Source organism: Bos grunniens, chromosome 10 (assembly GCF_055505025.1).
Source record: "Bos grunniens cultivar Pamir isolate PY7600 chromosome 10, Bosgru_T2T1.0, whole genome shotgun sequence".
NCBI classification, from domain to species: Eukaryota; Metazoa; Chordata; class Mammalia; order Artiodactyla; family Bovidae; genus Bos; species Bos grunniens.
In genome coordinates, this window is record NC_141174.1 from 26,820,795 (window position 1) to 26,961,516 (window position 140,722).

The 140,722-nt window shown below is 40.7% G+C and overlaps 2 protein-coding genes across 14 annotated transcripts; one reads left to right on the plus strand and one right to left on the minus strand.

Moving 5' to 3' along the window:
- Positions 1-578: 578 nt before the first annotated feature.
- On the minus strand, positions 579-60,545 carry MTHFD1 (methylenetetrahydrofolate dehydrogenase, cyclohydrolase and formyltetrahydrofolate synthetase 1). Of its 5 annotated transcripts, none has more exons than XM_086320272.1 (29): positions 60,382-60,545; positions 54,778-54,865; positions 45,484-45,568; positions 37,225-37,284; positions 36,742-36,795; positions 35,737-35,873; positions 35,516-35,616; positions 33,463-33,599; positions 32,472-32,583; positions 27,568-27,695; positions 26,832-26,929; positions 26,489-26,662; positions 25,713-25,849; positions 23,920-23,966; positions 23,212-23,319; positions 23,005-23,079; positions 20,078-20,180; positions 17,904-17,980; positions 17,149-17,289; positions 15,595-15,663; positions 15,228-15,339; positions 14,995-15,134; positions 12,500-12,541; positions 9,873-9,973; positions 8,790-8,967; positions 6,389-6,496; positions 5,712-5,864; positions 2,206-2,299; positions 579-825 (listed from the first exon to the last, which is right to left on the minus strand). In XM_086320272.1, the coding sequence occupies exons 2-28, from the start codon at positions 54,783-54,785 to the stop codon at positions 2,210-2,212; spliced, it is 2,775 nt and encodes a 924-aa protein (XP_086176398.1). In that variant the 5' UTR covers positions 54,786-54,865; positions 60,382-60,545; the 3' UTR covers positions 579-825; positions 2,206-2,209. The 5 variants fall into 5 exon arrangements, with proteins under 5 accessions (XP_086176398.1, XP_086176401.1, XP_086176399.1 ...); XM_086320275.1 differs by lacking the exons at positions 54,778-54,865; positions 60,382-60,545 and adding exons at positions 58,455-58,528; positions 59,369-59,636; XM_086320273.1 differs by lacking the exon at positions 60,382-60,545 and adding an exon at positions 58,455-58,560.
- Positions 60,546-60,608: 63 nt separating this feature from the next.
- On the plus strand, positions 60,609-99,535 carry LOC147364193 (coiled-coil domain-containing protein 170-like). Of its 9 annotated transcripts, XM_086320290.1 has the most exons (12): positions 60,609-60,940; positions 62,548-62,674; positions 68,493-68,631; positions 74,691-74,711; positions 75,467-75,595; positions 82,869-83,125; positions 86,154-86,289; positions 88,128-88,442; positions 89,928-90,128; positions 96,575-96,802; positions 97,451-97,666; positions 99,273-99,535. In XM_086320290.1, exons 2-12 carry the CDS (start codon positions 62,568-62,570, stop codon positions 99,432-99,434), a joined length of 1,911 nt encoding a protein of 636 aa, XP_086176416.1. In that variant the 5' UTR covers positions 60,609-60,940; positions 62,548-62,567; the 3' UTR covers positions 99,435-99,535. The 9 variants fall into 9 exon arrangements, with proteins under 9 accessions (XP_086176416.1, XP_086176408.1, XP_086176409.1 ...); XM_086320282.1 differs by lacking the exons at positions 60,609-60,940; positions 62,548-62,674 and having other exon boundaries at positions 68,300-68,631; positions 96,593-96,802; XM_086320284.1 differs by lacking the exons at positions 60,609-60,940; positions 62,548-62,674 and having other exon boundaries at positions 68,306-68,631; positions 96,602-96,802.
- The last annotated feature ends 41,187 nt before the right edge of the window (positions 99,536-140,722 follow it).

The following is a 140,722-nucleotide window of genomic DNA, read 5'->3' on the forward strand; positions in this document are numbered from 1 at the left end:
CTGAAGCTGTGATAGCAATGGGAATTCTAAGGAAGTTCAGGATAAAAACCTATATAAGCAATACTTTCTCAGAGTTAAAAAAAAAAAAAAGGCAATATTTTGGGCTTCCCTGGTGGTCCAGTGGTTACGACTCCAAGCTTCCAGAGCAGACGGCATGGGTTCAATCCCTGGTTGGGGAGGTTTCACATGCACACAGTGTAGCAAAGGAAAAAAAAAAAAAAAAAGTAGTTCCCCAAAAACTAGACTGACTGACTGACCAAGGCAATGAGGCCAAGAAAGCATTAAAAAAAAAAAACAACAACTCTCTCTCTATACACATATATATATGTACATGACAAAAAGGCATGTTCTCCAAATTCCATTTCTCCCTCAGCCCTCTAAGGAGGTCTCCTTATTATGTGTCCTCCCAGAAACACACAAGCACGCACGCATCGTTCCCCCTTTAAACACAACGTATCCTAAGGTACACACTAGCACTTGCTGCTTCTGTTGTGGCAGAGGTCTCCCAGATCACAGGGGAAAGCAGAGCTAAGGCAACAGACTGTTAAATGCTACAATTTCTATTTGAACACGGAGACTGAAAAATTATTTACTTTTATTCCAGGGATTCAGTAAGGTAATTAGACGTGTACATGATTCAGGTTAATTTATACACAATGATGCAAATTAAAACTGAAGAAAGGCTTCTGGGGAAACTCCCACTACTCATTTCAGAAGACCTTTGGGGGCAGGGACTGACTTCTCTTGATTTCCCCACACTTCCTGACAGGAAGCCTGAATAAACAGCAGCCAGACTTTCAAACCAGCTTCTTGAAGACGGACAATCTAGAAAGACAAAGAGACAAGAAACAGTTTTCTCTAAGCACTGAAATATCTCCTCTTCCTGTCCACACCACACCATCATCTTCTACCGCTGCTGAAGTTGTTAACACTGACCTCCTTCCTCACCGTCAACACTTCTGTCCACAGACCTGAAAACAACGTACAGGATTTACACTATGGCTGTGCGAATACTGTCTAAGTCCAGACCAAGGATGTGTAAGTCCAGACCAAGCATGGGCCATGACAACATTTCCAACGTCACACATGCCTCCTGAAGAACAGTGCTTCCCCAGCACCAAGCACAGGTGTCTGTGCTTCTGTGACAACCATCCGTACAGCTGCCTAGATGATAGCCATGGTTGGCTTCCACCTGGACCCTGACTTTCTTAGACAATGTGAGAGCCTTTCTTTTGCATAATTACCCTTTTGACACCCTTAGCTCTCTTTAGTCTTTCCTCCCTCCTTCTATTGCATCTGGGACTTGTAACTCTGGGTCACTTGCAGTCCTCAGGACTCCCCTTCATTAAGTCCAGATTAAGATTTGATCTTCTGAAAACCATGTCTTCCTTTGTCCTGGTTTGGTCCTCATTTTGCTGGAGTAAACTGCTAAATCCCTTCCGAGGAAGGGACGTGGGAGCAGCAAGCCTGCGCCTGTCTGAGAACACCTGCACAGTTTTAGTGGACTGTAAATACAGGTGGAAAGTCACCTTTCCTCATGAGTGTGGAGGGCTTTCCTCCACTGTCTAGAAGCCTCTTACTACTGGGAAGACAAGGGTTCAGTCTAATTCTCACTTCTTTCACAGGCCAGCCATTTTTTCTTCTCTGGAGAAGGGTTTTTAGGATTTTCATCTTTAATGTTTTTGAGATTTCACCTGGTATGTCCAGGAGTGGCTCACTCATCGTGAGGAGTACTTTGAGGCCCTTCATTTAAGACCCCAAGAATTCCTGGACTGCTTCCGCTTCCTTCTCTCATCTACTTTCTAGGACATTTACTCACTCCTGCCTGCCGTCCATTCAGAGTATACAGACCTTCAGCTGCTCCTGCCCTCCAGTGTGCCATCAGCTCCAAGCCCAGAGTCTCCTGGGGCTCCAAAGAGGTCTAACCTTCACTGGGGTCCCTCCACAATTCATCAGATGGTGCCTCTCCCCTTAATGCTGCTAATTTGTGATGAACCCTGCTCTTCTTCCAAAAATGTAAGGAAATATAAATATTTCACTTACTGGGTACTGCCAATGCTCACTACTACGGCCTCTCCTCTCACTGATGTCTGGGAAGGAATCTTAAATTATGAAATCTGCATTTTCATAGCTTTAGATGGAATCCGATAATTCATAAATATGCCTCATAAGGAAAAAGCAAAACTTCTGCCAGTAATGACTTACCTGTTTAGAAGAGCCCATTCACCTGCTCAGTTTCAGGGTCCAAATCAATATCATAGAAACAGGGCCGAGTAGGGAGTCCAGGCATGGTGCTCATCTAGGAGATGTGAAATAGCATTAAAAACAAACTAAACCGGGTCTTTTCCTTCATGCTCCTTTCAGTTAGAAAGCCCAAGACACAATATTATTTTACAGTTATCCATAAAGCGGTACTCTTCGTGTTACAAATTAAAAACCAAGTCACTGATTCTGTTCTGATCTCAAGAGAAAACCCTCAAGTCCTCCAGCAAACCAGTCGCCAGTCTTCCCTCTGGGCTCCCACACAGACAGCTGCAACAGGAGGCTGAGGGGGAGTTTGCACCTTCGCCCCACAATGGCAAGTGCTGGGAGGCTAAGCCAGTTATTCACCCCCTTGGTTCTCACACTGAAACACCAAAAGGAGGTGCAGGCTTGTCTGCTATTTAATTTTGTTTTAAAGAGTCTTGAGATGATACTGGTATTATATATTTGTTTCAGTAACAAAAGATTAGCAATCAGTATCCTTTAATTTGGGCCATGACATTGCTGGACACAATCTAGATGGTTTTACAATCACTGTTACTACTAGTCCAATCTGGCTTTCTAAAACTGAACTTGCAATGCTTATGGATTTTATTTATACTTGTTTCTTCTGAAGAGTTGGCTTTGACAAATACCTACTTAGATATAAATTTGTAAAGTCTTGTCAGTGAAAACTCAGTATATTTTAACCTGGAACAACATCCTTTATAAAGAATACATACATACAAGTTTCAAATCAGATCCAGACAGGAGGCGAGACTAAATGGAACTTCTACAACTTTACTATAAAAGTGTCATAGAAAAGGATGAGTCACCTTCCATAACACAAAATACATATACTTTAGAAAACCTGATTCTGACATCTGAGTGTCAGTCAACACTCCTGAGAACACACTATATGGAGCTCATGTTGGTCTCTAGTCTCAAATTCTGTAAGAGAAGCAAGTGCTGAGTGTGGGGACGAGGAAGAAAAAGGGAGCCTGAAGATGACATTATAAAGATAAAGGACAGGTGCCCACTGATGTAGACACGCATGTGCAAGTTGGCAGAAAATTCTGAAGATGTTCCCCCAAATAGTAATTAGCAGGATTTTCAGTACTTTTATTCTTTTCCAAGTAGGACTTTTTCCCCTTAGACATTGGTCATATTGATAATCAGAAAACAGTTTTAAATAAGATTATATATATACATATAGGAACTTAGATTAAGAAAAAACCTCCAAAAAGAAACCACCACCCCGTGAATTAGTACATAAAACGCTCAAATCCTCTAAGCCTCATTCAGGCCCCAACAGCAATTAGGAAGCAGGAAGAACAGTCATCATCAAGCCATCTAGATTTGTGTGGAAACGTGTTGGTCCAAGCGGGCTTCTAATGTGAGTTTGTCTAGATGAGACTGCCGTGGAGCTGGGCAGGCTGTGCTCCTTTCCGAACTGCAGGCCTAAAACTTCCAGTTTCGCTTTTGTCTCCACAGCCACCCTTCTGCATGCACACATCAGAAGTGACAACACTGTTCTGCTTCTTCAGCTGCCAGCTGCTGACAGTTTCTCCAGAATCAATGTATGTTCTACAATATCCAAGGTGCTGGATAAATGGTTTAGAGTTCTTATTAAAAGGGGATTTTGACAAACCCTGAGCATTGATGAATGCTGTCACCAGAGCGAGACCTCTGGCCTCTGGAGGGGCTGAGGGACACTGGCTTGCAGGCCCGTCTGGCCACCACTGTGACGTGGTGACGCTGCCCCAGAGCACTGCGAGGAGCAGGGCTCACACCTCTTGTTGTTGTTTGGTCGCTCAGTCATGTCCGACTCTTTGTGACCCTTTGGACTAGCCTGACAGGCTCCTTTGCCCATGGAATTTCCCAGGCAAGAATACTGGAGTGGGTTGCCATTTCCTTCTCCAGGGCATCTTCCCAATCCAGGGATCCAACCAGTGTCTCCTGCTTGGCAGGCAGATTCTTTACCACTGAGACACCTGAACTATCCTGAGGCCCAAACCAGCAGAGCTGAAAATGAATTTGGCTTTAACCTTCTGTACTTCCGACTGTAATATTGCCTCCTACTGCCTTCTTACTAAACTGAAAGAAGCTCCAAAAGGAGATGTATTGATTTCTTTCTTTGTGTACTGGCTTAGTTCACTATTTCAATCCTGTTATTTCAGGTAAGAAAAAGCTGCAGATATACTGGTTGGCCAAAAAGTTCATTTGGGTTTTTCTGTACATCTCAAGCGAATTTTCTGGCCAACCAAATAGGCTACTGGGCAGATCTGTGGGGGAGACCTGGGCACAGGATCAATGCAGACTTTGGGACAGAGTCCAAACTAACTAACAAAGTCAGTCCAAATCATGCCCGTAACCTCTCCTCTACTTCCCAATTAGCAATTTTCCTCCTAAAACATGTATGAAACCTGTAAGACAAGGAAGGATTTGAAAATTAATTCATCTCAAAGCGTAAATAATCAGCCATAGAAAGGAACGCATTTGAGTCAGTTCTAATGAGGTGGATGAACCTAGAACCTATTATACAGAGTGAAGTGAGTCAGAAAGAGAAAGATAAATATTGTTTCTAATGTACATATACAGAATCTAGAAAAATGGTTCTGAAGAATTTATTTACAGGGCAGCAGTGGAGAAACAGACACAGAGAACAGACTTAAGGACATGGGAGAGAGGAGGAGAGGGTTAGATGTAAGCAAAGAGCAACATGGAAACTTACATTACCATATGTAAAATAGATAGCCAGTGGAAATTTGCTATATGGCTCAGGAAACTCAAACAGGGGCTCTGTATCAACCTAGAAGGGTGGGATGGGGAGGGAGATGGGAGGAAGGTTCAAAAGGGAGGGGGTATATGCATACCTATGGCTGATTCATGTTGAGGTTTCACAGAAAACAACAAAATTCTGTAAAGCAATTACCCTTCAATAAAAAAAATTAATTAAAAAAAGAAGAAAAAAGCATAAATAAGCCGCCTTATCTTTCTTATCTATAGGCTTCATTTACACTTTAAGGGGCAAATTCTTTACTCAAGAATGGTTAATTCCCTGAATTTCAGGCATAAGCTCCAGGCCTATTGATAAGACCCAGGAGGTGCAGAGCCTCAAACAGGCTATTGGGAGGACTAAGTTAGTCTGTAAAAGGTGCCCAATAAAAGTCAGCTGTGATTATATACAACAGTACTGTACATAGCCTATGAATTAGGCCCATCCGGGATTCAGACAAGGTCACACTGCCACCGGGAAACAATTATTATTCAGTACAAGCAGTCATGGCATCATCCTTGAACTGAGACCAAGATGGTCCACGGCTAGACAATTTATCGTAATGGGTCCGACTCCAGCTTCCTCCTTAGCAATGAACTCTGCTAATTAGGCATTTATGTAATGTTTACAGTAATCGATTTAAGAAGCACTGATGAACAAGCGGTCCTCTCCGCTTGCAGCACTCACTCACCGTTCCCACCAGAGGGTACAGAAAGCCGGCCCCAACGCTGGCGCGGATGTCGCGAATGGGCAGGACGAAGCCAGTGGGCACACCTTTTAGCTCTGGGTTGTGAGACAAGGACAAGTGTGTCTTGGCCATGCAGATGGGCAGATTCCCAAAGCCCTGGGCAAAGATGGGAACAGAAGTGGGAGAAGTGAAAAGCTGGCAATGCAACGCAGAACATCTGGGCACTGTGCTTATGCAGTTTACCTGAAACACCCAACTCCCTTTATGTCCATGTCTGTGTCACCACTCTCCTCCAGCTTAGTCATTATAAATTAAAAAAAAAATCCTTCTTGGGCAAAGGAGTGGAGCCCGCACAACTATATCCCACAAATGAACATTTCACTTTCATTTATATAACCGATTAAAATGATAGTCTGGAGCAGAAGTGAAAATATCACTCAAGGCAGGCTCTCAGTGCTTTAGTAAGACATTTCATGTTTCCTCATGACTTTTCTACACTCACATACCACCTCAGGGAAGATAAAGAACTTGGGACTGGACCACCTAATCCATGCTCAGTATTTAAGAGGGGAGACGGCTGCCGCCTAGAGGAGGACAGCAGTGCCTGGCGGGGCTGGGACAACGCGGGCATTCTGCCTCCAAGACTTGATATTTAAAAAGAGCTGAAAGAACACACCTACCTGCTTTGTGTAGACCTCCGCTTTGTGTTGGGCTTCAGGGAGCAATTCGATGTCGTCAGCTCCATAGATCTTCTGCGCAATAATTCTGATTTTGTCCTCAACTGGGAGCTAATGAGAGAGAGAGGGGAGGGCATGACTAGATACCTGTGAGGACATGAACCTTTACTTACAGTGGTATTCCGGGTCAGAGTCCCTGAAACGGCCACAGGTGTTTATACATATACAAGAATGGGCAAATAGTTCAAAGTTTACTGGATTAGAAACGTTTTTTTACTACAAGGTCCCAGATCTTATAAGCCGAAACTGTCCCACAGGTGTCAAGTTACTGTATGTGTGTGTGCATGTGTAAGATTTTACTAGGTACATCATAAACAATATTGCTCAAGAGTAACTGTTTCTTCGTAAACAAAAATAATGCTCTAATACTGACCATCAGTCTCCCATCAAAGCAGACTTGGGATACTGTTTATGAATTAAGACAACTGATACCCATTCACAGAACCCCCAGTGTGTACAGATGCTCCCTTTAACACAAAGGACTGTCAACTGCTGTTACTTTGGAAATAGTTATAAAAACAAAATCATCCCCATATTTAAACAACAATCTAATGACTTATACGATCAACATACAACAAGGATGGTGGGAAAGGATATGTTTTTCATGGCACTTATGTAGTGGATAGAGGCCAGGGGTCCAACCAGTGACCTCCAGGTCTAATGAGGAAGCCCAGAGCTGCTTCCTCCAGGGCAAAAACCTTCAGAAGTGGCGTCTGGCCTCTGAAATACTCTTGCAGCCCAGCTCAAGTCACTAAAATTCAAGAGCAAACAGCACAAGGAGAAACTGCCCAAAGGAAATGGGAAAGACAGCCACTCTCACAGGTAACCTGGGTGAGCAAATCACTTAAATTAGGCAGTATGTGACTCCATGCCCCCTAGCAACTAAGGCTAACATTGGGCGAGTTTTGCTTTCTGAAAAGAATAATTACGAAAAGAATTACCTACGAAAACAAGTATTTCCTTTTCAACTAAACTGTGATCATTTATGAGGGGGCTTTGTATAATGGACATGAATAAAGTGAAGCTATTCAATTGTGGCTTTATAAAGATTCAATAGAGATTACTTTCATAGCCTCTTATAACTGGAGCTCTATAAATGCCAAGGCACATTCAGAACTCCTGAAGCAAAAGTACTTTCGTTGAGGAGTGATTTAAGACCAACGGATGCTGAATACGACAAAATGCGACAGCTTCCCGTCTGTCAGATACAAGTTCCAAGTAGAAACGGGTTATGAAGTCCTCATTATCCCACTTCTTCCAGGCCTCCTTCTCACCTCCAAGGACTGGGGTTCCTCACTCAGGCATCGTGGATGCGGGCTTAGAGAAGGTGTCTATAAATGTTCTGTATTTGTGTGCAAATTTCTGTGTATGGCATTTCCCCCAAAGACGTTTGGTTGAACAGGTTTTCAAACCAGTCTATAAAACTAAAGCTCAACAGGAAAATGTCCATTGTCAATAGAATGTTAATTAACTGTAATTAAGATATAAGCAGATTAGGTCTGCGAGGGACAAAGAAAACAAGAGACTGTTAAAATTCATGAGCAATAGGGTTTGCTTCCTTCTACCTTTTTATGGCTATTTTTGAAAGTCTATGGCCTAGATAACACAAGCAGAACCAGCTGCAGTGTCCATGCCATGCTCCTAACGAAGCTGGCAGTTGTTGCTGTGGGCGGACTGCTTAATGTCCAATCGCCTTCTGAAGTATATGGACAGAGAACTGACAGCAAAGCACAACCCTATAATAAGAACCACCACTTTGTGAACTACCTTTATTGTACCCCAGAATAAGCAGTGCTTCTGCCTACGCCAGACGTATCATAATTTACTCAGTGACAGAAAGGACGCTGAAGCCTGCCAAGGTACTCTGGTTTCGCGCCTGAGTGCTTCTCTGAACCCCAGGCACCCCGTACCAGGAAAGGTGTGCAGAACCACACTGCTTTCCCCTATGCTGGGAAGCAGTCAGACGACACTTCTCAGCTTGATGTAGCCCAGTGCCAGTTTGCAGTAACATGGCTGGTGCCCTGCTTTAAAGGCTGTGGTTCTCTATGTAAGCCTTTCTCCTGCCAGAAAAGGGGCTGTACTGTGAGCCTTTTCCAAAGTTAGGACGTGAGCCAACCTCCTGGGGTGTTCTTGTCTGGATGCCCTCCTCGGTCAGAAAGCAGCAATGCACATTGTTAAGAAAGCTGTCTGCAGTTGGGCGTCCAGGCTGTGGTCATGTAACTCACCTCCATGAGACGCAAACCCACAGGCTGAAGCTGCTAAACATGGCTCTGAACAGAAGCCTAAACAGAAACTTCGTTGTGCTTTTTTGGTTTATTGTTTTTGCATACAGCAGTTAACCCACCTTGAGGTCATAGAGAAGCTGGAAGCTGCTGGGGGCTGCAGCTGCCCTCTGGACGGCCTCAGCCAGCGCCAGGGCGCCCTTGCCCCCTTCTGCCCAGTGAGTGCACTTCACGGCGTCAAAAGCACCATGTTCTTTGGCGAGGCGGCTGACGAGGTCCAGCTCGGCCTCCGTATCTGTCCTATAAAGGCAGAACTTCAGGTTAAAGCACTGAGGATGGGGGAGAGGACAGAATTTGTCATGTTTTTGCCATAAAAATCCACGTGCATTACCCACTGATAAACAGACATGAACAGTAACACTGCTTGGGTTTGAACCCTGACACCACAATTTACCAGCTGGATGACTTGCAATGTCTTGGTGTCCATGTGGGTAGAATGGGCATAATCACTGCATTTCATGGGATGTCATGAGGCTTAGATGGCAAACACACGCAAGGTACTTAGAACATTCCAGGCACATCATAAGGAATCAATAAATACTAGCTTCTCAAAATTTTTGTTTCCTATTTTGCTGTGGCTAGACCATCAGAACAAGATCAAAACCAGCATGAGAATAACTAAACAACCCATGCAAGTTCTCTTACAGGAACATTTCCAGGTCACTATGCTTAACAAACTGTCAAAACACTCTCCTACCACACCTGGAGAAATAATGGAACTGTAGGCCCATGACCTTATCTTAGCACAAAAGGCCTTTAGAGACCAGAAAGAACATTTAAGTTCTGGCCTGTGTGTTACCCACTTCACCTGGTGAGGATGGGCACCCACAGGAGCCAAATCTGACTCCGCATGCTCAGCAGGGAGGGTGACAAGTCCCCTGTGACATATGCAGCTCCTGTCATATGGCAGGCTCTCATCAACAGCTCCCAAAGCGAACGCTTGATAACTGACAGCAGCAACTGAAGAAAAGAACAAAGCTAAGAGCTGGGCTGCACATCCGCTCCAGGAGACGTCTGCTGGCCATTTCCCACAGTCTCCCTCAACTCTTTGTTTTATTAATTTATTTTTTAATTGAAGGATAATTGCTTTACAGAATTTTGTTGTGTTCTGTCAAATCCTGCCTCAACTCACACCCCATACGTACTTGAAGGCGTTCACGGCCACTACCACTGGCACGCCAAACATCCTGGCATTTTCAATTTGCTTCTTCAAGTTACTGAAGCCTTTTCCAACCAGCTCCAGGTCCTGCAGAAACAACAGAGGGAGGTCTGGAAGGTTAGAGAGCAGAAGTTAAAACAGCTGCAGGTTCTTCTTAAAAGAGAAACTGTCTCCTTGAGCCAGCAGCCACTTGCTGTCAGGACAAGCCAACAGAGCGCAGGGGCGGTGATGCGTTCCCCAGGCCGCTCCAAGTGACCTGTGACCCTGGAGCAAGCTGTGCTCGTGGCCTGGCTGCCCTGAAAGCTGAGATCTGCCTGCGCATCTGCCTCACCATGCCATATCTCGAGCTTATTTGCTGTTTGAAGGGACTCAGATGCCCTTAAATTATATTTGCAACCCGTTTTATAATAGACTGTACGTAGTCCTATGGCACAACGGCACACACTGGCTGTTCGGGATGGCACAGACGCTGCCATCAGAAGGCAGGGCCTGGCATACGGTGCACAAAAAAGCCGAAGTGTCAGTCACTCAGTTGTGTCCAACTTTTTGCAACCCCATGGACTACAGCCCCCCCAGGCTCCTCTGTCTAAGGGATTTCTTAGGCAAGAATACTGGAGTGGGTTGCCATTTTCTCCTCCAGGGGATCTTCCCAACCCAGGGATCGAACCTGGGTCTCCCATACTGCAGGCAGATTCTTTACCGTCTGAGCCACCAGGGAAGCCCTGTGCATGGCATTTGTCAGAAAATGTGGTGTCATCAGGAATGCTTCAAAAGGTTTAAATGAACTCAACCATAATAAGCCTTGTATCAGAAATAAGATAAATACCATCTTTAAGAACCAAATACTATGAAATTGAAAGGAAAGTAATTAAGGAAGCATTTTAAAATATGCTTCCTGGAGCACTGCCTGCAGCATGAGAAGACTGCAAACAACACAAACCTCCTCCAATAGGGGACTGAGTCAGTGAATTATGATATACACACTCAATAAATATGTATCATGCACATGTCATGAAAAGTGAGATAATCTGTATTAGCACAGAACCTCTCAAAGATGTACTAAAACTGTGAAACTATGAATAGCTTAATTAATGCTATTTTTGGACAAATAAAAAAATACATGTGCATATGAAGGAAATTTTAAATGTTGAGAGATATATACACTAAACAGGGGACTCATATCATATATATTATAATCTTAATTTTTTTATAAAGTGTATGTTATTATATAAGCTTAAAATACATTAAGTATTTTAACAATGAAAGTATCATGGTCTCATATACAAATATGTACCTAAGACCATGGGTAAAACCCAGCAGTAATAGTGCTTGGTTTATGGACTCCATAAAACCATGGGAGAAAGGGTAAGATACAAGCCCAAAACAACCGAGATCATTATAAACATGATTTATGTTTTTTTTCCCTTTAATCACTGAAAACTGAGATTAGAATTTAGTTGACATTCTAAAGAGCACAGCTAATTCTTTACCTCTAGTCACATGAAAACCAATTAATATGTAAGACTGATTGAGAACAGTTTTAAATAAGGCGAATTTCTTAAATGAAGACACCAGCTGGGCCAGTGAGGGGCAGTCACTCTAATTAGACACAGGAAAGGCTGCGGGGTGGCAGGAGGGCCAGAACTGTGAATTCCCCTCCTACGCGTGAATCACACAAATGACCATAAAAGGCAAATCATAACTCAGAAGACAGGCAGGCTGAAGGCACCAGCAATGCTTTGCTAGCTGCTTTTGAATTACTTCATTTGGGGGCTGAAAAGTGACCCTGCACTGTCTGACAATTTAAAAGCCTCCAAAAAAGGCAGAGAACTTGAATCAACGGTGATAGCCGCTGACCTTACCGTCTCACATGGTGCCCGCACCTCTCTCAAGACCACCCCAAACTGGCGCCAGAGATGCTTCTCGATGGTAAATGATACGAACATGAGAAGCTCTACACTCACAATTCTTTGAGCTCCTGCTTACTGCTATAAACCATATCAGTTTATGAAAACCTTGCTTAGAAAAATAACCAGGGTGCTGATCCCATCTTGGCCCTTGACTATGAATTTAAATCTGCAGAGAAAAAAGCATTTGAGAAAATCCCCCTACTTGCCTCTGATTTGAATGGCATTTACAAATCAACCGGTCAATGCAGGGAAGACAAGGAAACTTCCACTAGATTAGTGCATGGTTCCTTATTTCTTTGTAGTGGGGGGTATCCTACAAATCATAGCTTCCCTCTTTAGCAACAACCCTGGCCTCTACGCTCTGAATGCCAGTAGCACTCCCCACCTCCAGTTGTAACAATCAAAAATAAATGTCTCTAGACATTCCCAAATATCCTAGGATGGGGGAACTGCTTCTGGTTGAGAATCAACCACTGGTCTAGGGGAGTGGTTTTACCGGTAGCCTATGTAGGCAACTGTTTTATGAGGCATTTCTTCCCTGTTTCATTTAGTCCAGTTGTTCAGCACACTACGGGCCCCTTGCTCCCAGGAACAGCCCTGGGTCATATGACAACCCATTCATTTCCAGATATGCCAGGCTGAGAAATGCTGACTTGGAATGTGGTGCATCCTAGGGCAAGCAATGAGAAGTGACTGAAGTTACCTCCTCTATGTAGGCCTTGGGAAGCGGAAGTCCAGCAGTAACCTGGAAGATAAAGCAGCAAAATCAGAGGCATTTTTACTTACAGTAAAATTTTAGCTTCTAACAGTGCTTTGCCATCTGTTCAAAGCCAGAAACTGCATCCTTGGGGCAGGGGGCTGGGGGGTGGGGTGGAGGATATACAGCAGTAGAAAGCTGTTTCCTGCCTTAAGGATTTAGAGCAAATGACCAAAACTACGGCACAGAACAAAAGTCACTGCTGTGAGCAGGGTGGGAGACCTTCATGAACTGAATTAAAGAGAGAAGGGACGAATCTATGAAGGCGGGTGGGGGAAGCAATGTGTTTCCCTGCGAAGCACACAGCAGCGGGGGTGGAAGTAGGGCTGAGTATAGGGAAAAAGGCAGCTGTCAGCCCTGCAAGAGCCACCCTGAGACGTCCGCTGTGGAGTCTGAGATGCGCCCAGCAATGTATTCATGAGCCGGTCCACCAAGCCAGCCCACACCTTGTGGAGCTGAAATGGTGCGTGGGGGCTGAACTGGGGCACGTGAGCAGTACAAACAAGAGGGAAACAACACACAAAGATTTTCTTCCTCTACGGTTACAGAGGTACCTGGTGGGGCCTACTGTAAGCACAGGGAAGTGCGTGAGGGTGCAGGCGCCGGTCCCAGGGACCCGGCTGGGCAACGGACTAAGAACCCTTCCGAGTGCTCTGCTCCCTTTCCTCAGAGACACCACGGTGCTCCACCTCCAAAAGGGGCCTCAGAGAAGTGGGGCAGGAAGCTGGGACCTGATCCCACTCTCTGGGCCTCACATGGCTCCAGGAGGTACAGGAGCAGCGGGCCAGCCTCCCAATAGAGCTGTGTGAAAAGCTCTCCTCTCAGTGCGGCCAGGTGACACGCTCACGTGATTCCTCAGACCATGAGATCAGGAGGAAGGGAGGCACAAGGGCGTGAGGATGAGTGAGAGGATGGAGGAGGAGAAACGCTGGTTATGATAAGGAAGAGAAAGGGAGTCCATCCTGCAGCCCAGCAGAAAGGGACGTCCTGGGTTAGGAGGGCCACAGGACGAGGAGGACCAGAGAGGTGTGCTGGGCTGTGGCGGCGGTGGTTCTCCCCTTAGTGGGGACCTAAACCTTTCCTGAGGTCCAAGAGGTCAGGACTACTTCCATAACCCTAAGATATTATGGCTCTTTTCACTCTCATTCCCTCAGGAAGTCTACAATGGATTTGCCCACAGATTATGTGACATCACAACAGATCAAATGCTGAAGATGAGAATCCAGCAGTCTTTGATTAAGCCAGACACTGAAGAGATCTGAAAAACATACAATGCCCAAATGTTGTTTTGGAAAATAGTCACTTAAAAAAACTGTTTATATAAGCATTTAATTATGTTAATATTTATGTTAAAATTTAATTCCTACTTTGGTAAATATCAGTATACACAACTCACCTAAACAAAAGTTCTTTTAGGCCTTTAATAATTTTAAGTGTGTCAGGAAGGTCTGAGGCCAACATTCTTGAGAACTGCTCTATCAGGAAAAGCCCTGATCACTACACTAAGAAACAGTGATTTTCTTCTGCAGATGAGGGAGGTCTGACTGCTCAAGCTACAAGACTAGCTCCCAGAGGATAGGAATTTAATACTTCATCAACTAATTCCTGAAAGAGAGCCGTATCTTCACATGTACACGCTGAAGAAAAGGTTACAACAGTGACAGTGTTCGTCACTCAGTCGTGTCCGACTCTTTGCCGCCGCAGACTGTAGCCCACCAGGCTCCTCTGTCCATGGGATTCTCCAGGCAAGAATACTGGAATGGGCTGCCATTCCCTTCTCCAGGGGATCTTCCCGATCCAGGGATCAAACTGGGTCTCCTGTATTACAGGTGGATTCTTTACCGTCTGAGCCACTTGGGAAACCCAACAATAGAGCAAAAAGTACAATTTCTAAGCAGTGTGAAGAGAGGAAAACACAGTTTCAGGATAGAGCTGAAGGAAAACCGTGATCACCTGTTTCCCCCATCACTGGAGGCAGTCCCAGCATACCTACCCCTCTTCTCTTCCTCTCCCCAGCCCAGGCTGTTATCAGTCCTGCCTGGCACGCTGACCTCTATCTCAAGCTAAATGGGTTGGCTGGCTGGCTGCCAGCAGCACCATTAGAGGGAATGGGACTCAGATGTAAAAAGAACAGTCCGAACAGAAAGGAGTTTTTCGGTAAATATAGCCAAGCACATGTCCTTGGAGGGGTTTGGATATCATCAGGTGTTTTCCTCAGAAAGGTAGGCCACGAGGCCAAACTTGGCCCTCTCCAAGAGCTGGGACAACCTGTGAGTGATGAGACGGCCAGCACAAGAGCCATGTGGACGTGCCCTGCTTTGGTACCCTAATAATCTTAAGGATAAGAGCAGCTAAATGAAGAAACAGGCAGGAGTCATCAGCTTCCTTTTAGCCTTCAGAACATGTCTGAGAATCAGACCCTTCCAATCCCTGATTCTCACCGTGGGGCCACCTCCGTGCATTTTCAGAGCCCTGACAGTGGCGACAAGCACCACCACGTGCGGGCGGAGACCAGAATACCGGCATTTGATGTTAAAGAACTTTTCCATTCCAATGTCTGCTCCGAATCCTGCTTCAGTCACTGTAAGGACAAAAGCAACTGTAAAAATGCTACCCCAACTCCCTTGATGCTGAAAGAAAAATGGTCTATCACTGATTTTGCAAAAGTACTTGCCTACAAACCCTTCGGGACCGACAAGCTTGAGTGCAATCCTGTCTGCAATGATGGAGGAATTCCCGTGTGCGATGTTGGCAAACGGCCCAGCGTGAACAAACACTGGAGTGCCCTGTGGAAAGCAAGACATCGTGAGCAAAGCTGCCAATCCTGCTTCAAAAGGGACCATTCGGTCAAGGGGAACCAAAATTAGTTGGCATCCAAAAGAAAAAGGGCAAGTATGAAGCCACCTCTTTTATATTTCAGTGCAGTCCCAGTCATAACTGTGAGAAGAATGGGAATAGAGAGATGATCAGGAAAAGAAGTGTCTCCCTAAGGACACTGTGCTTTCCAACCAGTCCAGGACGGCAGGAGTCACTCTGCTCACCTCTAACGTCTGCATGAGATTGGGCTTGATGGCGTCCTTCATAAGGACCGTCAATGCTCCACTCACTCCCTACGAAACAAAAGCACAAACGGTTAATTCCCACCAGGAAAAAACCCTCCCTTTTGAAGCCAAAATTCAACATTCTTAGGTTTTCCATTTTTGGCCATCTTGGACTAATGAATATTTTTACCTAAACTAGACCAGTCATTCATGTACTTATAAGCTACCAAATACCTTAAAGGAGAATAGAGAATGAAAATGACATTCACATGTAAGTTCTGGAAAAATGTGTAACCCTGGAAACAAACATCTCAGTGAAGCTCTGGTTACTGATCCATGTGGGGAATCCATTTTAGACAGCATGAAAACGCTAGTTCCTAGAATACTGAAGTATGGGTAACTCTGTGGTGTCTGGACTGAAATGGCTATAAACCAAATTTAACATGTATGTCTTGGGGCCTCTCCAAATTTAACATGGGGCTTCTCCTGTGGCTCAGCGGTAAAAAAAAAAAAAATCTACCTGCAATGCTGGAGCTGCAGGAGACACAGGTTTGATCCCTGGGTTGGGACGGTACCCTGGAGAAGGGCATGGTAAGCCACTCCAGTATTCTTGCCTGGAGAATCCCATGGACAGAGGAGTCTGGTGGGCTACAGCCCATAGGGTTGCAAAGAGTTGGACATGACTGAAGCGACTTAACATGCATGCACGTCCTGTACCTTAAACTGAAATTTACCCAGGAGTTCAACATCAGCTCTCATATATCAGGACCCTCTTTTAAGCCATCCAACCACAGATGAACAAACTGGTATCAATGTAAGATAAAGCTATAGATTTCAATTTCCATGAGTTTCTAGGTTTCTGGTTTGGTGTAAAAATTTAAAGCAATTTTTGTTTTTACATACAGAAACTGTGAAAATAAACAATTAGTTATTTCCCCCCTTTTCTGAATTCATCTGACATACCACTAATTGTAGACCAACCATTTTGGTGTATGTCAACACAAACAGGCTTTTTAAAAATTAATCTAGAGATTATCTCATTTCAAACTTCATATTACCATGTAGACAGTTCCGAAATAATCCTGACGTGGACAACTAGCCAAGTAGGATCATTAGAAGACCTGGTTGAGCTGTTTCCAATATGGTCATCAGTGTGGATATGGGGCCAATGAGCCTCATGATGAGAGGTCTCTGTGCAAGGAGGCCTGTTGAGGGGAGGGGCCGGGGTGGGACGCTAAGCTCAGCTCTAAGGGACTTAGACTTGGGACTCTTGATGCTCTCTGAAACTGAAGTCAGACACCCTCTCTTGGAAATATTCACAGGTTGAATATAAATGCTCAAACCATCTGAAAACTGTGGTCTGTTACTGGAGCATACTGCCTGTCACTCTCTGTGGAAGTGTTTTTTATAAATTTCATATTTATTTACCAAGTAAAAAGATCATATGACTTCATTAGTTAATTGCAGTATCTTAACCCCACCATAGTTTGTGTTATCGGTAGCTGCTGAGAGAGGCTGGGAATACAGACACAGAGGAATCACCCCAGGACCCACCAGATCCTCAGTACTGATGGGCTCCCCTTTCTTGCTGGACGCCACCACCATTTTGCCCAGTCTCTCTCTCATGTCTTCTAGAGAACTGGTGAGAGCCAGGACAGCCATGATTTCACTGGCCACGGAGATATCAAACTGGGCCTGTTGGCAGGGAAAAGACACAATAAGGAAAACTGTGTTAAACCTACAAGTGTGGATTCTCTTTACATCCTAGGCTTAAACAAATAACTTAAAAGGACAGAATAAAAGAACAGTACACGAAGAACTTAATGAAAATAAATAATCCCCTAAGAGCAAACAAGTTTGTAATTAAATATTCCAAGACTTTGAATAGACAGTTTTTAGAAATAAAAGTCCTAGAAGGACCAACAATCCTTCTGGAGGCAGCTTGTGGTTCTGTGATTACGGATTCCCTAACATACAGGGACTGACACGGAAGCTCTCACACTAAAGAAACATACTGCAAGACGGCCACAAAAAAGAAGCCATTTTAATCAATTTGTGTGCAAGGATATTCACTGGGGGCTCTCCACCTCTAGGAGAAAATGTTGGGGGAAAATACATAGGTGACACATGGGGTTTACTGCAAAAGCTGTCAAGAGCGCTCAATGCCACACACCTACTCGCTCCCACTTTAAAAGGAAGAAGGCGGAACAACACCCGGCAGAATCAATCGATCGGGAAAGGACGGAGGAGGAGAGAAGCAGCAAGGATCCAGTCCCCATGAACTAATCTACTTAGAAAGGAACACTTACCGTCCGTGAGTGCCCCTTCTCCGTTGGAGCCTGTCCGATTGTGATCTTCCTCAGGAATCTATCGTTGGTATCCAGCACTACAGGACAAAGGGAAGACGCAGAAGAAAGATACAGTAGACACAGCAGAAAGGAAAAAGGACCACAGAGTTAAAGGAACTTGTAGAATTGTAAAGCGACAAGTCTAACTTAATGACTATTTGATTTCAAATTTTATGGTAAAGCTAGAATATGGGTTCAAGTTTAGAAATGATGTTCACGTACTGTTAATGTGCAGGAATCAAGGACAGGATTGTAGAGTGGCTTTGTTTACACTTTCTAGAGAATTCAAACAATTATTAATAACTAGAAATCTGGACTCTGTTTCAAAGCATATTCCAAATTCCACAGAAAACAGAGCAGGTCACACTGTTTCAAAAGGCCAAGGTTTGTGCTGTTCCATGGGATGACTCACTGATTTTACACAACCCTGAGAACCACAGGGGCCATAAACACAGGGCAAGGGCAAGGCCTTTTGAAGCAGGCTGGGTGACAGACCAGCTCTTTCCTTAGTATGTGCAGATGGAATAGTTTCCATTTTGATGATACAACATCGATCCAATTGCATACCCTTGGAAAACATGGCTTAGATCAATCTGCTAACTACTCTTAATCCCACCGCCTAGGTCTAACTATGGTGAACATTTTAATATATTCCCAATTTTTGTGGACTTCTCTGGTGGCTCAGACGGTAAAGCATCTGTCTACAATGCAGGAGACCTGGGTTCGAGCCCTGGGTTGGGAAGATCCCCTGGAGAAGGAAATGGCAATCCACTCCAGTACTATTGCCTGGAAGATCCCATGGACAGAGGAACCTGGTAGGTTACAGTCTATGGGGTCGCAAAGAGTCGGACACGACTGAGCGACTTCACTTTTCACTTTCAGTTTGTTTTTTGTATGACATGCCAAAAATAGCAACAAAACACAAAATGAACAACAGTGGCAAACCAGTTCACACTTTTAGGGTGGATCAAAGAAGAGAGGCATTTTTAAGGTACTTGATAACATGCTAAATTTTTTCCCATAATACCATATTTAAACACTAAAAGCAGTGTCTTGTACAGCACTTGAAGACACACATACAACCCCATTTTGACAGTGAAGGATGTAATGAGTTGTTGGAGTTTATCCTTTTTTTTTTTAATAAATAGTGTCAAGTTCCTTGTATCTAATTTCTGTGTATAAAACAGCCAATGGGTATGATCTATTTTTTCCCTTGTCTACTTCTACCTTCTCAGAAAGCATGAAATTACATATAAAGCAAAGGAAAAGTGAAGGAGATACCAAATTTTCAAACTGGATCTTTATTCCTCACAAAGTATTATACCATAGGGTTAAAGCTACTGAAACAAAGGAAGAGAAATATCAGTGTAGATTAGATGCTAAGAGAGTTACCTTAAAAATGCCATTAGCTAGCACAGTTATTGGGCCAATCACAATCACAAAAACAGTCAATAAATTACTTGTTAGCTGCATTCTGTGCACCTGGATAAAAATTCCTTCTCAGTAATGATAGAGTTTGCATGGATGCACTGTTGGTACAAAATAAAAAACTAAGCCATGCTGGCTGATATAAAGAAAGGCAACATATGGCAGGGAAACCAGGCAACTCACTCTTCAACTTGCTAAATGTTTAGACCTACAAGGCTACCTATTTTGTTAAAAGAGAGTTTAACAAAATGAGGTAAAAATGAGTAGGCAAGCTCCAGAGCTACAAGAAAAATCAAATCACTTATGCCAGACAAGAATTCTAAGAATAAAGGGCAACATGATTCAAGAAGTGATTAAACATTACTTCTGTACTTCATGACACCGAAACTTGCCGTATAAAATGGAACTTGCAAAAATGTTACTTCTGGTTTGTGCATGAACTTCCTTAAAACCATCCTCACACCAATGAACACTGCAAAGCCAGCAAAATGTCCAACTGACCAAACAAAAGCAGGTTTGATTACAGCTAATAAGGAGAGAGACTGGTAGAGGTGGCCAGGAAAAGGAGTGAGTTGCCATCTTGGTCAGCCCTTAACCATGAACACAAGAATACCCAAGCTCTGGACCTCCTGTTTTACCACCTTTTAGGGAGGGCATGGGGTGTGCGGCATAACTGAACCCATGGGGCGTACGCCCTGCTCTGGTACCTCTTTGCCAAGTGATAGTTTCTGGATCAATATCCAATCTTGCAAATCTGTTTATCTCTTCATCTGTCAGTGTGGCAGGGTCAGTCTTTTCAATGCCTAGTCTCTGAAGAGATAAAAAAATTAAAACAAAAATAAGACAAAACAAACAAAGCAAATAAATTTTAAAAAAGATTTTTATCCTTAGCTCCAGATAGGGTCCCCTCTAGGAAATATGAAAGTGAAAGTGAAAGTGAAGTTGTATCCGACTCTTTGCGACCCCATGGGCAGCAGCCTGCACCAGGCTCCTCCGTCCATGGGATTTTCTAGGCAAGAGTACTGGAGTGGGTTGCCATTTCCTTCTCCAGGGAATCTTCCCGACCCAGGGATTGAACCCAGGTCTCCCGCATTGTAGACAGACGCTTTACCATCTGAACCACCAGGGAAGTCTTAAATATAAACCATATATTTTAGGTTGTAAGTCTAGGAAATATAAACCATGTTAAATTCAGAAGGGCAAATTATGATCCCTTTAGCTAAATCTTTATTAATACCACTCACACATGTACCAAGGCATGAGTAACACATTTGTCCCTATTACTGAACACCAGAGGCATTTCCCTAAACCAAAGCCTTATGTAAGCACAGTGACCAAAACATGTCATACTAATTCACCATATGCAAACATATTGAAAGGAAAAGAAGTGCAAAGCTTTTTCAATCAAACAACTGAGAAGTCCAAGTCAAATGCAAAACCAGAAATGGCCAAAACAAGTAGCAATCAATAAAAATCAATGGAAGTCACTTTTAATGTTTTTTTAAAAAAATAATATGCTAATCTTTTGAAATATATAAAGGGATAGTCTTTTCAATGCAGAGGAAAAGAAAAAACATCGCTCTAGCACAGTACATGCTTTTGAAGTAGTCCTATTGTTTACTGCCTTCTTACTGTTTCAAAAGGCACAAGAAAGCTTTGTCTCTTCCTCCTCATGGAAGTTGGAAATTTGTCTATTTACAATGTGTACCGTGGTCACATCCTGAAATGGAAAATTCCTTTAAAACATACCCTCCTTTTCTCATAACTCTTAGTAGAGCTGAGTGGCCCCAGCAAGCCCTACTCTTCCCGTAGTTTCCTTCCTATGCCAATAGGACTTTGTTTTCAAACCTCAGGTGTGTTTTCAGAGTTGGTGCTCACGGGCTTGTCAAACAGCCTCACAAGCCTGGAACGTGCTATTGTTCACAGAGGTCAGCAAAACCCTCAGTCGCTAAGTTGTGAATCTGTGGTTGATCATCCACTCTTATTTACTTCTTTGGTTGCACTGGGTCTTGGCTGCGGCATGCGGGACCTTTGATCTTCATTGCGGCATCTTTAGTTGCAGTATGCAAACTCTTGGTTGCAGCACGTGGGATCTAGTTCCCTGAGCAGGCATCGAACCCAGACCCCCTGCCTTGGAAGTATGGAGTCTTAGCCACTGGACCACCAGGGAAGTCCTGACAACCCACTCTTGACTCAGCCAGGGGGTTAGACTGAGAAAACAAAGTTCAAGAGAGAAAGTTTGGGAACCAGGAAACAGGGGACCAATGTTCTCGTTCTAACCTGTCGAGGGGTTCTGTGGCCACGGACAAATCCCTCGTTTTCAAACCCTAGAGCTTTTTAAAGGATCATTTAAACACTGAGTCCAACCCCTCCCCACACATTGACAGAAAGTTCTACCAACAAAGGTTAAGATCAGTTGCCTGCTCTTTCCACCATACTTGCAGAACACAATTCTCTGACATAACAAGGTAGGAGCTGACTTATTTTCTGCATAGTGTTTTTTGGGAGGTGTGAAAACAAGAGAAGCTAAGCAATATCAAACTGTGTGAAAGTCAGTTTTTCTCATGTCTAGAGAAAAATGCATATGCATCAATGTGACAGCACTGTACAGTAAGTAGGGCAAAATGCAAACAATGACTGCATCTGGGTACAGGGGAGCTTGTGTACTACTCTTACAGCATCAAAGTATAAGTTGCAAAAAATTAAAAATAAGGTGAGTGTAACTAATATTGGTAACAAGGCAGCACATACCATTTACTGAATGCTTACATGTGCCAGGCAGTCTAATATTTATAGATGTACAATATTTCTTGCATATGTAAAAGTAACACAGGAATATACTTTTGAGTTTTATTTTTAAAATTCCCTTGTGCTACCCCTTTATAGTCACACTGTCCCTGACCCGTAACTGCTGGCACCCACTGACCTGTTCTTCATCACTATAGCTCTGTCTTTTGAGATTGTCATATAAATAAATGCAAGCATACGGTATGCAACCTTTTGAGACATTTTCTTCCACAAAAACATAATGCCCTTGGGATTCATTCAAGTTGTTGTATCAGTTCATTCATTCATTCATGGTACGGATGTACCAGTTTGTTTATCCATTCATTCACTGAAGGCCATTTGGATTGTTTCTAGATTTTGCAGATTATTAATAGAGCTGCCCCAAAAATTCATGTTTTTATATGATACACATAAAAGTTTGCATTTCTCTTGGGGAAATACCTAGAGGTAGAATTTCTGGGTCATACAGTACAGTGTATGTTTAATAACTATATATTTGCATTAGAGATTCAAATAAAATACAGAAGTAATAACCTTGCTAAGCTCCCAATGCTGGGATGAGCAAGTATTGAAACTCCAGAAACTGCCATGCTGGCATCCTGACTCCTACACCCATGCTGTAAAGGAAGTGTCATTCTTTTTCTTAGCTGAGGGCAGGTTGTCATATTTCTGCTTTTTTCACTAAAAACTCACAGACAAATGAGAAACAACCTCTGCCACCAATCTCTGCTGTGTATATCATGACCTTATGATTACTAAATGAACCTGTCCAAAATAGGCTACTCTAAGGAGATTATCAATCAACTAATTTCACATAATAACAAAAAAGAACAAGGAAAAGGCTTACCCGCAACCTCCGGATTTGGATATCGGAGAACTTTCTCACTCCATTTACTGATGGCACCAAACGATTAAAAAGAGCCTTAAAGAAAAGGAGCGCAAGAGTTTTTAAGTGAAAAGAACCTCACTGCCTGGCTACCTGCATTATCAGCACCCATTGGACCAACATTAATTCAAACCTTCTGAAAGTGCCTGTGGGGTCTGAGCAGCCTACCTTGTCTGTCTGGGTCTCTTCATGGAACATACGGGCATCGATGGCTGCGGCCACAAGGTTATTAGCTGCAGTGATGGCATGGATGTCACCAGTGAGGTGGAGATTAAACTACAATAGGGTGGAAGCCACATCAGTCTTAAAACTTCTTTGTATCTTTCCAACAGTCAACTTATCATGACCAAACCTATCCCTATGGTAAAGCCAATGGAAAACTGACGGGAGCACAGCTAGTGGACTGAGAACAATGCCCATCTGTCCTCAGAAGGAACTGGGACCTTCCCTAAGAGACCTGGCTAGTAACCACAAATGCCACACCACTGGGATCAATAGCGACACTGGATTAGAAAGGACACACTCATGAGCTTTCAGCAGTGAGCAAGGAGTACACTGGAGCTCCATTCCTGTATGCTGCTCCCACTTCTGTGGTTATTACTTGGAATTCACTGCATGTTGGTTTTCCCCTCTCTTGTGCCACATCTGATCGCTTGCTTAATGTGATTTCCACTGAAAGCCAGGCTTTGAAGTCCTTGTCATATCAAAAAAGTAAGATGTTTAGAAGTTTACAAATTAAGATGTTTTTCTTCTAAGTATTGCTTCTGCTGAGCAAACGAGTCGTTTGTCTACTAAGATCTCTGTGACAGACTTCATTTCCAGGAAGGAAAATCTATAATAAAAGATCTGATTCAGCCAAATCCTGGACTGCGTTACCTCTTCCATAGGAATGACCTGAGAGTAGCCACCGCCTGCAGCGCCACCTAGAGGACAGGTCAAGGGTGAGGACTCAGGTTAAGCACACTTCTTCATAACTTGAAAACCAAATGAAAGCAAATCGGTTTTTGTAACTGCCTCACGTATTATTTACTTTTTACAAATATTTGGACAGATTTGAATAAGTGATTCTTAATTTTCTTTACCAAGTATTATTTGTTTACTTTTTACAAACATTTGGACAGATCTGAACAAGTGCTTCTTAATTTTCTTTACCAGACTAAACCACTCGCTCTTGTTCATGCTGAATAGTCTCTCAACTGAAATGTGACTCTAACTGACAAAACCATGAACACATACATACCTACTCATTATCTTTAAAAACAGGTTCCCCGTGATTCCTAACATTTGTTAAAAAACCCAGCCGACGGTTACATAAAGACAAACCTGTTCAATTTCCTACCCTCATAACTGCTATTCTGGCATTTTAAAAAAAGGAATATTTAAAATACACACACCAACATAAACACAGAGACTGCAATTCTTCCTAAATAGGACACATATGGTGGAAAACAGCTTAAGTGCTAGATTTTTGCTGGCCCATACTGGGTTCAATAAACAGGAAAAGGCTCATTCTGAGCTAAAAGGGAGTTGTTAAGACAAGCTCAAAAGCAGAACTAAGTCAACGGGCTTATAGCTAAACAACAGGCTGAAGAAGGGCAAAGGTGTACCTGTATCAACATTTGTGGTAATGAGAGTAAGGAGAATATATGATACCCTATCACCAAGCGAATGATGAAGCTAACTCTGAGCTAACCCATTATAGTTAATAAAAATATAATTTTAATTTTAATTACAAAAAGATGTTTGGAGTATTGCTGCTACCAAAAACTGAAAGTGAAATACAGTTACTGATGTTGTGTTTTCATCTCATCAGAAGAAACACTGTGTTGATGGTATTATCTTAGACCTTGAGATAGACGCGGGGGCTCTCCCTGGGACTCGATGATAGTGCCTTGACCAAGCTCCTCTGAATTCCAGCTGTTACTGTTGTAAGTGGTGATAAAACTATCTTAGAAGAAATAGGCATAAACTGCTTAGCAAAAAACCTGGCGTGGAGCCTAATACTCAACAAGTGTAGGCTTTTCTTATTCTCTCAGTGTGAAACATCTGTGGGGTTTGTCTTTGTCTCTAGAAAAGTCAGCATGGTGATCAGCAGTTGGGACCGTGTGCTCAGTTGCGTCCGACTCTTTGCGGGCCCCATGGACATTAGCCAGCCAGACTTCTCTGCCCATGGAATTATCCAGGCAAGAATATTGGAGTGGGTTGTCATTTCCTCCTCCAGGGGATCTTACTGACCCAGGGATTGAACCTGCATCTCCTGCATCTCCTAAATTGGCAGGTGGATTCTTTACCATTAGTGCCACCTGGGAAGCCCCTGGGAAGCAGTTATGATTACCTTTACTTTTTACTATGACAATCGACTATCAGTCATATAAAAGCACTCCTGGCTATGTATCACCCAATCCAGGAATCCCTGTGCGGTGTCAGACAGTGACAGTAGGAACTGGGGTGAGATGATGAAAGCTTTCAGCAGAAGTACCATGACGGGGTGTAATGAAGCCCCATCTAGTGTCTAAACGAGTTGAAGACCACTGCCCCCCAGATGTTCATGGGCCAAGTGGGCCAGAGGACTAAAGGAGAGGCAGGTGCCCTCTGGCCGCCCAAGTCTGGTCCCACTTATACATTTTATTCCTCCTCCAATTGAAAATAAATAATTTTTTAAAAAATACCTTTTATCCCAAAGGTGGGCCCCTGAGAAGGCTGTCGCACACATGCAAAGACATTCTGATGGAGATGGGCGCCAAGGGCCTGCACCAACCCAATCGTGGTTGTGCTTTTCCCCTCTCCCAGGGGTGTTGGAGTGATTCTTCAAGATGAAAGCAGAAAAGGAAAATTAAGTTTAGATAAATTAAATTCATGTGCATCAGTAAGTCAGATCTAACAGAGCCTAGAGAATGACTCTTAGTCTGAATAATCAGAAAGATGAAAGACATGAAAGGGATCTTTTCCAAAAATCTTAGTTGTAACTTCCTCCCAGTTTAAAAAAAAAACAAAAACCTCCTGCATTTTAGCTCTTCTGACTGTGAGGGGCAAATATACTTTACCTTGTAAGAGACACTGCTATAATCTTACATAATTTCTCAATTTTAGTCTCAAAAACTAGCTTTTAACTCAGTAAAACAAAAATATAGATGAATGCTCAACAGATCTACGGAATTAATGATTTGGGGCTAAAAAGAAAGGCACTTTCATCTGAAGATCAGGTTTTAAGACTCAAACTCTTCCACCTACTAGATGAATGACTTTCACAAATTTTCTCATCTCTGCAGGGTTATAATCTACTCTTACCTCACAAGGTTGCTGTAAGGATCAAATCAGTAAAGACATATGAAAATGCCCAAACCAAATTAAAAGAACCTCCACAAATACATGCTAAATGCGAATGCAACCTCTGGTAATAATAATCAGTATTAAGAATCAATTGGCAAATGGACAGAAGTCATACCCAGTTACCACCACGTATTTCCCATCAGGCTGGTGCTTCAGCCGTTCCAGCGCCGACAGCAGAACTTTAGCCTTGGTTTCACCATACAATTCTACCTCTTCAGTGCGCAGACCAACTTCTCGAGCCAGGTTACCAATGGGCTTTGGCTTGTAAGACCGTGATATATCAATGTCACTTAGAAGAAATACAGAAAATACAAATCAACCTTTATGAATCCCATCGTAGTAATGACTCACTCCAACCCCCTTCAGAAGGGGCATACACATTAACCATCAGTTAAAAACCTAACAATCCACGGAGTTTTAACACAGTAATTTTTTTTTTAAACAGTAAAATATTTTACCTTGGCACGGGTGTCTTCAGGTTAAGTTTGTTATACTGAATGATCCACTTTCCTGGCTTGAAGTTCTCCAAGAAACGCTTTGCACTCTCTACTGTGCTCTAAACAAAATGACATGAATGGAACTGAGAAGAGGTGATGATTTTCTAACCTCCACCTCAATTCTTTATCCTGGTCACTCAAGTTCAATTACAAAATGAACAGCTTCATGATCCGATTATTAACACGCTTCAACTGTAGGCCAGAGTCTACGAGCAGCCAGGACGCCCTGGGCTGTGTGCCTCGCCCCCATCAGCTGGTGTATGTTACGAAGGGCAGTAAGCCAAAACAGACCGAGCAAAGCCTTAACATACAGGGTGTTTACACAGTTTTTATACATACAGGGTGTTTATACAGTTTTTATACATACAGGGTGTTTATACAGTTTTTATACATACAGGGTGTTTATACAGTTTTTTTCCCCCTGAAGTTTTTATACAAACAGGGTGTTTATACAGTTTTTTTCCCCCTGAAGTTATCACATTCCAGAGGAAATTAGAATCGTGCTACCCCTGATTCCCTTTATTAATATGCCTGATTCTACTTCTTTGGTCTTTCATTTCCTTTTTTTCTTCCAAATATTCACAGCCTTACTCAGATTTTGAGTAGGTTCTGTGACATTCCTACTTGAAGAGAAATGCACTCCCTAGAATTCTATCAGTTTTGTAGAACTATTACAGAAACTTGCAGCCACACGCACCTGCATTAGCATCGCCACTGTCATGGGCCCGACGCCACCAGGAACGGGGGTGATGAAGCTTGCCCTCTCCTTGGCTTCCGTGTACGCTACATCACCCACAATTTTCTTCCCATTTGGTTTTGTATCATCTGGTCAAAGAGTTTAAAAAAAAAAAAAAATCAAAGCCCAGCCTCAGAATTGCAATCCTGGTGTTTATGTCTAAGTTATGTGATCAATTATTACAATAGCTTGTTCCAAAAACTTAGTCGAGTTTAGGGGGTGCTGGCCCATCTGGTTCAAGTGCCTGCTTTACTTTTAAAAAGCTGTGGGGTAACAGGTATTTGCTATTTCCTAGGGAGAGACTTACTCTACCTGCAAAATTCCCCAAGATGCTTAAGTGGTTTTTCAGAACCAGGAGAATCCTTTTGTCATCTGTCAGGTGGCAAATAAAATATCAACTGTTTTGTATTCTTACAGCCAACCACCCTGTATATAATAAGCACCTTTTAAAATGTTAATTTGCCAAGGCCTTCAAAGGAATTTTTTGGGTGCACAAAGCTCCAACTATATCACAGCTGCTAGATACGGTTTCTACAGCAACTGTCAGCATTTGGTAAGCTCCAGGCATGGAGCTGGAGGAACAATTCAACATTCAATTCCAAAGACGAGCAGCTACTTAAATGTATGCAGAAGGCAAAGAATATAATTACACTCCCCTTTAAAGGATACAAGAACAACTACGAATCTCAGCAGCAAAGAATAGCTATTCAAGAGAACAAAAATCCCACGATGCATCACTGCTCACACACGAACCACATCCTACACTTGGCTTCAGAGCACTTCTGGGAGGGGCTGGGGACAGGGCTGGACCTTGAGGCTCTCAGGCTTCCAGGCAGGACCTGGTAGGATCTTAGCCATTTCATCTTTTTGAACAGAACACCAGAAATAAGAAAGAAAGCCTTGCTGCTGCTGCTGCTGCTAAGTCACTTCAGTTGTGTCCAACTCTGTGCGACCCCATAGATGGCAGCCCACCAGGCTCCCCCGTCCCTGGGATTCTCCAGGCAAGAACACTGGAGTGGGTTGCCATTTCCTTCTCCAATGCATGAAAGTGAAAAGTGAAAGTGAAGTTGCTCAGTCGTGTCCAACTCTTAGCGACCCCATGGACTGCAGCCTACCAGGCTCTTCCGCCCACGGGATTTTCCAGGCAAGAGTACTGGAGTGGGTTGCCATTGCTTAGGTTCAGCCAAAAACCCAGAATTAAGTGACCTCGGCTCTAGGATCAGCTCTTCTACTAACCTGGAGTCCTCAGCCCCTATGGGCTCCTTACTCATGAAAAGTCCAAAGGGACAAAGAAGGATGAACACCACCTATTTCAGAGGCTTGTGAAGACTCAAGAGAGGAATTGTGTTTCTTGAAACTGGAAAAAAAAAACATTCTCCAAACATAAGGGTTTCTCTTCCCATTCTAGATGTGGTGGTTGGTTTAGTCGCTAAGTCGTGTATGACTCTTGTGACCCCATGGTCTCTAGCCCACCAGGCTCCTCTGTCCATGGGATTCTCCAGGCAAGAATACTGGAGTGGGTTGCCATTTCCTTCCCCACCCATTCTAGATACATATGTTCTATACATACTCTAAGGGGGCAGGGTACAGAAATCCTTACGATGGTTTCAGGTTTCTAGATTATAAGGCAACAAGTTATGGCAACAGGAGAACATTTCCTACCATAACCACAAAGGTCGTTTCAAGATGCCAAGGAAATACAATTCAGCGCTGCCTTCTGTATAGGTTTCAACTTTCTAACACCAAAGTCAGCTAAAAATACCCCTACACCTCCTTCTCTCTATGAATGTTAGTCCCTTTCTCCCTGTGTTTCTCCATACGTACAGGAGATGTATCAATGACTGCACAGCTTAATGCTGAACTGGGTGAGCTCAGCTCTGCCCCTCCTTCAAACACCATCAGGGCTAGCCTCAGTGCCCTGATATACGCATGGGCTTCCCTAGCGGCTTAGCTGGTAAAGAATCTGCCTGCATGCAGGACACCAGGGTTCTACCCCTGGGTCGAGAAGATGGACAGGGTTTCATGGAGGGTGTAATGTGGTCAGCGTAGCCATGTCTTGATCTAAGCATATGGCTTCAATAACCAACACACATTTTGGTTACTTATCCCAGCCCCTGGATTTGCTTCATCAGGAATTATTAGCACAAAACTACTTAAGATGAGCTGAGGGAATTCCCTAGAGGTCCAGTGGTTAGTACTCTTGTGCTTCCCCTGTAGGGGCACAGGTTCAGTCCCTGGCTGGGGAACGAAGATCCCACAAGCCTGACAGAATGGCAAAAAAAAAAAGACCCAGCTGAACGTTAAGTCCTTCGTGTGTAATTTGGGGATCCTATTAACAGGGTTCAGCATAGAAGCCACTACACTAAATAGATTGAGACTGGATGGGGGGGCACTGAGGAATCTGTTCCCACTTTTATAACCCTGCCAAATAAAGCACTATTAATCCAGCCCTTCTCAAACAATCTTTAGTAAGCCAAGCAGACAGAACACTTTCACATGTTTCTCTGGCCAGCGCTTTCTGCTCTGCACTTGAATCTTAAAAAAAAAATTCCGTAAAAAAACAACAACAAAAAACCATACCTTAATTCATCCTGAATTTGGAAAATGACTTAAGACATTATCCCTGAATGGACCATGCAAATGATTTAAATAATCAAAATATGAACTAAGAAGTGGCCTAGCTGTGGAACATGGTGCTTTAAGAATGAACATTTGCAAAGAGCAGTCTTAGGTCCCCCTGCTCACGCATGGATTGGTAACAGCAATCCTGCCCTCCTTGGGGAACAGTAACATCCAGGCTTGTTGATGCTTATTCACCTAAATGACCAGGACCAGAAAAAAGTACAGCTGACCAGGAGGAAAGATACTGCTTTGACTATTCATATTTCATCTTCTATGTGAGAAATAAATGTGAAAGGGAGGTAAGTTTCAAGTGTAAGTCAGCATTTCATGCCAAACTGTGAGACTTGAGAACCCTACCCAGGCTTTTCTTTCATCTCTCAAATTCAGTCCCAAACAGAAAAAAGCCAACAGCAGAACTATGTTACAGAAGATGTAAGGTTTTAAACACAAGGAGCCTGAATGTCACATTGCAAGTACTGAGAGCGAGGAGTTATAGGACAGCAATGTCTTTATCACCCGTCAGATAATTATACTACAAGACAATGAGTGATCAATTGTGAGCTACTGTCTTAAAATCATGGTACCGAGAGTGGGAGGGAGGTTAAAAACGGAAGGCTTGACAGTGACTAATGTTCCTGGCAGCTTAGTGTCAATATTTCAAACCTGAGCTGGGAAGGGAGAAAAAAAGAATATTCTTGCTATAACTCTCTTCAACAATCCAACAGATGAGGGCCTGCTGTCAGCAGGCCTAAGCTGGACATGAGACCACAGAGACCTGCCCCGAGGCACCCATGGGCAGACAAGTGGAGAAAAAGAGACACATACTATGAGAGAAACACTAAGTTCTGTGGGACGGGAGGGAGAAGAAAAGCATTTCAAAGGAGAGATCCTCTTCTGATGAAGGGAAATAAGACAAGGTTTGGAAGGAAGAATGGACATTTCAGACACAGAAGAGGTGGGCAGGAAGTTGCTGAAAATGAAGATGACAGATGAGTTTTATTCGACTCTGTAGCCCAAGGCCTGGAGTGGTGCCCCATGCACAGAAATGATCGCTTGATTAAAAATTGTTCCCTTTTTAAACTCACAAAGTATGTACACAAGTATCACTAAACTGTCCTTTCAGCTTTTATGTTTGAAAACTTCATCAGAGAACAGCCTGTCCCACTAAAGACGCAGAGGAGCTGCAAAGGAAAACAGGCATGTGTGTGTGTGTGTGTTGGGGGGGCACATGGTCCACTTTACAATAGTTAAGACAGGTATTCACAAAATGCATGTGAGAAAAAAGCCCACAGAGGTGGCCGAAACTAGTACAGGGCTGAGGAGTCTGACAGGTGACACGGGAGAGAGAGGCTCACAAGTCCACGTCAAGCCCCCAAACCTGGCAAGAGCACGCAGATGGACCAGAGCGGGAGGCAGCTGGTGGTAGGGAAGCCAGGGAGACATTTATGGTAGCGCATCCACTGGAGAGGGGGACACTCAGTGGTGACACTGAGAATGGATCTATACGTGGAATGATTGGGAGGGAAACTGAAAGGTTTCAGATCTGCGGGAAGGAAGAACGGTGATGATATTACTAACCAAACAGGGCCATGAGGAGTAACTTAGGGATGAGGATTCAAGGACAGTTACAGACATGACTATAATGTTAGCATTATCCTTGGTCTAGAAAAGGTGCAGGTCAAACACCTCTGCAAATCCCTAACTGGAGCTCTCTTGACACTATGTATCCCTCTCCTGGAGTTTCAGAGCAGTTTGTAAAGATCACACTACGCTTTAACTGTCCTTTGCTAAAATCCACTCAAGGTGAGGCTTCTTCCCTGGTGGCTCCAGTCTATAGAGAATCCGTCTGCAATGCAGGAGACCCGGGTTTGATCCCTGGGTCAGTAAGATCACCTGGAGAAAGAAATGGCAACCACTCCACTATTCTTGCCTGGGAAATCCTATGGACAAAGGAGCCTGGTGGGCTAGTCCATGCAGTCGCAGGAGTTAGACATGACTTAATAACTAAACACCACCCCATCTCTAGGTCATCTTGGGACTGCACGGCACAGTGGCTAAAATCACAGCTTCTTCCTGCCAAGAGGCAACTATGCCATCTACTAACTTCACGCGCCCAAGGGCAGGCTGATCGCTCTGAACCTTAACACTTCAAGCCTAAAACGGGACAAAAGGTTCTTGCTTAGGCTTCATCTTCCTTTTCCCAGCCTGCCTCCAGAAACCACCTTCTTCCCCGCAACACTTACCTGTGACGTAATTGATTCCACAGTCGATGACTATCGCCCCAGGTTTGATCCACTCCCCTTTCACCATTTCAGGTTGACCAGCTGCAACCACCAGGATGTCACCTTTACTTATCTAGAAAAAGATGGTTCTGACTTCAGAAACTTAACAGTGACACATAAAAAAAAATGTAGAAGCGGAAAGGACACCCCTAAGTTTTACACGACATTCTTCGTCATCTGCTATTTTATGCAGGCCGCATAGTCTCTGACAGCTCTTTGTATACTGTGCTCATTCCTACACATGTCAAAACCTCCCCTTTCACTAGATATTTTACTGAATGGGGAACCTGATGAAAACCTGCAAGGTAGGGAGGCGTATAGGCTTAGAGCCACAGGCCTGAAACAACGTCCCTGAGTTACATGCCTCTTCCCCAGGAGGTGGGAACTACCACCTTCCACAGAACATTGCTTGGGGAGGATTAAAGAGATGCTGGGCCTCTCCTGGTCTCTCCCCACGTTTACGAGCCTGCACTGTCAATGGGATGTGTCTGTATGAGAATTCATGAGCCCAGGTGTCAAGAACAAGCTGTGACTGAGGTCACAAGACCACTGCCCACATCCTCCTCTAGACACCTCCACCTCTGAGGCCACCCCGTCACGTATCCGGGATCTGGCAGCCTGGGGTCAGTCTCAGTTCCTATACTGCTAACCCCTATCTACCGTGGGATGGACTGGTAGAGAAAAATACAGTCAGAACAAAATCTGTATAAATTTGGGCAAGTTTTAAACTTGAATTTGTTTCTTCATCTTGTAAAATAGACAAGAATCATAGAATTGTTAGAGGGGTTAAATGAAATAATGAGGTAAAGTACACGACAATTTTTGGCACTGAAATGTTAGCTATTCCCATTACGCAAGAACCCCCACCACATGGGAACGTGCATGCAAATGTGAGTATGCGTGTGTGTGCACGCACACACACACCCCTTCCACTCCACTCTGGATCCCTTACCTCCTCGTTCAGATTGGCAGTCTTGGAGTGGCAGGTGGTCACTGTGGCATGGTTCCACAGAAGCAAGTCATGCATTGGGGCACCAACGATTTTACTGCGCCCGACCACCACAGCGTGCCTTCCAGCAATTTGCACCCCTGAAAGACAAGCCAGAGAGCATCAGAGAACAGGGGAAGCTGCCCTCCTTTGCAAGCCACCTAAATGGGAAAATTCAGAACAAGTGCACAAAAACAGGTTCTTAGCATCAAAAACAAATCTTCCTAAAACCATCCCTTCTTTGGCAACTCAGGGTTTCAGCTACAAAATTGGGACTTGTCCATGTGGCCTTCTTGCAAGTGGGTTTTTGAGCGGAGCTTAAGCCAAGATCCATTTACTGAGTCATAGCAGAGTGGGAAGAAAACCTACACTCAAAGCAGAAAGAAACCCTGACATACAGCTTAACAGCCATATGGAAGCAGAGAGCAGATTACATTACCTGGGAAAAAGTTATAAGAAATAGGGTGCATGTTAATGGAGTGGAGGAGAGAAGTGAAAGAAATTAAGATTCGTATCAGTAATTCTTTAGTTCCTCATCCAAATTTCTCTTTTGGCTTAGGGCCTGAGCCACAGGGTTATTTGCAGGGAAGCGATAAAGGGGAACCTAACCGTAATATAAAGCTTTCTTTTTGTTTACTGAGTACTCATTCTTCTGGCACTGTCCCAACATCTCTCAGGACCAACATACTCTCTGCAATAGAGTTGATATGGGTGAGGACCCAAGTGTGGACGAATGACTGTATTTCATCCCCTGGCCAACAAGATCCGCCCCATCACTCTTAGGCACAAGGATGGAACAGGCTGGAGCTGCTCCGGGAGACCAAGCAGAGCTGAGAAGGAGCTGCCATGCAAAGGCGAGCAGAGATGAGGTCTCTGCTAAGGCCCTACACCCAGTCCCACTGAAGCCAACTCAAGGCAATTTGTGTTCAATTTATGCTTCTTGTGTAACATTAACTCTATCCAAAAATAGGGAAGTTTCTATATAATGCTAACACCATGAACATCTAGAAGTAAAGCCCTCAAGTTGTGAAGTGTTTATAAGGTAACTTTCTATACTTTTTAGGGTTCAGCAAAGGACTTGAAGCTCACTAGGACAAACTGTTGCTTCAATATCAACAAGAGGGAATATCCCTGGTGATCCGGTGGCTAAGACTCCTCACTCCTATGTATGGGGATCTGGGTTTGATCCCTTGGTCAGGGAACTAGATCCTACATGCTAAAACTAAAGATCCTACAGGCTGCAACTAAGACCCAGTGCAGCTTAAATAGATAAAAATTAATTAAAATCAACAAGAGGAGGTGGAGGCCCTACAGCTGCTGCAGCCTAAGGGACTGGTTTCCATCGAGTTGTAATACACTGTAGGCTAAACAAGTCATAGAGGATAAATTTAGTTGTAGGACTGATCAGCAATAGCTGTCCCAAGGGTTATACCTTGACCTTTCCTTGCCAGCCACAGAAAATTTTCACTTACGTTAGCCAACACTTTCCACTTGAAATTTCTGATCCACTTCCTCTAAAAAGGGCACACTTCCTTGTTAAAAAAAATAACCTTTGCTAAAAAGTATTCATGATGAAATTAAAATACCAACATGTTGACTAGGTACTAGGGGGTTGGTTATTCAAGGGATTCATTTGCTAGAACTACAATAGCTCAGTGGCCCATTTTGGGGTGGGGATTTTTCACCCTACAGACAATATGAATTTGTATTACCAAATTGGTTTTTCCACACACAATAATCTGCTTTGAACTCAAATAACTCTGAGTTCAAATCTTGGCTCTGCTGCCTCTTGGACAAATGACTCGATCACTCTGAGAATGTCTTCTCAGCTATTAAACAGTAAGAGTACCTACTTCATAGGGCTGTTGAGAACGTTGAGAATTTAGGTCAAGAAGCCCCTAGCATACAGGTCCTTGTGCCAATCAAGCCTGCTTCTTTAGGGCCCACAGCGTATGTCCCCTAAACCTCCAAAGGTATAGACCACGTTCCCCAAAAGGTGCTTTGTTTCTGTTTTTACCTGTCTCCTTGATGAGTTCCAAGCATCCTTTGGGTGTACAAGGGATGAAACAGTTACTAAGGTCCCCTCTAGCAAGTTTTCCAGCACTGATGCTATTCAATCTAAAACAAGGAAAGTGATAGGTATTTTTACTCTTTAGAAACAAAATGACATGTTCCTCAAATAGGAATATATTTTAATCGGAATCAAGCAACGTGGTGCAGAAAGCCAAGCCAACTCACCCGTCCACATCTTTTTCGGGGGCGATGGCATTGACCAACGTTTCAGTGTTAATGGGATTCTCTGAATCTAAAGGCAGCTGCACTATGAAGCCGTGCACCGTGAGGTCTTCGTTCAATGATGTGATGCACTTTAACACCTAAAAGTCACACCACATACCAGTTCATGTACCATGGAGCAATCACAAGGGTAGAGAAACACTTCCCAAGCCAAAAGCCAGGCTACCTCACCCCTGCCCCCTCCACACACCGAGAGTTTAACTGTAGCTTTCTCGCCTTGCATTCTAGAGCAACTCTACCTTAACACAGGTCATCTTCAGGTGTCTGGTAAGAAATCCATCAAATAAGAGAGCTAAGAGCTTTAATAATCTACTGCTACACAGTAAAATTCATGTTATCATCATCTAAACCAAGGCTTTTGTGATGACAGAAATGTTCTATAATCTGTACCTCACAATAGTGGCTCCCGAAGTACTTGAAATGTGGCTAGTTCGGGAGTTCAAATTTTATTTCATTTTAGTTAAATGAGCACATGGGGTCAGCGGCTGCCCTGCTGGACTGTGTGGATGTAGAACATATCCACGACCTCAGAAAGTCCTTTTTCCCTCCTGTCATGTCACAGCCAATCCCCCACCTACCGGCAACCACAGTTGCGACTTGACTCACCCAAGATTTGTTCTGCCTATTCTTGAACAGCATGTAAATGAAATATACGTTTTCATTTTTAAAGTACACAAAACGACAGGCCAACGATCAGTTTTTAATGAACATCGCAAGTGATTTGGAAGCAAAACATGGGCAATTACACTGTAAGTACCCAACATTCACAGCTGGCACTGCCCCATTTACTGATTTTCAAAGATTTTCTGGAGGCTGAATGTGCAGACAAAGAATTATCTGGAGGTCTCTTGTGTGCTGAATGTATCAGCCCCTAAAGTTCTCTGAAACTAAAACCAATAAGAAAAGCACTTCAGCTGCCCTCTTAATAGCTGACTCCTAACTGCTCACCTCAGATTCTGTGGCCGTCCGGGGTAACTTAATGTGCGTGGCTTTGATCCCAATCTGCAAGAATGAACATTTAAAACGGATACATGGCAAAAGGACTTGAGACATGGGCCTGTTTCCTCTGCAGATGTGACTAAACCAAAGCAAGTGAGGCGGGCGTCATTCCACCCTCACATGTCCCGAAGAATGAGTCTCCTGCTTTGATCCCCCATCCTTCCCTTGTTAACTGTTGCCACCGAACTGAGGCACGTTTATGTTCTCTACGCCTGCTCTTTAGAATCAGATCACTGACTCGAAAACACTGCAGGGCCAACGACAGGCCCAAGCTCTGTCATCCATTTCTAACTTGAAAAATAGATAACCTGAAGTCTGCTGTGGGTGATGAAAGTTTTTGTGGGAGGAGCGCAAGGGGTGACAGACAGGAACCGGAGACGGGGAGGGGTGGGAGCTGAGGTGGGGTGTTGGCACCATTTTTCTGGGCTTTACCTCCTCAGCAGCCTTCAACTTCATATTTATATAAAGATTAGAGTCATCTCTGTTGCCAACCTGGAATAATAAAGACATGCAAATCGGATGATTAGGGAAAGGCAAACTGTATGGCAAAGCTTATGAAATTTCAGTTTTGATAAAAGCAATGTTTAATTATGAGACTCCTGCTCCCGAGAACTTTTACAGGAGAATAAGGAGGATGCCGGGACAGCATGGAGATGCGAATACAGCAGGCAGTACCAAACAGAGCAAAGCACGCCTGACCCCCAAAGAAAAGACACTTCAGCACCCACTCTGGAAACTAACTGAGGGAGCAATGGCCTGCCTAAACCATGGGGAATCTCTGCTTGCCAGCAAGCGGATGAGCCAGAGCAACAGGGCAGGGGGGCGGAGGAACTGTCAACATGCAAGAACACACCGTAGCTCTGGTAAGACATCTGCCCCCTCTCCCTACATCTGGGGGCAGGGCAAAGCTCTCAGGCTCAGCCACAGAAAAGAGGAATCAGCGAGGCTGCACCGAACTATTCCCAGCTCACACACAACACTCGCTTATGCCAGGCAAAGGGCAGTCTGCGGCCCTCAAGACAGAGAGGAAAGAGTATACAGAAGCCAACTTCTCCGACCCACCATGCTAGGTCTCAAGATGGTCCGTTTCTTTAATCATGGATATACATAGGTTTTCACTGTAATCACTTACCTAAAAAATTTCCTTTACAAATATTTCCCCCAGTGCTGACATTTGCTCTTTTCAATGATGAAATGTCCTCTCGGGGTGATTTATCACAATAAGTTTGGTTTCTCCCCAAACTGCAGAGGGAAAAACTGCAGGTCCCTTGACACCAGAGATAAGTGATGTGTGGCTGCTTTACACAGGACAACTCTGGAGAAAGCAGCTGGCCCTAGGAACAGAGCAGCTCCAGGCTTAGTTACTTGATGCTGTTCCTGGAGGCTCTCCTTAGGTTCACGGAACACAGGTTCACAGGACATGGCCTAACTGTTCACTTCATCACTTCAGTGATGAAGTTTTGCCAGTGCTAAGCTGAATTTCAAGACAGCCAGAGGAGTCCAGTGAAGGGTATTTGGTTTTCTGCACCTAAATGCATTAGCTGCTTACTGGGAGGATTTCCCTATGATTTTAGGGAAATTTAGGGATTTTAAGCTCATCTTTCCTGTCCTTTTCACCTTTGCCCCTATCATCCAACCTTCACTGATTTGGTTACCAGATTTAATACCTTCCGGGATTTTTAGATCAAATAAGAAAGGTAAGAGTATTTTGTTTTTCCTTATATTGTAAACAAACGATGTCTCCTGCCATTCCAGTTCTGTAAGGATCATGTCATTAGCCACCACAGTCACTGATCTGCAAGTCCACCCTGAGAGGAATTCAGGTTGCAGTATTCCATGTTTTGGATGTGTGGGCCCCTCAGACAGTTAAAATGTGTATCTTAGGAAGAATGTCAATGACCCCAGATTCACGCATCTTCTCACACACAGAAAAGCACTAAAATCATTGAGATATCTGATCCTGGTGCCCGCAGTTAACCTTTCACTGAGATCCTCACTGCCTGTATCCCCAGTCCACATTCACAGATGTATACTGGCTCCTCCTCCGAACTCTTTGGAACAGTTTCTCTGAGCAACTGGAGAGACTACTGCTGTCTCCTGGGGTACAGCCTTCAGTTAGACACTGAATAAACGACTCACAGCTCTTAGGTTGTACGTTTTTTAAGTAGACCATATTCATAACTATAATTAGTTAACTGAGATTAAATGGTTTTTATCACTCCCTGCTGTTTTTGTTTTTTTTTTAATAAATTACAACTGTTCTATACTTTATCTTCATCTCTGATGTAGCTGAGATACACCTGTAAGTCACTTTTCCTGGAAAGGTGTGGGCTATTCTCCCGAGTCCATGTGTACCTGAAAATATCTCTCTGCCGTCTTTGCACTCAAAGGACAAATTTGGCCAAGTTTGGAGTCACGACATTTTCCTTCAGGGTTGCTGTCTTTGGCATTTAGTATTACGAAAGTCTGAAGTCTTTTGTTGTTGTTGCTGTTTCTGTCTGGATGTTTCTGAAGGAATTTTTCTAAAACTCCAAAATGACCACTAGTTTTTAAAAAAAGCTTGAGAGTTACGAGCATACATCAAAGTCTGATTGTAATCCTAAGGCAAAGGAAAACGCCTCTTAGGATCCAGTTGAAACACTCAGCATAGGCAGCTAATAGGGAAAATGGTTACACAATCATTCTCAAACTGGACGCAAAAGGAATGTTTAGCTGAAGAACAGTCGATTTCTTGACTGACAGTCGAGTGGGTGGATGGCACACTGGTTTCCCAGAACAAATCTTAATCCCATTATAGTTTATATTAAAAAAAATCACTTAAGCATTTTATCAGAAATACCAATTTCTTCTTTGAAGGAGTTCAATTACATCATCCAAAAAAGGTCCTATTGAGACAGAAGGGAAGGGGGCAGGGCACAACAGTTAAAAGAACGACAACCGTTAAAGAACAGGATACCACAAAAATCGGTTAGAATCCATTAGGTACAGGATGGCAGTAGAGCCATCTACTTCCAGTGGAGCCTGATTATATGCTCACTGCAATACATTAGCAAGCTAAATGACACACTCACAGGCACCACGACAGTACCCAGGGTGACCATAAAAGGCCAAAACGTGGGTAGTGGCCCAATTCCTGGAAATCCCTGCCACTTCTCCAAAGTAACTGGAATAATCTTCCTACTTCCTAGCCTAGGAAATTACCCAGCCCTGAGAGCTGAACAATTGATGCTTCGAACTGTGGTGTTGGGGAAGATTCTTGAAAGTCCCTTGGACAGTAAGGAGATCAAACCAGTCAATTCTAAATGAAATCAACCTTGAATATTCATTGGAAGAACTGATGCTGAAGCTGAAGCTCTAATATTTTGGCCTCCTGATGCAGAGTTGACTAACTGAAAAAGACCCTGATGGTGGGAAAGATTGAAGGCAGGAGCAGAAGGGGATGACAGAGGATGAGATGGATGGATGGCATTAACGACTCAATGGACATGAGTTTGAGCAAACTCCAGGAGACGCTGAAGGACAGGGAAGCCTGGCGTGCTGCAGTCCATGGGGCTGCAAAGAGTCAGACACAACTGAGTGACTGAACAAATCAAATCACATCATAACAAGTACAACCACAGCACATGAACTGAGAACTTCCAGATGTACAAGCTGGATTTAAAAAAGGCAGAGGACCCAGAGATCAAATATCTGCTAGGTCATAGAAAAAGCAAGAGAATTCCAGAAAAACATCTGCTTCTGCTTCACTGACTATGCTAAAGCCTTTGATTGTGTGGATCACAACAAACTGTTGAAAATTCTTAAAGAGATGGGAATACCAGACCATCCTACCTGCCTCCTGAGAAACCTGTATGCAGGTCAAGAAACAACAGTAGAACCAGACACGGAATAATGGATTGGTTCAAAACTGGGAAAGGAATACATCAAGGCTATATATTGTCACCCTGCTTATTTAACCTATATGCAGAGTATATCATGCGAAATGCCAGGCTGGATGAAGCATAAGCTGGGATCAAGATTGCTGGGAGAAATATCAATAATCTCAAATATCAGATGACACCACCCTAATGGCAGAAAGCAAAGAGAAACTAAAGAGCCTCTCGATGAAGCTGAAAGAGACTGAAAAAAGCTGGCTTAGAACTCAACATTCAAAAAATGAAGATCACAGCATCCAGTCCCATCATTTCATGGCAAATAAATGAGGAAAAAATGGAAACAGTGACAGACTTTATTTTCTTGGGCTCCAAAATCACTGAGGATGGTGACTGCAGCCATGAAATTAAAAGACCCTTGCTCCTTGGAAGAAAAGCTTTGACAAACCTAGACAGCATATTAAAAAGCAGAGACATTACTTCGCCAACAAAGGCCAACATGCTGATAAACACAGTCAAAGCTGCAGTTTTTCCAGTAGTCATACACAGCTGTGAGAGCTGGACAATAGAAAAAGCTGAGCACCGAAGAACTGGTGCCTTCGAACTGCGGTGTTAGAGAATATTCTTGAGAGTCTCCTGGACACCAAGGAGATCAAACCAGTCAATCCTAAAGGAAATCAACCTGAACATTCGCTGGACGGACTGATGCTGAAGCTGAAGATCCAATACTTTGGCCACCTGATGTGAAGAGCTGACTCACTGGAAAAGACCCTGATGCTGGGAAAGATTGAAGGCAGGAGGAGAAGGGGACGACAGAGGAAGAGATGGTTGGATGGCATCACTGAGTCACTGGACCGAGTTTGAGCAAGCTCCAGGAGATGGTTAAGGACAGGGAAGCCTGGCATGCTGCAGTCCATGGGTCACAAAGAATCAGTCATGACTGAGCAACTGAACAAGACAAAAAGGTCTTCCGATTCCTGTTTTACAACGTAAAATATCCTGGATACTGGTTTATTCATTAGTTTTTCTTCTGCTCCAGGGAAAAGATTTTATAGGCAAGACTTAGGTTGAAAGCTACAGAGTGTGTGACTTTCTTCAGATTGGGTGGTGAGGAAACAGGGCAGTGCTCTAGGAATCTTGTGCTCAGCTTGAAGTTACCATCCTTCACTTGTGTGGGAGCCTTAGTTCTGAAGAATAACTCAAAGCTACTTTTATGTATATTCCCTGAGAAGGAACCAGGACCCTGCCCCAAGGCTGTGCTGTACTACTGTTTCCAGACAGTCCCTCTCCTGTGTTTCTACATCCCCTCCCTTCCCTGATAAGCAACTGTTTGAATCTGCCCTATGGGAGGCTGAATTAAGCCTATTTCCTACAAACGAGAAATGGGGGACACAGGAAGATTTGTACCACATGGGACCCCACAGGCTTCTGCTTGGTTTCATTACTGTGTCTACAGGAAGACAGCTCCCATTCTGTGCGGGGAGGGGGGAGGGTAAGATAAAAATTAGAACAACCAGAAATACATACAATCACTTGAACTACAGAGACATTACATAAACAGTACTGTCATTCCTTCTGCATAGGATGGGCAGTGTGTGTGGCTGGATTGATTGTGATCAGATCTGCATTTTGACAAGGGTGGCATCTGCAGGTAAAAGGACAGACTGGAAGCATCCAGATCAGAAGTTTGTAAGCGTGTGACTAGTGCCCGAGTGGGGTGGGAGCAGCAGAAATCAAGAGGAGGGAAAATGGACTTCCCTGGTGATACGGTGGATAAGAATCTGCCTGCTGATAGAGGGGACATGGGCGTGATCTTTGGTCCAGAAAGATTCCACATGCTGTGGAGTGACCACGCCTGCGCACCACAACTCTTGAGCCTGTGTCCCCTAGAGCCTGTGATCTGCAACAGGAGACGTCACTGCGATGAGAAGCCTGGGCACCACAGCTAGAGAAAGCCCAGGCACAACAACAAAGACCCAGCACAACCAATAATAATAATGATAGTAAAGTAAACAAAATGATTTTTAAGATAAATAAATATACAAAAGGAGGGAAGAGGTCTCAAGAGCTTATGATGTGGAGAGCAGAGAGGACAAGACACAGCTCAGGTTTCTGGTTTGAGTATGTGGGGAAATGGTGGTGCCAGTCCCCAGGGTGGGAAAAAAAAAAAAAAAGAGGTCTGAGGCGGCACAGATGTGATTACAACATAATCTGTGAACATTGCATCATAGAATAACATTGCATCATAGAATGACATTGCTTCTGGTGCTAAAGTGCAAGATTAAAATATTCTACCACTGTTTTATTGGCAAGAGCATAGGAGACAAGTTGCAGAACAGCATTTATGTAACAAAAACACTTTGCAATCAATAAGTTTAAAATAGGAGCTTGGAAGTCAATTTTAAAAACAGGGAAAAAAAACCTTCTCTATTGCTACAAAAAGGGTTTTACAGAGACAGATTTCTTGTCTATGACATTTACTCTTCATACAACAAACAATTCACAAGTATAAGCCAAGAAATAACTGGTCCCACAAATGTACCAAGTGTACACCCACAACGTATACCTTTGATTCTTAGCAATTTGTAAAAATAAAAAAGGAAAATCCACCAAAGCACAGAACAGACCAAGCAGAACGACAGGCCTTCGGTGCTTTTCTTGTCAACTAAGGCCTCTCAGATAATGTATAGCAATGGGGGGGATATTATTAACTCTGAAATTCTTAGAGAACATGGAACAGAACTTAGCAAGGAATTAAATGATATATATGGAGACACACATACAGAGAGAAATGAGACGTGAGGGACCAGGTGTTTCTGAACGGAATTTCAAATGCAAGCTATCAGTTTCTTGTCGTCCCAATAAACCCTTTAGACATTCATTTGTACGTCTGTCCACATGACACGTATTTATGAAATACCTTCTGCCTTTTTATTGAAGGCCTCTTACTGGATGAACCTGGAGCTCTTGGAAGAAATCTTGGCTAGGACGTATTCTCCCAAGCAGCCATGGGCCTGGGGGCTCACTTACAGAAAGAATAAGGTAGAAAAGAGGTCTGAGGGCTGAGCATTGGCATTTAAATGGTCAAGGTAACAGGAACAGCAAGCAAAAAGATTAGAGAAGGGAGTGATGTCCTGGAAGCCAAGAGTCTGGAACTCAGATGAAATTGTGCAGGGCAATGGTTCCCAAAGTGTGGATCATACACTCCTGGGGAACCCCAACACCCTTTTAGAAGACCTGCTAGTGCCATCATAATACCATGATGTCATTTGCCATTTTCACTGTATTGACATGTGTATAAGGCTGCAAAAGTTATGGCGGGTAAGACTGCTGATGACTTAGTAAGAATCAAGACAATGGCCCCAAACTGTACTAGTCATAAGGATATCCTTCACTGTCACACACACTCAGTAAAAAAAAAGAAAAAAAAAAAAAAAACACACACACACCAATTTCACTTAGAAGTGCTCTTGATGCAGTAAAAATTATTTTTATTAAACCTCGATCCTTGAGTCCATGTCTTTTAAATACTCTGCATAAAGAATGGGGAAGCAGTCATAAAGCACTTTGGCCATAAACAGAAGTGGCTGTCACCAGGAAAAGCATTTGTGCTTTCTTGCCTTGCAAGCAGAACTGGCCAGTTTTTAATGAAACACCAAATTTACTCGAAAGAACAACTGACAAACAATGATTACTGGGGCTTGAACATTTGGCAAATATTTTCTCAAAATTGGATAAAGCGAGCCTGCTACTCCAAGGAAAATAACTAATGACAAAATTGGAGCTTTCAAGCAAAAATTGGTATTTATGTACTTCCTGTGAGCTTGACAACTTCTCAACACTTACAGGCTTTTCTGATGAGCTTGTTGGTGACAGTAATGATTATGATTTTTTAAAATATCACATAATAAAATGTATTAACATTTGGGAGATTTGTATAATTCAGTGAACCATTATTTTTCAGATGAGGAACGAAGAACATAACAAAACCACACACAGGTAAGTATCCATTCAAACTGTAACATAAAACTAGATTCTGACTTAACAAAATACGGAAGTTCACTAATAACAGTTTCAGATTTCACACTGCAACTACCTTTTAAAAATTTTACTTACTGAATCCTTATAGTACTAAAGAAAAACAACCACAATCATCTGAGAAGAATATCAAAAGAACACTTCCTTTTACAACCATATGTCTGTATAAGGTCAGATATATGTGAAGGTTCTTCATATATTTCAATCAAACCAGCAGAGGAAGAGACTGAAAAGTGGATAGGAATCCAGCTGTTCTCTATTAAGCCAGACAGTAAAGGGTTTTGCAAAAATGTAAAACAATGCCCTTCTTCTCACTCCAATGTTTCTAAGAGTTACTAAGTCATAAAAATACTACTTAATGCTAATATCTAGTGAGCTTACTATTGGCATTTTAAAATATACAAGTATCTTTAAACTTCTTAGTTTTCATTTCTTTTTTTTTTTTAGTTTTCATTTCTAATATAGTAAAATATCAATGGATAAATTCATATAAACAAAAGTTCCAAAGTCTTAAATTTTTTAGTGTAAAGGGGTCCTAAGACCAATGATCAAGAGATGCTGAATTAGGGAAAAGTACCCCCAAAGAATAGCCAAGAGCCAGGGCAGGTCCACATGCAGAAGTTGAGCTGAAGAGGAGTAGCCTGCACAGAGAAACTGAAAAGGTCTGAGGCTCCACAGAAGCCAAAAAAGAGGGAGAACGTTGATGTGCTTGTTGTCTTAAGTACTACTGAGAGATTGAGAAAGGAAGAAAGATACTAGTGGAAACACACTATCATAATACCTGTAAAATTGCCAGGCCTGGTATGAAACCAGGTACTTCCTCCTTCATCTGAATGACTTGGTTCTTCAGTCTCTCCTTTATTTGCCTAGAGAAAAAGGAAAAGACTGGAGTTAAAACTTAATGCTTCAAGTCACAAATAAGCGATATGTATTATTAGATACGTTGAAATTGAAAAAACACCTTCACTAAACAGACATTAGGAGAGGGCAATGGCACCCCACTCCAGCACTCTCGCCTGGAAAATCCCATGGACAGAGGAGCCTGGTAGGCTGCAGTCCATGGGGTCACTAAGAGTTGGACACGACTGAGCGACTTCAGTTTCACTTTTCACTCTCATGCATTGGAGAAGGAAATGGCAACCCACTCCAGTGTTCTTGCCTGCAGAATCCCAGGGACGGGAGAGCCTGATGGGCTGCCGTCTATGGGGTTGCACAGAGTCGGACACGACTGAAGTGACTTAGCAGCAGCAGCAGTGTGTTTTAAACTAGTTGTCCCATAACCCATGGCCCAGTCAGTGTCAGTGAGAATTAGAAAAGATCTGTGCCTGCTTGAGCCTTGAAAACTGATGGGTGGTATAGAGTACATACGACATCAGATAATGTCTGTTTGCTTCTCCATAAAACACACTAGTTGAATATATGAAATAGATCATCTAGTTGAATACATAAAATAGATCATCTAGTTGAATATATAAAATAGAACAAGGACAGAGAACTCATTATTCTGTAATAACCTAAATGGGAAAAGAATCTGAAGACTAGACATATATATATATCACTGAATCACTCTGCTGTGCACCTGAAACCGAAACATTGTAAGTCAACTATACTCCAGCATAAAATTAACATTTTTAAAAAACATACAAGTTTATAGCATTCAAAATCATACAGGGAACAAACAGAAACTTGGACCAACGCTTTTGGAAGGCTGCAAATACTCATCTTTTTCAGCCATTTCCACTATCTGAGTGCTACTGGAAAAAAGTTTACAGGAAAGAACTCAAGCTCACACCTTCTGCTCAACCTGCCCTACCTAGTCACAGGGTATCTACAGAGTTTGAATGATAAGTCAATGAATCCCACTCTGAATTCAGCATGAATTTACAAATTATATCCTAGTTCACAAAAGAATTTCTCTTACTAAGTTGAAAGTATAACCTCTTGTGAAACAAAGATACATCAATTTACTAACATACAACTTCTCTACAATAGGACATTAAGTAAATGCCATTACATCCGTAAGTAAACATTCAAATTAGTCTACACTGTCCAGTTACGATGCAGTTATTAACTTGAACAGGATCTGTCTCTCCTGAAGGACCAGTTTTGTCATTTGTCTTCATTTTAACTGCAGTTGACAAACAAATATGCCCAGATATTCACAGCATCTCTTCCTTCATTCTAATTTGGTTACTCCCTCCCCCAGCTCTCCACATTTTACACATATCTGGCACAGGAGGACTTCTCTGGTGGTAGAGTGGATAAGAATCCACCTGCCAACGCAGGGCACATGGGTTCCATCTCTGGTCTGGGAAGATTCCATATTGTGCAGAGCAACTAGCCTGTGTGCCATGACTACTAAGCCTGCACTCTAGAGCCCACAGGCCACAACCACTGAACCCATGGGCTACAACTACCGAAGCCTGCACGCCCTAGGGCCTGTGCACCATGACAAGAGAAGCCACTGCAAGGAGAAGCCCATGGACTGCAATGAAGAGCGGCCCCCACTCGCTGCAACTAGAGAAAGCGTGAGTGCAGCAACAAAGACCCAGCACAACCAAAAACAAAGTAACCCCCAAAAAAAGCACAGGAGTAGCAAAGAATAGATTATTCGGGTTAGCCTAGTAGATGGTAAGAATGTTTGGGGATACAAGAAGTTAGAACTAGGACTGCAAAATCTTGTAGCTAGTAGCCTTGTTTTTTCAAATCCAGTATTCTATAAATCATACAGTTCAACACAAGTATTCTGACTACTGGATTTCTTTTACTGGGATTTTAATGAACAGAGGCACAATTCTGCTCTGACACAAGACAACAGGAAACACTAGAGTTGCCAAGTCCTCCCTGGGCTGCCGCTGAAACTCCCCAGCAGCCCCAGCCAGAGTGGTTTCTCCTGCACAAGGACTTAAGTGCTGCCCAAGTTGCTACAGAGAACAAGTCTCCACTCTCTCCTCTCCCTTTCCTTCCCGCAACCACCGTCACACCTAACACAAAGTGCCAGGCAGAGGCTTCTACTGGTTCTCCTTCCCCCTCCCCACCCAAACAAAACCCACAGTGGGGAAGGGAGTCCTAGGAGGGGTAGGTGTTTAAAAAAGAAAAAAGCAATTCCTAGCACTATGTGAGACAGTAAGGTGAACCAACAGTGAAAAACAAACACATCTGAGACTCTCAATAACCCCCTGCGGTAGGCAAGGGAGAAAAAGCATTCTTATTCCTATTCACAGATGCAGACACAGGCGCTAAGCAGTCGGGACAGGTGCCTCTCCCAGGGCCAGTTTACAGAAAGAACAGGTGCAAAAGGCCCCCAGTGGGTAAATGAGGTCCAAGAGGAAGCAGTAATCAAATCAGGTAGATAGTCCTTTATTCTGAATGTGATGGGAAGCCATTTGAGGGTTTTCAATGGGGCTGACGTGATGGAACTCACTTTAAAAAAACAAAAACACTTTTTGGCTGTGCCCTGTGACATGTGGGATCCCAGTTCCCCAACCTGGGATGGAACCCTCACTCTCATTGGAACCGAAGCATCTAGACCACCAGGGAAGTCCTCGGCCTTACATTTTTAAAGGATTATTCTTGCTGCTGAATTGGGAATAAACCCAAGGGGGAAAGATGAGAATCAAGGACATAGTAAGAAGTTACTGCAACTGTAAAATCCAGGCCAAGAGGTGGTGGTAGCTTGGATTACGGACGGTATCAGTGGTAAGCTGGCAAGAAGTATGTATTCTAGATATACAAAACATGAAACACAGAGGAAATACTAGGAATACAGAGGACTCTGAGTTTTGGGGGGGTCGTGAGATGGAGCTGGAAAGACTGATGGTACAAATATTTTAAGGACAGGACAGTGAATTTATTTACCAAATCTTATAAGGATTCTAGAGTAAGTAAGCATTTGAGACCCAAGGAAAGAATCTAGGGACAAATAAAAATAACACTTAAACTCAGCAGGTAGTAAGCTGTAGGAACCCAGTACTACAAGGTAGTTTAGGCGGAAAATGTTGTTTCAGCCCAGGAAGTTAAGAGCAAAGAACAAAATGTTCTTTATTTTCTATGCTATAATTTAAATGGGTCTAAGGGTGCATTTTTTTTTCCCTAAAAGAAATTATAGCTTGAGATCACTTATACTGCCTCCCTTAAACTTTTTCTAAGAAGCAGGATCATTTTAAAATTTTCAGGGATATTCTTCCAACTACAAAGCTCTGTTTAAAAGTTAACACTTAGGCCTCTTTATGAGACATGATTAGAATATCAATGAGATGGTCTAACATGCATATAAAGCACAGTAAGCAAGACCTAGACAGCACAGAACGCTAAAGCATCAGGTGGGAAATCTGCCCTGAGCCGAGAGTCATGGCCAATTAAACATGAACAGACACAGATGCAGTTTAACCAAGTTACTACTGGCATCTAGTGGGTAGATGCAATTACATACCCGACAATGCACAGGGCAAAGCATAGCAAAGAATTACCCAGCCCTCATGGTAACAGTGCCCAAGGCTGAGAAACTCTGCTGCTGGCCAATAAAATGCAATGTTAGGGGTTACCTTCTTTCTAAGCTGCAAAAATCAAGGTGGAATCATTTATAGCTCAACCTGTCAAAATTTGTTTGAATCTCTATGGATCTGCATGACTTATCAGTTTTTTCCAAGCTGACTTCTACCACATCCAAGTGTCAAAGACCCTAGTTAATAAAAGTCAAAGATGTACGTCCCTATAGAATCTTATTGCTCTTGAACAGTCCTAGTCGAAGTCTAACATCCCTAAACAGTCACCTAGATCTCTTGCCTCAAGTCTTGTACAATTACTCTTGAAAAAATCCATTACAAATTCCAACTCATTCTGTTTCACAGGAGGGCCCATTTTTAAATTCTGGACATTTTATGCCTGAGAAAAAAAAAAAAAGCATTGCCAAAATATAACCCTAACAAAGACATTTTAACAGAAGCTATAGGTAGGAAAAGGAGGCAGAAAAGGATATTTAGCTACATGGCTAAGAAATCTACATGATGAAAAAAAAGCTGCCCAGTCAACAAACACGGAAATGTTAACACAGGCTTAGAGGAATTTGTAAATGATCCTTAAAAAGTCCACTGAATAGGCCTTTAGTAGTTGATCAGAGAAAAAGCAAGAACATTCATCAACATGTGGGGCTATTCTAAACCAGGACACACATTTCTCTCTTTCCCCTCAAGGAGGTTGTTAAGATTTTAGAATGCAGTAAAACACAAATGTCTGATTTTATTGTTGTTTTATTTTCATTTTGTTCATTTGCTGTTTTATTTTTCACTGGAGATCTCATACTGCTAAAAAATTCTTCAAATTTTTTGGAAAAACTTAACATGTAGTTCCTTGTAAAAACAATTGAGGCCACCTAGTGTTCCAAGAAAGGTATATACTTCAAATTCCAAGTTAGTTTAATTGAATTAAATTATTTTTCTTGTTAAAGAACATATTTGCAAACAATGCGACTGACAAGGGCTTAATTTCCAAAATATATAAACAACTCATACAACTCAGTAACAACAACAAAAAACAATGCAATCAAAAAATGGGAAGAAGACTTAGACATTTCTCTAAAGAAGACATACAGATGGTCAATAGGCACATGAAAAGATGCTCAACGTTGCTAATTACAGAGATGCAAATAAAAACTACGCTGAGATATCACATCACGCTAGTCAGAAGGGCCATCATCAAAAAGTTTAACAAATGCTGGAAAGGGTGTGGAGAAAAGGGAATCTTCCTACATTGTTGGTGGGAATGTAATAAATTGGTGCAGCTACTATGGAAAACAGGGTGGCGGTTCCTCTAAAAACTAAAAGTAGAGTTGCCATGTGATGAAGCAATCCCATTCCTAGGTAGATATCCAGTGTGTATGTTAGTCCCTCAGTTGTGTCCGACTCTTTGCGACCACATGGACGGCAGCCCACCACGCTCCTCTGTCCTTGGGGATTCTACAGGCAAGGATATTGGAGTGGGTTACCATTTCCTTCTCCAGGAAGATATCCAGATGAAACTATAATTTTAAAAGATATACATGCACCCAGAATCTGCCTGCAATGTGAGAAACCCAAGTTTGATCCCTGGGTCAGGAAGATCCTCTGGAGAGGGAAATGGCAACCCCCTCCAGTATTCTTGCCTGGAGAATCCCACGGACAGAGGAGCTTGGTGGGCTACAGTCCACGGGGTCGAAAAGAGTCGGACACAACTGAGCAGCTATACTTTCACTGTTCAGAGCAGCACTATTCACACTAGCCAAGATACGGAAACAAGCTAAATGTCCATCAGCAAGTGAACAGATAAAGAAGATGTGATACACACACAATGGAATACTACTCAGCCATACAAAAGAACAAAATAATGCTGTCTGCAACAACATGAACGGACCTAGAGATTATCATACTAAATCAGAAAGAGAAAGACAAATATCATATCACTTATATGTGGAATCTAAAACACGATACAAATGAACTTATCTACAAACCAGAAACAGACTCACAGACATAGAACAGACTTGCGGGTGCCAAGGCAGGGCAGGTGCGGGAGGGACGGATTGGGAGTTTGGGAGTAGCAGATGCCAGCTATTCTATATATAGAATGGATAAACAAGATCCTACTGTACAGCCCAGGGAACTATAATCAGTACCCTGCGATAAACCATTATGGAAAAGAATATAAAGTACAATGAGTGTGTGTATGTATATATATAGACACATACACACACACATACAGAACTGAATCACTTTGCTATACAGCAGAAACTAACATAACACTGTAAATCAACTATACTTCAATAAAATAAATGTAAAAAAATTACCTTCTTGTTGATACATCATTTTTAGTGAGAAATAATATCAAGTGCTACATTTTATCAATATACATATCAACTAACACCAGTACTCTTTTATTATGTTTAAGAACAAAATATTTACAATGATTATAATTTTATGCAAATATTTACTAAACTTGACAGGTACCTCAAACATATATTTGAAAACTTAATATGAATCTATTTTATGCTCCAATGAGAATTTATAATGTAAAATTCTTCCATCCAATTCTCTCCAACTCTCTAAGACCCAAGGGAACGGTGACTTACTTGATACTTATGACATGAAAACAGCTAACTGGTGTAAAGTTCTAATAAACCTCCAAATTCTCAGTGAGCGTAAAGGTCATCATTAATCCATATACGCAGTGACAAAATAAATGCTTTTGAGGTCTCCAGATCAGGGTTTATGGATCTCAACATGACTGACATTTGGGCTGGATAATTCTATGTTGTGGGGACATCCTGTGCATTGCAGGATGCTCAGCAGCATCCCTGGCTTCTCCTTCTAGATGCCACCAGCACACAGCCACTCGCCATATGACAAGCAAAAATGTCTCCAGACATGTCCAAATGTGGCCATGGAAGGAGGGACAAAACTGTCACCATTTAAGAACCACTGACCTAGAGGAAACTACAAACTAGACTGAATTGGTGGAGAAAGGCTTCATAAAGGGCTTCCCTGGTGGCTCAGTCAGTAAAGAATCCACCTGCAATCCAGGAGACCTGGATTCAATACCCGGGTTGGGAAGATCCCCTGAAGGAGGGCATGGCAACCCACTCCAGTAGTCTGGCCTGGAGAATCCCATGGACAGAGGAGCCTGGCAGGCTGCAGTCCATGGGGTCACAAAGAGGCGGACACAACTGAGCTTTATAAAAGGTAGGATTTTAAAAGCAGACTAAAAGTGCATTAACATTAGAGAAAGGTCACACAGAGGAAAGCATTGTCAGAGGGTGCACACCGCCAGGTACAGTCCCACCTTTCCCCCTGCCCTCACACGGGAGTGGGGACAGCTTCTCCTCAGACCCAACAAATTGGTGATGCTGGATCCGAGTACAGTATTGCTGGACTTTACATGTCTTTCAAAACGTCAGGCGACCAGATTCTTACGTGTAATTACACACTAATGTGTTGGGAAGTAATCCAATTTTTAAAAATAAATCTGTAAGCCCAACGAAACACAACTACATCTGGCCTCCAGGGTACCACTGTGTAATCCCCAGCTGGCAGCAAGAGTTATGAGACGTGATGGAGTGGCCCCAAGTCTCAGGATCTGCAAGCAAGGGCCCAATACCCAGAATTAGTCCTATTTCAGGACTGTCTAACCACAGATCTAAATGTTAGAGCAGATGACATTCAGCAGGCCTCTGGGTCAGCATCCGAGGGGAATGTGGAAAGAGTGTAGAAAATACTGGGGTCTCCAGCAGGAGAAGAGGAGAGGCCAACAGCTCTTAGCTGAGAAAAGGCTTAGAGACCTGATCTTTCTGCTTTTAGAGAAGACTAAAGGACAGTCTCGGAGAAGGCGATGGCACCCTACTCCAGTACTCTTGCCTGGAAAACCCCATGGACGGAGGAGCCTGGTAGGCTACAGTCCATGGGGTCTCGAAGAGTTGGATACAACTGAGTGACTTCACTTTCACTTTCATGCATTGGAGAAGGAAATGGCAACCCACTCCAGTGTTCTTGCCTGGAGAATCCCAGGGATGGGGTAGCCTGGCAGGCTGCCGTCTATGGGGTTGCACAGAGTCGGACACGACTGAAGCCACTTAGCAGCAGCAGCAGCAAAGGACAGCCTTGGGTAGGAATGGCTTAGGTCCAAAAGGCTTCTTACTTACTAAGCAGAGGTTAACATCCAAAGGAAAAATCATTTATCTTAAATCATGCAAGGCGGTGAACTCTCCTCCCCATAACACTGGCAGGATCATAGCCCCACCTCCTTCAAATCTTTGCCTACAAGTCCCTTTTATAATGAGTATGAGGTTAATTTCCATATTCAAAATTATAATCCCTGTTAATCAGAAGTCTGCCCCTCTTCCCTGCCCTGGTTTTGAAAGGCTTTGGCAAAACCTTTAACAAAAACACTCCCTATTTCCTGAGGCACATCAAGCATCAGCAACCCAAAGCTGTACCTCTCCTACCCAGGCTTGAAGGCAAGAACTTTTCAGCAAGTGGGAAAAAAAAAAAAGTTTAGCTAACAAAGGAGGGTGGTTTGACTGGTCTTCAACCTGTCAAAAATGACTGTGACTCTGAAAATGATTTTCTGAGGTGACTCAGTTTGATTCATTCATCTTTTAAAAGGGAGAGCCAAATCTAGCCAGTAAAAGATTGCAATTCCTTTTAGCAGGCAAATAAAAAGCCCTTGGAGAGGAAGGAAAATAGGCTGATGAGGGTCTGCCACTAGCCTTAGAACTCTTGGTCAAACAAGTCACTTCTGGCTGCAGTTTCATAAACTGCAACATGGAGGAAGCGGTGATCTGGGTATCGGAGAAACCCTGCCTGTGGCACGGTTAGTTGCCCTCTCCCTTAAGGTCAAAGGCTTACAGGGTGCCAAGAGCCACCTTATGGGAAATCATCAAGGTGGGGGAAACTCACAAAGCAGAGATGCAATGGCCTTCTGCCCTGTGGATCAGATGTCAGAAGGTACAGCTGTAACCAGAGAAGCACACAGGACTTCTTCAGAGAACCTCATATACTCGTTTAATCCTCTCGGCAACCTCAGGAGATAAACACCATCATCATCGCCCCCACTATGCAGAAGTGGAAAGTGAGGCTGACTGACTTGCCCAAAGCCACACAAGGCTGTAACGTTTACCCTATCCAGCCTCTCCAGGAGTCAGCTGGAGAAGGGAGCCTGTTCCCTCCACTCCAGGGACCCTCCTCTGTGCCAGGACAGCCTGATATCCTTTCTTCCAGAGGCTTCTTCATGCAAATGGGGATATAAACAGGGACTATGTACCTCTACTCAAAGCCCCTTGTCCAAATTCCAATCTGCCTTATCCCCACACTCCTGGTGGGTGAGGACAGATACATGTTCTTGGATGATAAGCCCTAGCAAAGATTTTGGCTGGTGCCATGGTCACATAAATGACTGCCAGTCCAGACTGCCACAGTCCACCTACAACACACCCAATAGCCTGACTGGGTGGCCTAGTGAAGAACCAGTGGAAGGCCCCACTTTCAGGAACTCCTGCTTGCTCTCCTGCACAGGCTCTCAGACTCAAGCCAAGGTTGAGATTGATAGTCACCGTTCCATGGAACTTCCAAAAGGTCCACACTCTGGAACTTGTTACAGGTAAATCTTTTCAAGCACAAAAAGGCCTACAGGTACTTTACCTGCAGGACAAAATGAAAAGCTTATCAATTTCACTGTGGTGAACAAACTCTTTTTACAGAAAATAGTTCTTCTAGCCCTGTAGCTAAACATATAATCAAGGTTCCATTTTATCTTTGAACAGTAGCATACATTCTAATTTTAAGGCTCAAGATGATAAACCAGCGTTCACAGATACAGTTTGGATAAATACAAACATCATCTGTTTATTCAACATGTACTAAGTACCAATTTATTGTAACTTAACTATGTGCCAAGGACTGCTCTAAATGCTCTACAAGTAATGACTCATTTAATTTAACAATCCTATGAATTAGGTGATCAACATACAGATGAGAGGGCTTCCGAGGTGGCATTAGTGGCATTTGAAAAGAACCCACCTGCCAATGCAGGGGACATGAGATGCAGGTTCAATCCCTGGGTTGGGAAGATCCCCTAAGGGCATGGCAACCCACTCCAGTATTCTTGCCTGGAGAATCCCGTGGACAGAGGAGCCTGGTGGGCTACAGTCCACAGGGTCGCAAAGAGTCAGATACAACTGAAGTGACTTAGCAGGCACACACGCATACAGATGAGGATGTTAAGGCAGTAGGTAAACGAAGTCACCCAGTGATCCTGGAGGGAGCACTCCGTGACCTCCCACAGGAATCTGTGTTACCGGCATATCAACAGGGTCTGCTCCACCCATAACTCAGAGCACCTTCTCTTGGTGGCCTGACAAGGGGCAAACCATCTGTCTCTTCACAACCAGCCTTTCTAGAAGGAAGGCTTAATCAAGAGACTTAATCCCTCCAGGGAAGTAACAGGCTCAACTGCAAAAGGAAAGGTCAAATAAATTTGTACAACACTTCATTAGGCCCCTTTGAAAAGCGAATGGTGGTTCGCTTCTGGTCTAACAGCTGTTATCAGGGTAGTTTTTTGACAGTCTATTTTCCACCCTTTGTATCATTTCTTTAGGAGCTCCTCCCTGAAGCCAGGGGGCGCTCTCACCACCAAGGTCAGTGCACTTTCACTCAGCCTCCCCACTCACCTTCAGCTTCTCTGAGGCCATCACTGCTGACCCCAGGCAGTCATTTAATAACTGGCGAGGTCAAAGTTCCATGGCACAGGCTGTGTTTTTGGTGAAGAATCCTCTTCTCTGTAACACTGGCAGGCTCACGGCCCCACCTCCTTCAAACCTCTGCTAATAGGTTCCTCTTACGCTCTCATGTTCAAAATTACAAACCTCATACCCCCACGCCTCAGAAATCTCCATCCCCTTCCCTTCACTGGTTTTCTCTTTGGCGCTTCTCACTACCTCACACCCTGCTTTAACGAGTTTTACCATCTTCATCTACCCCTCAGGGCACAAATTCTACCAGGGTAGGGATGCGGGCTGTCTTGATGACTGTTATACTCTTGTGGCTTTGAAGAGTGCCTGGCAGATAGGAGGCACACAGATATTTACTGAATGAATAAATATCCCCAAAGACACCTTGGTCCCTAACCCTCAGATCTCCCCCAGTGTTCAAATCCAGGCTACAACCTTGGAAACTCCCCTAAGGAAGAAATGGAAGTGTTCCTTCCAAAGAGACGCAACTGGCAAACAGATCCAGGTTTCCCACAGGCAGAGAAGACATTTGGAATGATGAACTCTGCCCAGTCCTGGCTACCAGAAAAGGAGAAGTAAAAGTAAAAGTAGACAAAGTCTAGGATGGCCTTCTCAGCAGAACTGGAGGCATGGCAATGAGAGGAAGACTAGTGTAAAGAAAAAAAAAAAATCACTTATGAAATTCCTTTTAGGGAAAGTGATAAGCACTTGATGGTGAGAAACACCATGTACTGGGTGAAGACCCTGATTCTAAATCAGCCTCTGCCATTAACCAGTCGAGCAACCTTTGGCCAAATCATATCACTTTTCTTGCCTCAACTATTTCCTAAACCGCAGGATAGGATGGGTGTGAACTCTATTTTAGAGAATTTCTCACCATGGGATTCTTGGTCTGCCCCATTCTTCCTCCCCCGTCAAAGAAGAAAGCAAAGTGTTACAATTCAAACACTACATCAGGACAGAATCTGCCCAGGGAACTTGACATTTTGCAAGTTTGTCCTGAGAGAGACTTCACAGGAATCTGATCTGCAAATCTGGGGAATGAGGAACCCTTCGCCTGGACCCCAGGAACCCTGGCTGCACTTACTTTCCTCTGAAGAGTGTCCCTGGCCCAGGAAAAGAGGGAAGGTAGGGACACCCTGCAGCCCCACGAGCTCAAGCTCTAAGACCCACACCTTCTTGTTCAGGACGCCAAGAGTCCCAGGCCTGCCACAGCCTTAGCACTTGGAGCTGAGGGACTGCACTACTGCATGAACCAAGCAGGCTGTCCCCCCTCTACAGCTTCTCCTCTCTGCTGTGAGCTCTACCTGCTCCTGGATTCAAGCTCTCCATGAAAGTCAAGGTGCCATGGCTGCGTCTGAAAGAGCCATTTTATGAGTACATTAAAGAAAAATCCTCTGTAAGCACAGAGTCCTTAGTCTTAGTGCTTGTTTATGAATTGTATTAGGCGGAACGATCTGATTGCTCAACCATGGGCAGTGTAAAAGGTCAGCAATGTGACTTCTGAGCAGACGAGGGAAAGGAATCCTTCCAGTACCTGGAACAGTCCTTTTCAGATCACTGCCATTCTCTTCAATTATGAAACTTGGACTTAAGAGTTAAAGTGAAGTCACTCAGTCGTGTCCAACTCTTTGTGATCCCATGGACTGTAGCCTACAAGGTTCCTCCATCCATGGGATTCTCCAGGCAAGAATACTGGAGTGGGTTGCCATTTCCTTCTCCAGATCTTCCCGACCCAGGGATTGAACCTGGGTCTCCCGCATTGCAAGCAGATGATTTTCCTGTCTGAGCCACCAGGGAAGCTCAACCTAGGAGTTAAGGGTTTAGATAAGTGGTCACGATGCATTAGAATCATAGGATGAGCTTTTAAAAGATTTTTAAAATATTGAGTCCAGTGGTTTATTGCTAGCAACTACAATTAAATCAGTCTAGTGTAGGTACCAAGCATGAAGTGCATATGTGCAGGTGCTCAGTTGCTCAGTCGTGTCCTACTCTTGTGAACCCATAGATGGTAGCCCGCCAGGCTTTTCTGTTCATGGGATTTCCCAGGCAAAAATACTGGAGTGGGTTGCCATTTTCTCCTCCAGGGATTGAACCCTCTCACATACCTGCACATGCACAAAACTATCTTGGAAAAGATTGGCAATTTCTACTAAAACTGTTCATATATGTGTCCTATTACTCTGCAATTCTACTCTTCGGGATCTAACCAACAGAAATGTATATATTATATGCTCCACCAAAAGACATGTAAAAGAATGCTCATAGCACTATTCAATATTCATAATCAACCAAAATGAGAAACCAAAATGTACGTGAATAAGTAAATAGTGGCATATTCACATAGAATACAAAACAGCGATGAGAGTTAATGAACTACAGCTACATGTAACATGAAATAATTTCAGAAATACAGGGCTGATTGAAAGAAACCAGACACACAGAAGACTTTATACTACTTGATGTCATTTATATAAAGATCCAAAACAAGCAACACTAACCTGCAGTGTTGGAAGTCAGACAGCGATTACCTTTGTTGGAGGGTGGTGATGGGATGGGAGTGAGAGAGGAGTTTCTGGAGAGCCAACAATGTTATTTCTCGCTGAGTGCTACTGAAGTTTAGCAGTGAAAAACTCATTGAGCTATATACCTATGACAGGTGCACTTTTTTGTACACGTTCATATGTAAATAAAAAGAATTAACAAAAACAAAAAGCCCCCCAAGTGATTTTAATGTGCAGTTTATGTTGAGAACCACTAAAATAGGTCTCAAGGCAACTATCACTGTCAAAAAGATAATGAATCAATCACTTCTGTATACATTAACTAATTACCAATTGTTAACAGCTAACATGTATTGAACACTTATTCTGTACCAGGAACAGTTCTAAATTCTCTTCAGTTAGAAACTCATTCAATTCTCTTAATAATTCAAAGGCCTAGATATTATCTTTATTTTACATTTGAGAAAATTTTGGCACAGAGAGGTTAGCTAACTCACTTAATGCTAAAAACCTAGTAAGGAGTGAAAGGTTTCCAGGTGTTATGGATACAGACAGAAATAAGGTGATGCACATATCTGCCCTTATGGAGCTTACAAACATATTTAATTTGCTCTCTACTCAAACCAAAACATATCCAGTGAGCACCTATTCTCAGTAGGCTGCCAAGAAGCAAACCTAAATTATCTCTTCAGCCTCTCTAAAACGAAGATTTTATCAAGAAAAGCCTCTGATTAAGGGAGTGGGTTTGAATATAAGCAACCAAATAACAAATATCAAGCACAAGCAATGCAATTTAGGAAATCACATGCAGAAAAGAGCTCAAATGTTAAGTACTGTGATTTCTAATCTAGAAGTTCCGGGTTCCTCCTCACCACTGTGAGAGATCCACCATCATCTAAATTACATCTCACCTTCTTTGTTCCCCTCTACCTTCCAGGAAACAATCATTATGGCTGAAGGTGGGTTTCACCACCAGTGACTCTATAATTTGTTCAAAAACCTGTACACACAAAATTAGGGCTTCATGGGGCAATTATTGTTGCCAGCTGCGGCTGTCACTAAATAACAGGTGAAGTCCAAGGTCCCAAGAAAAACCTGCAGGTGGATCACAGAAAATATATCCTTCCCTCTTCTACTTTCATCTCTTCCCCTCACTCCACTCCGGTCAACTCTCAAAACAAAAAGCTGCCAGGTGTTACTCCCAGGGAATTAAGGCTGGCAATCATATCCACTAATTAAGCATCCAGATTTCCCGGTAGAGTAGAAATGGCAGAGCTCAAAAGGCATGTAAAATATTGTCAGGACTCAAGAGCCAAACCAGAAAGTAACTCTAGGGTCAGGACACAGGAGATAGCTGTTAGAGGAGCATGAAATTGAGGGGGAAAGAAATGTTTATTAGATTTCACTTAGCAAATGATGACTCTGGGGTAGTAGGAAAAAGCTATGATCTTGGATGGAGACCCTCTGACACTAATCAGCCTGGTAAACTTGTAAAGTCTTGCTACCTCATTAATCTCAGTCTCCTCCCCTCCAAATTACCGGGGAAGGGAAGTAACTGGATTTCTGAGTGGGATGCTGCAGGCAACCCAAACATACTCTTCTGGCAGCTGCACTTCTGGGAGAATAGTTGTCGGGCTGAGGAAGAGAACTTGTCCCAGAAGCAGAGGAGCCAGCAGGCACGGCCACCAGGTACCCAATCTACAAACGCAGATCATGTCCGGGGCGCATTTTTTTGGTTTCAGAGACCCAGTCTTCAGGGGTGAGGGGTTCAAGACAAAGTCCTCGCTACCCACTCCGCTGGCCTGACTTGCGCCATAAGTCTCCCTCCCGCAAAAAAAAAAAAAGTCCTTGGGAACCTACACACCCTGCTCACAGTCCTCGCCTGCAAACCCAACACGCCCTAACAACAAGGACAGGTGCTTACGCGGAGACCACCTTCCCGTTCAGGATTTCCGCCGGCGCCATGACCTTTAAAAGTCCGCCGCTCACAATGGACACCAACAAAATCGAGGTTCGACTCGCTCCACTGCTGCGCGGGACAGCCCAACACACGTGTCTAGGGACCGCGCAGGCCGACACTTCTACTGCGCCTGCGTCCCCGCCTCCACACACAACGGATGAGAATGCGCGTGCGCAGTCCAGACGGACGGAGGACCCTTAGGCAGCTTAGAGCTGAGGAGTAGAGGGTTTGACGTGCAGCGGGAATTTGAGGGACCTCTGTGTAGACTGGCTGGAGGACATGATTGGCTGCTGGAAGGATTTTTTTTTTTTCCAGAATGCGCCATCGTGTGGGCGGGGATCCAGCTGAATTGGGAATCAGCCTAGAATCCAGACCTTAGGGGGCGGAGTCGAGGCACAGGTTAGCTGGAGACCAGTTTGGCGGGCGCGGGAGGGCAGCGCCGGCTGAGGGCGTGGAATCCGTGCTGTACGATTCTTACCGGGTTCCCGCGTAGGGAGCTTGGAGGCGCCGGGCTGGCTTGCAGGTAGACCTGCGGAATGTGGGGAGGCATCCGGCGTTCTCGTACCGCAGCGCCCCCGTCCTTTCCCCCCCACCCCCACCCCGGCGTGGTCAGACTGGGGTCGCGGTCCCCACCCTCATACTGAATCGGAGAGTCTGGGTGGCGCCCCTGACTTCTTTTCAAGTCTTCTCAGGCGAATCTGATGCTTGGCCAAGGTTGAAACCCAGCCCGCTGTTTCAGACCCGCGTAGCTGGAGCGCCATGTTGGCTCCCTCAGGGTCCGGGTAACCCCCAGGACAGCCATTGCAGGGAGGGTGGTCAGCTTTGCAAGTCTAGGTTTTATCAGATGCCCACACACAGATCTGGGGTTGGAGAAAGGACAAGGGCCTTGCAGAACTGTGTGGCCTTGTGACCTCAAGGGCGGACACTCTTGGAAGGCAACTGGGATGTTTAGAAGGACGAGTTCTGCAAGTTTCTGATTGGTTCCAGAATCGTCCCACAGATACTAAAGTCCGCAAGTGCTGAAGTCCGTTATAAAAAAACAAAGTAGTGTTTATGTATAACCGAAGCACATACTCCTGTGTAAATTACATCATCTGTAGATTACTGATACCGTGTAAATGCTATATAAATAGGTGCTGGTATGCTTCAAATTCAAATTTTGCCTTTGGGCACTTAATGGAACTTTTAAAATTTTTGACCAGGCTTGGCTGACAGAGCAAGTGGAACCCAAAGATAGTAGAGGGCCAACTATATAATAACCTAAAAAATGTAAGGACCTCTGAAGGCATACTGTTACGTTATGTTCCATGTGAACAACAGATGAAGAGAAAAATATGTTCCCTGAAAATTATGGGTAGTGAAAGTTTTGTGTTTATAATGCCAAATAGATATTGACTGCAACTGTCTGGTTTGCTGAGAAAGATGACATAAACCCCGAATTGCAGATTGAGAAATAGAATTTGAAGGATAATTTTCAAAACTGCATAGCTGTTGCTGGAATAGGGACCAAACCTGATTGTTTAAAATATGTTGCCTTTGCCACTTTAACAGCCTGGTTTTCAACTATGATATCTCTGTGTGACCTGTACAATTCATTCACTGAGCAAATAGTTATTGAGTGGCTACTGTGTCAACAACAGAGAGACACTGCTCTAGGTGATAGGGATACCACGGTGAACCAATTAATTCCCCACCCCCCACCCCCACTTCCCAGCTAATATTCTGGGAGTCAATGGTCAAAGAAATATGTACTCTAATTTTAGATATTAAGAAATACCATGTTTTACCAATAGACAAGCTAAGAGGATACGGAATGGTGGTGGGAGGCAGGAGAATGCTGTTTTAGAAATGTGTTAAGAGGAAATTCCCTCTGGGGAATCTGAGGTGCGGAAACCTGAATGAAGAGAGGAAGTTAGGGTATAAGAGAAAAAACCAAGGATTTGGTTTGAGCAGCTGAAAAGGTGAAGTTCCATTACTGAGCTAAAATAAGTTTTTAGATGCATCTTAGATGTCTGATATTTATATAAATGAGATCTGCGATATTTGAATCCATGAAATTGGAAGTGTGCCCAAGACAGGAATGAGTGTAGGTAGAGAGATGACTGTAGACTGATACCTAGGACACTTCAGTGTTTAGAATTCAAGGACATATGAAGAGAAACCAGGAAGGAATACTGAAAAGAGTCCAGCGTGTTATGAGAAAAACTTTGAGAGCATGCAGCCTTAGAAGACAAGAAAGTGTTTCACAGGAAAAGAGGTAACTAATTCTTCCAAATATATTGCAGGTTGGTCAAATGAGATAAAGACTGAGAATGGATCATTTTACAGAGAATAAAAAGAAAAAATATTTTTATTCAAATGCTGTTAATGGCAGTTGCTTGAAAAAAATGTGTATCCTTTCTGCAGAAGTACCATTTTTACAAAAATACTGAGGGTTATTTGAGAATATCTATCAAAACTTTAATGTGGGCTTTCTTTGATCTTGTAAGTCCACTTCTAGAAATTTACCCTAGAGTAATAAGTACATGTATACACAAAGATATATGTATAAGAGTGTTCCTCGCAGCATCAATGTCAATAGCAAAAAGCAAATCTCCATCAGGATGGATGAAGTTGTTAAGCAATGGATATACATCTATAGATGCTGTGTAAGATAGCTTTCATAAATTATTAAATCATCAAGGCAGGTTATCCAGTAAAATGTGTAATATGATTTCTATTAATATATTCAAAGTAGACTGTCTCTGATTACGTTACCAAAAATGACCCCTCACTTAGCTACTTGTTACTATCACAATAGCCTATTTTATTCACAGCACTTATCACTATCTAAAATGATTTCATTTATTTAGTTCGCTATCTTTTCTTTTTCCACCAGAATTTTAGCTTTATTAGAAATTCCCTGTCTTGTTCATGGTTATGTTTCTGCTGCTTAGGGATATAATTTTTAAAATCTAGTTTTAGAGGAAAAAAAGGATATTTCTAATTTTCCTGGTTTAGTTATTAACTCTTACTCTCATACTTATTAATACTACTTATTTTAGCCCTACCTAATTTTTATTCACACTAGGATTACCTGTGTAGATTTTTTAAAATATTTATGCTTAGACCCCACTGTAGACCAATTAAGTCAGAACTTGGGGTAGTGTCAGAGTATCAGTATTTTTTGAAGTTGTCTTTGAGATTTTAATGGGTGGACAGGGCTGAGAACCACTAGATTAGATGATATTTGAAATATAAATATAGTGATTCTAATATCAAGAACACATAATAGGGACATGCTTTCTTAGAATACCAGTTTTTCAAACAAGTCATGTTTTGCTTTTACTGTGTTCCATAGTAGATGGAGTCATCATTTTTCTCCTCCTTTCAAAGTACTTCTTTGTTTATTAGGTGTAGGTGTTTGACCTATTCCAAGAATTTCACAAAAGAAAGACCCAAAATATGAATTTCACCTTTTCTGGAATATTTACTTTTGGTGGGATTACTTTCCTAAGAGTTTGCTAAGTTCTCTCATGCTTGATGAAGCCACTTTATGTTTTTCACTTCATTAATTAGGAAAATAAAGACTCACAGGCCTTACTTTATCACTTTAGAAGGTCCCTTTGCTATTCCCTTGACCTCTGTGATGCGTTGACCTAGCAACAGCTCCTTTGATGTACAAACATTCTTTTGGCAAATAGTGCAGGGCAGTCCCTCATATTGAACAATTCAGATTTCTTCTGGGAACTGAACTTGGAATTGGAATTTTCTCTTGTGCCTGATATGGTAAACATTTATGGTTTTTACTTTCTACTAAATGAAGCATAGCATACTGTATTTTTCTAATGTGAATATTGATAAATCTTACGAATGTTGTGAAAGAATTCAGTAGTTATGTACAGACCTAAAATCATAGAATAATTGTGTCATATGGCTGTATTTTATTTTTCATTTGAGACTTCTATTATATTTTTATTATATTTTTGTAAGGTAAATTTGGAAGAACAGTATTATCACTTATATGAGTTAACTTTGTATTTAAGAGTGGTGTTTTGTTTTTTTCCTGTTGGGTTCTTTAGTTGTTCAAACTGTGTTTTGGGGGCCTAGTATGTTCAAGCTGGTTTTAGAAAAGGCAGAGGAACCAGAGATCAAATTGCCAACATCCGCTGGATTATGGAAAAAGCAAGAGAGTTCCAGAAAAACATCTATTTCTGCTTTATTGACTATGCCAAAGCCTTTGACTATGTGGATCATAATAAACTGTGGAAAATTCTGAAAGAGATGGGAATACCAGACCACCTGACCTGCCTCTTGAGAAATCTATAGGCAGGTCAGGAAGCAACAGTTAGAACTGGACATGGAACAACAGACTGGTTCCAAATAGGAAAAGGAGTACGTCAAGGCTGTATATTGTCAGCCTGCTTATTTAACTTCTGTGCAGAGTACATCATGAGAAACGCTGGACTGGAAGAAGCACAAGCTGGAATCAAGATTGCCGGGAGAAATATCAATAACCTCAGATATGCAGATGACACAACCCTTATGGCAGAAAGTGAAGAGGAACTTTAGCCTTGTGATGAAAGTTAAAAAAGGAGAGTGAAAAAGTTGGCTTAAAAAGCTCAACATTCAGAAAACAGAGATCATGGCATCTGGTCCCATCGCTTCATGGGAAATAGATGGGGAAACAGTGGAAACAGTGTCAGACTTTATTTTTTTGGGCTCCAAAATCACTGCAGATGGTGATTGCAGCCATGAAATTAAAAGACGCTTACTCCTTGGATGAAAAGTTATGACCAACCTAGATAGTATATTCAAAAGCAGAGACATTACTTTGCCAACAAAGGTCCGTCTAGTCAAGGCTATGGTTTTTCCTGTGGTCATGTGTGGATGTGAGAGTTGGACTGTGAAGAAAGTTGAGTGCCGAAGAATTGATGCTTTTGAACTGTGATGTTGCAGAAGACTCTTGAGAGTCCCTTGGACAAGGAGATCCAACCAGTCCATTCTAAAGGAGATCAGTCCTGGGTGTTCATTGGAAAGACATGCTGAAGCTGAAACTCCAGTACTTTGGCCACCTCATGTGAAGAGTTGACTCATTGGAAAAGACTCTGATGCTGGGAGGGATTGGGGGCAGGAGGAGAAGGGGATGACAGAGGATGAGATGGCTGGATGGCATCACCGACTCGATGGACGTGAGTTTGGATGAACTCCAGGAGTTGGTGATGGACAAGGAGGCCTGGTATGCTGTGATTCATGGGGTTGCAAAGAGTCGGACACGACTGAGCTGAACTGAACTGAGTATGGAATGATAGAGATAAACCAGAAATAGATTCTGCTCTTAATGTAGCTTTAATGTAGTAGGAGAGATCAGATTTTTACCTCATACAATATTGAATGACATAACAATCAAAGGAAATGCATAGATCATATACTCTTAAGAATTAGGAAGAGAGAGAGATTATTCTCACCTTGCATGAATCAAGGAAGGAGATGGTACTTGAGATACTGTAAGATTAGTTCATGCTTCTGGGAATATATTTTGGCCCACATAGTACCTTGTTTCTTAGAAGCAATATAAATGAAACTCTTAAGTTGTTTTTAATAGAGCATAAGATTCATAAAATGGTAAAGAAATTTAAAAAAAAAGAAGAGGATAGGATTCTTAAGAAAACCTTTGTCTCCAGTATGATCCTTGTTCCAGGACTGAGGAGCAGTTTATTCCTCCTTTTCAGTTCACCAAAACTTAAGTGAGTTCAGTTCAGTTGCTCAGACGTGTCCGACTCTTTGCGACACCATGGACTGCAACAAGCCAGGCCTCCCTGTCCATCGCCAACTCCCAGAGTTTACTCAAACTCATGTCCATTGAGTCGCTGATGCCATCCAGCCATCTCATCCTCTGTCGTCCCCTTCTCCTCCTGCCTTCAATCTTTCCCAGCATCAGGGTCTTTTCCAGTGAATCAGTTCTTTGCATCAGGTGGCTGAAGTATTGGAGTTTCAGCTTCAACATCAGTCCTTCCAGTGAATATTCAGGATGGACTGCTTGGATCTCCTTGCAGTCCAAGGGACTCTCAAGAGTCTTCTCCAACACCGCAGTTCCAGCTTGTGCTTCTTCCAGTCCAGCGTTTCTCATGATGTACTCTGCATATAAGTTAAATAAGCAGGCTGACAATATATAGCCTTGACGTACTCCTTTTCCTATTTGGAACCAGTCTGTTGTTCCATGTCCAGTTCTAACTGTTGCTTCCTGACCTGCATACAGATTTCTCAAGAGGCAGGTCACGTGGTCTGGTATTCCCATAGAGGAATTTTCCAGAGTTTGTTGTGGTCCACACAGTCAAAGGCTTTGACATAGTCAATAAAGCAGAAGTAAATGTTTTTCTGGAACTCTCTTGCTTTTTCGATGATCCAACAGATGTTGGCAATTTGATCTCTGGTTCCCCTGCCTTTTCTAAATCCATCTTGAACATCTGGAAGTTCATGGTTCACATACTGTTGAAGCCTGGCTTGGAGAATTTTGAGCATTACTTTGCTAGCATGTGAGATGAGTGCAATTGTGCGATAGTTTGAGCATTCTTTGGCATTGCCTTTCTTTGGGATTGGAGTGAAAACTGACCTTTTCCAGTTCTGTGGCCCCTGCTGAGTTTTCCAAATTTGCTGGCATATTGAGTGCAGCACTTTCACAGCATCATCTTTTAGAATTTGAAATAGTTCAACTGGAATTCCATCACCTCCCATTAGCTTTGTTCATAGTGATGCTTCCTAAGGGCCACTTGACTTCGCATTCCAGGATATCTGGCTCTAGGTTGATGATCACACCATCACGATTATCTGGGTCTTGAAGGTCTTTTTTTGTATAGTTCTGTGTATTCTTGCCATCTCTTCTTAATATCTTCTGTTTCTGTTAGGTCCATACCATTTCTGTCCTTTATTAAGCCCATCTTTGCGTGAAATGTTCCCTTGGTATCTCTAATTTCCTTGAAGAAATATCTAGACTTTCTAATTCTATTGTTTGCCTCTATTTCTTTGCACTGATCACTGAGGAAGGCGTTCTTTAAGTCTATTCTTTGGTTCTTAGAAAAGGAATTGATATAGTAATGATTTTAAGTATCGAATAATTAAAATGAGGAAGAGACTAAAGTTTCATTAGAGATATTTGTTCTTTAATAATTGTCTTCAGTATTAATAAATCTGGAATAAGTAATAGAGGAATTTCAAAATAGATTTCCAGGGTTAGTAAAGAAAACCAGGGTTTCATACTTTCAGCTCAATATTCTTCAGCTCACACCCTCTTGATATTTTTTGTTCTGGAACTGTTCCATTTTCTGGGAGATACCACCAGCAAAGGAAACTCATACCCTATTTGCATGCAGCCCTCTCAGTGCACAGTTTCTAAATGCCACATTTCCCCCACTAGAGTTCATTCTCTGATCTTAAAAAAGAAATCTCCATCTTATTGCTTAATAAAATATATAGATAATAATTTGGAAGGTGTCTTTCTTCTATTTCTCTTATTGAAAAGAAAGATAATACATGAACTGGGTAGGGAAAATGGATTTAAGGCAGTATTGAGTTCTTAGGAAATTGAATTTATAAAATTCATAATGTGAGGTTACATTTTATGTTTCTCTGGGACAGAGCACTATGAGCTATCACATGTTACATTAACTCATTTTAGACACTAGCTTTTGACTGAATCTTGAGGGATATAGTTATATTTCCTATAGACTCAGAAATTGAAAATGAAGGAAATTTGCAAGTCAGGTATCTAAAGATATGATTCACAAGTAGCATTTAAGTATGATATAAGTGCATATGTGTATATCAGCAGGCTATTTTCAACCAGTTGTAATTTAAGCACTGTTTTGATACTGCCTTTAGAAACTAGATCTGTCTTATCTCCAAGCTACAGGTTCAGCGGGCAGCTTCTTCTGAGGTCTGGCTAAACTATAAGGATCTGACGTGGAACCTTCGCAGAGACATTGCTGTGGGCGCTGGCCAGACCTCAGCATCTTTTCCTGACCACTCTATGAAAACTCTTCTTGGAAGCACCTTGGTTCACCATTAGTAGATCTTGTTCATGCTTCTTTTATCTCCATCATGTCAAGCCCTGTCCAGTTTTTAAACCACTCAAATCCAGGGAAGCTGGCTACTGCCCAAAGCAAAGGACCCCGCAAGGCTAAGCCGTTGGAAGTCAAACATATATCAGCTTACGCATCTCGGAAAAATAGCTCAGGGGTAAGTTGTACTCTGGGATTTATTTAATTTTTTCTGTTCTCAGGAGGAAGAGGTAAAACAGCGTCTTGCACAAGCAAGAGCTAGCAGAAAGGAAAATTCAGTTCTGTTTGCCCCCTCGCCTGTGGAGCACCCTTCCAATGCACGACTCAAGACATGAGTCAAAGATCTCACTTCCAGTTCCTGACTTAACTCTAGAACAAGGAGCAATGAAATTTCTGAATCTAATGGAACCTCAAAGTGAATTTTACTTATTTTTGCCTTTTTGGTGATTCTGATATTTCACCAAGGCCCACAGTCCCAAAACAATATAAAGGGCCTCTGAGTTAATTTGATCCAACCCTATCATTTTGCAGATTAGCAAACTGAACACTGGAAAGAGGCCACAGTGATTTAAGGGCAGAACTGAGTAGTCTGACTCTCATCACCTTTCTGTTGTCCCATATTACCCCCTTGATATACAGCCTTGTTTTATTAGGGCTGGACCCTGATGAGACTGTTTCTGGAAATTAAATACCCTCTTGGGTCAGATGATATTTTTAAGACCATTAGACAGATCCATCTATTCTTTAGCTTGTAACTCCTAGGAGATGAAGTCTGAGCTGTGGGGTAAGGATGGGGGCTTAGGGGACTGGTTTATTTCCATCCCCTATTGTCTTTAAATGAGAATAATTAACCTAGTTTCTTCCCTAGGAAAGGAAATGTATTACATTAAAAGTAAATAAGTCAACAGATGAATGGATAAAGAAAATGTGATACATGTATTCTTTAGAAGAATATTCTTCAGCCTTTAAAAAAAAGGAAATCCTGCCATCTTCAACAACATAGATGAACCTGCAAGACATTCTTACTTAGTGAAATAAGCCAAACAAAGACTAATACTACATGATCTCACTTATATGTAAAATCTAAAACAAACTTACAGAAACAGAGTGGAATGGTGATTTCCTGAGATGGTGGGAAGAAGGAAATGAGATGTTGGTTAAAGGGGACATTATTTTTGCAAGATAAATAAGTTCTGGAGATCTAATGTTCAGCAATGTGACTATGTATATATATATATATAGTTAATAATACTGTATTGTATACTTGAAACTGCCAACAGTTTAGATCTTAAATGTTCTCATCACAAAAAAAAGAAAATGGTAACTGTGTGAGGTGATGGATATATTAATTAGCTTGATTGTAAAGATTATTTCACAATGTATACAAATATCAAAACATTGTCACATACTTTATATATAATTTTAATTTTCAACTATACCTCTAGAAAGATGGGGAAAAGAAGTAACTGATACAATGAAGAAGGACATTGTTCTACAATCTCTAACTCATTTAAAGTGCATAAATGCTCATAAATACCTCTGGGAATATAAAAAATTGTTTTATCATTTTCCACAAGTTTTAACACCATAAAATATATATTTAAATATTGGTATATTATGAAGTTTATAATAATAAAATTGTCTTATTATCAGCATGTCCTCATTTAACTATGAAATTTATTTTAAATCAATTATAAAACAAAATGCTTGAGTTTGCAACAAGTAAGTTTAAAAATAGCATGTTTTCAAAAAAAAAAAAAATAGTATGCTTTCTTTGGGACTGTGTGTGTGTGTGAGTGGCTCAGTTGTGTATGACTCTTTGCAATCCCATGGACTGTAGCCCGCCACACTCTTCTGTCCATGGGATTCTCCCAGCAAGAATACTGGAGTAGCATGCCATTTCCTACTCCAAGGGGATCTTCCCAACCCAAGGATCAAACCCATCTCTTACATCTCCTTCATTGACAGGTGGAGGCAGATTCTTTATCACTAGCGCCACCTGGGAGTGAAGTGAAGTCAAAGTCGCTCAGTCGTCTCTGACTGTTTGAGACCCCAGGGACTATACAGTCCATGGAGTTCTCCAGGCCAGAATACTGGAGTGCGTAGTCTTTTCCTTCTCCAGGAGATCTTCCCAACCCAGGGATCTAACCCAGAAATTGAACCAAGATCTCCCGCGTTGCAGGCAGGTTCTTTACCAGCTGAGCTGCGTGGGAAACCAGTGCCACCTGGGAAGCCCTACGGAAAAGTATAGAGACTAATACATTTCCCTCCAAATTTGCTTTAGTTGTTCTTTTAAGAAAATAAAACTTCACTCATAAAATTGAAGACCGTTTTGTAACCTCTCATCCTTCTCCAGTCTTGGGTTGCGTGCATGTGTGCATGCTGAGTCACTTCAGTTGTGTCCAACTCTTTGCCACCCTATGGACTGTAGCATGCCAGGCTCCTCTGTCCATGGGATTCTCCAGGCAAGAATACTGGAGTGGGTTGCCATGCCCTTCTCCAAGGGATTTTCCCAACTCAGGGATCGAACCTGCGTCTCATGTCTTGTGCATTGGCAAGCGCGTTCTACACTAGCACCACCTGGAAAGCCCCTCTTGGGGTGGGTAATATAAATAAATTTAACAGTAGAATCAGACATCAGCCAGTAAGAATCGTTGCCACTCTTAGCTCTAGGGCAGGTCCTGGGGCCTCTGCTGCTGAGCGTTAGTCATCTTGGTGAAGGGAAGTGAGTGGATCCAGGGTCTGGGGTGGTGAGAGATGAGGGTGTTAGGGTAGCTACTATTACAAGTCTATGTGGAAGTACTGCTGGACCATCCTGGACCTTTTTTTTTTTTCCTTCTTCTTTTCAGAGATAATTTCTGAAGTAAGCGTATAGCCTTTGTGTCCATGTTTTTAATGTTTAGATATATGTGAATGCTTCTTATATTGTTTTGGCCATTTAAAAAATTACATTAATGATATTCTACTAAACCTAACTTTCTACCTTGCTATTTGCACTCAGTCTTTTTGTTGTTCAGTTGTTCAGTTGTGTCCAACTCTTTGCATTCCCATGGACTGTAGCACGCTAGGCTTCCCTGTCCTTCAGTATCCCCCAGAGCTTGCTCAAACTCATGTCCATTGAGTTAGTGATGCCATCCAACCATCTGATCATCTGCCGTCCTTTGATGTCCTTTTGTCCTCCTGCCTTCAATCTTTCCCAGCATTAGGGTCTTTTCCAGTGAGTTAGCTCTTTGCATCAGGTGACTAAAGTATTGGAGCTTCAGCTTGCATCAGTCCTTCCAATGAATATTCAGGGTTGATTTCCTTAAGGATGGACTGGTTGGATCTCCTTGCAGTTCAAGGGACTCTCAAGAGTCTTCTGCAACACCCAGTTCAATAGCATCAATTCTTTGGCGCTCAGCCTTATATGGGTGTTTTCTGTTTGTTTTTTGGTAGTCTTTTTTGTTTGTTTTATTTAATGGACTTTTAAAAAAATTGGAGTATAGCTGCTTTATGATGCTGTGTTAGTTTCTTTGTATAATGAAGTGAATCAGCTATACATATTCGTATATCCCCTCTGTCTTGGACCTTCCTCACACCTTCTGCTCCTGCCATCCCATTCATCTAAGTCACCACACAGAGCACCCAAGCTTAGCTCACTGTGCTATACAGCAGGTTCCCACTAGCTATCTACTTTATACATGGCTGTGGACACATGTCAATCCCAATCTCTCAGTTCATCCCCTGCCCTGCCCGTGTCCATGCATCTGTCTGCTATGTCTGTGTCTCTATTCCTGCCCTGAAAATAGATTTATGTTTTTAAGAGAAGTTTTTTTTATTCATATAAATTTAGTCTGTGCGTGATAATTCCTGCATAGAATTCCAATACAAATTATATTAATATATCAATTTTTATACATTTTAATTTTTTATTATATAAGCAAGCTTCAGCGAGCTTCACATACAGCATCCCTCCTTGTTCATTTCTTCTAAACTATGAAATAAGAAAAGAATTTGAAAGAACTTATCTATAAAAATTGCAGGTTGAATATTTCTTATTTTTATAAATTAAAAGCCTAATGAAACATAATGGTTACTGTTTTTTCTTTTTGTTATTGGTGTTTGAAATCTTAGCAATATTGTGATATGTTAAGAACTTAGCACATTTTAATCAATTTGCTCTTTTGTTTTATATCTCAGGTACATTGTCGAGTTAATCATGCTTAGTTCATGGTACAATATCATCTTTCTGTACAGGGCTCCTCTTGCTTTACTTTTTCTCCATCTCCATTTCTGTCTCATCTAATACATTTGATGTATGTCTTTGGATATAGATACATCTTTTAAAAATATGTAGTTTTGTTTTGTGAATGGATTTTTAAAAAATATACATAGGAAAGAACTATAAAATGTATATGCACAGGCTAGGTAATAAAACAAATACCTGTAAACCCACCACCCAACATCTTAAAACACTCCAATACCTGAGAAGCGTCCTCTTTGCCACTTACTAACTGAATCCCTTTATTCCTACCTACACTTACAAATAGTGGCTTTTATGAGTTTTGTGTCAATCATTCTCTTTGCTTTTCTTCCAAGTTTTAGCACTTATATAAGAATCCCTAATAAATATTAATTTTATGTTTAAAAGTTTACTTAATGTAATTATACTATTTCTGTCTTTTTGTTACTTCTTTCACTTCATGAGATTTGTGTCACTTTGTGCGCATTCAGTAATGATTCTATTGTATAAAGATGCCATAAATTACCCATTAAATCTTACTTGACATGTGGGTTGTTTTCAGTTTTTGCTCTTTCAAGTAACATTGATAATCTTTGCTTTTAACTGGAAAGTTTAGTTCGTTTACATTTATTGATGTTATTGATTATGTGGGTGTCTTTCTATCAGCGTATGTATAATCTACTTGTCCTGTTATCTTGTTTCCTTTTCTCTCCTATCATACACAAAAGTGATTGTTTTTGTTTTGTTGTATTGCATTTATTTCTTTTTTTCTCATTTTTTTTTCTACAAGTTTAAGAGTTATATGCTATATGACTATTGTTTTAATAGTATATTAGTGATTTTAAAATATATAATCAGCAAAGTTAACAGAAGTTTTTATGGTTACTCTTGAGAAATCTGAATATTTTATTATAATGCTTTAAACTGTTTTTCTCCTCTCAGTCTATATGCTTTTATTTTGTCCTGCACTGGTTCTATTCTTTATTTTCAACCCCATAAATCACAGTTTTAAAATTAATGTTTATGTAATTATGCTCACGTAATATTTACTGTTATTTTTTATTCACTTTTCTTTCTTGTATCTCAGACTTTGTGAGTTCATTTTCTTTCTTTAAAATTCTCTTAAGTAAGGGCCTGTTGGTGGTAAATTCAATTTTTGTCTAAAATGTGTTTATTTTACTCTTAATCTTGGAACATAATTTAAGTAGAAATTCTGGTTGGCACTTACCTTATGTCTTTGATTTGAACAAGTAGTCCTGTCTTAGCCACTATTTTGAAATTTGAAAGTATGCTTTTGGCTAACCAAGCCATATATGAATTAGTGGAAATTTTAAGATGCAGCCCAGTTGCAGAGATGTGAAAATCTGTGCCTTTTATACTCAGTGAAAGATGATATATTTTTTATTAGTGTATTACAGATGTCATTTCACTGTTTCTCAGCTTCTGTTGCTATTGAGAAGTTGCTCACCTGTCTAATTGCTATTTCTTTGTAATTATGTCCTTTCTATTATCTGTTTTTTAGATCCCTTTGATATTCTGTAGTTTCATTATGAGTGTGTTGGTAAAGAAATTTTTTTGATTTACTTTTCTTGGGACTTGCTGGACCACTTAGATTAGTATCTTTCAACAATTCTGTAAAATGATCAAAGCATTATTTCTTCAAATATTGCCTCTTCATCATTCTATAGAATATAGCCTTCTTGGACTCCTAACAGACATATGATAGACCTTTTCATTTTAATCTCTCTGCCTTAAACTCTCTTTCTCCATTTATTTGTTCCTGTATGCTCAAAATTTTGCTTCATATTTGAGTTCACTCGTTCCTCAGCTGTGTCTAATTTGCTTTTCAATGTGTTCGTTTAGTTTTCAAATTAAAGTTATTATACTTTTTATTTCAAAAAGTTGTTTTCCAATGTTAATTCTTTGTGGTATCTTGTGACTTAGTCATATTTTCAAAAGTTCTCTTTATTTTTTAAAAACATTTAAATATAGTCATTTTGTATTCTCTTTTTCAGATCTGCATTCCTAGTATCTTGGTAAGAATAAAATTTTAAAACCTGATAACTTCAGAAAAATGCATTTTGTTCCTTTAATACAATAAGAACTATGTGATACATTTATACACTTTTTAGGGATTTAGATTAATATATTTTACTTGGTTTCAGTTGAATCATATAAACTTTGTTCTTAGCCAGTTATGCTAATTAAATTTAGAATATTATATATACTCTTTTGGTAAGAGGAGGAGATATTGTAATACAGATAAATCTCCCTAATTTTTACTCTCAGTAAAGAGTGAAAGAAACACAAAATTGATGTTGATTTACTGAAATCAGATTTAAAAAAAAATAAATTTGTATAAGATATAAGCATAGGAATTTACTTATAATAAAAGTAAAACAAATACTGGTAAATCTTTCACCAGTGACCTTATAATAGTTTAAGGGTCTGTAAAGGCTTTATTAAGTGTGAATTAAAATTTTCTGACATTTTATGTGTGTTTTATTTTCTATACTCTCAGAAATTATGTTTATTAGATGTGCTGCATTTACTCATGGCAGGTATTATAAGTTGTTAGGTAAGAATTTTTAGAGAAATATAAAGTAGACTTTTAAGTTAACATGTTACTTGCTACTTTTTGAGACCTATTTCATTTGTTAGGATACCACCTCAAAATGAATATTTTAAAGTTGTATTTTAGAGTTACTTATTTGAGTTTGTGAGCTAAAACAGTGCAGTTTTTATTATAGGGTACATGTTTAGCTGATTAATTTGAAATTTCTTTTTGTAGGCTTGTCTTAATCCACCTATTGAAGTGGTTCCCACCAGGAACCCAGTCAAGTGCAACAAAAGGGCAGCTGATTCAGTCCATCCTGACCTTGCTGGTTTGTTGGTGAAAAACAAGAATCTTTTAGCTGAGGTATATGGATTACTTGAAAATAAAACACCATGGGAAGTTATATCCTCTGTAGGGAGCGAAACATTCTGATAAAAGTCTCCAAGTTTTATCTAAACTCAGTTTTGCTTTTTTTCCCTCAATACTGAACCCTTTTATCACTGAGGGGCACTAATGTAGATCCAAATCTATCTTTTACCAGAGAAATCCCTTTGGAGATGTTACATATTGCTGCTTTTGAGTGACTACTGAATGACGTAGGAACTGCCCTGCTCAAAATGTACATAATAATAATCTGCGTGTGCATGCTCAGTTGTGTCCGACTCTTTGTGACCCCAGGGGCTGTAGACCACTAGGCTTCTCTGTCCATGGATTTTTCTAGACAAGAATACTGGAGTGGGGTGCCATTTTCTACTCCAGGGTATCCTCCCAACTCAGGGATTGAACCTGTGTCTCTTATGTCTCCTGAACTGGCAGGCAGATTCTTTACCACTGTGCCGCCTGGGAAGATAATAGTTAAGGATGAGTTCTCACTTTCAGTAAAGTGCCAAATGGCAAATATTACTAATCTTATTAAATACTTGATGAAACATCTGAGTAGTATCAACAGATGAAAAAGAAACCACATTTGTAAGAAGTACCTTGACTTTGATAGATTTGATACCCTGCAATGAACTAAAGGATACTTGTAGGAATTTTTTAGCTGAACTCTAGCACTCCAGTATTCTTGCCTGGAGAATCCCAGGGACGGGGGAGCCTGGTGGGCTGCCATCTATGCAGTTGGACACACAGTTGGACACGACTGAAGTGACTTAGCAGCAGCAGCAGCAGCAGTACCCTAAAATATTTGTTGCAAGAGATTGGTAATCAAGATTGGAATCCCAAGGCTGTTGTCGTTGTTAAAGGTAACATAATGTGGCTGCGAGTCTGTATTGCCTCTATGGTTACCTTTAAGTAAAATGTTCTAAGTGCTGATATTGTGGGACATTGGATAATGCCTTTTGAATAAGTAGCTATCTGTTGTTTCTATATTGGTTTGCTTGGGCTGCCGTAATAAAGTGCCATGGCCTGGCTGGCTTAGTTAACAGAAATTTACTTTTTCATAATTCTGGAGGCGAGAAGTCCAATATAAGGTGTCAACAGGGCTAGTTTCTTCTTCTTTTTAATGTTTCCCCCAGGTTTATTGCCATATAACTGACATAACATTGTGTAAATTTAAGATGTACAGTATGGTGATTTGACGTACATATGTGTTGTGAAGTGATCACCCCAATAAGGTTGGTTAATAACATCCATCACCTCGCATAATTACTTTTTTTTTTCATGGTAAGATGGTTAGTTTCTTCTGAGGCCTCTCTCCTGGGCTTGTAGATGGTCATCTGTTTTCTGTGTCCTAACTTGGTCACTGTGTCCAGGGGTTCATGTGTATGTCTAATTCATAAAAAACCTTTAAACAGATTTAAAGAAAATATGTAAGCTATTCATATAGAATTTCCAAGTACTTCTTAAAAACAATTTTTTACATGTACACAAAGCATTTGGTACCTACACATAGTTTTTGTTTGCCAAAGGTTCTACAAGGTCTGCAAAGGTTCTAAAAGGTTCTACAAGGCCTCATTGTGAATTGATTTTGGAGACTGTATACATGAAAAAGTATTTCATAGCTCATATTGGCATTTTCTAAATTTAATAAAAATCAGTGACAATTTAACTCCAAGCTTTTTTAAAAAAAAAAAACAATTCCCTGGTGGTCCAGTGGTTAGTACTCCGTACTCTCCTGCCAAGGGTCTGAGTTCAGTCCCTGGTCAGGGAACTAAAGTATTACAAGCTGTACAGCCAAAAGAAAAAGAAAAAAAAAACTTCAAAAAATAAAATAAAATAAAAAACAAAATTTAAAAAAGTATATTGATTACAATAGAATACCTTCAGCTTGAGTCATCTTTCCCTTTCCCAATAACCTATTATTTAATTTTATAGTAACACAATTGTCTTGATGAGACAGTTTTTCTATTCATGCATACATTTAAGTCTTTCTGTTATAATTATCTCTTTGTGGGACATACAAAAATAATTACCATGTGTTTCTGTCCAATAATGGAGAACCAGGTGCAAAAAGCTATATTTAGAAAAAGGCAGATACAGAAGGGATAAATATTAAAGAATTTAGTTGGTAATTGGATTGTCTAGTTTAGGGAATATGATATTGAGCTAAAACTCTTGCATAGTGCTAGGTAGGCTGCTGTAGTAATAAAAGTTAAACAGGGAATTCCCTGGTGATCCAGTGGTTAGCACTTGGCACTTCCACTGCAGGAGGCCTGGGTTAGATCCCTGGTCTCAGAACTAAGATCCCAAGAGCAGTGAGGCTCATCCAAGGGAAAAAAAAAAGTCTAACAATTTGTTAAGAAAAATTACTGATAATATGTATAATAAGGCCTACTGTCTTAAATTTAAGATAAAATTAATGTGTTTTGCCAGTATTTTTAATTTGATTTTCAAGGAAACTTCTATTTGTGAGGGCAATATGACTGTTTTTTGCAGATATTTTTCTTCCCTTAGTGTAGTAACAAGGCAAATAATATAAAGGTGGTAAATGCACCAGTTCTGGAGGGGGTGAATGGAGGCAATATAAATTTTGCAGCTAAAGAAAAAAATCATGAGAACCAATTATTATTAATTTTAGTTGAACTTTTTATTGAGATAATTATAGATTCATTTGCAGTTTTAAGAAATAATACAAAGATATTCTTTGTAAACTTTTCACAGTTTCTTCCAAATTTTGCAAAACTATAAAGGTAACAGCCTAAATATTGACATTGATGCAATACAATCCACCAGTATTATTCAGGTTTCCCCAGTTTTACTTGTACTGGTTTGTGGGTATTATGTTCTAAACAGTCAGTCAAAATACTGAACAATTAGTTTTAACAGCACAAAGATCCTTCCCATTGCCATTTGATATGCACATCCACTTCCTTCCCATCCCAACTCCTGGCAACCACTGATCTCTTCACCATTTCTAAAATGCTGTCATTTCAAAAATGTTATATACCGGAAAAAAAAGTTATATACTGAAAAGCTAAACATATTACCATGTGACTCAACAGTTACACTCCTAGGTAGAAACACAAGAGAATTAGAAATATATTCACATAAAAACTTGTAAATGAATGTTCATTATAGCATTTTCTGTAAAACCAAAAAGTAGACACAACACAAATATCCATTGATGAGTAAATATGTAAAATGTGGTATATCCATATAGTAGAATATTATTTAGCCATGAAAAGGAATGAAGTACTGATGCTCCAACATAGATGAACCTTGAAAACACTATGCTAAGTGAAAAAAAAGCCAGTCACAAGAGACAGCATATTATGTAATTCTCTTTATATAAAATGTCCAGAATAGGCAAATCCATAGAAACAGAGAACAGATTAGTGGTTGCCAAGGGCTGGGTTGGAGGTAACTACTAATGGGTATGGGATTTCTTTAAGGGGTAATGAAAATGTTCTGGAATTAGATCACGGTGATGGTTGCACAACTGTGAACATACTAAAAACTGAATTGTAAACGATAAAGGGTGAATTTACAGTGTGTGGATTATATCTCAATTTAAAAAGTAAAAAAAAGTTCAGTATGGCTACACAACTCTATGAATGTACCGAAAACCATTCAGCTGTGTACTTTAAATGGATAAATCTATGAATTGTACACCAATAAAGCTGTTTTTTAAATGTTTTGCAAATAGAATCATGCATATACAACCTTTTTAGATTGGCTTGTTTCACTCGGCATAATTTCCTGGAGATTTGTTCAAGCTGTTGTATCAATAGTTTGGTCCTTTTTATTGCTGAGATTGTGGTATGTATATACCACAGTTTGTTTAACCATTCACTTGTTGACAAATACCTGGATAACTTCCGGTTTTTTAGCTATCAAAAGTAAAGTTGCTATGAACATTCATGTACAGATTTTTGTGTGAACATAATTTTTCATTTCTCTGGGATAAGGGCCCCAAAATACAATAGCTGGGTCATATGGTATTTGCATATTTAGTTTTATAAGCAACTGCCAAGCAATTTTCCAGAGTATCTGGACCATTCTGTCTTCCTACCAGCAACATATGAGTGATCCAGTTTCTTTGCATCCTCACCAGATCTGGCATTGTCCCTGTTTTGTATTTTATATATTTTAATATTTAATACATGGGGAGTGTTATTGCACTGTGGCTTTTATTTGCATATCCTTAATGGCTGGTGATGTTGAATCTATTTTTATGTGCTTGTTTGCCATCCGTATATCCTTTCTGGTAAAATTTCTGTTAAAGTCTTTTGCCCATTTTTTTAAATCAGATTGTTTTTTGAGAATTTAGAGTTCTTTATGTTAATATATTCTAGATATAAATCCTTTGTTGACAGTTTTTATCAACAAGCTCTATTTGAGTTTTGGGGTACCTAAATTTCGTTAAGTTCTAAATATATTTCAGGTTTCATTATGTCCAAATCCAACATCAAACTTATAAGAAACTTGGATTCTTTAACATCAACAATAACAGGCATACCTCTTTTATTGTGTTCCACTTTATTTCACCTCACAGATTCTGTGTTTTTTATAAATCAAAGGTCTGTGGCAGCCTTGCATTGCTCAGGTCTGTCTGAGCAGCTCAGGGCTCTTTTTCCACCAGCAACTGCTCACTTTGTGCCTCTGTGTCACATTTTGGTAACTCTTGCAATATTTCAGACTCTTTCATTGTTTTATTTGTTGTGTTGATCTGTGACCAGTGATTTTTGATGTTACTATTGTAATTGTTTTGGGGCACCATGAACTGTACCCATATAAGATAGTGAGCTTAGTTGGTAAATATTGGGAATTTTGACTGCTCCGTTTACCTGCCATTCCCCCTCTCTCTCCCTCTCCTCTGGCTTCCCTATTCCCTGAAACAATATTAAAATTAGGCCAATTTATAACCTTACAATGACATGTAAGTGTTAAAGTGGAAGAAAGAGTTGTAGATCTCTCACTTTAAATCAAAAGCTAGAAATGATTAAGCTCAGTGAGGAAAGCAAGTCAAAACCTGAGATAGGTTGAAAGCTAGGCCTCTTGCCCCAAACTGTCAGTTTAGTTGTGATTGCAAAGGAAAAGTTCTTGAAAGAAATTAAAAGTGCTATTCCGGTGAACACACAAATGATAAGAAAGTGGAACAGCTTTATTGCTGATATGGATAAAGTCCTTGTGATCTGGAGAGAGATCAAACCAGCCCCAGCATTCCCTTAAGCCAGAGCCTAATCCAAAGCAAGGCTCCAACTCTCTTCAGTTCTAAGAAGGCTGAGAGAAGTAAGGAAGCTGCAGAAGAAAAGTTTAAAGCTATCAGAGGTTGGTTCATAGGTTTAAGGAAAAAGCTGTTTCCATTATGTAAAAGTACAAGGTGAAGCAGCAAGTGCTGACATAGTAGCTGCAATAAGATCCAGACGATCTGGCTAAGGTCAAGATGAAGGTGGCCACACTAAACAACAAATTTTCAATGTAGACAAAACAGCCTCTTGTTGAAAGAAGATGCCATCTAGGGCTTTCATAGCTAGAGAGGAGAAGTTGGTGCCTGGCTTCAAAGCTTCAAAGGACAGGCTGACTCTGGTTAGAGGCTAATGCCGCTGGTGACTTTCACTTGAAGTCAGTGATCAATCCAGTCTTAGAACCCTTGAGAATTATTCTAAATCTACTTTGCTTGTACTCTGTAAATTGAACAACAAAACCTGGATGATAGCACATTTGTTTACAACATGGGGTAACTGAGTATTTTAAACCTGCTGTTGAGTTTTACTGTTGAGAGAAAAAAAGAGTCATTTCAAAATATTATTGCTCTTGGTCACCCAAGAGCTCTGATGGAGATGTACAATGAGGTTAAATTTGTTTTCATGCCTGCTAATACAATCTCCATGGATCAGTTGCTGCTGCTGCTGCTGCTGCTAAGTCACTTCAGTCGTGTCCGACTCTGTGCAACCCCATAGACGGCAGCCCACCAGGCTCCCCCGTCCCTGGGATTCTCCAGGCAAGAACATTGGAGTGGGTTGCTGTTTCCTTCTCCAATGCAGGAAAGTGAAAAATAAAAGTGAAGTCACTCAGTCATGTCAGACTCTTAGCGACCCCATGGACTGCAGCCCACCAGGCTCCTCCATCCATGGGATTTTCCAGGCAAGAGTACTGGAGTGGGGTGCCATTGCCTTCTCCCCATGGATCAGTGGTCTGCCGTATCTCTGAGGTATGCTTGTAATCCAAGAGTGGTGTTTTTGTTTTCTTTTGTAATTCATAAAGTCATGACTTTTTAATCAAAATATTTCTCAATCACAGTTTTTCATTATACAAGCTGTAATTTTTTCAGACTTTCCTGAATATTCCACTACACGTATCAAACTATCTTTTAAAAAATTTTTTGTTTCAGAAAATGAAGTCGCTCAGTCGTGTCCGACTCTTTGTGACCCCATGGACTGTAGCCTACCAGGCTCCTCTGTCCATGGGATTTTCCGGGCAATAGTACTGGAGTGGATTGCCATTTCCTTCTCCAGGGGAATCTTCCCGACCCAGGGATCGAACCCAGGTCTCCCTCTTTGTAGACAGACGCTTTACCACCTGAGCCACCAGGGAAGTCCTAGTTAATTTACAGTGTTGGGTTAATTTCAGGTGTACAGCAAAGTGGATCAGTTATACGTGTGTCTATTCTTTTTTAGATTATTTTCCTGTATAGGTCATTATAGAATATTGATTAGAGGTCCCTGTGCTATACAGTAGGTCCTTATTATCTATTTTCTATATAGTAGTGTGTATATGTCAAATTCAGTCTCCCAATTTATCCCTCTCCTCTTTACCCCTTGGGAACCATAAGTTTAATGCTGATGAGATTAAAATTATTTGTTCCAAATCCTTTGTGTCAATTTGATCTGATTTTTTAAATTAATTAATTTATTTTTGGCAATGCTGGGTCTTTTGTTGCTGCGCACAGGCTTTCTCTAGTTGTGGCTCGCAGGCTTTATTGCCTCGCAGCATTTTGGGGATCTTCTCAGACCAGGAATCAAACCCATGTCCCCTGCATTGCAAGACAGACTCTTAACCACTGGACCACCAGGGAAGCCCTAATAAGTTTTTAAAAATGTATTTAATATTGGAATCTACTGCTAGGAGATTCAAAAATCCTCATTTTGTTGTATAATGTATAATTTAAATGCTCATAATGATTTAAAATCATGAATTTTCTAAAACCAAAATTATAAATGACCTTAAAATAACACTTTCCTTTTCTCATTAGCTAAGAAATCTTCGAAACAAACTTCTCATAAAAGAAACTTCATTGCAAGAGATGAAGAGTGAGCTAGAAACTTACAAAGAAAATAACGTGCAACAGTCATTCCAGATAATGTCCCTGAAAGACGACATCAAGGACTTAGAGGAACTTATTGCTTCTCTAACCAGAATTAAATCTTTGAAAAACACCAGTATTCAGAGTCTTGAAAGAGGCAACTGGAATCTAACTGAAAGAATTACAGAACTAGAAAATCTTCTAAGGTAGGGAATTTTCTAGTTTGTTTTCAAAAATTTCATTCATTTTTCATAAGCTTGCAAATATTATATGAACTTCATATTCCTGACTGATCACAGAATTTAAATATAACAAAATTTAACATGCCTGACTCAAAATTAAATTTTTAATTAAGATATAATTTCCATTTCATTAAAATTCACCCTTTTGCAGCATACAATTTAGTAGTTTTTAGTATATTCACTAGGTTGTACAAGCATCACCACACTCTAATTCTAGAACACTTTCATCAACCCCTAAAAAAATCCATGTCTACTAGTAGTTACTCCCCAATCCACTCTCTCCAGTTTCTGACAACCAGCAGTCTACTGTCTTTCTCTTTGGGCTTGCCTTTTCTGGACATTTCATATGAATGAAATGTTACAATATATGGCCTCTGTGTCTAACTTCTTTAATTTAGCACAGTGTTTTCAAGATACATCAATGTTTAGCCTAAATCAGTACTTAATTTTTTTATGGCTGAATAATATTCTGTTATAAGGTTATACCACATTTTGTTTGTCCATTCATCAGTTGATGAACATTGGGCTGCTTCCTTTGCAAGGGACTTTATGAATGAGCTGCTATGTACATTGTTGTGTGAACTCTTACATGACTGTAAGTTTTATTTCTCTTAGTTAAATGCCTTAGGAGTAGAATTGCTGGGTTGTAAAGTAACTCTATGTTTAACTTTTTGAGGTTACTTCTGAGCGACTTCCAGGCTGTTTTCCAAAGAGTTTTGATGAAGCTTACCTTTTTTTTGTCATTTTGTGTCTTTGGTGTTATAGCAAAGAAACCTAATCTCGTATCACAAAGATTTACACATATGTTTTATTTTAATAGTTACTGTTTTAATACTTAAAATTTTATCTTTGATCCATTTTGACTGTTTATTCATTTATTTTTGGCTGGCTGGTTCTTCACTGCTGTGTGCAGGCTTACTCTAGTTGCAGTGAGCAGAGGCTACTCTGTAGTTGCGATGCGTGGGCTTCTCTTTGTGGTGGCTTTGCTTGTTGTAGGTGTGTGGGCTTCAGTAGTTGTGGCTTATGGGCTCGATTGTTGTGGCACACAGGCTGAGTTGCCCCATGGCAAATGGGATCTTCTCAGACCAGAGGTCAAACCTGTGTCCCCTGAATTGGCAGGTGGATTCTTAACCACTGGACCACCAGGGAAGTCCCCACCATTTTCTTTTAGATTAATCAAGTTTTTATTACTATTTTTCTCCTGTGTTATTTTTAAATATCTTTTAAATTATCATTAACTTTTTAACTTAGACCTTCTGATTACAATTAAAGTCTAAATTAGTGCTGTTATGTTATCCGAAAATAGAAATCTTATAACAATGTAACTCTATTTACCCATCTTATGCTCCTGTACTATTGTTATGATACATTTTACTTTTCCAAATGTTATAAATCTCATAAGATATTAATTTTCAGTATTAATTTCTATTGACCCCCACACTCACTCCTGGTGCTCTTCATTCCTTTCTACAGTTCTGTGTAGCCACCAGGGATCGTTTTCCTTTATCCTGAAAAATTGCCTGTAGTTTTTCTGCAATTTAATACAGTTCTTCTAAGGATGAATTTTTCCATTTTTCCTTCTGAAAGGTTTTTTTTTTTTTTTTTACTGAGAACTCTAGGTTGCCAGTATTTTTTCTTTCTGCACTTTAACGTGTTCTTCGGTTATCTTCTGACTGACTTACTTTGACTGACTTACTTTGAAAAGCCAGTGTTCAGTCTTATAGCTATATGTTAGAAGGTAATATATGCTTTTTTATCTGACTTTTAATTGGTAGAAATTTGATGATGATATGTCTTGGTGTGGCCGCCTTTGTATCTATCCTACTTTGGATTTGCAGAATTTACTTAATCTATCAATTGATGTTTTTCATCAGGTTTCAAAAATTCTTGGGAAGTATTTTTTAAAGTATTGTTTCTATCTCATTCTGTGTCTACTGTCATTCTAAGGCTATAATTACAAGGAATGACCTTTTGAGTGTGACCTACATGTCTCCAATATAATTTTATTGAATTATATTTTCTCTTAGATAATTCAGATATTTTCTTTGACCTGACCCATATTCACTAATTCTGTAGGATGCAAATCTTCTATAGAAAAGAATATAACAAACATGGAAGGTAGACTGAAACTTTAACTTAGCTTCAAGGTAGAAAATATTACCAAACCTATCAATTGTTAATCAAAACAAGAACCAAATAATTAGTTGTTTGTGTTTGATAATAAAACAGGTTTTTACATATGCTGTTTTCTGTTTCCATTTCTAATTCCTTTACCTTTCTTGAAACTCTATTCAGGGATTCAGTTAAAGAGCCCATGCAGGTGTTACTAAAATGGGAATACAGTTGTCCTTCATCCCTTGTGCCTCAGTGTCTGCAGGGGATGGTTCTAGGACCCCTGAGAGTACCAAAATCTGCACATGCTAAATCCCTTATATAAAATAGTACAGTATTTGCATATAACCTATGCACATCTCTTGTGTACTTTAACTCAACTCTAGATTACTTGTAATAGCTAATCCTATGTAAATGGTTGCTTGTGTAAGATAAATTTAATTTTTGCCTTTTGGAACTTTCTGAAAAAAATTTTTTTGAATAGTTTCAATCCATGGCTGCTTGAATCCATGAATGTGGAACTTGCAAATACAGGCCCACGGTAATTGTACCCATGTGGAACCTCCTGATCATCACGATATTATCATAGGAGCAGAGATGTATTCATACTTAAATTTCCTCTTGAAAAAGAGTGGTTTCAAGATTGACCTCTCCCAGGGGAACTACTACAGACTTAACATGGAATCATTCTCTCCATTTCTCTACCATTTCTCATCTCTTCCTAGAATTAAGCCGGGAACTTGCACAGCTCTTTTCATAAGGAATACATTTTTATTTGGTACACATATTTAATTTATTTTAAGTGGGGATATTTCTTGTTATTATTTGAAGTTTGAAAAATTGGTTTCATGATATTGTTACCTACCAATATCTTACACAGAGTACATCTGATTGAAAGAAAAAGAGCAGAGCGAAAAGCAGACCTTTTGGAGAAAAAGTTAGGAGGTGCTAACAGATTCTCCCCTTATATGAGTATGAAAGAACAAGAAGATTCCTTGGATAGTTTCATGACAAAGGTGAGAACAAATTTGGATTGATTTTTGAAGAAAAAGGATTTTTGTTACTTTATGTTATTCCAGGAGATAATTGGCAAATGTTGAGTGGTTTGTTGGTCCTCTTCTTGTGGAGGATAAAAGGAAGTCCAGCATGGTGAACCGAAAGCGTTTCTGAAGTATGGAGAGAAAGTGCAAGGCAGATCTGAAGGTCTCTGTGATACTAAAGAGGAGGTTAGAGGGAATGCAGCTGTGAGAGAACTGGGAGGAGGTGGTGGTTAGAGAGTGAAATGTTGAAGTTTTAAATTTCTGGTATGGGGTAGTTCTTGCTGCTGACAAAATCTGAGTTTTTGGATTTGTGTATAAGGATTGAATAGGAGTATAGAAGAAAGTCATTGAAACTGAGGCACAAGGGTCACAAAACTAAACTGGTGGATCATCCACACTGAATATTGAAATCTAGGTGTATGCATGAGTTGGGTTTAGAAGGAGGAGGTTAGCCTGGTCCCTAGTAGACAGCAATTCACAGGATGAATAGAAGTTTTATGGAGGAATGCTGAAGGAGGATGGGAGATGAATTACTGTCAAGGAAGTGGTAAAAGTTTATTCTGAAATCCGTAGACTATAATTGTTTATTATATGCATGCTAAGTTGCTTCAGTCATGTCCAACTCTTTGCAACCCCATGGGCTGTAGCCTGCCAGGCTCCTCTCTGTCTGTGTAATTTTTGAGGCAAGAATGCTGGAGTTGGTTGCCATGCCCTTCTCCAGGTTTATAATATTCTGAATGTAAAATAAGTTCCATTGTGATCCAATTAATGTGAAGGGTTCCACTTAAAACATTCAGCAACTACTTTCAGAGTTTAAAGTAATTCCAATTTTTAATTACCTCTTTCAAGTAGTTCACAGTAACCCTTTCTATGTTTTCACTCCTCTGTCATATCTCTGAAAAACTCTCCCACACCAGTCTGTGTAGCTCTGACCTTTTCTTCCACTGCTCTTTTATTCTACCTCTTTTTTTTTTTTTTTCCTTCCTGGGCTTTTAGTGAGACAAACCCATCATTACTTCAACTCTAGCTTCCCTTCTGTCTCCAAGTTTCACATGACAAAAAGTCCAGAAAGTAAACTTATTTACTCAGTTTTCAGAATTGAAGGTGAAAAGAAGAATTTATAAAGGCAGAATCTTCCCGGGAGAGGGAGGGTGAAGGAGTAGTATTGCGTTATCTTCTATTTTTTCCTGTTTACAGTGAAAGCAGGGCGCTTACAAGGGAACGGTTGGGGGGAAAAAATGTGACTTATCTGTGCTTTTACATTATCAAAGCTGTTACTATTAAATGATGTTCTATAATCATAATTAAGTCTTTATGAAAATATCCATTTCCCTGCCAACTTTGCAGTTAATAGTCTTAGCATTCATTGATGATCCTTGCCTGAATCAGTTATTTTGTTAGGAGAACCAAAATGCTGAGCTGTGAAATTCTATCTTTCCTTCTACATTTATTACCTCAAAATATTCTGTAAACACTTCCTTCATAAATTGGAGCAGTTGGTTAGCTACTTCTCTAAGTTAAACTTCCTGTGTTCTCAAAATACTTTCTCCATAACATCAGGTTTTTTGCCCTTCCCACATGCCCCCAAAGAGGTATTTTAATACCTCTTGATGTTCTAGTTTACTCTTGTGAGTATGCTCTTGTCTCTCTTGTAACTCTGTAACTCTTTGTTTCTATAGAAAGCCTTTTCTCCTCAAGTTCTGTATTATGACTATACTGTATTATGACTATGACTATATTTCAAAAGGACAGAAATAGATGTCTCGATATTAAATTCCAAATGAGAAGTTTAACATGTGTGTTGGTATATTTAGGATAAGGATGAAGCTATCCTGGTCAAAAATTTTGAGAGAGAGAACACTTTTTGCTCTGAAGGACCAAAAGATGGACAGAAAATTTGGGATAAGTGTCAACAAGATTTGATCCATGAGGAAAAACAAATACTTGAGTTAGACAGACCTCCACGTTCATACAACTGGAAAACTAAAATAGTGCGATCCCACTATCAGAAATTCCTCAGTCAGCTGTCTGCTCTTCCCAGCAACAGTGCTGAGCCCACACCAGCCATAGAGGAAGCTGTGAAAGAGAGCCTTCTGGAGACTGGTGCAAATGAGCAATCTTGGAAGTCCGTAAGTGTATCGACAGATGAGTTCCTCTTTCAAATTAGTTTTAAGATGTGGATTTTGATGTTAGTCGTCAGTGAACCCTGTGGCCCTGATTGTATTTTTATTACTATAGTGATAAGAGGGATGAAGATGTCCATTATCACAGTAGGGGTATTTAAGAGCAGAGAGGCCGGGTATGAATTCCAGCTCTACGATTACTGAATGTGTGCTTTGGGGCAGGTTATTTATGTTCTCTGTGCCTCAGTTTTGTAAATTTTGGCAGGAGTGGGAGTGGGTTTAGGGGGGATATAGTTTGTGTACCACAGAATGGTTATAAGGATTAAATGGATTAATACATAATAAATGCTTAGTACAGGTCAGTGTAAGCTCAGTGAATGTTAGCTTAAACATAGTGGTGTGGTGAGGATAATGCTTCTGTCATGACCAAACACTGGTCAGTTTAGTCAGTGCAGTGAAGTAAATTATCAAGTCAGTCATTTGTGTGAATTTACTGGTCATGTCTGTCAAGATTGATCCAGCAAGTTCAAGTGGATATATCTCCTGTTATGTTCAAATTATTGTAGTAAAATTTCATCACTCTTCATCCTAACATTCAAGTGAAAATAGGTATTGCTTAAATTCAGTTTGTTAGTAAAACCTGCTACACAGTAGTATGCTTATTGTACAGTTACAATTTTTTTACACACTCTCTCCTAAAATTCATTATACTATTTTATTTCTCAGTATTCACTAAAATGTCTTATTTTTGTATATCAAACCTTTGTTTCTTTTTTTTAAAACCAGCTTATACATGTTAAGTCTTCTTAAACATCTTCCCCACTCATCTATTTAGTAACTTAGTGTTCAGTTCAGTCGCTCAGTCGTGTCCAATACTTTGGGACCCCATGGACTGCAGCACGCCAGGCCTCCCTGTCCATCACCAACTCCCGGAGTTTACTCAAACTCATGTCCATTGAGTTGGTGATGCCATCCAGCCATCTCATGCTCTGTCGTCCCTTTCTCCTCCTGCCTTCAATCTTTCCCAGCATCAGAATCTTTTCAAATGAGTCAGCTCTTCGCATCAGGTGGCCAAAGTATAGGAGTTTCAGCTTCAACATCAGTCCTTCCAATGAACACTCAGGACTGATCTCCTTTAGGATGGACTGGTTGGATCTCCTTGCAGTCCAAGGGACTCTCAAGAGTCTTCTCCAACACCACAGTTCAAAAGCATCAATTCTTCCATGCTCAGCTTTCTTTATAGTCCAACTCTCACATCCATACATGACCACTGGAAAAACCATAGCCTTGACTAGACGGACCTTTGTTGGCAAAGGAATGTCTCTGCTTTTTAATATGTTGTCTAGGTTGGTCATAACTTTCCTTCCGATGAGGAAGAGTTTTAATTTCATTACTACAATGTTAATATAAGTAGAACTTGCACATAGTTTTGAAAATAGAAATCATGGACCATTGGGGTGTTTTATCTATTTTTTTTTTTTTTCTCTACAGAGAGCTGAAGTCCTCCAGCAGGAAATGCAGATGCTCACTAAACGATTGGAGAAGCAATCTCATCACTCTGAAGAAACTGCTGGAGAACTATCCGATACTGAGGAAAAGTATATGGGACAAAAAAGACTCTTGAAATGTCTGGAAGGAAAAATTGCTATTAATGACCTTTTTCAAGGGAAATTAGACTTGGACACGAACAAAGTAAGAATTTCTTGAAGTATAAGGCATTTTTTTTGACAATGAAAATGATCATCTTATATCATTTAAATGTTCAAAGCTATTAATATTGTTTGTACTTTCTTAATAGTGGGAAAGGAAGGAAATTTTGCTACAAATTTTGAACCTTCTGATTTTATCAAAATACCTCTCATTATTCCATTATCTCCCATTTTTCTACTGTACACATTTGATATTTATTATAAGGGCATTTGTTTACATATATATTTTTAAATTGGAGGATAATCGCTTACAATGTTGTGGCGGTCTCTGCCACACATCAGTGTGAATCAGTCATAGTGATATAGATATTCCCTTCCTCTTGCGCCTCTCTCCCGCCCGTTCCTCCCCTCTAGATCATCACAGAGCGGCAGGCTGGGCTCCTTGTGTTACACAGTGGCTTCCTGCTCGTTACCTGTTTACACAGGATAGTGTATATATGTCAGTGCTACTTTCTCAATTTGTCCTACCCTCTCCTTCCTCCACTGGGTCCACCAGTCCACTCTCTGCATCTGCATCTCCATTTCTTCTCTGTAAATAGGTGTATTAGTACTATTTTCCTAGATTGCATATACATTAATAAACAATGTACTTCTTAATATACTTTTAAAAAAAGATTAGAGGGAAATGAATTCAAAGAAATGACTCTCTCAAGATGGAATTTTAGCTACTGTGTCAGGGAAGGGGCTGTTGGTGAAATTCCTCGATAATTACCTTATAGACCATTTCCTTTTCTATTTTTTGCTTCTCTGCATCTATAAAGTCAATCCTAAAAGTGGAGTGGGACTAGGTAGGATGTTTTCAGGAGATTTTGATTCTATTTCACTACCTCTTCACAGAATCGCATGTCATACCCATCCCCATGCTATACTCTTTCTATACTTGCTGTGCCCCAGAGTATAAACTCACGCACTCGCTACTGAGTCTGTCATTCCATCCGGTCATTCATTCATTCATTGATCGCGTATAGTTTGATCACTCAGTTTTTAAAAACTTCCAGCACTTGGTAAAGTGGTATTGGCAATGCACTCCAGAGCACAAAGATGAATCCAGCTTCTACCTCTGCTCTTGAAAATGTAGTTGACAATGATTCATTTCCACATAAATATTTTGAAATATATTATGTTAAAATTTAAGACTATATAATAGCACATGCATTCCATAACCCTTGAAACCATGCTAAAAGATTGGACAAAAACAATAATAATCTTCTCTAACCCTCTTTCTGCCTATTCACCTCAGTAACCAGTGTGTCTACATCTTCTATAACTATTGCAGTGATTATGGAAATATATGAGTATATACGTATATGTAAATGTTGACATTTTTACAAAATTTGGACTGTACTAGTCAAAATACTCATCTTACTTGATAAGTAAGTACTTCATGGTCTTTCCTTAGATCAAAAGATACAGGTTTAACTCATTCCTTTACAGTTGCATAATATTCCATACTCTATATATAACTTATTTAACCAGTTCCCTATTAAGAACTATTGATGGTCATTCTCTTATTCCTACTTTTTATGCCACTACAAATAATGCTGAAATAAGTATGTTCACACATACGTATTTCCACACTGGTGCTTTCTCCCTCTATGGTGGGTGTGTGTGCGCTCAGTCACTTAGTTGTGTTCTACTTGGCTACCCCATGGACTGTAGCCCACCAGGCTCCTCTGTCCATGGAATTTTCCAGCAGGAATCCTGGAGTGGGTTGCCGTTTCCTAGTCCAGAGGATCTTCTCGACCCAGGAATTGAACCCGCATCTCTTTGCACCTACTGCATTGGCAGGCAGATCCTTTACTGCTAGCGCCACCTGGGAAGCCCCCTCTCTCTATGGGATTGAGTTCTAAATGTGTTCAATTAATGTATGAGTTCAATATAGTGTATGAGTATTTTTTTTCCCCTTTGGTTGCACCACATAGCTTGCAGGATTTTCGTTCCCTGACCAGCAATCAGATCCAGGGCCCTGGCAGTGAGAGTGCTGAGTCCTATCCACTGGACCACCAGGAAGTTTCCTCAATATTTAAAAGTTTAATGGCTTCCCTGGTGACTTAGATGTAAAGAATCCACCTGCAATGCGGGAGACCTGGGTTCAATCCCTGGGTCAGGAAGATCCCCTGGAGAAGGAAATGGCAACCCAGGCCAGTATTCTTGGCTGGAGAATTCCATGGACAGAGAAGCCTGGCAGGCTACAGTCTATGGGTTGCAAAGAGTCGGACACGACTGTACAGCTGAGCTCACACACATGTACCACCTTACTGAATTTACTTATTAAGTCCAATAATTTAGTTCTAGGGTTTTCTTGACACAGTTGAATATTATAGTTTTATAGGAAACAATGTATTTCTTTTAGGTTTTCAACTTATTGCCACTGAGTTACAAAGTAGTGTTTAGAATTCTTTTCATGTTTTCTATATCTATGCATTCTGTATGTTTCTCCTTGCTAATATTGTGTGTTTTCACTTTCTTTTTTTCCTCCTTAACCAGACTTGCCTGGGACATCTATTTTATCTTTCCAAAGAACTAATGGTTCTTTTTTATATGCATTTTACCAGTTTAGTTTTGATGTATACATAATAAAAATATACGGTACCTTTATTAAATCTATACCCCTTGTTTCTCTTTTTCCTTATGTAAATATGCTCTTTTTGGTGGGGGGTGTTCCCTTGTTTTAATTCATAAAAACAGCAAAGGCTGTAAATATTCCTCTGTAAGTTGTTCAGTATATTTTTATATGAAGTTCTTTCACTGTATAAGTGTTTATAATTTTTCTATTAATTTTCATTTCTTCTTTGAGCTGCAGTTATTTAGAATTTTTTATCTTTTACACTTATATGTATATATTACTACTACTACTACTAAGTCGCTTCAGTCGTGTCCGATTTTGTGCGACCCCAGAGATGGCAGCCCACCAGGCTCCCCCGTCCCTGGGATTCTCCAGGCAAGAACAGTGGAGTGGGTTGCCATTTCCTTCTCCAATTCATGAAAGTGAAAAGTGAAAGTGAAGTCGCTCAGTCATGTCTGACTCTTAGCGACCCCATGGACTGCAGCCTACCAGGCTCCTCCGTCCATGGGATTTGCCAGGCAGGAGTACTGGAGTGGGGTGCCATTGCCTTCTCCGATGTATGTATTATATATACATATGTATTTTTTAAATTAAATATACCACGAGTCTTCTATTGAAAAGCAGCAGCCCATTTCTGTACTTCCACCTATCCTATTTCCCAGAGGGAACTACTTTTAACCTTTTTAGCTATTGCTTCTGGTAGTAAACTCCATTTTCTTAAATGATTTGCTTATACTGCTATGTGTGCTGTGCTGTGCTTACTCAGAGCTCAGTCATGTCCAACTCTTTGCAACCCCAAGGACTGTAGCCTGCCAGGTTCCTCAATACATGGGGATTCTCCAGGCAAGAATAGTGGAGTGGGTTGTCATGCCCTCCTCCAGGGGATCTTCCCAACCCAGGAATTGAACCAGGATCTCCTGCCTTGCAGGTGGATTCTTACCAGCTGAGTTATCAGGTAAGCCCTTATATTGGTATATCCTGAGTTATTTGTTTTAGACATTATCTGTTGACTTCCTATTATATGATAGATATAATTTTATCTCTTTCCCCCTCCACCTTCTATTGTCCCAGTATAGCTATATCAGTATTTTTAGCTAGACCCATAATCAGCATTTACTTCACTATGACACTAAATAATGTTTACAAAATGCCCAGTATTATACTCTTGTGACATTTCCTTTCTTGTAGTAGTGTGTGTTATTTTTCCTAGAGTTAATAGTTTTCTTGTATTTTCATATGTATAATTTTCAACATTCGCTTATTAATTTTTCCCCAATATTATGTCAGATGATCTTATAATCTACAAAAATCTCCCATTCTTTCTCATCCAGACTCCTTAATTCTCTTGCATCAGTCTGGACTGTTGCTCTGTGGGCCTGGGCACAGCTATAATCCTGTGACTTTTCTTCTCCAATCTCTTGGTTAGGTTGCACTGTTTCCTGAATCTTTTGTCTTCCTTTCTTTTGATGTACTTTCTTATTTTGCTGGGGTACATCTTCTAATAGATTTCTAAGAAATGGTATCTTGGAGGGAAAAATTCTTTGAATAAATTACATGGTCTTTTTTTGTTATTGTTTACCGTCAGGATCAGTTGATAGTTGGGTTTAGACTTTATTTTCACACAGATTTGAAGGCATTACTCCATTGTCTTCTGATTTCCAGTGTGTTATTAAGAAAAATGGTGCCATTCTCATTCTTATTCCTTAATATGTTACTTGTTTTATTTTTTTTAATGGATTAAGACATTTGAAATAACATTTTAAGTAACTTTTTTCTCATTATAAAATTAATTTATGTACATTAGTTCTGTATGTTTCTCTTACCTAATAGTATTTTCATTTTCTCTTCCTTTTTTAAAAGTTAAAAAAATGTATTTATTTATTTATTATTGTTGGCTGCACTGGGTGTTCAGTGCTGGGTGCAGGCTTTCTCTAGTTGCAGCAGGCAGGGGCTATTCTCTAGTTGTGCTGCACAAGCCTCTTGTTAAGGTGGCTTCTCTTGCTGTATACCATGGGCTCTAGAGCAAGTGGGCTTTAGTAGTTGCGGCTTGTGGGCTTAGTAGGTTTCAGCATACTGGCTCAGTAGTTGCGGCTTGTGGCCTTAGTAGTTGTGCCACATGGCTTAGTTGCTCCATGTGTGTGGAATATTCCAGGACCAGGGATCAAACCTGTGTCCCCTGTATTGGCAGGCAGATTCTCAACCACTGGACCACCAGGGCAGTCCTCTCTTCCTTCTTTAACCAGCCTTGCCTGGAGTATCTATTTTCTTATTGGAAGAACTAGTGATTCTTTAAAATATATTTTATTAATTTTTAGTTCATGTATAATGAAAATATGCATATCTTTATTAAATTTGCACCTCTTCTCCATCTCTCTCTTTTCTGGTAGTATCTTTATAAAGTATAAAATAGTAGAAAGGATACAATTAAAATAGCCAGTAATTCCACCACTTTGAGATAACCAGTGTTAACATATAGGTATATTTTACTATCGGAGAAGGCAATGGCACCCCACTCCAGTACTCTTGCCTGGAAAATCCCAAGGACGGAGGAGCCTGGTAGGCTGCAGTCCACGTGGTCTCGAAGAGTCGGACACGACTGAGCGACTTCACTTTCACTTTTCACTTTCATGCACTGGAGAAGGAAATGGCAACCCACTCCAGTGTTCTTGCCTGGAGAATCCCAGGGACGGGGGAGCCTGGTGGGCTGCTGTCTATGGGGTCGCACAGAGTTGGACACGACTGAAGTGACTTAGCTTAGCATAGCATATTTTACTACGACTATTTTTCATGAATATTTTAACATAACTGAGATAAGCATCGGAGAAGGCAATGGCACCCCACTCCAGTACTCTTGCCTGGAAAATCCCATGGATGGAGGAGCCTGGTGGGCTGCAGTCCACGTGGTCGTGAAGAGTCGGATACAACTGAGCGACTTCACTTTCACTTTTCACTTTCATGCATTGGAGAAGGAAATGGCAACCCACTCCAGTGTTCTTGCCTGGAGAATCCCAGGGATGGGGGAACCTGGTGGGCTGCCATCTATTGGGTCGCATAGAGTTGGACACGACTGAAGCAACTTAGCAGCAGCAGCAGCAGAGAGAGGCATAATTTTTCTTCATCCTGTTTCTTTCATTTAAATATATCATTACCATTTTCTCTTAGTAAGTATTTTTGAAAACTTGATTTATAAGAAATGTATTAATCTGAATGGAATCCTAGATTTCTGATTTAAAAAAGAATGGATATGTAACAAGCAACGAAGGTTTACTGTATAGCACAGGAAACAGTAGTCAATATCTTGTAATAACCTATAATGGAAAATAATCTGAAAAATAATATATGTGTATATGTATAACTTAATCACCTTATTGTGTACCTGAAATACTGTGGGTCAACTATAACTTCAATAAAATGTATATATTAAGGGAAAAAAAAAACAAAAGAAATATATTAATTCTTAATACATGAAATGTATTAATTAATCACATGTAATTTAATTCTTTTTTGACATTTGTATTTCTTCATGTTATAAATACTGTTGTAGAGGATATCTTTTTGCTTGAACCTTTAAATATTTTATTATTTCCTAATCATACTTTATTAGAAAAGTTGAACTAAGACATGCTATCACGTGGTGTTTATAAATTGTCTGCTTAACTGTACCTTTGTTAGCATTAAGCTATCACTTTTCTGTCACATTTTATTTTCTGAATTATTATAATGCATATTTATGGTGAAAACTATCCTATTTATATAAGAATTAAGTCTATAATTTATCAGTCTAGAGCAGATCTGGTATGCTAGTGTGGAATACCATCTTAAAGCATAGCTTCTTTGTTTCAATACTGTTGATTTCTGTAAAGGAAAACTCTCAATCTAAGATTTCCCAGGTGGATGAACATGGCAAAACATTCGAGCAGCTAGAGAAAGACAACAAGCAAGAAATATTACTGAATATTCAGCAGAATTTTCAGACTGTTACAACTCAAAGATTAGAGGAGAAAATTCAGAAACTTCAGAAACAGCTCAGTGACTTGAAATTGTCAAATAAAAATATGAAAACTCAACTGACAAGAGTAAATGTCCTTAAAGTAAGTAAAGGATGTGAGGCTTTCAAAAATTCACTTAAGCTTTGTTCTGTTACTGTTTTTGCTGTATGTTTCTCATTGAACTTAAAAAGTTATTTTACACCCATAAAAATAATATATATAATATTAAACATATAGGATAATAAAGTTAGATGTTGTAAATCCACCACTCATTTTAAGAATCAGAGTGTCTTTGGATCTTCGCTATATCAAGCTTCAGTTGTAGTATTTCGAAAGTACATTTTATGCCTGAAACCAAAGATGCACTAGATACTTATTGGTCAACTTTTTTTGCCCGTTTATCAAGAATATTTAATCTTACTGTATCCAGTTATTCTCTATTTCTGTGTTTGATTACCACAGACTAAGACTCTCGAGGACATGGAACATGTGTTAAACCTCTTTAAATCCCAAATGCCTAGTTAATAAAAGTTCTCATTAACTATTGGTTATTGATGAACATAGTGGAGAAATGTCCTCTTAATTCATAAATTGTGGAATTTTCTTTTTCTACATTATCTAGCTCGTAAAAGAAAGAAAGAGAGAGGAAGAAAGTAAAAAAGCATGAGTTATCATGCATCATGCCTGTCTGTTACTTAGAAGAGATCTAATCATAGTCTTCTCCCTTTCCCACAACCTCTACCCTCATAGGACAAAACAATTGAGAAGCTCAGGGAATCTCTAACAAAAGTTGAAGCAATGAAAGGGAAGGCAGTTATGGAAACAGACCTGAAAACTACAGTAGACTCTGATGAGCAAGAAGCAAGATGGGATAAAAAGAAGATCCATCAAGTGTTAGAAACTGCCACTCCTGAGCTCAGCACAGCAAAGAGCACACTTGAAGAAGTACCGGGAAAACAAGAAAAGGTTTGTTTTCTTTGAATACTATATTAAAATTCTTTAAGTTGAAGTGATAAACACCAACCTCAATTTAGACTACCCTAACTTAGACAACGGAGAAGGCAATGGCACCCCACTCCAGTACTCTTGCCTGGAAAATCCCATGGACGGAGGAGCCTGGTGGGCTGCAGTCCACGTGGTCTCGAAGAGTCAGACACAACTGAGCGACTTCACTTTCACTTTTCACTTTCATGCATTGGAGAAGGAAATGGCAACCCACTCCACTGTTCTTGCCTGGAGAATCCCAGGGACGAGGGATCCTAATGGGCTGCTGTCTATGGGGTCGCACAGAGTTGGACACGACTGAAGTGACTTAGCAGCAGTAGCAGCAGCAACTTAGACAAAAGAGAATTGATTGCCTTGTGGAATCAGAGTTAAACAACCAGAGCTCCGAGAAGACAGAGATGCACCTGGGCTATGGATCAGCACCTGGAATCTTCAGTATAAGGCCTTTGTCACCATTTCTTCTTGGCATCTCTCAGTGAACTTCTGTCTGACTGACAGCCACAGGGTTAGAGTTTCTGTGACAGGAAAGAGAATCTCAAGAAAGGGTCTTAAGAGCCCTGAACAGTTTGGATGTTAGTGCTTTTCTGTTTTCTTCTTATCACAATTTTGAATGCGTATTTGCCATTTATCTATTCACTTTAAAATCCCTTTAATTGCCTTGCGCTCTCAATTTCAGGTGTTTCTACTTTAGGATATTTAGGGGGCAGGGTTTACATACTAGGTTTCTTAACTCAGTACCACCTTCTTCTGTTGACATGGTGAGTGGAGCTTCTTAAAGTTTACTTAGGAAGTCAAGCCTTTTATTTTGGGGCAGGGTTTATGTGATGTCTGTTTCTGTAGTACTCTCTTGTTTATATAAATCCCTAATTTCCAGTGCTTGCTTTTTCCTTTTCCTTTATCACTAAGCCTCCTCAGAAACCTTGCCCTCTAGATCTGCCTTTTCTGCTCTCACATACTTTCATGCACCTTTCTTTTCCTTCCACAGACACCGGTGTTCTGATCCACCAGTTCTCAGACTTGTTTTTAGTATTTCCTCCTTTGTGAACTGTCCCGTATCTGGGACACCGGAGGAAACTAGCTGCATACTCCAGCTTGGGTTCTCAACTAGCCTTTGCCGGTTTAGAATATTTATTTCCCCACTTATATGCAGAATGAAGTCTGTGGTAGTCTCTACTTGTGCTTTAGGCATGATTTATGGATGATTTTATCTGCTCTCCTGTTGATCACTATAGAGAATGGGCAGAGAGAGATGTACTTCAGGGACTCTATTACCTACAGCAAATCAGAAGCCCCCAAAATAATTACCTCACGGATGAAAAGCAAGCAGCAATAAAATTAAGTTTATCCTATAAAATTGTAAAACTAAAAACAAATCTTAAAATACAAAAGTAAGTTTAGATTTCTTATAATAGAGCTTTTTTAGCTTAAAAATATATTTGAATGTAGAATATGTTATACTTCATAAAGAAATGTTTAATAAAACTAAATTTCTTAATATTTCATTGTACATAGTAAGGTGATCAAAACTCATGACATATCTTGATTTTGGGGGGGTGGTTCTTTGTAGCTTGTTGACTTTCGAGAAACTATTATGAAGATGTTGGGCTTTAACATGAAAACAGCAGACAAGAAAATCATCAATCACCTAAGGCTTATTATACAAGTATATGAAGCATCTGACAAATCAAAGATGGCTTCTGAGTGTGAGACTGGACAGGATAATGAATAAAGAATTTCTGCAAACAAGAACTCACAAATATGGACATTTCCTCTAGCGTCTTGAATATGGTTATATTATGAATAAAATGCATTTGAAACTTTTCAGTTAAATCTGTTCTCTCCTTTGATATTTGGCAATTCACTTTTCTTTGTTGCAATCATGTTCTACATACATACAAATACATTTATTTGTGGTCTAGTCTGGATTGTTATTATAATGCATAGTGTCTAATTATATTTATTAACTGTATTTTAAGCAGAACTAACCCTTAGTTGGAATATTCGTATCTACGTTAATGGCTTGTGTCTAGAATGAATGGTTTTTGGGGTATGTCCCCTTATGAATCTAGGTAAAGTTACAGTCTATAATTTGAATCTATTTTATCTATTTGATTAACTGAGAGTTTGAAAATCAGATATGTGCTGGGGTCCAGCCCCAGCAGGATCCAGGGATTCCCTCAGGATGACAGCGTTGGCTAAAGAATAGATAAAGAGATAAGGAAAGAATTTTGTAGTTAAGAAAATAGAGGAGAGAAAAAAGATGCTGATGTTCCTTGGTTTACGCAGAAAGCCAATAAAGCCCCAGCACGGGACTTGCTCTGTTCACGTAGGCTGCAGGCGCCCTCTCGAATCGAGGAACGTGCCCCACCTTAGGCACTTTCTCGAGTGGGTCTTAGAAGCCCAGGCAGGAAAGTGAACGCAGAGAGCCCCTGCGCCCCATGGAATCAGCCTGAATAGGAAAAGGAAAGAGAAAGAACGACATGGAGAGACCGAGCTTCGGTAAGCAAGGCCCGCACTTTATTTTCCAAAGTAGTTTTTATACCTTAAGTTGTGCATAGAGGATAATGGGGGAAGGGGTAGAGTCATGCAAGGTCAGCAGTCCTTGATCCTTATCGAAGCCAGGCTTTCTTTCTGCAAACCTATCATATGCAAAAGTTTTAGGCGCATCATCTTCTGGCCAGGAGGCCTGTTAACATTTCATGACCCTTTCTTCAGAAAACTTATTTTTCTCTAAAGGTGATTATTCTAAAGTCAGGCGCCACCCTCCAAAAGCATTAGATAAAGTTGCATTCCTATAGGGCAAAAGTGTGGTGGGCTATAACAAGAAAAGAATTAACTCAAGGGTCCAAGGTTACAAACATTAAAGGTACTACTTACATTTCTATACACCAACTATATTAATCAATACACTCCCAGGGACTCAGTAGGTAAGGGATATGGAAACTTGGCAGCAAGCATTAGCTCAACAAAGAAATCCTCTACTGCTAAGTCGCTTCAGTCATTTCCCGACTCTGTGCGACCCCATAGATGGCAGCCCACCAGGCTCCCCCGTCCCTGGGATTCTCCAGGCAAGAACACTGAAGTGGGTTGCCATTTCCTTCTCCAATGCATGAAAGTGAAAAGTGAAAGTGAAGTCGCTCAGTCGTGTCCGACTCTTAGCAACCCCATGGACTGCAGCCTACCAGGCTTCTCCGTCCATGGGATTTTCCAGGCAAGAGTACTGGAGTGGGGTGCCACTGCCTTCTCCAAATCCTCTACTAGTTCTATTCTAACAATTTTAACTCTCTGAGAAGCTCTGCATTGTTAGAATATCTTAAGCTTCCTGTGCCTCTTGTGGTTGGGAGGCTGTGAATCTGAACAAACCTGTCAGGCAAGCTAGAAAGTCATCAGAGGGGTTTGAATTGAAACACTCCTATTATGCCCAGGAGACTTATTAACTAGAGTTTTAAGTTGATATTCTTCAGAGAAAGGTGGTCGGGGATAGCCCCCCGTTAATGTCAGAGAAGTTGGTGAAAGTCGTGAAATAGTAAAACAGACAGATTTTGGTTTTGGGGTAGACAGGCAGGCCCAGAGGGGCACCCTTCGAGTTGTGGGTCGCCTTGCCCACCAAAACTCTCCCACATGGCCTTGTCATGGGTAGGGACTCCTGTGCTGGCTCCCAGCAGATATGAAATATTGAAAGGTAGGAAACTCATTAAGAATTATTAATAATGTGCAAGAATATATTGTTTATTTTTCTTAGTTAATAGTATCTGCCAGTGTTTTCCTAATTGTAGATAGATCTCTAAGTTAATGATGTTTTAAAATATATTATTTCTAAATTTTACTTAGAACAGGAAACTGTTCATCTTTCAAGATAGTTTTAGATTTATTCAAGATGTCCTCTGTAGGAACAGGTCAGAATCTGGACAGGCCTGTGGATACCCAGTGCCTGCTGTTGTCATTTGAAAAGATCTCCTGTGGGGCTTAGTTTTAGAGGGATCTTCAGGGTGGAAGAAGTGATGTTACACTGGACCTTATAGTAGTAACACTTTGGAAGAAAATGATTCTCTTGAATACTCATTCAAGGAAAAGATGAGTGAACTTCTAAAATGCTCACATTGTGTCCCATGGCACTCTGGAGCACTACAAGATCTCAGCATGCCATGGAGTGTTTAAAATTTTAAAGAGAAACAGTGACATTTGACACTTGTCAGGAAAGTACTTGAACTATTAGCTCCTACTAATTTATAGTTTGAACACTGGCTCACTCTTCATTCCTTTTGATGACATATATTTTTAATAAAAACTTCCCAGGGTTTCTGAGGACTTTTGAATTTGTTGCCAAGTGGGGGTCAGCAGTTGGTGGTATCACTACCAAGTAAGGTGATTCCAGGATCCCTGGAGGCAAGGTAAGAGGTTCACTTACCTTTTTTTCTGGAGAATATCCTTAAGGAAAGGTAGGGACACCCTGCACAGAGCCTCCACCTACAGCCCAACCTGCTCAAGCTCTAAGAAAACCACCTTCTTGTTCAGGATTCCCCCATGGTCAGTGGTCGGGGGTTCGGTCAGGTGACTGCTACAGCCTCAGCTTCTAAGAGCTGGAAGGATAGCACAACCCCATGAGCCTGACAAGCTGCCGGACCCCTTCCTCCAGCTTCTCCTTTCTGAGGAACTGCAAATACTACCAGCTCCAGGGTCAAGTTCTTCATGAATGTGAACAGTGGCAAGGTCTGGCAGTCTCAAAGAGTCAGTTCATAAGCATGTTAAAGAAAATTCATCTTTAAGTACAGAGTCCCTAGTCTTAAGGCTCCTTTATGAATTGTATTAATAGAAACTGTTCAACCACAGAGCACTGTATAAGGTCAGCTGTGTTAGCTCTGAGCAGAGGAGGGAGAGGAACCCTTCCAGTACCTGGAACAAGTTGCTGCCACTCTGTTCTTTAATGAAAAGTGAATTTAGACTTAAGGATTTAGACAAATAATTTTCAACCTTCAAGATTCAGAAAAATTATCTAATTTAAAATAATACATTTTCTGGACCTATCTGGAGATTCCAGTTCAGTGCATATTGTGTGGGGTAAAGTATGGACATGTTTTCAAAGCTGCTTAAGTGTATGAATTGGTAAAATTACTTTGGAAAAGTTTGGCAGTGTATCAGTTTCCTACTGCTGCTGTAACAAATTATCACAAACTTTGTGGCTGAATCAAATGTTTATTATTCTACATTTCTGGAGGTCTCAGAGCTATGTTCCTTCTGGGGAGGGGAGAGAATCCATTTCCTTATCTTCCCCAGCTTCTAGAAGAATCCCACAGTCTATGCTCATTGCCTTCTTCTCTCTTCAAAGCCAGGGTCTTGAGGTTTGCCAGGTCTTTCTAACACTACTACTTCTCTTATTCTCCTTCTGCCTCCCTCCTCCTCTCTTAAGGATTCTTTTGATTGCATTAAGCCCACCTGGTCAATCCAGAATAAAATCCCTATTTTAAGACCAGCTGATTTGTGAGTTCAACTCTAGATTCCAGGCATCCCCGATCGTGGCAGAAATACCTTCGGGCCAGTTTAACGGAGCTTGTTGCCACATAAGTATAAGAGCCAGCAGGTATAGCCACCAGGCACTTCCTCACTGCAAAGCGCCTGTTGTCCCCTTCCCAGAAGGGCTTTTAGTGCTCCTTCCCTATTCTGAGCCTTTGCCAGCGCTCCAACACACCCTAGCGCTCCAACACACCCTAGCGACAAGCGCAGCTGCAGAGGCAACTCCACCTTATAGTGCAGCATTTCTATTCAAGATTCCACCGGGGAACGTAGCCAAACTTCCTCTCCAATGCGTTCAGTTCAGTCGCTCAGTAGTGTCCAACTCTTTGCGACCCCATGGACTGCAGGCACGCCCCATCACCAACTCCCGGAGCTTCCTCAAACTCATGTCCATTGAGTCGGTGATGCCATCCAACCATCTCATCCTCTGTCGCCCCCCTCTCCTCCTGCCTTCAATCTTTCCCAGGATCAGGGTCTTTTCAAATGAGTCAGTTCTTCGCATCAGGTGGCCAAAGTATTGGAGTTTAATATTCAGGACGGATTTCCTTTAGGATGGACTGGTTGGTTCTCTTTTGGAACCGTCCGTCCCACTCGCTTACGCAGTTTGAAAGTTCGCGCCACTGCGCCTGCGCATTCCTCAGCGGCTGGAAAGCCGGAAGCACTTGTTTTTTGTGGGGCTTTCTCTGTGAAAGAGAAAAGAGGGCGGAGGAGATTCAGAGCTGATGATGACTGGCTGAGGGGAATGATTGGCTGGTGGAAAGACCATTCCAAACAGCACCTTCGTGCAGGCGGGGAACCAGCTGGATTGGGAATCAGCCTAGAATCCATCCTGTAGGTGGCGGGGCAGGGGCCGGAGTCGAGGAGAGGGCTGTCTGGAGACCAGTCTGGCCGGCGCAGGAGGGCAACGCGGGCTGCGGGCGCAGGTCTTTTTCTCGAGGGTTCTGGCCCGGCTCCTTCGTGGGGAGCTTCAGAGTGTGGGGCTGTGTCCAGCGTTCTCGGGTCCCGGCACCCTCAGACTGGTGTCGGGGTCCCCAGCCCGATACTGAATCGGAGGGTCTGGGTGGCGCCCCTGACCGTTTCGAAATACTTCTCGGGAGAATCTGATACTCGGCCAGGGTTGAAGCCCAGCCCACTGTTGCCCGCCGGCGGAGCTGGAACGCTGCGTGATTTGCGTCAGGGTTCTGGTTAACCCCAGGTTGGCCAGTTAGGTGGTCAGCTTTGCAAGTCTCGGTTTTGTCCTACCCCCCACGCAGATCTGGGGTAGGCGTCTACACTCTGGAGAAGTGAGATTGGGCGTTTGCAAAAATAGCAGGGCTGGAGGATTGGTGAGCAGTGCTCCGGTCGTGCAAGTTGAGTCCCTTGAGTGCTGTCTCTGCTTGAGGAACTTGGCTGGTTTCTTAGGCGCTCAGATTACAAACGGTTACCTTGATACAGTTATGTAATTTATCTGTTACTCTGATCACGTTGCACCAAATATCTGGGTTTCTTTTACAGACCATTTCTTCAGTTCAATTCAGTTCAGTTCAGTCGCTCAGTCGTGTCCGACTCTTTGCGACCCCATGAATCGCAGCACGACAGGCCTCCCTGTCCATCACCAACTGCCGGATATCACTGAGACTCACGTGCATCGAGTCAGTGATGCCATCCAGCCATCTCATCCTCTGTCGTCCTCTTCTCCTCCTGCCCCCAATCCCTCCCAGCATCAGAATCTTTTCCAATGAGTCAACTCTTTGCATGAAGCGGCCAAAGTACTGGAGTTTCAGCTTTAGCATCATTCCTTCCAAAGAGATCCCAGGGCTGATCTCCTTCAGAATGGACTGGTTGGATCTCCTTGCAGTCCAAGGGACTCTCAAGAGTCTTCACCAACACCACAGTTCAAAAGCATCAATTCTTTGGTGCTCAGCCTTCTTCACAGTCCAACTCTCACATCCATACATGACCACTGGAAAAACCATAGCCTTGACTAGACGGACCTTTGTTGGCAAAGTAATGTCTCTGCTTTTGAATATGCTATCTAGGTTGGTCATAACTTTTCTTCCAAGGAGTAAGCGTCTTTTAATTTCATGGCTGCAGTCACCATCTGCAGTGATTTTGGAGCACAAAAAAATAAAGTCTGACACTGTCTCCCCATCTATTTCCCATGAAGTGGTGGGACCGGATGCCATGATCTTCGTTTTTTGAATGTTGAGCTTTAAGCCAACTTTTTCACTCTCCACTTTCACTTTCATCAAGAGGCTTTTTAGTTCCTCTTCACTTTCTGCCATAAGGGTGGTGTCATCTGCATATCTGAGGTTATTGGGATGGTGTAAATCAATGGCAGGGCTCATCTATTGAACTTTATTCATTTTTGTTTGTTTAGGGGTTTTGGTAGATGGCTTTTTGTTATTGTTTAGTTGCTCAGTCGTGTCCGACTCTTGTTTTACCTTATTCTTAAATTCTGAGGATATCTTATCAGTTTAGTCACTCAGTCGTGTCCAACTCTTTGTGACCCCATGGGCTGCAGCATGCCAGGCTTCCTTGTCCATCACCAACTCCCTGAGTTTACTCATACTGATGTCCGTGGAGTAGGTGATGCCATCCAACCATCTCATCCTCTGTCATCCCCTTCTCCTCCTGCCTTCAATCTTTCTCGGCATCAGGGTCTTTTCCAATGAGTCAATTCTTCACATATGGTGGCCGTAGTATTGGAGTTTCAGCTTCAGCACCAGTCCTTCCAATGAATATTGAGGACTGATTTCCTTTAGGATTGACAGGTTTCATCTCCTTGTAGTCCAAGGGATTCTCAAGAGTCTCCAACACCACAGTTCAAAAGCATCAATTCTTTGGCACTCAGCTTTCTTCACAGTCCAACTCTCACATACATACATGACCACTGGAAAAACCATAGCTTTGACTAGACAGACCTTTGTTGGCAAAGTAATGTCTCTGCTTTTTAATATGCTGTCTAGTTTGGTCATAACTTTTCTTCCGAGGAGCAAGCGTATTTTAATTTCATGGCTGTAGTCACCATCTGCAGTGATTTTGGAGCCCAAAAACAATATAAGAGCCACAAATATGGAATTAGATAATCTCTTATTAACAGTTTTATTGAGATGTAATTTACATACTATGAAATGAACCAGTTTTAAGTAAACAGTGCAATGATATTTAACATATTTATAGAGTCCTGCAACCATCACCATAATGGAATTAGGTAATTTTTAATCCCCCTGGTAATAGTCTTTACTATTCTCAAAAGTTAGTCTAAGTGGACATTTTGGAAATACAACCTAAGAGCCTCTGAAAATCTAAGTGCAAGTCATTTTATACTTGAGCAGGTGAAATTAAGAGGAGAATTAAAGCAAATATTCCTAGAAGTTGCAGGTAGTGAAACTTTTGTGTATTGTAATACGAAGTAGATTATAACCATTCCAAGTGTCTTGTTTTATGAAGAATATGCCATAAATCCCATTTTAAAGATGACAAAAGAGTTTGAAGAATAAGTTGTCTAAAGCTACATATTTGTGCCTAGGTTAGGCCCCAAGCCTGGATGCTTTATCTGCCTTTGCCACCTCATTGGACTGGTTTCCAATTGTATATTACCTGTACAATTCCTCCATTTATTGAGGAAATAATTATATAGTGACCACTATGCCAACAACAACCAAAAACACTCCTTGAAGTGCTGGAGGTACCATAGTGAACCAGATAAGTTTCTAACTTCAGCTGATAGTCTGATGAGGAGACAATGATCAATTGAAGAGAGACAGTGAAAGTGTTAGTTGCTCAGTTGCTTCAGACTCTTTGTGACTCCATGGACTGTAGCCTACCAGGCTCCAATATCCATGGAATTCTCCAGGCAAGAATACTGGTGTGGGTTGCCGTGCCCTTCTCCAAAAGATCTTCCTGACCCAGGGATCAAACCTGGGTCTCCCACATTGCAGGCAAATTCTTTACCATCTGAACCTTGAGGGAAGATTCATGATAAACTGGAAAAAAAATATATATATATATATATATTCTAATTTTAAATACTGGGAGATGCTATTTTCTTTGTTTTGGCTATGCTGCAAGGCTTATAGAGTTGTAGTTCCCCAGCCAGGGATTGAACCCAGGTCCCAGCACTGAAAGCATGAAACCTAACCATTTGACCACTACCCAAGACATGCTATTAAAAAAAAAAAATAGGTAAATTAAGAGTATAGGGAATGGTGGTGGAAGGCAGGATCTGATTTAACAAAAATCTGAGAGAAGAGAGAAAGTTGGGGCGTAAGAAAAAGAAAGCAAGGATTTGGTTTGAACAACTGGAGAGATGGTGTTGCCATTTACTGCTGCTGCTGCTACGTCACTTTAGTCAAGTCCGACTCTGTGTGACCCCATTGACAGCAGCCCACCAGGCTTCCCATCCCTGAGATTCTCCAGGCAAGAACACTGGAGTGGGTTGCCATTTCCTTCTCCAATGCATGAAAGTGAAAAGTGAAAGTGAAGTCGCTCAGTCGTGTCTGACTCTAGCGACCCCATGGACTACAGCCTACCAGGCTCCTCAGTCCATGGGATTTTCTAGGCAAAAGTACTGGAGTGGGGTGCCATTGCCTTCTCCAGCCATTTACTGAGTTGAACTCTATTAGGTAATACTATGGAAGTACCAGGTTTTGGGGTTAAGATGATTGATTCAGCTTTAGATATGTTTTGATGCCTCTTAGTCATCCATGCAGTGATGACTAAGAGAAAAAGCAAATGTCATCTGACCAAGGGAATGGGTGTCAGTAGAGAGAGGACCAAGAACTGATCCTTTATGACACTTCAATATCTAGAATTCAAATATTGTTCATCTCTTGTTGGAGATGACAAGGAGCCGGGAAAGAAGATTGAAAAGGCTAGTTCAGTGTGTTAGGAAGAAAACTAGGTGAAGATTCAGCCTTAGAAGACAAGTAGAGAAAGTGTTTTGTAGAAGAGGTATGTCAAAAGTTACAGATGGATCAAATAAAATGAAGACTGAGAATGGCCCATTTGTTAGAGAGATAATTAAAGTCTTTTGATCTAAATGTTCATGCTGACAATAGCTATAGAAACAGAAATCCCACATTGGGATTATTGTTCTTAAAGGAAGAAGAAAGGAGATTTGAGCTCTGTTCTATACAGATGACACCACCCTTATGGCAGAAAGTGAAGAAGAACTAAAGAGCCCCTTGATGAAAGTGAAAGAGGAAAGTGAAAAAGTTGGCTTAAAGTTCAACATTGAGAAAACTAAGATCATGGCATCTGGTTCCATCATTTCGTGGCAAATAGATGGGGAAACAGTGGAAACAGTGACTGACCTAATTTTTCTGGGCTCCAAAATCACTACAGATGATGATTGCAGCCATGAAATTAAGACGTTTACTCCCTAGAAGGAAAGTTATGACCAACCTAGATAGCACATTAAAAAGCAGAGACATTACTTTGTGAACAAAGGTCCGTCTAGTCAAGGCTATGGTTTTTCCAGTGGTCATGTATGGATGTGAGAGTTGGACTATAAAGAAAGCTGAGCACTGAAGAATTGATGCTTTTGAACTGTGGTGTTGGAGAAGACTCTTGAGAGTCCCTTGGACTGCAAGGAGATCCAACCAGTCCATCCTAAGAGAGATCAGTTCTGGGTGTTCATTGGAAGGACTTATGTTGAAGCTGAAACTCCAATACTTTGGCCACCTGATGTGAAGAGTTGACTCATTGGAAAAGATCCACGTGCTGGGAAAGATTGAGGGCAAGAGGAGAAGGGGACGTCAGAGGATGAGAGAGTTGGATGGCATCACTGACTCAATGGACATGTGTTTGGGTGGACTCCGGGAGTTGGTGATGGACAGGGAGGCCTGGCATGCTGCAGTTCATGGGGTCGCAAAGAGTCGGACATGACTGAGCGACTGAACTGAACTGAACTCTTTGCTATGTGTGGACACTACAAGCAAGGAAGTAGGGGCTTACCAGGGACTGAATTGACTGATACCTTGATCTTGGACTTCTGAGTCTCCAGAACTATAAGAAATAAATGTTCATTGCTTAAGCCATCCAATCTATGGTATTTTGTTAGCAGCCCTAGCCTTATTGGATGGTAAAGTCATGTTTTCTAACGGAATGTATTGTATGATCTCAGTTATTTTAATATATCCATAGGAGGCCTATCTAATCACACCATCAAAAATTACTTCCTCATTTACCTTGCCTGAACACTGTTACATTTTTCTTTCCTATCTATGGCACTTATCACTATCTAAGACTATTTTATTAATTTTTATGCTTATTTACTGTCTTTCTTGTCATTGTAGGAGGTAAGTTCTATCACATTTTTGCCTTAGTTATTTTTCTTTGTATCCCCAGTGCAGGGGTATGTAATTTTTAAATACATTGTTTTAGGTGAAAACCTCAAACAGAATTCCTGTGGTGGTTTTAAAATAAGACCACAAATTCACTGATACTGTTTCCTGCACAGCCTGGTGGCTGATTCCCCTCTTCTTGAGTGTGGGCTGGATTTAGTAACTGGCTTCTAATAAATAGAATATGGCAGCAGGGGAGGCATGTCAATAGGTCATTAAATGCATCCATCATGACTTCCTTCTTCTCCCTCCTTTGGCTCATTCATTTTGGTAAACCATCTGCCCATATCACGCATGCATGCTCAGTCACTTCAGTCGTGTCTAACTCATTGTGACCCTATGGACTGTAGCTCACCAGGCTCCTCTGTCCATGGGATTCTCCAGGCAAGGATACTGGAGTGGGTGGCCATGCCCTTCTCCAGGGGATATTCCCAACCCAAGGGTCTAACCCACTTCTGCATCTCGTGCATTGCAAGTGGATTCTCTACGCTGAGTCCTATCATGAGGACATATCAAGTAGTGCTTTGGAGAGGCCCCTGGGGCCAAAAACTGAGCTCTACTCCCAATAGCCAGGGAAGAATTGAAGCATCCTGCCAACAATTACATGCATGAACCACCTTAGAAGCATTTTTTTCCTGGCCCCAGTCATGCCTTTAGATGTTTGCGTCTCTAGATGACAACTTGACAACAGTATCACAAGAAACCCTGAACCAGATCATTCAAGTAAGCCACTCTCAAAATCCTCTTAGATAATACATTGTTGCTTTAAGTCACTATGTTTTGGGGGCAGTATTGTTTTCAACAGTAAATAGTAACAATTTTTTGTTATATTCTATTTTAGTTAATAATTATTAGTTCCATTCCTGAGAACGTCAGTTTCTCACTGCCTGAGGAACCAGAGATCAAATTGCCAACATCCGCTGGATCATCGAAAAGCAAGAGTTCCAGAAAAACATCTATTTCTGCTTTATTGACTATGCCAAAGCCTTTGACTGTGTGGATCACAATAAACTGTGGGAAATTCTGAAAGAGACGGGAATACCAGACCGCCTGACCTGCCTCTTGAGAAATCTGTATGCAGGTCAGGAAGCAACAGTTAGAACTGGACATGGAACAACAGACTAGTTCCAAATAGGAGAAGGAATACGTCAAGGCTGTATATGGTCACTCTGCTTATTTAACTTATATGCAGAGTACATCATGAGAAACGCTGGGCTGGAGGAAGCACAAGCTGAAATCAAGATTGCCGGGAGAAATATCAATAATCAGATATGCAGATGACACCACCCTTATGGCAGAAAGTGAAGAGGAACTAAAGAGCTTCTTGATAAAAGTGAAAGAGGAGAGTGAAAAAATTTGTTTAAAGCTCAACATTCAGAAAATGAAGATCATGGCATCTTGTCCCATCACTTCATGGGAAATAGATGGGGAAACAGTGGGAAACAGTGTCAGACTTTATTTTTGGGGGCTCCAAAATCATTGCAGATGGTGACTGCAGCCATGAAATTAAAAGACGCTTACTCCTTGGATGAAAAGTTATGACCAACCTAGATAGCATACTGAAAAGCAGAGACATTACTTTGCCAACTAAGGTCCGTCTAGTCAAGGCTATGGTTTTTCCAGTGGTCATGTATGGATGTGAGAGTTGGACGGTGAAGAAGGCTGAGCGCCGAAGAATTGATGGTGGTGTTGGAGAAGACTCTTGAGAGTCCCTTGGACTGCAATGAGATCCAACCAGTCCATCTTAAAGGAGATCAGTCCTGGGTGTTCCTTGGAAGGACCGATGTTGAAGCTGAAACTCCAATACTTTGGCCACCTCATGTGAAGAGTTGACTCATTGGAAAAGACTCTGATGCTGGGAGGGACTGGGGACAGGAGGAGAAGGGGACAACAGAGGATGAGATGGCTGGATGGCATCACTGACTCAATGGACATGAGTTTGAGCAAACTCCAGGAGTTGGTGATGGACAGGGATGCCTGGCGTGCTGTAATTCATGGGGTCGCAAAGAGTCAGACACCACTGAGCAACTGAACTGAACTGAGGTTTTTTTTGAAGCTCATTTTATTATATTATATATTTATTTATTTTTGGCTGTGCTGAGTCTTGTTTGTTGTGTGGGCTTTTCTCTAGTTGTGGCAAGTGGCGGGGCAGGGGGCTACTTTGTAGTTATACTGCATGGCTTTCTTATTGTGGTGGCTTCTCTTGTTGCAGAGTACAGGCTCTAGGGCACACAGGCTTCAGCAATCTCGGCTAGTGGGCTCAGTAGTTGTGGCTCCTGGGCTCCAGGGCACAGGCTTAATAGTTGTGGCCCACACAGTGCATGGTTTCTTTCCACTATGTGGTGCTTATAGTACATGGTTTCTTTTCAAAAACTCTTGTGTTTCTTTGGCTGCTGCTGCTACTGCTGCTAAATCACTTCAATCGTGTCTGACTCTGTGCGACCCCATAGACGGCAGCTCACCGGGATCCCCCGTCCCTGGGATTCTCCAGGAAAGAACACTGGAGTGAGTTGCCATTTCCTGATCCAATGCATGAAAGTGAAAAGTGAAAGTGAAGTCGCTCAGTCATGTCTGACTTATCGATCCCAAGGACTGCAGCCCACCAGGCTCCTCCGCCCATGGGATTTTCCAGTTAAGAGTACTGGAGTGGATTGCCATTGTCTTCTCCATGCTTCTTTGGCACATTTTTGTTAAATTACATGACATACATCAAGCTGTGGTTCAGAGCATTATGTCAGGACTTATAAGTCTTGTATTCTATTACTCACCTCTATCATGAACTGTTTTTCTGAAACTCTCTTGCTTTTTCGATGATCCAGTGGATGTTGGCAATTTGGTCTCTGGTTCCTCTGCCTTTTCTAAAACCAGCTTGAACATTTGGAAGTTCACGGTTCACGTATTGCTGAAGCCTGGCTTGGAGAATTTTGAGCATTACTTTACTAGCCTGTGAGATGAGTGCAATTGTGTGGTAGTTTGAGCATTCTTTGGCATTGCCTTTCTTTGAGATTGGAATGAAAACTGACCTTTTCCAGTCCTGTGGCCACTGCTGAGTTTTCCAAATTTGCTGGCATATTGAGTGCAGCACTTTCACAGCATCATCTTTCAGGATTTGAAATAGCTCAACTGGAATTCCATCACCTCCACTAGCTTTGTTTGTAGTGATGCTTTCTAAGGCCCACTTGACTTCACATTCCAGGATGTCTGGCTCAAGGTGAGTGATCACACCATCGTAATTATCTGGGTTGTGAAGATCTTTTTTATACAGTTCTTCTGTGTATTCTTGCCACCTCTTCTTAATATCTTCTGCTTCTGTTAGGCCCATACCATTTCTGTCCTTTATCGAGCCCATTTTTGCATGAAATGTTCCCTTGGTATCTCTAATTTTCTTGAAGAGATTTCTAGTCTTTCCCATTCTGTTGTTTTCCTCTATTTCTTTGCATTGATCGCTGAGGAAGGCTTTCTCATCTCTTTTTGCTATTCTTTGGAACTTTGCATTCAGATGCTTATATCTTTCCTTTTCTCCTTTGCTTTTTGCTTCTCTTCTTTTCACAGCTATTTGTAAGGCCTCCCCAGACAGCCATTTTGCTTGTTTGCATTTCTTTTCCGTGGGGATGGTCTTGATCCCTATCTCCTGTACAATGTCACGAACCTCAGCCCACAGTTCATCAGGCACTCTATCTATCAGATCTAGTCCCTTAAATCTATTTCTCACTTCCACTGTATAATCATAAGGGATTTGATTTAGGTAATACCTGAATGATCTAGTGGTTTTCCCTACTTTCTTCAATTTAAGTCTGAATTGGCAAAAAGGAGTTCATGATCTGAGCCACAGTCAGCTCCTGGTCTTGTTTTTGTTGACTGTATAGAGTTTCTTCGTCTTTGGTTGCAAAGAATATAATCATTCTGATTTCGGTGTTGACCATCTGGTGATGTCCATGTGTAGAGTCTTCTCTTGTGTTGTTGGAAGAGGGTGTTTGCTATGACTAGTGCCTTTTCTTGGCAAAACTCTATTAGTCTTTGCCCTGCTTCATTCCATATTCCAAGGCCAAATTTGCCTGTTACTCCAGGTGTTTCTTGACTTCGTACTTTTGCATTCTAGTCCCCTATAATGAAAAGGACTATTTCTGCTTTATTGACTATGCCAAAGCCTTTGACTGTGTGGATCACAATAAACTGTAGGAAATTCTGAAAGAGAAGGGAATACCAGACCACCTGACCTGCCTCTTGAGAAATCTGTATGCAGGTCAGGAAGCAACAGTTAGAACTGGACATGGAACAACAGACTGGTTCCAATAGGAAAAGGAGTTCGTCAAGGCTGTATGTTGTCACCCTGCTTATTTAACTTATATGCAGAGTACATCAATGAGAAATGCTGGGCTGGAGGAAGCACAAGCTGGAATCAAGATTGCCGGGAGAAATATCAATAACTTCAGATATGCAGATGACACCACCCTTATGGCAGAAAGTGAAGAGGAACTAAAGAGCCTCTTGATGAAGGTGAAAGAGGAGAGTGAAAAAGTTGGCTTAAAGCTCAACATTCAGAAAACGAAGATCATGACATCTGGTCCCATCACTTCATGGGAAATAGATGGGGAAACAGTGGAAACAGTGTCAGACTTTATTTTTTGGGGCTCCAAAATCACTGAAGATGGTGACTGCAGCCATGAAATTAAAAGACGCTTACTCCTTGGATGAAAAGTTATGACCAACCTAGATAGCATATTCAAAAGCAGAGACATTACTTTGCCAACAAAGGTCTGTCTAGTCAAGGTTATGGTTTTTCCAGTGGTTATTTATGGATGTGAGAGTTGGACGGTGAAGAAGGCTGAGCGCCGAAGAATTGATGCTTTTGAACTGTGGTGTTGGTGAAGACTCTTTAGAGTCCCTTGGACTGCAAGGAGATCCAACCAGTCCATTCTGAAGGAGATCCACCCTGGGATTTCTTTGGAAGGAATGATGCTAAAGCTGAAACTCCAGTACTTTGGCCACCTCATGCGAAGTGTTGACTCATTGGAAAAGACTCTGATGCTGGGAGGGATTGGGGGCAGGAGGAGAAGGGGACGACAGAGGATGCGATGGCTCGATGGCATCACTGACTCGATGGACGTGAGTCTGAGTGAACTCCGGGAGTTGGTGATGGACAGGGAGGCCTGGCGTGCTGTGATTCATGGGGTCGCAGAGTCGGACACGACTGAGCGATTGAACTGAACTGGTCATGAATTGTGATTGTGACCCCAAACTTGTAGTTTTTTATCTATAGCGTAGAAATACAAAATATTAGAAGTGTAAACAATATTAAAATTCATATACTAATTTTTCTGTCAACATTCTTTACAGGTATTTCTCTACTTCTATTTCTACATTTATAGTGACAAGGACTTACTGTCCCCCCACTGAAGCCATTACATTTTTAGATAGCTCAAATTATAATGAAATTCTTATTTTTTTTAAAGCTAAAACCTACTTCCTTCTAACTTTCATCTTTTGGATTGCCTTTAAAATTTTCCTTCTCTGTGCTCAGTTACTGAATTCTAGAAATGATTTCCCAACATTATCATTTCAAAACCTGTTAGCATTCTAGTTTGATGACTCATAAGTCTTTCTTTCTATGTGGGTTTTTTGTCCTGAGGTTTCATACTATGACTGTATTTACATTTCAAAAGGAGAAAAATAGATTTCTTCATATTAGATTCTAAATGGAAAGTTTAACATGTATGTCAGTATATTTAAGATAAAGATGAAGCTATCCTGGGGACTTCCCTGATGATCCAGTGGTTAAAACTCAGGACTTCTAATGCAGGGGGTGCAGGTTCAATCCCTGGTCAGGGAACTAAGATCCCACATGCCGTGGGGTGCAGCCATAAAAAAGGGAAAAAAAAAAGTGAAGCTGTCCTGGCTGAGAACTTTGAAAGAGACATTTTTTACTCCAAAGGACAAGAAGATGGGCAGAATATTTGGAATAAATGTCAACAATATTTGATTCATAGGAAAAATGAATATCTGAATTAGATACACCTCCTCCTTCATTCCACTGGAAAACTAAATCTATGTAATCCTACTGTCAGAAATTCCTTAGTCAGTTGTCTGCACTTCTCAGCAAGTGCTGCCCCATACTAGCAATGAAGGCAGCTGTGAAAGAGAGAATTTTGGAAATTGGTGCAAATGAGCCATCTTGAATGTCTATAAGAGTATTGACAGATAGATGAGTTACTCTTAAGATCTATATTTTGATATTAGCCAATTGATAAACTCTGGCTCTGAATATTAATTTGGATTTTGTTCCTATAAACATAAGTGATAACTATCAGGAAGTGTTTTTTTCTTTTGCTATTGAGAAAGGACGATTTTCAGTAGGAAATTCAGATGCTCACTCAGCAAATAGAGCAGCTGCACATCTTTATGAATAAAATGTTTATGAATCATCCCAGGCTGGAAAAAGTAAAGGGAACAGAAAAGACCCTTGAAATATCTGAAAAGAAAAATTGCTGTGAGTTTTTTTTTTTCAAGAAAGATTTGTCTTAGTTTTTAAAAAGCCTTTTCTGAATGATAGATGTTAATTTGGACAAACAAAATGATGATATATAATTGTAATATTGATAACTAATTTTGTTTATTGTAGAAAGCTGATAAAACTATTTCACTTCAGTTGAGTTCAGTCACTTACTCATGTCCGAGTCTATGCAACCCCATGACCGCAGCACGCCATGCCACCCTGTCCATCACCACTCCTGGAGTTTACCCAAACTCATGTCCATTGAGTCGGTGATGCCATCCAACCATCTCATCCTCTGTCGTCCCCTTCTCCTCCTCCCTCAATCTTTCCCAACATCTTTTCAAATGAGTCAGCTCTTCACATCAGGTGGCCAAAATGTTGGGAATTTCAGCTTCAACATCAGGACTGATTTCCTTTAGGATGGACTGGTTGGATCTCCTTGTAGTCCAAGGGACTCTCAAGAGTCTTCTCCAACACCACAGTTCAAAAGCATCCATTCTTCGGCACTCAGCTTTCTTTATAGTCCAACTCTCACATCCATACATGGCTAGTGGAAAAACCATAACCTTGACTAGATTTGGCAAAGTAATGTCTCTGCTTTTTAATATGCTGTCTAGGTTACTCATATCTTTCCTTCCAAGGAACAAGTGTCTTTTAATTTCATGGCTGCAGCCACCATCTGCAGTGATTTTGGAGCCCAAAAAAATAAAGTCAGCCACTGTTTCCACTGTTTCCCCATCTATTTCCCATGAAGTGATGGGACCCAATGCCATGATCTTAGTTTTCTGAATGTTGAGCTTTAAGCCAACTTTTTCACTCTCCTCCTTAACTTTCTTCAAGAGGCTCTTTAGTTCTTCTTCACTTTCTGCCATAAGGGTGATGTCATCTGCATATCTGAGATTATTAATATTTCTCCCAGCAATCTTGATTCCAGCTTGTGCTTCTTCCAGCCCAGCGTTTCTCATGATGTACTCTGCATATAAGTTAAATAAGCAGGGTGGCAATATACAGCCTTGACATACTACTTTTTCTATTTGGAACCAGTCTGTTGTTCCATGTCCAGTTCTAACTGTTGCTTCCTGACCTGCCTATAGATTTCTCAAGAGGCAGGTCAGGTGGTCTGGTATTCCCATCTCTTTCAGAATTTTCCACAGTTTATTGTGATCCACACAGTCAAAGGCTTTGGCATAGTCAATAAAGCAGAAATAGATGTTTTTCTGGAATACTCTTGCTTTTTCGATGATCCAGTGAATGTTGCCAATTTGATCTCTGGTTCCTCTGCCTTTTCTAAAACCAGCTTGAACATCTGGAAGTTCACAGTTCACCTAAGTGAAGAAAGTGAAGTGAATGAGGGTTGCTCAGTCATATCTGGCTTTTTGCAACCCCATAGACTATACAGTCCATGGAATTCTCTAGGCCAGAATACTGGAGTGGGCAGCCTTTCCCTTCTCCAGGGGATCTACCCAACCCAGAGATCGAACCCAGCTCTCCTGCATTGTAGGCGGATTCTTTACCAGCTGAGCCACAAGGGAAGCCCTAAATGAAGAAAAGCAGCTATAAATCCTTAAAGCGATGCTTCTATCTTCATCAAAAAGCCTTCCCTTTTGTGTATCTTATGCTTTTTGATTGTATATGTATTTGATATTTGCTATGAGAGCACTTATATATAATTCTTAATGTACTTATAAGGATGATTATAGGAAAAGGAACTCAAAGGAATGACTCTCTAATAATGGAATTTAGGCACTGTTGTTCCTAGATATGGTGGGTGTTGGGTGCTGGGGCCTTTGATGATATCCCTTAATAAGGACTGTGTAGATTATTGTTTCTCTACTTTTTTCCTTGCATCTGCAAAGACAGTGTCAGATATATCACACTTAAAAAAATCAACAGAGTATTCTTTAGAGCATTTTTAGGTTTACAGAAAATAACTCTATACACTAGTTTCTCCTATTATTAATGTCTTTTTTTTAGTGTGATATATTTGTTACATTTGATGAGTCAGTTTTGATGCATTGTTATTAACTAAAGTTCTTTGTATTGTCTTGACAAATAATGATATGTAATCACCATTCTTGTATCATACAGAACAGTTTTACTGCCCTAAAAATGTACTGTTTTCCATCTGTTCATGCCTTCATTACCCTCAAACCTCTGGCAACCAGTGATCTTTTTACCATCTCCATAATATTGCATTTTCCAGAATGTCCTATATTTGGAATAATATGGCAGTAGCTTTTTCAGACTATGCTCATTCACTTAGCATTTAAGCTTAGCATTCACAATATGCACTTAAGCTTACACCAAGTCTTTTCATAGCTTGATAGTGCATTGCTTTTTATCACTGAATAATATTCTGTTGTACAGATACACTGGTTAGGTTACTCATTCACCTGTTGGTGAATCTTGGTTGCTTCCAATTTTTGGCACTTATGAATAAGCTACTATAAACATTTGTGGGCAGGTTTTTGTATGGACATAAATTTTCAACTCATTTGGGTAAATGCCGATGAGTACTATTGCTTGATTATATAAAAAGAATATTTTCAGTTTTTAAAGAAACTGTTAAAATGTTTTCCAAAGTGGCTGTTCCATTTTGCATTCCCACTAACAATGAATGAGAAATCCTATTTCTCAGTATCCTCACCAGCATTTGGTGTTCTCAGTGTTTTGGATTTCATTCATTCTAACAGTTGTATAGTGGTATTGCATTATTTTAATTGAAATCGCCTAAGGATATATATGCAGAGTACATAATGAGAAATGCTGGACTGGATGAAGCACAAGCTGGAATCAAGATTGCCAGGAGAAATATCAATAACCTCAGATATCCAGATGACACCACCCTTATGGCAGAAAGTGAAGAAGAACTAAAGAGCCTCTTGATGAAAGTGAAAGAGGAGAGTGAAAAAGTTGGCTTAAAATTCAACATTCAGAAAACTAAGAGAAAACTAAGATCATGGCATCTGGTCCTATCACTTCATGACAAATAGATGGGGAAACAATGGAAACAGTGACAGACTTTGTTTTTTTGGGCTCCAAAATCACTGCAGATGGTTACTGCAGCCATGAAGTTAAAAGACGTTTGCTCCTTGGAAGAAAAGTTATGACCAACCTAGATAGCGTATTAAAAAGCAGAGACATTACTTTGCCAACAAAGGTCCCTCTAGTCAAAGCTATGGTTTTTCCAGTAGTCATGTGTGGATGTGAGAGTTGGACTATAAGGAAAGCTGAGTGCCAAAGTATTGATGCTTTTGAACTGTGGTGTTGGAGAAGACTCTTGAGAGTCCCTTGGACTACAAGGAGATGAAACCAGTAAATCCTAAAGGAAATAAGTCCTGAATATTCGTTGGAAAGACTGATGCTGAAGCTGAAACTCCAATACTTTGGCCACCTGATGTGAAGAACTGACTCATTGGAAAAGACCCTGATGCTGGGAAGGATTGAAGGCGGGAGGAGAAGGGGACAACAGAAGGTGAGATGGTTGGATGGCATCACCGACTTGATGGACATCAATTTAAGTAAGCTCTGGGAGTTGGTGATGGACAGGGAAGCCTGGTGTGCTACAGTCCATTGAGTCTCAGAGTTGGACACGGCTGAGCGACTGAACTTACTGAACTGAACTGAAGGATATATGAGGTAAGTATATTTGTGTTTGCTTCTTTGCCATCTGTATATCTTCTTTGGTGAGATTCTCCTCAGAAACTTTGCTCATTTTAAAGTTGTTCCTTATTGTTGAGTTTTAAGATTTCTTTGTATATTTTAGATAACAATCTTTTATCAGATATGTATTTTTGCAAAGATTATCTCCCAGTTTGTGGCTTATCTTTTCATTTTCTCACTAGTGTCTTTCACAAAGCAGAAGTTTGTTTAATTAATACTTTTTTTAGATGAGTTTAAGGTTCACAGCAAAACTGAGGGGAAGATAAAGATATTTCCTACATACCACCTGCCCCACACATGCATAGCTTCTTCCATTATCAACATTCCTTATCAGAGTGTTACATTTATTATAATTGATGAATCTACACTGATACACCATAATCATCCAAAGCCCATAGTTTACATTATAGTTTACCCTTGGTGTTGTACATAAAGTAGAAGTTTCTGGTTTTGAAATCCAACTTACTAATTTTTTCTTTCATGAATTATACTTTTGGTGTTGTATCTAAAAAGTCATTTCCAAGCTTAAGATAACCTGTATTTTTTCCCATGTTTTCTTCTAGGAGTTTTAGAGTTCATGTTTTATGTTTAGATCTGTGATCCATTTTGATTTATTAATAATTTTTGTGAAAAGTGAAAGTCCTATGTCTAGATTTATCTACTTATTTTTGCATGTTGATATGCAGTTGTTTCACATTATTTTTGAAAAGATTATCCTCTCTCCATTGAATTGCCTTAGTTCTTTTGTCAAAGATCAATTGACTCTTTTTACATGGGTCTATTCTTGGCCTCTAGTATGTCCATTTTTTCACCCCTACTACATTGTCTTGATTACTTTAGCTTTATAGTAAATCTTGAGGTTGGTTATTATTAGTCCTCAAACTTTTTTCTTCTCCTTTTTTGCCTTCTGATATTAACTTCAGAGTCAGTTTGATGATATCCACAAAAATAACTTGCTGGAATTTTGATTGGGATTGTATTAAATTTACAGATTAAGTTAGAAAGAATCGACATTTAATAATATTGAGTGGGTCTTTTTATACATGAACATTGAATATCTCTCCATTTATTTAGATCTTTGGTTTCTTTCATACAAAGATTTCATTTTCTTCATGATGACCTTGTACATGTTTTGGTAGAGTTATACCTATGTATTTTACTTTGGTTCGTGATAATTTAAATAGCATTGGGCTTTTAATTTCAATTTCCAGTTATTTATTACTGGCATATAGGAAAGCAATTGATTTTTGTAATGTTAATCTTGTATCCTTTGACCTTGCTATAATCTCTTACTAATTCCATGGTGTTTGATGTAGATTTGTTGATATTCTCATACAGACAATAATATATTTCTAATCTGTATTCATTTTATTTCATTTTCTTGTCCTACTGAACTGGCTAGATCTTCAAGTACTGTATTGAATGAGAATGATGAGCACAGATATCCTCTTCCCAATCTTAGAGGGAAAGAATTCAGTTTTTCAATATTAAATGTAATGTTAGATATATATTTTTGGTAGATACTTTTTATCAGGTTAGGGAATTTCACTCGTATTTTTCTGAGTTTTTATCATGAATGAGCTTTGAATATTGTCAAATATGTTTTCTGTGCTGTTGATATGATAACATGATTTTTCTTTTCTAGCATGTTGATATGGTAACTATACTGATGTTTGAATGTTGAACCAGTCTTGTACCCTTAGAATAAACTCTACTTGGTCATGGTATATAATTCTTTATATATTGCTAAGTTTGATTTGCTAATAGTTTGCTAAGAATTTTTGTGTTTATTCATGCTGTATATTGGTCTGTATTAGGTTGGTGCAAACCTAATTAGGTAATTGCAGTTTTGAACTGTGAATTTTAAATCATTATAATTCAATTCAAACACATAGTTATTAATCAAAATAGGAACCATTACAATCAACACATTTTAGCCAGCAAGAAATAAGTTTGTTTATTCCTATAACATAAACATCCATGCTTCAGGATTCATCGAACACTTAGAAAGCATTTTCTGCTTCCTGCTGGTTGTGGAAACATTTTCCCTGCAAACAGTTGTTGAGAAGTGGTAGTCAGTTGGCAAGAGGTCAGGTGAATATGGTGGAGAAGGCAAAACTTCACGGCCCAATTTGTTCAACTTTTGAAGCACTGGTTGTACGATGTGTGGTTGGGCATTGTCATGGAGAAGAGTTGGGCTCATTCTGTTGACAAATGCCGGCTGCAGGCGTTGTGGTTTGCAGTGCATCTCATCGGTTTTTGAGCATGGTTCTCAGGTATAATGGTTTCACTGGGATTCAGAAAGCTGTAGTGGATCGGATGGGCAGCAGACCACCAAGCAGTGACCATGGCATTTTTTTGGTGCAAGTTTGACTTTGGGAAGTGCTTTGGAGCCTCCTCTCTGTCCAACCACTGTCACTGGTTGTTGTATAAAGTCCTCTTTTCATCGCACATCATAATCTGATTGAGAAATGGTTCGTTGTTGTTGCATAGAAAAAGAGAAGATGACATTTCAAAATGACAATTTTTTTGATTTATGGTCAGCTCATGAGGCACCCACTTACTACCTTTCCAATTTGCTTCAAATGCTGAATGACGTAGAATGGTTGACACTGAGTTCTTTGGCAACTTCTCTTTGGTAGTTGTAAAGAGGATCAGCTTCGATGATCCTCTCAGTTGATCACTGTCAGCTTCCAGTGGCCAGCCACTGCATTCTTCATCTTCAAGGCTTTCGTCTCCTTTGCAAAACTTCTTGAACCACCAAGTTTGGTTCACTGTATGTTGGTTAGCAGTTCCTGGTCCACATGTATTGTTGATATTGCAGGTTGTTTCTGCTGCTTTACAACCCATTTTGAACTCAAATAAGAAAATCATTTGAATTTGCTGTTTCTTTAACATCATTTCCATAGTCTAAAATACATATAAATAAGTAGCAAGTAATGTCATTAGCAAAAAGACATAAAGCGAGAAATGTGCATTAAAATAATGTATAAGATAAGCACATTTATTTACGAACCACGTTTATTTATGTATTCTAATACCTACTGGCAAAGTTCAACAATGCAAAACCACAATTACTTCTTTACCAATCTAATAGTTTTCTTCTTTTCTATTGTCTTTGTCTTGTTTTGGTGTCAGGATTATACTAGCTTCATAAAATGAATTGAGTCAAATAAATCGTGTGTTGTACACTTAAAACAATGGCATGTGAAAATTTCATCTCAAATCTTTTAATAAGATGGAAAAATACTTTAAAAATGAATTGGGAAATAGTCTTTTCTTTTCCATTTTTTGGAAGATATTGTGTAGAATTGATGTTAAGTCTCTGTAATGTTTGGTAGAATTCTCCAGTTAAGTCATCTGAACCTGAAGGGGTTTTTGGAGAGGAGTGTTTAAATTATGAATTCAATTTCACTAATATTTATAGGGCAATTATATTATCGATTTAATATTTGATGAGTTGTGGTGGGTTTTGTTTTGCAAAGAATCAGTCCAGTTCATCTAAGTTTACACATTACTTTACACATGGACATCAAATTGATTACATTCTTTGTAGCTGAAGATGGAGAAGCTGTATACAGTCAGCAAAAACAAAACCTGGAGCTGACTGTGGCCCAGATCATCAGCTTCTCATAGCAAAATGCAGGCTAGCCAGGTACAACTTAAATCAAATGCCCTATGAATATGCAGTGGAGGTAATGAACAGATTCAAGGGATTCAAACTTGTAAACAGTGTGCCTGAAGAACTATGAATGGAGGTCTGTAATATTGTACAGGAGGCAGTGAACAAAACCATCCAAAGAAAAAGAAAAGCAAGAAGGCAAAGTGGTTATCTGAGGAGGCCTTACAAATAACTAAAGAAAGAAGAGAAGCAATAAGCAAGGGAGAAAGGGAAAGGTATATCCAACTAAATGCAGATTTCCAAAGAACAGCATGGAGCAACAAGAAGGCCTTCTTCAATGAACAGTGCATAAAACTAGAAGAAAACAACAGAAGGGGAAAGAGGAGAGATCTCTTCAGGAAAACTGGAGATACCAAGGGAACATTTTGCCCAAAGATGGACACAATAAAGGACAGAAACAGTAGAGACCTAGTAGATGCTGAATAGATCAAGAAGAGATGTAAAGAATATACAGAAGAACTGTACAAAAAAGATTAATGAACCAGATTACTATGATGATGTGATCAGCCACCCAGAGCCAGACATTCTGGAGAGCAAAGTCAAGTGGGCCCTAGGAAGCAGTGCTGTTAATAAAGCTAGTGGATGTGACAGAAGTCCAGTAGAGCTATTCAAAACCCTAAAGGATGATGCCATCAAGGTGTTGCATTCAATATGTCAGCAAATCTGAAAGACCTAGCAGTAGCCACAGGACTGGAAAAGGTCAATCCTCATCCCAATTCCCAACAAGAGTAGTACTAAAGAATGTGCTAATCATTGGACAGTTGCACTCATCTCTCATGCTAGTAGGGTCATGCTTAAAATCTTCAGCGTTATGTGAACCAAGAATTTCCAGATGTCCAAGCTGGGTTTAGAAAAGGAAGAGGAACCAGAGATCAAATTGCCAACATTTGCTGGATCATAAAGAAAGCCAGGGAATCTCAGAAAGACATCTACCTCTGTTTCATCAACTATGCCAAAGCCTTTGAGTGTGTGGATCATAATAAACTGTGGAAAGCTCTTAAAGAGATGGGAATATCAGAACATCTTACTGTCTCCTGAAAAACCTGTATGCAGATGAAGAAACAAGAGTTAGAACTCTGTATGGAACAACTGACCGGTTCAAGATTGGTAAAGGAGTACGACAGGGCTGTCTGCTGTCACCCAGTTTGTTTAATCTATATGCTGAGCACATCATGAGAAATGCCAGCCTGAAACATCAACAACCTCAGATATGCAGATGATACCACTCTAATGGCAGAAAGTGAACAGGAACTAAAGAGCCTCTTGATGAAGGTGAAGAAGGAGAGTGAAAGAGATGGCTTAAAACTGAATATTAAAAACAACTAGGATCATGGCATCCAGCCCCATTACTTCATGGCAAATAGAAGGGGAAAGGTGGAAGTAGTGACAGATTTCCTCTTCTTGGGCTCTAAAATCACTGCAAATGGTGACTGTAGCCATGAAATCAGAAGACATTTGCTTCTTGGCAGGAAAGCATGACAAACCTAGACAGTGTGTTGATTACTCTGCCAACAAAGGTCTGTATATACAGTCAAGGCTATGGTCTTCCAACTGGTCATGTATGGTTGTGAGAGCTGGACCATAAAGAAGGCAGAGTGCTGAAGAATTTGATGCCTTCAAATTGTGGTGCTAGAGAAGAGTCCTGAGAGTTCCTTGGACAGCATGGAGATCAAACCAGTCAATCTTAAGGGAGATCAACCCTGAATACTTTTTGGAAGGACTGATGCTGAAACTCCACTATTTTGGTCATCTGATGTAAACAGATGACTCATTGGAAAAGTCCCTGATGCTGACAAAGACTGAGAGCAGAAGGAGAAGAGGGCATCAGAGGATGAGATGGCTGGGTGGCATCACTGAAGCAGTGGACATGAACTTGGGCAAACTTTGGGAGATGGTGAGGGTCAGGGAGGCCTGGCGTGCTGCAGTCCATGGGGTCGCAAAGAGTCAGATACGACTGGGCAATTGAATAACAACAAGAATTCTCCAGTTAAGTCATCTGGATCTAGAAGGTGTTTTTTTGGGGGGGATGTTTAAATTATTAATTCAATTTTCCTAATACTTATAGGGCCATTGTATTATCTATTTAGTATTTGATGAGTTGTGGGTTTTGTTATTCAAAGCACTGGTCCATTTCACCTAAGTTTTCAACTTTATATGTGTGGAGTTGTTTATGGTATGAATGTTTGCTGTTGCTGCTTAGTCACTTCAGTTGTGTCCGACTCTGTGCAACCCCATAGATGGCAGCCCATCAGGCTCCCCTGTCCCTGGGATTCTCCAGGCAAGAACACTGGAGTGGGTTGCCATTTCCTTCTCCAATGCATGAAACTGAAAAGTGAAAGTGAAGTCGCTGAGTTGTGTCCGACCCTCAGCGACCCCATGGACTGCAGCCTACCAGGCTCCTCTGTCCATAGGATTTCCAGGCAAGAGTACTGGAGTGGGGTGCCATTGCCTCCTCCGATGAATGTTTGCATCCACCCCCAAATCATATGTTGAAATCCTAATGCCAAATGTGATGGTACTGGGAGGTGGGGGCTTTGATAGGCGATTAGGTCATGAGGTAAGAACACCCATGAATTGGATTAGTGCCCTTATAAAAGATTCCAGAGAGATACCTCATCTCCTTCCATTGTATATGGATCCAACCTAGTCTCCAGAACTGTGAGAAATAAAATTATGTTGCTACCCAGAGTGTGGTGTTTTGTTATATCAACTCAAATGAACTAAGAAAGTAATATTCCCTTGTTGTTTTTCTGATGTGGGCATTTCTGGGCAGCTGACTCCTGTTCTAATTCTGGGATATATGAGATATAAAAGAAAACCCAGGCAACTAACCATGCTGTTCCTCAGGGCCCAGCATGGTCTGTTTTATTCTCTCCATCTATTAGAGTCTCCTTATGGTTTGTTTTATATACAATGTCCAGAGTTTTAGTTTTATTTAAGTAGCAGGAAGAATAGGAAAAAGTGTATCTACCCTACTTTCCCAAAGTGCAAGTCTCCATCTTAAGTTTTTGATATTATTGTGTGGTTTGTCTTGCTAAGGTATTGTGGCCAAATCATTTTTGACAAGATAAAGTGTTACCATTACTATAAGATCATTGTTGTCCATTTGGCAAATCTTAATTACATTCAGTGGCCTGAGATGCTTGGTGAATATGACTTTTGAATGTGTGGAAATGTTTTAAGTATTGACTTAGAGCAAACTATTTATATAATAGCAAAAGTTTGCCCTAATTTCATTTTTGAGTAGATATTTGTACATAAAACTTTATTTAACAAACAAAATATGATCATTTAATTCCTCAAAGGCAGTTTACAGGCATATCTGCTTTTGGTTAATTATAGATGTCTCAACCCTATATTTGATTTCACAGATAAATGAATAAGTAGAAGCAAAACACTGCGAACAATTGAGTATAAATGTGCACTAAGATAACAACTTTAATAATTAAACTTATGCCTTCAACTCTTCCTGACAAGAATGTCTTATCCATTTCTCATAGTTACATTGATTGGTCCAGTAACCTGAAATAAGTGTTCTGAGATTGTTAGTCTGTATTTAAAATCTTTCCAATTTTGTCAGAGGGAGTAACCAAATCACACACATACCTTTTTCTGTGGAATAAATATGGCTATTCTGGCCTCTGAAAAAATCCATGTTCTATTTTTGCTAATAATTTCCCCTTCTGTGTTCACATAGCTTTTATAGCAGTGTTTTCATAAACAATATATTATCATACATCTAGAATTGGTTATGTATGTTTCACAGACAGTTGCGAGACTTCTTGACACCTTCAGTGTTCGTCATCACTGATTGTATCATTGTAAATGAGTAGTAGAGAATGTAGAAGCTTGGAAAAATGTTGGCTTTGAAAACGTAAAGCAAAAGTGTTATACTAGTTGGCAATGTCAAGAGGCCCAAATAATGAATTTAAGTTAGAGTTTTATAAAGTAATATAAGTTCTCCTTTTAATGCATTTTAATATAATTTTCTTTAGCATCCCTTAACACCCTCTAAGCCAATAGTTCTCCATAATTATTTTAAAGTCAATGTCCTTTCTCTGTAATTTTACCATCCTCCATTCTCCTAATAAGCACAGCTGTAAGTTGAAATGATTTTAGAGCACTGTGAGCAAAAATCTAATACCAAAAAAAAAACCCTCTTGTCATTTTGAAGAGACGGGCACACTAGGTAATTGACAGAGAATGACCAGGACCATGGACATGGAAGTAGGTCAAACAGATTGAATTAAGTATTTTGAATGCACTGTAAATGAGATTTTGAAATCAATATGCCATTTTGGTTGCATCCAATATGGACTTTTAAAGATAGAGGCAGCATAGAAAGATATGTAATACTGCTTTGTTCAGCCTTGCGAATACAAATGAAAGTGCTGTGTGTATTAAGTTCCCCAGAATCTCTTAAAAAAGGCAAACTGCACTCTTCTATAATTTTGCCTTTAGAACAAGGTGTTTAAAATTGTATATGAGATAATTGTACACTAAATACTGTTGCCATATACACGATGCTAATTTTCATCTTGTAACATTTGTCTTTTTATTGTTATTAATTTGGGTTTTTCCTTAACAACTCTTGACTGTAAGGACACAAACCTCAGTAAGGATACAAACTTACTGAGGTTACTCCATCTTTTATTATGCTGCATTCAAATGTAGGGATTCTAAGTAGCCCTGACTGATCCTCAAAGAATTGATATTCTAAGTGTAACAGATACTTTTGGTTTCATACCCAGTAGCCGTTCCCTTTTTGTTGTCTTCTACGGTCCCATACGCTGGGCTGGATGAAGCACAAGCTGGAATCAAGATTGCCGGGAGAAATATCAATAACCTCAGATATGCAGATGACACCACCCTTATGGCAGAAAGTGAAGAAGAACTAAAGAGCCTCTTGAAGAAAGTGAAAGAGGAGAATGAAAAAGTTGGCTTAAAGCTCAACATTCAGAAAACTAAGAGCATGGCATCTGGTCCCATCACTTCATGGCAAATAGATGGGCAAACAGTGGAAACAGTGTCAGACTTTATTCTCTGGGGCTCCAAAATCACTGCAAATGGTGACCACAGCCATGAGATTAAAAGACACTTGCTCCTTGGAAGAAAAATTATGACCAACCTAGATAGCATATTAAAAATCAGAGACATTACTTTGCCAACAAAGGTCCTTCTAGTCAAGGCTATGGTTTTTCCAGTAGTCATGTATGGATGTGAGAGTTGGACTATAAAGAAAGCTGAGTGCCGAAGAATTGGTGTTTTTGAACTGTGGTGTTGGAGAAGACTCTTGAGAGTCCTTTGGACTGCAAGGAGATCCAACTAGTCCATCCTAAAGGAAAACAGTCCTGAATATTCATTGGAAGGACTGATGCTGAAGCTGAAACTCCAATACTCTGGCCACCTGATGTGAAGAACTGACTCATTTGAAAAGACCCTGATGCTGGGAAAGATCGAAGGCAGTAGGAGAAGGGGATGACAGAGGATGAGATGGTTGGATGGCATCACTGACTCAATAGATATAAGTTTGAGTAAACTCCAGGAGTTGGTGATGGACAGGGAGGCCTGGTGTGCTGCAGTCTATGGGGTCGCAAAGAGTCAGACACGACTGAGCAACTGAACTGAACAGCCCTATATATGTTAGGGTGCCACCCTTTCTTTGCAGTCTTGTGCTCAGTGAAGAGGTAAAATCCCAATAGGTACAAGCTAGTCAAAGTGGCCCTTTCCCTTAGCCCTTTCCCTTAGAGGTTGAATTTGAACCAGTTTGGTCAAGGAGACATGAGAAATGTTCTGGAGAAACTCAGTTTTTCCTTGCTCTCAAAAAAAGATGGAGGGTAGAGATAATCCTTTTTTCAACCAAATGTCCTGTCTTATTGTGACCCTTGGGCTGCCGCTGTTGTCTAGAATCTGAGAAGAGCTGACCTGAGGACAAAGTGAAGCACACCAAAGATGTCAGAACAGAAGATGAAAAGAACAGACTCAATGATGATATGGAGTTTCTGATTTGGAATGAAAGTTGCAACTGCCCTATACCTAGACTTGTTAAGTGACATTGCCTGTTTCCAGGAATTTATCAGTTTCTTCTAGGTTTTCTTATTTTTTTTAATGGTATTCTCTTACAACTGATGATATCAGTTGTAATTTCTCTTCATTTCTTTTTTGTTTGAGTCCTCTTTCTTACCACATTATTGACCAAGGGATTTTTGCAGAAACTGATGCCTGTGGCCTGTCTCTGGTCAATAATGTGTTAATGAGCCTGGCTAAAGACTTGTCAATTTTGTTTATCTTTTCAAAAAACAGCTCTTGGTTTCCTTAATCTTTTCTATTATTTTTTGTCTCTATTTTATTTATGTTCTCTCTGACCTTTATTATTTCCTTTCTTCTGCCAGCTTTAGGCCTTGCTTTTTTCTCATTTCTTTAGGTAGTGTGTTAGGTTGTTCATTTGAGATTTTTGTTGTTTATTGAGGTAGGCCTGTATCACTGTGAACTTTCTTCTTATAACTATTTTTGCTGTGTCCCATAGATTTTGGAAAGCTGTGTTTTTATTTTCATTTGTCTTAAGGTGTTTTCTGATTTCCTCTTTGATTTCTCTGGACAATTCTCAATCCACTGCTTCTGTGAATGCCAGTAATGGCCATCTTCACCCCCATTCAGACGCAGTACCAGGTCCAAGCCTGCTCTGACTCCCACAAATGAGCATGGTCTTTGGCACTGGCAGCTTTCGCTCTAGTGGAGAGCTGCACTAGAACAAGGGGTGGCAGAATGGGTGCTCAGCATGGGCTGGGGCATGCACTCGGGCAGTCATGGGAAACTGACCAAGGTGCTAGGTGGTTTCAATCTGCTTCCTCCACCTTGCTCCTCGGAGTAAGCAGGCATTGTGTGCATTCTTTGCAAGCTGAAACTAGGTTTCTTACAGCCCTCCTGTTGGTCCCACTGTTTTTCAAACCAGCTAAGGCTTAAATTCAATTGTATGTGTGTGTGTGTGAATTCAATTACAACAAAATAATTAGGAATTTTTGAAACAGAGGTAAGAAATATAACGGCTATGGTCTCAATGTTTATGTCCTCCCATAATTCATGTTGAAATCTAAAACCCAAGGTGATGGTCTTAGGAGGTGAAACCTTTGGGAGGTGATTGATCTTGAAGGTAGAACTTTCATGAGTATGATTAGCATCCTTATAAAAAAGATCCCTTCCACCATATGAGGACACAGTGAGAAGTCAGCAGTCTGATGGCCAGAAAAGGGCTCTCACCAAGGCCTGAGCATGCCTATACCCTGATCTTAAATTTCTAGCCTCCATAATTCTGAGAATAAATTTCTATTTTTTATAAGCTACTCAGTCTGGGGTATTTTGTTATAGTATCCCAAAAGGACTAAAACAATAACTTTTAGGAAGTAATTGTGAATGATGTATGTTTTCATCTGTAATCTGTACTTAATTGCTTAGTCGTGTCTGACTCTTTGTGACCCCATGGACTGTAGCCTGCCAGGCTCCTCTGTCCATGGGATTCTCCAGGCAAGAATACTAGAGTGGGTTACCATGCTCTCCTCCAGGGGATTTTCCCAACCCAGGGATCTAACGCAGATCTCCTGCATTGCACGTGGATTCTTTACCATCTGAGCCCCTGGGGAAGCCTATGTTTTCATATTATTACTCAATCAAATACTATTATGCATCCAATCACTTTTGTCCTATCAACTGAACCTACACATGCATGATAATAATTGAATTTAGTCATTTTTGATATTTTGCCAGCTTCCAGTCCTAGTAAACCATATAGTTTTCAATTTTGTCATTTCAAAGGTGTATTTGCAGAATAGAGTTGTATGATAGAGTACATTTTATTTAACAATTCTTTAGCTTACTTATCACATTTAAAAATTTAAACTGTGGCATTTGAGCCTTCATTTGTATGCTTGTCCAAGGTCCTGAAGCTGTTAGGGACTCAAGGAGGGTCTTGAAGCTATTCCTGTGGTTGCTGTGGAAACATCTGATCTGAGCCAACTCTGGCTAATCTCTTCTTCCTTTTCTCCCTCTTGTTTTTGTTTTTGAAAACTGGGCGAGAGGGAGAAGGAATCTCCTGGAGATCCGTCTATACACTTCCCTTTCCGAGAAAGACTCACAGGGGCTGAGGAGCCTCTGGAGTGGCAAAAGAGGCACCTGGAAAGACTTATGTGTGTGCATTGACCTGCAAGGGGCCTGGCTGACTTCCTCATCCTCACCTAGTTCTGCTCAGTGCTGAAGGATGCATAAAATTCCACCCTTGGAACTTTATCTTAAATTTAACTCTTGTCTGTCTTTTAGCATATTTGTACTTCTTGAAAACAAATTTGAATTTGGAAAAGCAACAGGGAGGATCTGGGTTTCATCCACCTCATTAGAACTGATTCAAATGTATTCTTTTTAATGGCTGAGTAATACTCCATTGTGTATATGTACCACAGCTTTCTTATCCATTCATCTACTGATGGACATCTAGGTTGCTTCCATGTCCTGGCTATTATAAACAGTGCTGCGATGAACATTGGGGTACATGTGTCTCTTTCAATTCTGGTTTCCTCGGTGTGTATGCCCAGCAGTGGGATTGTTGGGTCATATGGCAGTTCTATTTCCAGATTTTTAAGGAATATCCACACTGTTCTCCATAGTGGCTATACTAGTTTGCATTCCCACCAACAGTGTAAGAGGGTTCCCTTTTCTCCACACCCTCTCCAGCAGTTATTGCTTGTAGACTTTTGGATAGCAGCCATTCTGACTGGCGTGAAATGGTACCTCATAGTGGTTTTGATTTGCATTTCTCTGATAATGAGTGATGTTGAGCATCTTTTCATGTGTTTGTTAGCCATCTGTATGTCTTCTTTGGAGAAATGTCTGTTTAGTTCTTTGGCCCATTTTTTGATTGGGTCGTTTATTTTTCTGGAATTGAGCTGCACGAGTTGCTTGTATATTTTTGAGATTAATTCTTTGTCAGTTGCTTCATTTGCTCTTATTTTCTCCCATTCTGAAGGCTGTCTTTTCACCTTGCTTATAGTTTCCTTTGTTGAGCAAAAGCTTTTAATTTTAATTAGGTCCCATTTGTTTATTTTTCCTTTTATTTCCAATATTCTGGGAGGTGGGTCATAGAGGATCCTGCGTAGAGGATCCTGGTTTATGTTGGAGAGTGTTTTGCCTATGTTTTCCTCTAGGAGTTTTATAGTTTCTGGTCTTATGGAAGTCAGGTTTTGACAGTGAGGGAATTAGGGTTTCTGTAGAATAGCTAAGAGAGGGCCTTGTTATGCTGATACTTGAAAACACGGGCTTCAGACAGATGAGCTCAAATCCATCTGACACATTTTCACTATCTAACCTTGGACAAGCTGATTAATCTGCTTGGGTCTCAGTATTATCACTTGTAAAATTTAGCAGAATAAATTAGGACCTATTTCATAGGATTATTCTGAGGACGAATGAGGTGTCATTTGATAAGTATTTGCTAGCATGCCTAGCACATTCTAAGTAAATTACAGTTATTGGATAATTTACTCTCCTTTCCAACAATTCATTTGAGTAAAGACTCCATGAATTTTCTTTAACCTAAACTCATTCAAGCCTATTTCTGTTCTTACCACCCAGACATTCTGACCCTAGATAACAAGGCTTTGAAGCAGGAAAATTACCAAAAAGGAGTCTGATTCTATTTTGCTCTAGCCTAGACTTCATTGAATCTTCCCTCAACATTGCCACCAGGATGACCCTTTAAAAGGTGAATCTACTTTTTACTTTCCTGCTAAAGTCTTTGAATAACTCCTTGCCTCCAAAACAGAGTGAAAGCTCTTCAGCTTGCCATAGCAGGTCTGGCCTCTGGTGATCTTCCCTCTGTTTTATGTGTATGTGAATTTCCTCCCAAGTAACTGAACACAGGACCTGTCTCTTTTATTTCTGTCTTTTCAGTGTTTCGTTTTGATTAGGAAATATCTTCACCTGGCTCATAATGTTAAATATGTAAAAGAAATACAGTGAAAACTCTCTTACCTCTGTTTTCTAGATACACTGTTACCCTTCTAGGAGGAAACCAAGTAATGTTAATAGTTTTTCTAACATCTTTTGGGAGATAATTCATGTGACTGTGTGTGTGTGCATGTATTCTTTCTTTTCCCTTTTTAAGCAAATGGTAGCATATTATTCATACCATTCTGTACTCTGATTTTTCCCCTTAATATATCAGCAATCTTTCTATCTCAATATACAGCACATTTTCTCAGTCTTTTTTTTTTTTTTGCTATTGCATGGTGATACTCATATCTTTGGGAGAAGGCAGTGGCACCCCACTCCAGTACTGTTGCCTGGAAAATCCCATGGATGGAGGAGCCTGGTAGGCTGCAGTCTATGGGGTCGCTAAGAGTTGGACACGACTGAGCAACTTCACTTTCACTTTCCACTTTCATGCATTGGAGAAGGAAATGGCAGCCCACTCCAGTGTTCTTGCCTGGAGAATCCCATGGACAGAGAAACCTGGTAGGCTGCAGTCCATGGGGTCACACAGAGTCGGACACGACTGAAGCGACTTGGCAGCAGCATTCATATCTTTATACCTCAACATCAGGCACATAAATGATAAATATTGAGTGAATGAAAACAAAAGGACACCTTCATGCCACTCTTGGAACTAACTGAATAAGCATTATTCATTACATCCCATAACTATAGGTTGTTTCATGCTACATGAATCGTGCATGACAAAGACAAACCATAGAAGTCTGCTGATCTAACAACAAATAGAAACAAGTAGAAATCTGACTTGTCTTATTCTTTCCCATCCATTAGAGGGAGACATGAACCTGTTGTGTAAAGTCAACATGTAGATTCTCTAACTAGAAAATCTGAACCAACTCTACAGCAGGTGGTCCTTTGTGGAATCTTAGCCCTTGATAAAGCTACCCAGGACTGCAGGATCTGGGATGATAAAGGAAGTCAATTGCAGAAGGAGAAAGCATCATACTAGGAGGGAGGACATAGGTGAGTTCTGTTCAGTTATTAACAGCAGGACAAATTCATCACCTTTGCTCAGTGCTGTGCTAGTAAACCAGCTCTCAAAAAAACAGTCCCGCTTGTTTGTAATAATGTTTATAGATTCCCTAGAGAAAAAGATAATACTCAAAGTGAGCCAGGAGCCAAAAACCAGAGAATAGTCAAGAAGCGTCCACATCAGTCAAGTTCTGAAGGAAACAGACCTGAGCACCCCTAAGGGTTTCTCTGACCAAGAGACATCTGTAGTGTAACTACTCACCAGGCTGATTTCAAGCTATGACTGGTTAAACAACTGAATTGCAAATTCCTTGGGCATTTAATAATAAGCTCTCCTGAGTGTGACCAGGCTCCTGCATACTGCTTGCTGTGCTTTGTTGGGCCATAGTTATCTTGCCTGTAAAATAGGGACAATAAATCACCCATCATACAGTGGACACATTAGCACTTTGAAGACTTCAAAGTGATGTTCCCCAAACACCCTAGATTATAAAATCACCCAGTAGCTTGTGGAAAAAGCACATTTCCAGGACCTGTCTCAGAGGTCCTGGTTTAGAGTCTGCTGGGGAGGAGGGACCTGAGAGTCTACATTTTCCTTTAAATTTTTAATTGATTTATATTAACAAACAATATTGTGTTAGTTTCAGGCATACAGCATAGTGACTCAATATTTTTATGCATTATGAAATGATCACCACTGTAGTTTAGTTACCATTTATCACCATACAGAGTTGCCACAATATTATTGACTAAATGTTCACTATGTGTACATTACATCCCATAACATTTATTTTATAGCTGGGAATTTGTATCTTTCGATTACCGCCACTGGATTTCATCTGTCTCCCCAAACCCTGTTCCTCTGGCAATCACCAGTTTGTTCTCTGTATCTATGAGTCTGTTTCTGTTTTGTTTGTTCATTTGTTTTGTTTTTTAGATTCCACATGTGAGGTCATACTGTATTTGTTTTTCTGTAACTTATTTCACTTAGTATAATATCCTCTAGGACAATCCATGTTGCTGTATATGGCAAGATTTCACTCTTTTTTTATGGTTGACTAATATTCATGTGTATGTGTGCATATATATAACACATTTTCTTTATCCATTCATCTACTGATGGACATTTCAGTTGTTTCCATATTTCCGTATCTTGCCTACTGTAAACAGTGCTGCAATGAACACAGGGGTACACGTATCTTTTTGAATTAGTATCTTCATTTTCTTTGGATAAATACTCAAAAGTGGAATTGCTGAATCGTATGGTAATTCTATTTTTAATTTTTTGAGGAATCTCCATACTGTTTTCCATAGTGGCTGTACCAGTTTGCATTCCTACTAACAGTACACAAGGGTTCCCTTTTCTCCACATGCTTGTCAACACTTTTGCTTCTTATTGATAATAGCCATTTCAACAGGTGTGAGGTGGTTTCTCATTGTAGTTTTAATTTGCATTTCTCTGATGATTAGTGATGTTGAGCACCTTTTCATGTTCCTGTTGGCTTTTTGTATGTCTTCTTTGGAAAAAATGTCTATTCAGGTGCTCTACCCATTTTTCAAATGAGCTGTTTTTTGGATATTGAGTTGTATGAGATCTTCATATATTTTAATTGACTCCTTATTGGGTATATCATTGGCAAATATCTTCTCACATTCAGTAGGTTGCCTTGTCATTTTGTTGGAAGTTTCTTTCACTGTGCAAAAGCTTTTCCGTTTCATGTAGTCCCATTTGTTTATTTTTATGTTGTCCTTGCCTGGGAGATGTATCAAAAAATATTGCTGAGACAAATGTCAAAGAGATCACTGCCAACTTTTACTTCTAGGAGTTTAATGGTTTCAGGTCTTATGTTTAAGTCATCAATCCATTTTCAGTTTATTTTTGTATTTGATGTTATAAAGTGGTCCAGTTTCATTCTTTTGCAGTAGCTGTCTAGTTTTCCCAACACCATTTATTTGTCTTTTCCTCACTGTGTTTTCTTGCCTTTTTTGTTAAAGATTAATTGACCATATGAGTATGGGTTTATTTCTGGGCTTTTTTTGTGTATGTGCCACACCACATGGCATGTGGGATCCCGGTTCCCCCACCAGGGATTGAACCACCCCCTTGTCCCCACAGTGGAAGCATGGAATCGCGAATGCTGAACTGCCAGGGAAATCCCTGGGCTCTATTTTGTTCCAGTACCATACACTTGATTACTGTAGCTTCATAGTATAGCTTCAACTCTGGCAGATGATATATCCAGTTTTATTATTCTTTTTCAGTATTGCTCTGGCAACCAGCGTCTTTTGTGGTTCCATACACATTTTAGGATTATTTGTTCTAGTTTTGTCAAAAATGCCATGGATATTTTGATAGGGATTGCATTGAATCGATAGATTACTTTGAGTAGTGTGGGTATTTCAATGGTATTGATTCTTCCAATTCATGAGCACAGTGTATCTTTCTATTTATTTGTGTTGTCTTCAATTTCTTTCCTCAGAATCTTATAGTTTTCAGAGTACAGGGTTTTTACCTTCTTGGTTAAATTTATTCCTAAGTATTTTATTATTTTTGATGCATTTGTATAATAAATGGGGTTGTTTTCCTTACTTCTTTTTCTGATGGTTTGTTATTAGTGTATAGAAATGCAACAGATTCCTATGTATGAATTTTGTATCCTGCAATTTTATTGAATTCATTTGTTAGTTTGAATAGTTTGTTTGTTTTGGTGGAATCTTTGGGGTTTTCTGCATATCATAGCATTTGCAAATAGTAACAGTTTTACTTCTTCAGTTTGGATAACTTTTGTTTTTCTAGCCTAAATGCTGTGGCTAGGACTTCCAGTAATATGTTGAATAAAAGTCGTGAAAGTAGGCATCCTTGTTCCTGATTTTAGAGGAAATGGTGTCAGCTTTCCACCACTGAGCATAATGTTAGCTGTGGGTTTGTCATAGATGGCCTTTATTATGTTGAGGTATGTTCCCTCTATACCCACTTTGTTGAAAGTTTCTCTCATAAATCAATGTTGAATTTTGTTAAGTACTTTTTTGGTATCTATTAAGGTAATCATATGATTTTTATCCATTTTGTTAATGTGATGTGTTACACTGATTGATTTATGGATTTTAAGCCATCCTTGGCTTCCTGGAATGACTCCCTCTTGATCATGTGTATGATCCTTTTAATGTATTATTGAATTCAGTTTGCTAATCTTTTGTTGATTATTTTTTTCATTTATGTTCATCAATGATATTGGCCTGTAATTTTCTTTTTTGTGTATGGTATCTTTGTCTGGTTTTGGTATCAGAGTAATGCCAGTCTTGTAAAATAAGTTTGGAAATGTCCCTTTCTCTTCAATTTTTGGACTCATTTGAGAAAAACAGATATTGACTCTTCTTTAAATGTTTGGTAGAATTCACCTGTAAGCCATCTGGAGCCAAACTTTTGTTTGGGGGGAATTTTAAAATTACCGATTCAATTTTATTACTAGTAATTGGTCTATTCAGATTTTACATTTCTTCCTCATTCAGTCTTGGAAGATTGTATGCTTTGGTGAATTTATTTGTTTCTTATAGATTTTCTGATCTGTTGGCATGTAATATTATATTTCTGTGATGTTGTAAATTTTCCCCTTTCATTTACAATTTTATTTATTTGGACCCTTTCTCTTTTTTTCTTGATGAATCTGGCTAAAGATTTGTCAAATTTGTTTATCTTTTCAAAGAACCAACTCTTAGTTTCATTGATCTTCTATCTGATTTTAAAATTTTAGTCTCTATTTCATTTATTTCCAGCCTGATCTTTATGATTTCCTTGTTCCCACCAACTTTGGACTTTGCTTGATCTTTTTCTAATTTCTTTAAATGTGAATTTAGTTTGTTTATTTGAGATTTTTCCTGTTTATTGAGGTAGGCCTGTATCACTGTGAACTTCTTAGAACTGCTTTTGCTGCGTCCCATGGATTTTGGGAAGTTGTGTTTCCATGTTCACATGTCTTCAGGAATTTTCTCGTTTCCTCTTTGGTTTTTCAGTGGCCCATTGATTGTTTAGTAGCATGTTGTTTAGTCTCCTCGTTTGTGTTTTTTTCCAGTTTTCTTCTTGTAATTGCTTTATAGTTTCATACTGTTGTGGTCATAAAAAATGCTTGATATGGTTTCAGTCTTCTTAAAATGATTGAAACTTGGGCTTCCCCGGTGGTCCAGTGGTAATGCCAATGCGGGGGACACGGGTTCACTCCCTTGTCTGGGGAGATTCCACATGCTGAGGGGCAGCTGAGCCTGTGCGCCACGACCGCTGAGCCCATGCTCTGGAACCTGTGAGCCACAACTATTGAGCCCGCGGCTAGAGCCTGTGTTCTTCAACAAGAGAAACCAATGCGATGAGAATCCCTCATTCTGAAATTAAGAGAGTAGCCCCTACTCACTGCAACTAGAGAAAGCCCACGTGCAGCAACAAACACCCAGCTTAACCCCAAATGATAAATAAAAAAAATAAAAATTTGAAAAAAAAAGTGAATTTAGTAAGGACCTAAGGTTATTAGAAAAAGGTTTTATCTCTGTATAACATCAATAGGTAATTCGAAATAAAAATTTGAAAAAAAATGATTGAAGCTTGTTTTGTGATCTATGTGATCTATCCTGGTGGCTTTAATAGACCAGCTGGGGCTGGAGTGGATGCAGCTCAGAGAAGTCCCTGGGAAGCACCACACTGAGGCCATCTTAGGAGCACTTCTAGAACTGGTGTGAGTGCAGACCTGGGACAGTACTGGGGTACATCACACCCAAGGCTGCCTTAGTAGGACATCTGGAGCTGGAGCAGGCATGAGGGGCTCCTGGGGGAACTTAAACAATGGCATTTGCCAGCGCCTCTGACCCCAGAGAGGGCTGCGGCAGTCCCCTGCCTGTTCAGCAGAAGTTCTAGGCTTAGTCATTGAATTTCCTTCTAGTATAGTCTAGGGGTGCTTAAACTGACAGTGTTTTGCTGTGTCACAGGATTGGCCAGTTTACGAGTGGGTCCCTCAGCAACAGACCTCCCCACTGCAGGTTGCCATGTGAAGAGGATATTCCTGTGTCTCCATCTTTTCTCCTGGTTACTGTGGGGTTCTTCTACATGCAATTGCTGTTCAGCCAGCCCTCAGGTCTTCATCAGGAGGAATTGCTGTACATGTAGGTGTAGATTTTACACAGCTCTGGGAGGAGGTGAGCTCAGGGTCTTATTAGCTGCCATTTTGGACCCCTGCTGGGGATCTGCATTTTAAACAAGTGACCCAGGTAACTCTTAGGATACAGGAAGGTGGGGAAATACTGCTCTCAGTTAGTCTGCTATTTTGGCCACCTGTCAGTAGGTCTTTCTCTGATTTCCTTCACAATGGGGCTTGCCTGAAGAGATGTATTCAGAGTTCTAGGACTAACTCCAGGTAGGTATGTAATTTCTGTACTACTCCTCCACCCTCTGAGCTTATACATTTCATATCAGGAAACTTGCTCCTTGCACTTTCCTAGGCCAAGGCTCCCTTATATCCAAGAAGTCCTTTGTTCGAAAGACTGCTCTGTTGTCTTAAAACTGTCATTTATTGGGAATTTACCAGGTGTCAGGCATGTTACAACTCATTCTTTGTTTTCATGCATTCAACAAACCTGTGGAATAGATTCTTAACATGTTCTTCCCATTTTACAGAGGACAACCAAAGAGGCCAGGAAAGTGTTCAAGGGCAAACGACTGTAAGTGGTTAGGCTGAAAACCTGACCCAGGACCCACTGACCCCAAACCTGGGCTCCATCCTGCTGTGGGCTCTTGTGGCCTGCCTACACAGGTGCCTTTGTGCTGACTGTCCTATCTCTGGAAGTCCTGTACTCTGAATGCAGATGCCAGAGGCCAGAGCAGAATAATGAGGGATTCTGAGGGAAGGTTGCAGAGCTGGGCCTGGGCACCTGCAGAATTTGGAGGAGACCCAATGGGAGGTCAGTGCCCTAAGTGTCTGAAACTCAGGGAGCTCTGGTGATGCACTCTGGGGGCAGGGGTTTAACGTAAATCTCTCTCTAAGAGGAACTCAAACACTCAGAGAAGAGAATTCTCATCCTCTGAATGTCCACAAAACTCCCGCTTTCCACCATTTGTTTGTCATTTATCATTCATAATAGTTCTCGTAGGTCATTTCTTAGGCATTTGTCTTCTCTACTTGTTTTTCAGTCTCTAATTCGTGTCCGACTCTTTGTGACCCCATGAACTGCAGCACACCAGGCTTCCCTGTCCTCCACTATCTCCTGGAGTTTGCTCAAGTTCATGTCCATTGAGTTGGTGATGCCATCCAACCACCTCATCCTCCTTAAGTAGAGTATAAAGCCTTAGG

Coding starts and splice junctions, on each gene's coding strand:
- LOC147364193 (XM_086320290.1), top strand. CDS start 62,568: ATGAAGAGAAACCAGGAAGGAATACTGAAAAGAGTCCAGCGTGTTATG. Junction 75,596..82,868: donor ACAAGAATCTTTTAGCTGAG/GTATATGGATTA, acceptor TTTTCTCATTAG/CTAAGAAATCTTCGAAACAA. Junction 90,129..96,574: donor TAGACTTGGACACGAACAAA/GTAAGAATTTCT, acceptor ATTTCTGTAAAG/GAAAACTCTCAATCTAAGAT.
- MTHFD1 (XM_086320271.1), bottom strand. CDS start 60,422: ATGGCGCCGGCGGAAATCCTGAACGGGAAGGTGGTCTCCGC. Junction 45,569..60,381: donor AACGGGAAGGTGGTCTCCGC/GTAAGCACCTGT, acceptor CTTTTTCTCTAG/GCAAATAAAGGAGAGACTGA. Junction 27,696..32,471: donor TGGAATCAATTACGTCACAG/GTAAGTGTTGCG, acceptor CTCTTTGACCAG/ATGATACAAAACCAAATGGG.